The 113,553-nt window shown below is 40.4% G+C and overlaps 5 protein-coding genes across 9 annotated transcripts; 1 reads left to right on the top strand and 4 right to left on the bottom strand.

Annotated features, from left to right (window-relative positions):
* Positions 1-14,216: 14,216 nt before the first annotated feature.
* Positions 14,217-28,265, bottom strand: LOC147181997 (phospholipid phosphatase 3-like). Of its 2 annotated transcripts, none has more exons than XM_086097991.1 (6): positions 27,941-28,265; positions 23,868-24,022; positions 17,505-17,785; positions 17,349-17,406; positions 17,063-17,239; positions 14,217-16,264 (listed from the first exon to the last, which is right to left on the bottom strand). In XM_086097991.1, the coding sequence occupies exons 1-6, from the start codon at positions 28,071-28,073 to the stop codon at positions 16,136-16,138; spliced, it is 933 nt and encodes a 310-aa protein (XP_085954117.1). In that variant the 5' UTR covers positions 28,074-28,265; the 3' UTR covers positions 14,217-16,135. The 2 variants fall into 2 exon arrangements, with proteins under 2 accessions (XP_085954117.1, XP_085954110.1); XM_086097984.1 differs by lacking the exon at positions 23,868-24,022 and adding an exon at positions 22,391-22,548.
* Positions 28,266-29,208: 943 nt separating this feature from the next.
* On the bottom strand, positions 29,209-37,370 carry LOC147181996 (uncharacterized). 2 transcript variants are annotated; one of them, XM_086077892.1, is made up of 19 exons: positions 37,184-37,370; positions 35,809-36,724; positions 35,536-35,724; positions 34,875-35,394; positions 34,701-34,807; positions 33,852-33,880; positions 33,696-33,736; positions 33,543-33,587; positions 33,223-33,355; positions 32,831-32,990; positions 32,596-32,719; positions 32,493-32,524; positions 31,758-31,821; positions 31,145-31,179; positions 30,852-30,915; positions 30,133-30,231; positions 29,984-29,997; positions 29,771-29,804; positions 29,209-29,630 (listed from the first exon to the last, which is right to left on the bottom strand). In XM_086077892.1, the coding sequence occupies exons 1-19, from the start codon at positions 37,190-37,192 to the stop codon at positions 29,561-29,563; spliced, it is 2,685 nt and encodes an 894-aa protein (XP_085934018.1). In that variant the 5' UTR covers positions 37,193-37,370; the 3' UTR covers positions 29,209-29,560. The 2 variants fall into 2 exon arrangements, with proteins under 2 accessions (XP_085934018.1, XP_085934024.1); XM_086077898.1 differs by lacking the exons at positions 29,209-29,630; positions 29,771-29,804; positions 29,984-29,997; ... (1 more) ...; positions 30,852-30,915; positions 31,145-31,179 and adding an exon at positions 31,222-31,606.
* Positions 37,371-37,884: 514 nt separating this feature from the next.
* Positions 37,885-42,703, top strand: c8a (complement component 8, alpha polypeptide). The gene is made up of 11 exons (XM_086058873.1): positions 37,885-38,087; positions 38,187-38,301; positions 38,662-38,809; positions 39,012-39,159; positions 39,630-39,819; positions 39,898-40,080; positions 41,067-41,307; positions 41,405-41,536; positions 41,773-41,930; positions 42,082-42,307; positions 42,441-42,703. The coding sequence occupies exons 1-11, from the start codon at positions 37,978-37,980 to the stop codon at positions 42,590-42,592; spliced, it is 1,803 nt and encodes a 600-aa protein (XP_085914999.1). The 5' UTR covers positions 37,885-37,977; the 3' UTR covers positions 42,593-42,703.
* A 2,303-nt stretch (positions 42,704-45,006) lies between these two features.
* Positions 45,007-52,501, bottom strand: c8b (complement component 8, beta polypeptide). Its single transcript, XM_086097942.1, has 12 exons — positions 52,335-52,501; positions 52,005-52,152; positions 51,344-51,491; positions 49,778-49,919; positions 49,572-49,704; positions 48,417-48,614; positions 48,106-48,346; positions 47,873-48,001; positions 47,633-47,796; positions 46,397-46,550; positions 45,286-45,357; positions 45,007-45,208 (listed from the first exon to the last, which is right to left on the bottom strand). Exons 1-12 carry the CDS (start codon positions 52,403-52,405, stop codon positions 45,054-45,056), a joined length of 1,755 nt encoding a protein of 584 aa, XP_085954068.1. The 5' UTR covers positions 52,406-52,501; the 3' UTR covers positions 45,007-45,053.
* Positions 52,502-53,982: 1,481 nt separating this feature from the next.
* On the bottom strand, positions 53,983-111,138 carry LOC147181993 (disabled homolog 1-like). 3 transcript variants are annotated; one of them, XM_086097952.1, is made up of 15 exons: positions 110,733-111,132; positions 81,721-82,322; positions 74,303-74,442; positions 71,464-71,562; positions 68,986-69,117; positions 67,907-68,026; positions 67,427-67,465; positions 65,285-65,350; positions 64,248-64,307; positions 60,812-60,859; positions 60,379-60,496; positions 57,678-58,298; positions 56,665-56,792; positions 55,542-55,642; positions 53,983-55,252 (listed from the first exon to the last, which is right to left on the bottom strand). In XM_086097952.1, the coding sequence occupies exons 2-14, from the start codon at positions 81,788-81,790 to the stop codon at positions 55,553-55,555; spliced, it is 1,731 nt and encodes a 576-aa protein (XP_085954078.1). In that variant the 5' UTR covers positions 81,791-82,322; positions 110,733-111,132; the 3' UTR covers positions 53,983-55,252; positions 55,542-55,552. The 3 variants fall into 3 exon arrangements, with proteins under 3 accessions (XP_085954078.1, XP_085954086.1, XP_085954096.1); XM_086097960.1 differs by lacking the exon at positions 64,248-64,307 and having other exon boundaries at positions 110,733-111,138; XM_086097970.1 differs by lacking the exons at positions 64,248-64,307; positions 65,285-65,350 and having other exon boundaries at positions 110,733-111,134.
* Positions 111,139-113,553: the final 2,415 nt, after the last annotated feature.

The raw sequence follows: 113,553 nt of genomic DNA, 5'->3' as shown, positions 1-113,553 counted from the left end.
TGGCACACAGAGAGGATTATGTCTTTAATGAGTCAGTGTCCCTCACTTCCAGTTTGAAGGAAACCATAAACCTGAGCAAACATTTCAAATGGGCTAAAAAAAAAAGGGCAGGTTGTCGAAAGGCCTTCATTATGAACATATAATATTTAACTGCATCGGTCTGTGCAGTTACAAGTGATTTAGGGGCAATCATAAAGAAGGTCGGCGCTTATTTGGGCAGCTGTTCTGCCCAATTCCAGGTGGCAAAATTCCTAACACATGCAAATAGCACTGATATAGGCACAAAACATCCTTGCCAAATTAAACATGTTGACAAAAAATATAAAAGGATTCTAATGACAAGTAAGGGTGCCCTTTCGAAAAGGCTATATGCAACTACTGGTCTATAACAGGGGTCTGCAACCTGGGGCTCTGGAGCCATATCTGGAGCTCTTTATTCTCTCTCCTGTATATATATATATATATATATATATACATAAAAAAAGATTATATACTGTGAAAAAAATTCAGAATACAAATTTTTAAGTTGTCAGAAAAAGAGTCAGAAACTGATTGCAAATTTTAAAAAAAAATTACCTAAAAACCTCCATAAAGTGCCCATAAAATTTCCTAATAGAGGAAAAGCCGAAAATGTCCATGAAATTGCCAAAATATCAGTGGGTCAAATACAAAAGGCGGAAAAGAAATATAGTTGAAACTATAAAATGATCAAAAACAAAAGAAAAAAATGATGAAAAATGTCCACAAAATTGCCCCAAAAGTCAGAAAATGGATTTAAGAAAAGGCACGAAAGAAAATGTCCAAAAATCAACCATAAAATGGCCAAAATAAAAAGAAAAAAATCCAGAAAATTACCATAAAATGTCAATAAAATTGCCCAAAATGTCAGAAATTTGAAAGAAAACTAAAAAATGTATGAAAAATGCAGCGTAGAAAATAAAATAATAATAATAATGAACGGAAGTAAAAAAGAAATTGTTTGTATGGATGCTACATGTTTCTGTTATGGTGCAGCTCTAATTAGCTCTTGGGCCCTCAGTACACGAGACTAAGACTAACACTGTTTTCTTCATCACAATGATCAAATATTTTGCGGCTCCAGACAGATTTTGTTATTTATTTGGTCTAAAATGGCTCTTTTGACAAAAGGTTTCTGACCACTGGTCTATATAAAATTGTTTTTGAACATTAATTCAGAGTTGGTGGGCTCAGTATTTGGCAGACACACAGACGGACGGACGGATGGACGGACGGATGGATATAGACAGAATACTTGAATCATTTAAGTGTGCATATCAAGGGGAAAAAAATGCCTTTCGAGATGAGGCCAGTGGGCCAGGAAATCCTCTGGCTTTACGCGATCTGCAAAATCCACCAGGGAAAGGAGAGAAATCTTGCCATTTTATTGCACAATTACACTCTCCCCCTCAAAATCCCCAGTTTCATCCAAGTCCTCAAAGAAGGATAAACTTCCATATGTGCCCAGATGTCAAACAGTGCACACATTTTGTTTCCCTGGCAGAATGTTGGAGAACTGTATAGAAACGTAAATTGAATCAAAGAGAACAATTCAAGATTCTAGTAACGGTATGATCGTCGTTCTGTGCATCTGTTTCCATTTTGGACCCTGAAGAGAGATGAAGTTAGTGCAAAACTAATGGCTCTCATATGTACTGACTAGTGAAGCACATAACATTCAGTGACTCTATTATGTTTACTTGACATAAAGCAAAGACTTTGGAGTAGGTACTCTAGTTACAGTGTACAAAAAGCATAGTCCTTAAATTTTATTCAGTGACCAAAAACATTAGAATGCATGAAAGTGTGTTTGGCAGCGTACACAAGCATGCTAATCAAAAGCTTCCTGTTACAAGAATCGTTGTTGCTAAAACAGTTGACAGTGGCACCGCAGCGTTTGTGCACCGCTTGATCGAACGCTTGATAGGAAAAGCCCAAAGGAGCGTGAGCCACAGGCCACGGGGGCACTGGGTTCGAAGCCCATTAACATTCCTGAATAAATAACCCCAGGGAACATTATTGTTGAGACGTTTAACAGGAGTTTCCTTCCAGTGCCCGAGAGAATGACCAGTCACTGCTGTGGCATCTGTTTACTTCTTTGAGGAAGACTGTGAGGAAGAAACAAAAAAAAATTATAATGAAAAAATATAAAACAATATATATAGATTTATTTTTATTTTTATTATTATTATTTTTATTATTTAATTTTTTTAATTCTGTTTACTATAGGGTAAATTGCCCTATATAAAGATGTAATCTTTTGGGGGTACAGTCAGTGTTGTTTCTTACTATCACTTACATTGTTATGTGTCCTGTTGACTTGAAAACATTGAAATACTCAAAAACAGCCAAATCATGTAAGAGTTCAAAAATGTCAGTTTGAGTTAAGAAATGACCCCAAAAACATTTCAGCTGCATCTCACACTAAGTTTTCAAAGGAGCTTTTGTAGATTTGTGTACATGACAATATACATATTTATATATTTTTTGTTGAGTTGAGTTATGGGCCAATATTTTATGTTTACAGATTTGTGAGTATGTTGCTCGGATTTGCACAAGGGCAGTGACACTGCGTGATGTTGCCTAACGTGACTGAATTGTGTGTGCAGCGACCTTTCGTGAGTGGCCGACCGTCAGCGACTGTTTTTTTTTTTACCACCTTTGGACTCAAACGCAGACAAGACACGGGAGTTGGGAAACAGAGCGTCTCTATATACTTTGCACAAAAATACAAAGTAATAACAGACAGCAGGGCTGGATTCCGATATAGAGAAATCTTGAAAGTTGCATAGTAACTGACAACATCAACACACAGCAAATTCTGTAGTGTTACATTGAGTTAAAAATCTAGTGTTAATTATTTTAGAGTTACTCTGTGTTATTTGATCACTCAAAGTGAAGAAAAAGCTCATTAATTCAGCGAGTCAAACTCATTGACTCCAGGATGCGTTATCTTATGCACCCGGGCTCTTTTTTTCTCTTTTCTCATTTTCATGAGTCGTGCGAGAACTAGGCCTACAAGAAAAAATGTTTGCAGCAACAAACATGTACTATCTCGTGGCGTACTTGTTAGTGTTGTTACCCCCCCCCCCCCTTCCCAATTGCTCGGTACTAGGTTCGAGTCCCACTTTCTCCATTTGGGTTGGAAAATACAATCTTGTCAAGAAGTAACACTAAAACTGTGAGAAATGAACACAAAAAAGAATGAAAATAACACGTTGTGGTTGAAAGTGACATCAAAAGTGCGACAAGTTAATACAAAACATGAAAGGAAATAACACTTTTAAATGTTAAAATAATAACACTATGGGTGTTGTAATTTCACTCTACCAATGAGTTAAATTTGACTAGGAACTGCTGAGAACTATATAAACTCAGGGAAAGTGTTAAATTTAACATTATGGGAGTTAAATTTCCACTTCTGATTTTACTGTGCATCATAACAACACATACATAACATAACTCTATGATCCAACCCAAAACATTGTCATAACTAGGGGTGTTAGAAAAAATCGATTTGGCAATATATCGTGATATTACAGCGCGCAATTCTCGAATCAATTTGATATGTGGCCGAATAGATTTTTAAACATCAATTTTTTATGAGAATATTCAACAAAACGTCTTACTTAGGGTTAGGATTTACACATTAAGCATGGAAGAATGTTATATAAATGGAACATTAAGCCTTAATATTTTATTCAAACATGAAACAGTCTGCAACCTGTTTGTTAAATGCAATGGCTCAGTTAAAAAAACTGAAATTTCAGATAAATAAAACAATTTTCATACAAATTTTACAGTGTACATTAACAAGTTTACTGATTAGTATTTTCAAAATTTGAGTTCTAAAAAAATCGCAATAATCAATGTATAGATTCGCATCGGGATTAATCGGTATTGAATCAAATCGTGACCTATGAATCGTGATACGAATCGAATCGCCAGGTACAACGCAATTCACACCCCTAGTCATAACAGTTTTGCTGCTATTGAGAATTTGAATTGTAGATGTTGTAGATGTGTTTTGCAACATCACAAATGTAACGGCCATGTCGTATTGTCGTATCACATATGAGTTTTCCCAACAAAAAATATGTTTCCAGGTACAAAGTAAAATCAAGCTCCTCCTGCAGCTTTCGTGTTTCTCTTGACATCTGATGATTTGCTGACTCTGGGAGGGGGACATGTTGTAAGTTGTTCTGATTATCAGTGTGTACCACAGGAAACACTTTTCTAGGGTATGATGAATGTCAGGGGGAAAAATTGTGCAAAGGTTTGGGAAAAAGTTGTTTTCCGGAACGACTGTGACCCAGGCATGCTGAGGTGAATTTCATCAGTTTGCATGAAATAACTTTGGGATGAACTAGAACAGAGATAGCGAGCCAGGACGTCATTCAAGTCCAACAGCGGTAACCTTTGACACCACAAATGTTCTTCTGGATAAATGGACAAAAGTTCCCACAGATGCGCGCCAAATGCTTGGAGAAGAAAGTCTTCCCAGAAGAACTAACATGAATGTGCATCATTCATTTATTATGTGCTTGAAAAGTCACTTTTTTTGTGTCCATCTTGTGATTCAGAACGTGAGTCAGACAGCGCTGCCGTTATTGCCAAATTAGTTTTACACCTCATTGTTTTTAAGCATGTGAGCTTTTCCGCTACACACGCATCGATGTGAAAGCTTTCCAACAGCTGACTAATGGATCCAAACGGAATGCAACACAATAGCCCCCTCCTACAACTCAAGGCTTTCACATTGCCAAATATTTGAGCCTTCTCTCCCCCTCACTTTCTCTGAGCGCGTCGCGTGGTTTGAGATAGAGATGGTGAGGAGACGCAAACCACTGACAGCCTGTAAGCTGGAAGTCGGCGCACAGCTTGGAGCCTTCGAGATAGGAGCAGAGCCTGCCACCTCCCCCCTCTCCCAGTGACGCACGTACACATGCCATGACGGCGGAGGTCAACCGTGACGGAGGAGACATATTAATGATGAGGTGAAATATTGCCGCGCTTGATTGGGTGATTTTTCTCCGCAGCGCCGTTGAAAGCTCGCTCGTAAGTGATCTTTCGCCGACGTATATTCATCGCTGGAAAGGTCACAGTGAGCGGCTGGCGAGTGACACCAGAAAGAAGGTGAACAACAATCAAAAGGCGTCTGGCGGTCGTCCAAAGGCAACATGGGGTCCAGTGAGACTGGGGGGGGACGGGGGGTGTACCTGAGATTAGAAGTAAATCACTCGGGCTTGCAAGTCTTTTCTGCCTTTTCTTCTATTTTTCTGCCATGTATCATGTTTCTCCCTCAGCTCTTGCTTTGGTTACTGCACGAAAACATTCAAAGGTCTTTGGAGGACGGCTTGCTCAACACCATCACCGCATACTGTATACACTCAACGGCCACGGCATTAGCTACGCTACATAGTCAACCCCTGTTTATCAAGGGAGATATGTTCCAAATCCACGGTGCGATAGATGAAACTCTATAAGATTATTAAGAGATTAAAGTATTCCACAGTAACACTGAGGCAGGATGGTTGAATATGACACGAATAGATTTCCAAATAAACTAACTGTGCTTTTTTTCCCCCCAAACTGCTTTATTGAGACCCATAGTTGAAGTCCCAAACTGTAAAACCGACACATAAAACAAAAGAGAGTCATTGTATTAGAGGTGGGAATCTTTGACTGGCTCACAATTTGATTCAATTGTGATTTTTGGGTCTGCGATTCGATTCACAATCGATTTTCGATTCACAATCGATTTTCGATTCACAATCGATTTTCTGTTCAAAAGGATTTGATTGACAATCATTTCTGCTTCAATTTGTAGATGTGCTCTAGTCTGGTTTGCAAGACAGAATGACAAATTGAGACATTACAATTTCTTCTTTTTTTTCATTTATTATATTTATTAAGTTTTGAATTGTAAGGAAAGTGTCCCCCCGACACACACAAAAACAGTGTGTAGACCACAACTGCTACACTATGTAGCTAGCTAATTTTTTATCGCTTCACAGTCAATTCTGCCATCGCTAAGCAGAATGATTACAGTTTAGCAGACAACGAGCAGTCCCTCCAAAAGAGTTCAATGTTTCACCCTGTTTCCTTCTCACTGACCATACAGAGTGGACGATTAAACAAGTGCCTTGTTTAGCTTGTTTCACGAACGTCGCTAGCTCGAGACTAACGCACAATGGGAAGTGCCATTGACTCGCTAACGCCAATTAGCTAGAAGCATGTTAACATTACTCACCGACATATGCTCTTCCTACGCTGCAAAAAAATAAACTTTTATTGCCACAACTTGATCGTGACTTTTTGCTTCTACTCTCTAATGTGGCTACAACTTAACAGTGTATCAGAATGCGAGGAACCGCACTGCCCCTAAGTGGCCAAATCATGTACAACATCAACAGTGCTCCCAATAAAGGCACACACAAAGGGCAAGACAGAATAAAATTAAAAATCGATTCTGAATTGTACTCAATGAGAATCGCGATTCTTATGAGAATCAATTTTTTTTTTTGGCACACCCCTACATTGTATATTTAAACACAAACCAATTATATGATCATCTAATAAAAGTAAACTAGCTTAATGCTAATATATAATGCAAAATGTCATAGATGAGCTAATGGAAATTTGCATAGATCTAAATGTAATGACAAAATATCCTTGATCTGAAGGTGGATGTGCAAGAACACTCTTTGTTCTCACTAGTAAGACAATTCAGCACACTAGTAGAATGACTTTAACGTACTAGTAGAATGACTTAAAAGTAAACTTTTTTCCACTAATGCCTTCCGCTAGTGAATGACGTCACATTTCTGCACACTTGTGGGACAACTTTCTTCAAAATTGAGCACTAGTTGACATCGGCGTACTACTAGGACTACTAAATGTTATTTATATAGCGCTTTTCCACCTTAAAATGCCCTCAAAGCACTTTACATTCGACTACTCATTCCCCAACTGATGACGCAGCACCAGAAGCAACTGGAGGTTCAGTATCTTGCTCAAGGATACTTCGACGTGGTCACAATTATGACATGGGATTGTCCCCACAACCTTGCAAGGCTACCACTATACCAGTAAGCCACACAACCCCAGAGTTGAAGCAGTGAAGTGTCAACTAGTAGAATTCTGTAATATCACTACGAGTACTAGTGTACAGTTTTGCCTCACTAATAACATGTAGGGCCCTATTTTCAGAGACAGGCGGCCATGTGCTGGCTGTAAAAAACGGGCACATCTTCATTTTGTTGCTGGGCAAGTCTAGTTTAGCGTGTTTGTGCCTCGATAGGCGACCAAAAGGAGACTATATTTTAGACCAGCTACGAGCAGGCAGACAGATTCCGAGCTCCGTGACGTGTGTGGTGCTTTTATTTATTGTCTGTGGATCTCACTCTGCTTCATCTATCCTTCCTTTACTCAGTCTTTCCTTTGATCGCTTGAGGTCTCCCTAATTTGTTGGAATTTAGATGTTTCTGGGGTTGGTGAAAGACTCCGGTTGGTAACCCGGCGGGTAGTAGGTGATGTCTGGTCGGTGCTGGATTTCACTTTTCTTTCTTTTCTTTGATCCTTCCTCGGGTCTCCTGACAACCTCACGACTCTAGCTGGATTCTGAAGTATTCGGTTTAGGTGAACGGTATGGGATTTTTAATAGGTTTTAGGTGAATTAATGAGTACACACTAACACACACACCCCCACACGCACACACACACACACACACACACACACACACACACACACACACACACACACACACACACACACACACACACACACACACACACACACACACACACACACACATCCAAAAAAGAAAAAGAGAGAGAGCAATGATGATGACATGTCAAATCGGTAAAATTACCGAATGAACAATCCCGAAGTTGTCTTAGTTGTCCTACAGTATCATTAAGATGCAGCTTAAGTTCAAAATGGTTGACTAAAAGTTGGCACTTGTAGCGAGAAAAAAAAAAGTGACTAGTATGACACAGTTGTTCTACTAGTATACTGAAATACTAGTAGTAGTATGAAGTATATTGAATAACATCAAATAGCTTTCCACAGTGCATAGACGTTAAGTGAGTAAATCAGTGACTCGACTGAATCCGTTCATCCAAATCGTCAAAAAAAAATTCATAGGCCCAAAACATTCCTCACATGCTTTTTTTTTTGGATAGATAATCAGAAAGCGTTAAACACCCCCTCACTCCAGCCTTATCCAGAAACATGTGCCACTGGAAGATAACGAGGCAGACTGACAAGATGTCGCCATGTTGCAGCCGGCGAGCGACCCGCCGTGCCAGGTGAGCATATGGATAGCATCAGCGCTCCATGTTTGATGAAGTCAATGTTTGGGTTCAGTCAGCAGTATATTCTTCTTGGCCCTCTTCCCATGGGGCTCCTTTAAGCACATATGGAGGTAATTTGTTCAAAATTCCTTTGCAGAAAGAGAGGGAGGGTGAAATAAAGGGGGGGGGGGGTGGATTAGCTCTGCGATTTTGGGGTTGGAAATCAAGCGGAAGGGACTGACTTTTGGGGGCGATAGGTTTTTTGTTGGTGCAGTTTCCCCTTAAAACACAGTAAGATGAGAGCAGATTTGGGGCCATACCAGAGGTTTCCAGTAACAGTAAAAAACAATTCATTACTAGGGCACCATGAGCATCTATAAGAAATAACTCATTTGAATCAAATTGACTGTCTGTATACAGTAGCCTATATGCCGCTGAACTCCTGCTGGGGTGAAAAAATACTTTTGAATGATGTACTGTAGGTGAGTGATTGGAAATTTCCTTCTGTGGACAAAGAAGACGTATCTTGTCGTATAAATGGTGAATGTGCTTCACTTGTGCAGTGTTTTTTTACCTTCAAGGTATTCTACTGTAAGCACTTTTACACTCTCTCCTTAATCACCCAGTCACAATGATTAATGGGTTATATAGTCATGATAGGCAGCCCGGTGGTGTTGTGGTTAGCATGTTGTGGTTAGCATGGCCGCCTCATCTCTGCGTGGACTGTGTGTTTTACATGTGCTTGTGTGGCTTCTCTGACTTTCTATGTATTGATTCTGAACTTATCCAGATGTATTCCAAGTATTGATAGTTTCTCTCCCGTTACTATTAACTTAAGAGGTGGTTTAAGCCAGGTAAATTCCCACATCAGGCCATGTATCTATCAAATGCACGTTGTAGGGTGACAAGATATCCCGTTTAACTGGGACAGTTCATGTTTTGAGCCTTGTGTCCCAAGTCCCGCCCGATTTGGCCAGTCTCATTATTTTGTTAAATGTTTTACGCAGGGCTTGTCCGGGGTCCTTTTTTTTTTTTTTTGTCCAGCCAGCAAGCCAATTGTTTGTGTTATGTGTATGTCAATCACTCAGTGGCTATAGCGACTCATACAATGAAGCAATTTAAAAGAAATGTAACTATTAAATCGCTAGTAGGCGTGTTTTCGTCATACTGGAACACGAATTACTTCCTGTTTCTGTGTTGAAGAATCATGGGAAGTGTAGTCCTTAAGTCCTACTAGATCAATGCTGCAGTCGCTGGTCAGTCCGACTCGTAACGCAAGCGAAGCTTTTCTAGCAGCATTTTTCTAATGTTACAATGTGGGACCGGCGTGAAAATAGCTGCCGGGACCGAGTGAAAATAGATAATAGTGAGTTATTTACAGCTGTTGAACTGTTAAGCAAGATAACATTTAGCATTTGCTAAAGTAATAGCACAACCAGATGGACTAGCGATTACATTTGTTATAGTTCCTGGTGAGACGTAGATTTCAGAAAAATTGCAGTGTCCTGTTTTTATTTTTTTTTATCTGGTCACTAGCCACTGGTTGTATCTTATATTGTACCTGTTGTATAGTTCTACAATCTATCAGATTATATCCATTTGTAGTGTATTTTATCCTGCTGTAATGTATTGTATCAGATTGTGCGGCGTCATATATCGTGATGTAAAACAGATCATAGCAAAAAAAGAAAAACAAACACGTTTTATTGTCTGCAGACAAGCTTCCAATAATGTGAACATGTTGGCGTTATTTCCAAGCGATTAATGTGGGAGGACAACACAAAGAGTCTAAAGGAGTCTAAATGGTGCATTTACAAGTAGATAAGTATGGATCTCAAATAAAAATGTGTCTTAAGACATCCTGAGTTTAGGAAATAGAGCTTGTGGAATTTGGGAGGGATGTTATTCTGGGAGCGTGCTGAGGGTAAACATGTAACACAATCTCACATGTGCAAGTGCTCCCTAAATAAAGAAAAAGCACTGTGAAATTAGATTAAATATTGATATGGCCTAGTTTTCAACATGACTCTCTTTCTTTCTTTTTAAACTGGGTAACTAAATTGAGATCCTCTCATCCTCTGAGGTCGAATGATGGATTGACTGAAAAATGGACACTGAAGAAGTAAAAAAAAAAAACTTTGCATACAAAGGGCGGTTAGCATTCCCACAATCTCGTGTTTACAATGGTGCAATTAAGACCAGGAGGTTTACAAACAGCGACAAATAGTCAGTAGCATGTTGTGGCATTAACAATCCGAACCCTAATCACACTGTGAGGACAAATCTGCTTCAAGGAAGCTTGTGATGGAAGAGATTTGGCCTCCCACGGAATGTTTACATTCTGCTGACACAAGAAGGATGAAGAATGCAACAGATTAGAGTACAAGAAGCAGAGATATAAAGCGTTGGGGGCAATGAAACGTAGCCTGGCAAGCCACACCCACTACACGCGGCCATAGACAGCGATACGGCTCTGTCCGAAAATAGGACGGCCCAATCAAATTCGTCTATTTGCGTGACGTCGTCTTCGTGAGGAACGTCGCTCTTCTCTCACTGCCGTCACTCGCACGCACGCACGCACGCACGGACGTTTTTTTTTTGCTTTCTTTATTAATTCACACTTCAACATCCAATACAAACTGAGCACAAAAGAAAACACTCAAAACAAAACAAAAAATAAAAAACAAAACGTCTAAACGGACAGTAAACTGCACGCACGGATTTATATATGAATGAATTGTCAATACTGCTTGTCAGTTTTCCCCCCTCTCATATAACTTTATTGAACAATGTCAACAGAATACACAAAAAAATGTGAACACTACACACATGTTATTAATACAGTAAAAAAAAAAAAAATTAATACTGCTTGTCAGTAGCACATTGACCGACAATCCGTTCATGTGTAAATCAGCCATAAATCCGTGCGTGCTGTCGAGTCCCGTCTGGAGTGACGTCATGCAGCCGACAAATTCGGCCTTCCGTGGGCCCAGCTTGTGGATTTGGACACATTTAGCCTGGGATTTCCAGGCTAAATGAAACTATCGCATTGTAAAATTAGAAAGTGATTTATGCATTTTTCCATACTTATTGGCCAATACATTTGCAACTATCTAATGAGTGGTTCTTAACCTTGTTGGGGGTACTGAACCTCACCAGTTTTGCATTCACCAAACCCATCTTTATTGAAAAATAAAATATGATTATTTTTTTTCTCAAATTATTATTGGTTTTACTTGTGGACAAAATGTACAGGATGAGACAGAGTGCCTGTGCGCCTGTTGGCAATCCTACAACAGAACATTAGGTTTGTGCTGGACTAAACAGGCCCAGATTTCACTCAAGATTTATGAAATTAATTGAGACCAGATCATTAATATTCCAGTAGAAGTACATTTTCTATAATAAAATGTTTGCCTTGGCTCAGTTATAGTTGGGAAACGCTCCCGAGATACTACAAACAGCCCTCAGTATGATGTAGTGCAGTACTCAAGTTGCAAATCCTGCCGCATGATGGATTAAAAAGAACGTGAAAAAAAAGTGCCAGAGCTTGGCACTGCTTAAGAGTAAAGCCCTCAATGGGAGCCAGCCATCATCGAGTCGCTCTGCGAGTGAGGAAAACAAGCCGAGTGGAGCTGTAATGAGGTCACTTATCAGTAAGGGCATCGGCCGATGGGCGGGTGCGCCCCACTTCCTCTCAGCATCCATCTTGCCACCCGTCCATCCATCTGTCAGGGAGAGAACAAATGACCTCATAATGTCTGCCAATAATGTCACGTGACATTAAACCCTGTGGCTGGCTTCAAGTTAAGTTGACTCCAAGAGCTAATTGGCCAAACTTTCAGGGGGTTGAGTTCTTTTCTACACTTTTTTTATTTTTTTATTTTTTTTAAAATCATTTCAATATACTTCCATACAGACAAAAAACAATCGTCAGTTCTGGAAAAACTGATTAAAGTGTAATACGTTTGTTTGATGGGAAAATCAAACACTTTAGTCATCTAATTGCTTGTGACACAACGCATATTTGTGTGTGTGTGTGTGTTGTGTAAAGAAGTTCATGAGAGAGCTCTGTAAATCACGCTGGATAATTAATAGGCTTTAAACTGGTGGGAACATAACAACATCCCCCCTCCCCCCTCCAACCACATGAAAAGGATCCTGTTATTAGAGTTTATAGCATTTAAGAAGATCAAGAAAGCCTTTTGCATCGCCAAAGGAAAATCGGCTCCAGCTGAATTTTTTAGCAAAAGCGGAAAACTGCACGGACCATCAACTGGTTAAAATAGACGCCGCATGCAAATAATCGCGTTCACGGAAAATTACATCTGAGATATCTTTGAGGAAATCTTGCCCCAATGGTGGTCAGAAGGGGTTCACAAACATGTCAGGCTGTTTTCATTTGAAGAACACTGCAAGGAATTTCAGGAAAAAAAAGAAAAAAAAAGTCATACAGTATATGGCAGGGATGGCCAACTGGCGGTCACATCTTGAGTGGCCCCTTGATTAATTTTCAAAAATAATAATTTAAAAAAAGTAATTTAAACAAAATTACAAACTCAAACCCAAAATATAAGCGAGTATTGCAAAAAATTTTTAAATATGAAAATTCACAGTTACAAAACTTTGAAAATGCATTGACTGTAGTTTTAAATGGTAAAATCGCCATTCACCAGTTAGCAGACAAGTTAGCTTTAGTTGCGCTTACACTGAGTCTTATATTTAAACAATTAGCCTACTGGCCTAATATTTTTGTGCGGATTTGGAATGATATGCAGAACAAACATAGCACTTAATAATAAATAATGAAATCTTGAGTGTGTTGATTATTTTTTTTTAAATGCATAAAATGAGTTCTTGCACCTAATTTTGATTTGCTGTTCAGCAGTTTTGTGCCATCCTTGAATAAGAATTATATTGTGAAAAATGAAATAGCTTAAGATAATATATTTTGTCCATATTTGTCATTTTGGTCACACTGTACATCTAGTTAGAAAGTTCATGGTCCTATGTGGTCCCCGAGTAGCAGTGATAAAAAAAAAAAAAAAGTGGCCCAGCCTCTAACATTTAATTTGCCCATCACTGGTATATGGTATGGGCCGGCAGAAAAAGTTCCAGGACTGGTGTGTAAAAACACAAATTTCAAATCCAAAGTACAAATTCCCCACTTTGACGGAATCATCTTTGAATTCAATGCCGTTTCCCAGCCTTCATGCACTCCTACAAAGATTCTTCCGGGATCTTACCGCTTCTCATGCACTGAACAAATCAAAAAACACAGTATAGGCCTATACTTGTAGAAATGCTGGTTGATGTTCTGGCCTCATATTGAGAGATACAACTTCTATCTTTGTGATGCAAGTTCAAGAACTTTTCTTACACACTGAACTTCAGAGTACATGACACCTGAGTTTATTCACTCTAGCACAATACAGGCTACATGCTAATGCTAACATGCTTGCGCTCAAACACAAGTCATCTTTCACCTCAAGTAGGTTAAGCCGCAGCACGCCAAACACACTTTGCAGCGTATTAAACTAATTAACACTAATCTGAGCAGGTTCGAAAGACCAACTCGTCATGTGACCCAGTGCTAACCTAAGCTTTACTGTGTATAACACACGTTGGCGAGTACTGTATTCTCCCGAGTAAACGTGCGCAGCCACATTGCCATAGCTATGCAGAGTCTATATTATTGCAGAGGACCATTGGGGAGCGGGTTTATAGTCTGGAATGTGCACTATTTCCCTACAGGAAACCGAGCGTGGAAGTCCAGCATCGCCCCACGCCCAGATCTCTCCATCACACGCAAACTTGCTCCGCTACTGAATTACTGCATAAAAGCCACACATTTTCCCACCTCTTATGGCATCTTGTACTAAAAATAATGAAAACAGATATTGAGTTTGTGTTTTATTCAAGACACGTTTACAACCTGTAGTGTCATAGTATAACATTGGCAATACAAAAATACTGTAAGGCACTTTAAACAGAAGTATACTGAATCTTTTTTTATTTGATTTTTTTTAGCCCTAAATATTCACAATGACGTTCGCCTCCTCAAGCAGCATGGTAAACATTTACACAGGTGTAGACGCAAAGTCCTAGTGGGTGTTTCCACAACAGGCACACATGTACATATGATACAATGTATATAGTAAGGTACTGTACATACATTTCTGATGCAGTATGCATTTTCAAGACAATCATGGAAAGAACTGGTTCCCCATGTGTGAGATAAGATGAAGCTTTAAGTCAGTGGTTCAGAGTATTATTTTCTATAATAAAAAAAAATAGTATGAAAACCGGTTTGTAAAATGTATCCACTAGTGAGCAAAAACTCATGACTGTACAACATTTTACGAGGTGCTTAAAAATGTGCCAATTCCTTAAAAGTGGAAGTCAACCTGAAACGCTTCTTGACAATATGTTATATGTGACCTCACTAGTCTAAACATGACATTATGATTAATATTACATTTGTGGAATATGAGTTATGAAGCAAAATCCATCAGTTTTTAATCCATCTCAGGAGGTGGCCATTTTGTCACTTTATGTCGACTGAAGACGACATCACAGTTGCTCAGGGCTCCGGCAACAACTAATCACAGCTCAGCTTTAGAAAACAGGTAAGCTGTGATGTCATCTTCAGTCGACAAGTGGCAAAATGGCCGCCAGCTGAGATGGACAATCGGCTGGATTTTGCTGCTCAACTCAATATTAACCAGAATACCATATTTAGACTAGTGCGGGGCTGCATATAAGAAATTAATGTCAATAAAAAAAAAAAATTGGGGGGGGGGGGGGGTGTTGCCTTCCCCTTTAACAAGTTAATCTTCAATGTTAGTTTTTGTGAAATTGTGCTTTGGTACTTGTTCTAAACAGTGCCCGTCTGGCTATGAAACATAAACGCCTGTGTAAAATAAAATACAGTATGTTGTCACAGGATTTGTCAGCGATGTGAATCATCACTTGGGCTGGCAACAGTTTAGTACGCGTGCAGCATGTGACGCTCCTTTTCCACCGTGCTGCGTCCTCCGCGAGCAGGTGTTCCATCTCTGGCTGGACGGAGCGGCACATTGGCAGGCTGTAAACGCTAAAATACATATAGACTCACTCCATATGGAGACACGGAAGCATGTCCATCCACCCAAGAACTCACACACATTTTCTCTCTCACACACACACACACACACGCGCACACGTCTGGTACAGTACATGTAACAGACTGTCATTTCATTAAATGGCTCAGCGGGGGGGACTCGTCCTAGCCAGCAGAATGAGGCCCACATCTATCATAAATGTGCATTACATTACAAACAACACTAAATGCTTCTTACAAAGCTTTCCAAAAGCTCCACTTCAGGTCATTCAAGTGGTAACAGCCGTTAATGCGTTGAGCTAAAATAGTGCTAGCAACCAAACGTTCCTTTACAATTTGTATATTGACAATAAAAAGCAAGTAATACAACATCCTTCCTAAAAAATCAAGGAATTTGTTTTGGAATTGGAGTCGCCCACACAGGATAATGGATGCAACTGCTCGTCCTCGCCTTGAGAGAGGGAGGCGGCCTCCTAGATAATGTCTTGATCGGTCCTCTCTCTTGCAACATGGATTTTGTAGTGAGACTGAGACCCGGGAAACATACATACACGTTTCTGTTAGGAAAGGACATTGAGTTGGCGTCTCCGGCGCAGTCTTTTCCCATGGTAGGGAATCGTCCTCGATGTCTTATTTGTCTGCTTCCTTGATCGCGTCCCAGTTAGTGGGGCCAGTGTCTGCCGTAGTGATTTATAGACGGCCAGTTTGCAGAGCATGCTATGCCATGATTAGGTGATTGCTCCTCTCTCTGATGTCCGCTGGGGGGACGAGGTCTTTCTTCACAGGAGTTGAGGATAAGATGGAACGTCTCCCTTTGGCCTTGAACAAATCGGATACAAAGAACACCTGCGGAGCAAATAAATGGCAAGTCCATGATTTTTGTCTTACTGTCTTTATCGTACAGGCACATCGTATTGGGCCTCACCTACGCGTACAATATGGATGGGCATATTAACTCATTCACTGCCATTGACGGCTATAAACGTCAAAAATTAATTTGAACTATTTCTATTAGTTAAATTTTTTTTTTTTTTTTTACTTTTGTTAACAAGAGTATGAAACCTAGAATTTTTTTTGTACATTTAGAACAGATACATTTGTGATGAATTGTGAGTTAACGAGTGAAGTCATGCAATTAATTACAATAAAACAATTTCGCCTATCGCCCATAATTTTAGATTATTTTTTTTTAAATGAATTTATGGCAGTGATTGAGATAACTGTTTAGTATGTCTTTGTATATAAATAAATCGGCCTACCTACTCCTGAACTGAATGTTGATCATGTTCCAATAAGAGTCTCACCTTTTTCAGTTATTTCATGCTTCTCATAAACACACACAAAAAAAATCCCACTCTCTGTCTAGGCAGTTCATCCCATTTTGTAAAATTCTATTACTGTACTGTATTTTATATATAAACCAATAGATATATTTATGTCTATTTAAGACCAACTTCTTCAATCTTTTGAATGGATTTTATTGTAAAATTAATGCATCTGCTTGTGTGGTAAAAGGCCACTTAACACATGTAAACACATATTTTTTTATGGGACAACAATGAAGAAATGACACTGACACAATGAAAAGTAGCCAGTAGTGTAAACGTATTGTTCCCTCAACCACATTGTCAGCGAGCTACTCACAATGCAGTAGGCCACCAGCGCACCCTGAACGAAACCCGCCAGGACATCGGTGGGGTGATGCTTGTGATCAGAGACGCGGGACAGGCCGGTGTAGAAGGACATCATGATGAGGGTGAACTGGGTGAGTGGGCGCAGCAGCCGGGCTCCGTGCCAGGTGAAGCGAGATTGCAGGTAAAACTACAAATGACAGAATTTAACTTTTTATTATTATTATTATTATTATTTGTATCGCTTTACACAGTTTTATAGAACACGTCGAGGAGTCGAAAGCAAGTAATGAACTCACCACCAGATACAGCATGGTGTACATGGAGAAGGAAGCGTGCCCAGAGAAGAAAGACTTCCTGAGGACAAAACGAGAAAAACATTGGCTTCGGTCAATAAAAATGCCATCGCGCCATTTTGGACCGACATCGTGACGGTTAGTTAATGATGTCATCACCTGGCCTCCTGGACTCTGCTCTCGGGCCCCTGACACTGGTAGTCGGTGATGTAGCCCAGGGAGCAGTTGATGGCGGTGAAGTCGGGCTTGCACACGTCAAGAAAATGGGGGCGCAGGCGGCCCACCGACACTTTGGCGATGTCGGTAAAAGACTGACTGATGGCGCAGCCGAAGGCGAACACGCCCACCTGCTTGTACAGGGCGGAAATGTAGGGATTGCCTACAAATGACTTGGAACCCTCGTTGAGGAAGTAGATCCTGTAGCTCTCGCCAATGATGATCTGACGGGACAGGTCCAAATGTAGGATTAGTTGCAGCACCCTAAATCTTATCACTCATCTCCTTTGTACTTTGAAAAAAAAGTAATTACTGCAGTAGACGCATAACTTTATTTTATTATTATTTTTTCAACTTTTCTTACTCATTGTAGGATGATTGAGTGTTTTATTGATTTACTGTTGACAACAGTGGACTTGGCACATCCTTCATATTGAACCCTTGTCATTAAAGATGGAATGGTTTATTGTTTTACTATTCCCATTACATTTATTTTTACACTTGCATGACACTTGAGCATGTTAAAATTAAAAATAATTAGTTAAAATATTAAGTAGGGATGTTCGATATCACTATTTTTTCAGCCTGATATCAGTATGACTCGTTAACTCTGGAGTAGTCATTAAAACCGCTTAGAGATAGACTGATACGTGTTATTCAGAGCCGATACCGATTATTAGTAGTCAAGGAGGCCGATAACTGATATTTGAAGCCGATATTGATTTTCTGGGAAGGGGGGGGGGGGGCGTATTGGCTTAACATATTTTTCAAATGCAAATCTTAATGGAATGGAAACTTATTCAGGTAAATACCATAGTAACCCCCCCGCCCCCACACACACTTTTATTTATTTTTAAATACCTGAAATCTTAAACTTTCACATTTCTTAATTTTATTGTCGAACAAAAACAAAAAGGGACAGTAGCATCTCATAAAGTTAATTGAAAATGTTAATAAATAGCCCCATGTGATGGTTTTATATTTACCTTATATGGGCCGTCAGATTTGAAAAAAGGCAGATAGTGATATTCGTCAAGATGCCCAATAATCGGTCTCTCTCTAATTCCGATACCACGAGTACTTTTGATAAATAACATTTCCCTCCCAAAACACAATGACAAATAATTTTAAAGAAAGACTTAGCCTTTTTCCTTAAATTTGCATGAAATTAATGGCAATTTTCTATTCTTCTATTTCCTGATTGTAAAACAACCACAAGCCCGCTTGTGGTCGCGAGTACCAATACCTTGAAAAAACGCCTGGTATCAGCATGATATCGATAGCAGGTATCAGTACTCGCCTATCCCTGGTTAGAAGGTTTTGTAATGGCAAGTCATGCTAGGTTCACACTGCAGGAAAATACAACCCAAATCGGATTATTTATTTTTTTGCTCATGTGACCTGTATCTCATTTTCTATGACAGTCTGAACAGCTCAATTCCGATTTTTTCAATTTATGTGGTCCTAGATGGGCTAATTATCCGAATTTTTGCAATGCGGCCCCAGTCTGCATGGCCTAGTCCCATGTATCTGACCTATACGTCATCAAAAGCTGAATAATCACTCTGCACGGGTGGGGAAGAATTCCCTTTATATTTGACTTGAATTCAATCCCACTTGAAAAAGGAAGCAGAAAGTGGACATCTGTGGTGATGGTAGTTGTCCAGACAATTATTTTATTGCATGCTCAAATTTACTCGACAGAATTGACTGTGTAGTGAAAGTGTTACAGTAGTTAGTTCTTCATTTACGCTGTGCGCTGGGTATCATTTTAGTTATTAGATTTTTATGAATACACCGATTTCGGTTTACACTTGTTGCACTCTAATGTGTAAGTAACTTTGCGTGAATAAAAACTGTTGCAATTTCCTTTACTGTGAGTAGAGTATGTCAAACCGCAAACTTTGAAAACTGCTTTTGTAAAATTCTCCCCCCCCCCACCCTCAGTTTTATATATAATATTTTGTTAGCTGTTGTGAGAAAACATCTAATGATTTTGACTTGCGGTGCTCACAGAATGCCAAAGGGACGATGCATTTTGGGGGCACTGACTACTAAGTGAATGCAGATGAGCCAAAGCAATTGAGAAGGATCTTTGCAGTTGTGACTGTACCAACTCTTTGTTTGGGAAAATAACTTGGAGTGAAGCATGTGTGAGCAGTTTTGGGATGGATATGTGCTTATGCTAATGAACTGATGTGCACAAATGTAAGTCTGTTTGGCCAAATGAGCTTGCAGTTTTGAAAATGTCATCTCAGTTTCAAGAAATGTGTCAAACCTATGGAGAAAAACTGTAATATGTCATGTCAGTGTTTCCCATAAATTTGAAATCTACTTGGGTGCGTGGACTCTGGCAGGTTGGACGGGAGGTGGGTTTCAGTCCTGTTACTAAGTCTCCTCTAGCCTTACGATCCACAAGTGAGTGACGGCGAGCTAACGTTACATGCGGCATATCCTGTCGCAACATTTTATTTTCCTTTTTTAAATATATTTTTAATACATTTTCCTGAAAACTTCTTGGGTGGTAGCCAATTTACTTCACATTAAAAAAAATGGAATTGAGACCTGCAGTGTGAAACTAGCCTTAGACCCCAGAACAGATCACTTTTATTATCCCTATAAGGAAAATTCTATGGATTAAAAATGTGTTCATTCTTGGCATATCCTGCTATTATAACATTGACTATAATGCGATGTAATTAGTTCTCCTGAAAGTCTGAAAAGGGGCAACTTTCTGTTTGATTGTGTTGTTGTTGGTGCAATTTTAAACCTGAGAAAACATGACAACACAGGGGGCATACCTCTAACTCTTGAACTCGTGTAAATAAACCCGTGTTAGAAGTGCCAATAGACATGCTAGACGGACTTGGGGTTGGGGGGGTAGCTTTAACTCACAACAGCTGTCTACGCTCAACAACCCTCCTCAAACCCACGCACATGTTGTTGTCTCCCAGGTACTCGGCGCAATGTTGTCGATGTGGGATTAACGGTACAAACGATAGGGAAGGAGAAAGGAGAATGTGAAAAGAGAGAAAAAATACAAACAATAGGGAGTAAGGAAGGAAGTCTGAGAAGGAATGAGCAGTGGAGTGGGAGGGAAAGACGGGAGTGAGCGCGGGAGGCACCGCTGCTTCTAATCATCAGAAACGCTGAGCTAGGCAACGGCTCGGATTCTGGAGGGCAGACTCCAGCAGGCGCACGTCGGGGGCCACGATTGTTTTTCCCGTCTCTCTCCAAGATCTCCGGTTTCACAAGTGTTTTCATGTTAGTATCTAACGTTTCGTCAGACATTCTTGAAGAGGGCGCAGAAATAAGCTTAATTCTGGGAAAGAAGGTTAATCCTCGAGGAAAATGGTGTTGTTTCCACCATCCCAGCCTTTAGAGCCGGGTCATGGGAAAGACGGGCAGGTCGCTCTTATATGAAGGAATGATGAACGTGCCGCTGAAACCGCAAAGACAATCACCGGGGAAAGATGCTAATTTGAGGCTTATCTAAAAGGTCCTGAACTTCTCAAACAAAACTTGTGATTTTTTTTTGTAATTGAGACTTCCTGGTTGGGCTAGCACAAAGGAAGGTCAGAACACGCTCACGGAAAAGGTTTTATAAAAACCCACAATGTGTTTAGGAAAAATAAGTTACCATCTAGTTCGCATGATTTTGCTTGGGGTGTTTGCCACAATTCCAGACTGAACAATTAGTGCTTCAGCCATAATTGCATATCCGCACAACTGCTTCTCCCTATGAACAACCTGTGTGGTTGTAGTCAAGTCTACAACTAGTCTCCTACTGTGTGTTTAAAAATGTGAGTACAGCTCAAAATCATAATACCGTAATTTATATAAAGCATTGGGAACAGTGCATGTTCCATTTCCAATTGAAAAGGAAAAACAATGATCAGACTTGTTTTTTTTCTTTCCAGAAAGTGAAGAGGACTGAATATTAGGCTGGAGTTAGTCAATCCTAAACCATACAGTTGTGAAGCAGTTCTCAAAAACAGAAGTCTTACAACAGAGTATTTGTTCATTCTTAATGTTTATGTTTATATAGTGGAGATCTGAGTTTGTAAGGAAAAAAACAAACACTTTTTTAAGCCAAACCTAGCATGCAACTTGCCTCTTTCCCAGCCTCAGCCAGTAACATCTAGTTTTGGGGCTGTTTTATTGCCACTTCTCTCTCCTATCCCCTCTCATCCTGCTTAGCAATAACTGGGACTGGATTTAGGAGATCATTTGTTTTAATGAATATTGCATCATATCATGTGATAATCGTTGTCCACTTAGGTTCTATTGCAAACTGATCATCTGTTTCCCCCCCTAAATTAGGTTTTGTCTGAGTTTTTAATTGCCTGGATGTGAGGTATTGACCAGAGGAATGTTGAATTTTGTGAATTGCGGGCCTCTGAAGTCCTTTGAGATTAACAGCTACATAAATAAACTCGACCATCCCAAAATCCATTTTTTTCCCCCTCCTGCTTTCTGTAAAGGGATACATTTTTCTTGGGGTTTTAGATTCCAAAAAATTCAAGGGGCCCCTGTTCCAGAGGAAAGAGTACGACATTTAAACATATATATAAAAAAAAGATGATGTTGACAGGAATATTACTGAGATATAACGCATATGTTGAGTTGAGCTAAATCGACATGTATATTATGATGTGCCGTGAACATGCCTACTGCATTTCCCAAGACAGGTTCTCAGACCAAAACATTTTAACATCATGACAAACACACAAATGCAATCAACACGATTGACAGTAAGTGCTGCTAGTAGCAGTGAGGGTGGCTGAGAGATGATGGTGATAATGACATTAGTGAGTGAGGGGACTTACAGAGAGGATGGTGATAAGAATGCCAGCAGCGCTAAGCACACCATCGCTAATGGTGTCTCCATTTTTGGCTGGGTACTTGATGGACTCATCATCGCAGTAAAACCCTCTACGGTAGGGCTGAACAGCGCTGGTCTCAATGACCAAGAAAGGCAGGCCGGCTATAGTGAAGATGCAGTGAGCGACACAGGGAGAAAGCAGAGAGGGGACATAAGGGGGTTGGGGGTCGGTGAAGAGAGAGATGGAGGAGCTGGGTTAATGATATGCACATTATAGAAGTCACAGGTACAAGCGGGAGGTAACAAAGAACTGCATCTGGACCAACTCAATCCATTTTGTGGCCATCAACACATCTTTGTTAGAATTGAATTATGAATGTTGGTTTTGAGCAGGACTCTAGACTTTGTTTTTCTTATTTTTCTTAATCCAGTGATTAAAAAGCATTTTTACTTGATAGGATAAATGTTGCCCATGAGTAAACTATTTCTATTTTAAACTCCTTCTTCTCTTTCCAGGAGGCTAATTTACTCAAGAAAATCTGTTTTGGTATGGCAAAAATAATGGTAAATTGACTGCGGGATTATAATTCCAGTAATGGGAGTGCTGATTTACTTAAATGCATCATACCAGGCAAACAAAAAGCCTTTCTATTCGAGAATGTACAGTAGTCCAACGTAGACCTGTCCAGCAACAACTGACTGGCTTAAGTTGTCAGTAGTTGGGGAAGTCAACTCCTTGTTGCAGCATCCAGATTAATATTGCGTTGGTGGAATATGAATTTAGACGTAAAACCAACCACATTCCATCCATCTCAGGGGGCGGCCATTTTGCCACTTGATGTCGACTGAAAATGGCATCACAGTTGCTCAGGGCTCCGGTAACGACCAATCACGGCTCACCTGTTTAATGAGTTTGGTCGTGTGACATTCACAGGCGCAGTTGTGATTGGTAGTTCCCTGAGCCCTGATTAACTGTGATGTCATTTTCAGTTGACATCAAGCAATCAGCAAAATGGCTGCCACCCGTTATGGCTCAAAACAGGTGGATTTTGACACTTCTTTTTTATATAGTATAAACTTAATATTAATTAAAATACCACATTTAGACTAGTGGTGCTATAGAGAACAAATTGTAAAGATTGTTTTGGGCTGAATTCCCTTTTAAAAACTGAACCTTGTATATGAAATGGAATCAACATTTGCAGGAAAATTACAGCCCACTGAAATGCATGTTTTCATCAATAACCATTTTTTTTTTTTAATGATTTTTACACTACATTTACTGAAGGTTTTATGTTGGCATGAAACTGAAATAGAAATTATTGCAACTCTAGGGGGCTACGTGGAACATAATAATAATGAATATCCTCAAAACCAACATTTGCGTAATTTACTCATTGGAGACGAGCCAACTTTTGAACTGAGAGCATCCCGATGCATGTTCTCCCATTCTCCCGCTGTACCACAACACAACAACTTACTGAGACCACAGGCACAGTGACCCCCACTGCTGTGAGCACTGTGTTGGACACTGTGCTGCTCTTATAGTGAAGACTGATGCTGTTGTCATTGCAGAAGAATCCTCTCTGGTAAGGCGGCAAGGGAGATTTGTGCAAAAACACAGCGACAAGCATCACTGCGTAGTTGGACAAAACAACACAGCGAACAGCTGCATCAGTACATCATGAAAAAATATACTCGCAGAAAAACAATATAAAGAACACAGGGAGGAGGGGTCAAATTTTTATGTATGGTAGAAGATCCCATTTTCAAAATGGATCTTATCAGACAATTTTTTTTTAAGCATGAAAGAAACCCACATCAATCATTGTGCAGCTGAGCTCAGGCTGACATGAAGATTAAAAAAAAAAAACTAAAAAACATTGCTGCTCAATGACCAGAGATAAACACCTCTTCACTCTCCTGCAGACGCTTTCAAAAGAGCTTGAAAACATCCACTTGAAAGATGCCCGTGTGTGGAGTGTCTGATACATTTAGTGTCTTTTGCAACCTAAAGTGGCCAAGAGATATCTTATCTATCTGGTGACAGCAAACAGAGCCCTTGGGAATTGGGCAGCGCTTTTCCCTTCAAGTTACGGAAAGGCAGCAGCGGAGCGACTTTGAAACCCGAGTGAGGACGTTTCCCCAGGAGAGGTCTCTTGGCGCAGACAAAATTTGGAAAACACTTTCAAATGGCTTCAAAGTGGTCTTTAACTTGATGCTGACGCTTTCAAGTCACCCTTTGAATAATTCGTTGAGCTCCACACACGTCTGCATCTGAGAAGGTTAAAAGCCCTCGGGTGGCGAGGTCAGCGCGGCTTGTGGCTGAAGGTGGGATGTGGAGGGGTGGGGGACATGATTTTGTCAAACCAAACACAAATACACAATTGAGTTTCTGAGCCTGTAAACCCTGAACATCCACACACACATAGCTGATTGGCCTTTTGAAGGTCCAGCTGGCTTGCGATTGTGTTACAGACTTGGCTGATGGGAACTGCAGAGCATTGGCTTTCCCTTCACTTTCAGCAAGATTTATACGAGTAACACTTTTGTTTTCATTCACATTCCTCAAACAAATTCTGCAGGGAGCTTAAACCGTCCTCAGCCAAATCTGCTTGGGCTTTTGAATTTCTCATGCTTTAGATGTTTGATCTGATCTCAACCAAACATTACAGACTATTTTCCTTAACGCTTGTCTTTATTCGCATCTCCCGCCAAAAGCAGGTAGAAACAATATGTTGGAAAGAAACACAGTTGGATACAAGTCACAGGAACCACTTAACACAAACCACAAGCTCACAAAGGAATCAAAGGATGATGTCATGGGTTGTCTAAAGCTTTCAAATGACCTAAAATGGGTTAAGAAGTTAAAAAATAAAAAAATCACACCAAGACCGTGTCAGCTCCAGTTTTCCAGACACTCATCTGGGGATTTTTCTCAACCCTGCAAACTCTCCATCCGCCTAAACAGTGCAACATCAGCATTGAATGCAGCATCTTGGGATTTTCCCTTCAATCCCCTTCCCACTCTTAAAAGCCAAGGGTAGGGGGTGGCGGGGTTGGTGGGCCTCGTCCTGCCAGTAACAACAACAGTCAGCAAGCAGGTTTTTTGCATTAGCACAGACAAGTCAAATAAACCGACGTTGTCTGGTCTACTCTTAACATCAAGTGCCATTTGAATCATTTTCTTCCCAACATTAATTTGATGTAAACAAATGAAATGATACCATATTCTCATCAAAATCTGTACACTGTTTGTCCTGTGCCTTGTAGCTACATATTTTGGAGGATTTGCCAAAATACCAAGAGGTGTGACTATTCAAATAAATAGACACACATTTTCCATGCACAGGGATTCCTCGCTGTCTGGAGTAGAAACGTGTACATGTCTGAGTCAGTTGTGGTATATACACGCACACACACACATGCAGTTGTTTTGACTCTGTGTGGCCCACACAGCCTGCTCCCTGTCGGTCCAACACTACAACATACGTAGCTCACAGCTCCTCTGTGCCACAGTAAAAGCCCGATTTATTTGCATTCAGTTGACACCGAGTGTCGTCTATTTGTTACACCATTTCTTTCACTGTCATTATCTTACTCCTAATTCTAAACAACAGCTTGACTAAGTCAATCCCATCATCACAGTATCCTATACAAGAAAAAAATTGCTTCAGTGAATCTTTTAAGTATGACCATGCTCATGATGAATCAAAACGCTCAATTCATATTTCAGCCATTTTGCCACTTTGTGTCGACTGAAAATGTTATCGCAGCTGAACCGAATGATGTGCACGGCAACATTACCGTACTCTGCTTACTATTACACCACCCTCAAAACATGAATGAATGACATTTAAAGGTCGGTTCTCCCAACACAGTCTAAATAACTAAACAACAAACAGATTGACAATTTTCCCAATTATCGATCAATCAAATCCGGAGTAGGTAATAGACCAAAATAAGAAAAAAAAACAAAAAACAAATTTGAAACATGGGTCATTGTTTTAATTAACATCAAAATGTCAATTTGTTTTTCAAAAGCTTTGCAAGTTTATACATTTAGTGGAATACACTTGACTGTGGCTTATAAATGACGTGCTTATGAAGTTGTCAAGGTCCAATTGCATGACGCAGAGGGAAACTCCGGTTGTAACTGAAAAGAGCATCATTCTCTACTGCTGGCCAGTGTGTATAAGTGGGTGATCTTCTTTGAGTGCCTTGATCCTACAACTACAATCAGAGTGTGCGAATTGAAGGAGTGGTGATTACAAGTTCTGGCCCACTATTTCCTCCCTGTGGCTGCGGCCCTTTAAACCACATGTCTCGCCAGAAAAAAACACTGCTGGTTTGTTGACAAGCTTCTCTGTGGGGAGGTACGCTCACAGCACAAATCATGGGGATTTACCTTCCCCGGAGACAGACCAAGATTGTTTGTACTGTAAATCTATCACGATATTGTTTTAACAATAGTTGTACGATCATTTTCCCATTTAAGTTGGACACCTAAATTTGATATTTCACATATCACTCCATTGAGCACAACCTGAGGCAACAAAACAACTGAACTAATCAGATGCAATTTCTTTTTGACTAATAGTCCACTACTTCCAGTTGGAAATCACTGCTTTGCAGAACATCACATTCAAAACATGAGGTCAAAAATTAAATGAGTAAAAATAGATAGTGTAGGCCGCGAGGAGGAACACACCTTTAAGAGGACTGCAGAGTGAATATAAGTGTTTCAGCCACAATGACAACCTTAAGCCTGTGTTTGCAGCTGTTTGACATCATAGAACCAGCACTCAGAAACATTCCAGCCTACACACACGGCTGACCCTTTCACCACTTCCCTTAATTACTCTACAAATACACACCAACACATATAACGCCAGATGTGCACATCAAGAGAATTCCTGCCTAGAAGAATGCGAGACATTCTGGAAAATATCATGAGTAAAAGCAGATCCAGGTACAGTTCAGGTGTGTGGATTACAAAGAACCTAACGAGCGACATTAAATGTTTCACCTTCTCTCAGCACAAACGCGTCTCTTAAAAATGAAAAGGTGTCAAGATGAAACATTAGCTAATTAAGGTAAATTAATCTTTTAGTTGAATTTATTATTGCGGAGGTTTCACTATATGTCGCGTTGTGGTGGTTAGTCCGGATAAATACTATGACAACACCATTACGACGTAAATTTAGTTTTAGTTTTTGTCAACAAGCGTTGAATGGTGTTTACAAATACATTGAGAACCACAATGTTCTACTTTAAAAAGGCAGTTAACAGGTAAATAGGCTAATAACTGCAGTTGACTGCAACTGGCCGTCCAAAAAGGTAATTTGTAAATGAATGAACGTTTCGTAAAAAACCCAAAATAACATTGAAATTAATAAACGACCGTTCCATACGTCGTAAAATGACATTGCAGTAACCAGGTCATACAACAAGTAATTTTCGGAACTGAGCATTCCGTTAAGAACAGATGCAACAGCGTTTCTTCAGCAAAAATGCATTTTGAAAAGGTGAAATGGATCAAGTTGGGTCTTACCTAAAAAGAGGCAGAAGAGGTCCACACCGACCAGTAACTTTCTCCGGCTGTGGTCTTTACAGTTGCTCAAAGAAGTCCCGCAGTTCTTCGTCTCGGCTGCCATACTTTTCTCATAAATCAAGCAGCGTTGCATTTAAAGACTCGTTTCTCACTTCAAATCAATGTGAATGCACTTTGTCGATTTTTTTCTCTTTCTCCTGAAAAGGAACAGTCTCTCTAGCGTAGCGTCTAGTGATTAACAGTTCGTACGAGCGTTCTATCTATCCTGACTCACCGTCGTCGGGTACCGGACCATCCTTGACTGTTTCTTTGGGTAGCAGTGTGTGTAAGAGAGTCTTGGAAAGTTAACTGCCCACCGAAATGAGCCCCTCCTTCAGCCCTCCCCTCTCAATTAATACATATGAGGAGGGATCTCTCTGGGGGCTCGAGACGAGTTCTGTCTCATAAATGATTTCATACTTTATATACCCAAGAGCTTCATTTAAAACTGTTCTTTTTAGGCAAAACACCTACAACATTGCACAATGTAGAACAATCCACATCAAATGGTTTTCCCCTCCTAAATCATACGTGCATTTTTTTTTTTACAGTATTAGTCCACATGTTGGTCAGTCAGTGAACCTATAAACTGAATTTATGATTGATAATTTGACCACTAGATTTAATGTGTTACATATACTCTGAATGCAGTGCAGTTGTAGCTGTGTTCCAAATCGAAAACTAGGATTTCGTTTTTAATGAGTTTAAATTGAGCTGAGTAAGAACAATATTAGAAGCAGCTTTACAACACTGCTAACAGTAACCATGAAATAAATCAATACACACATAAATAAAAACTTGCTAAATAACACCTCTGAAAGACTCAAGCAAAACTGAACGTTATTTTTCTGAATACATGATAATTAATACTCGAGGATTGGAGTAGATTTTTGCCAAATTCAATGTTTTGGCTGCAAGTTATATGCATATATGCATCTACTTTGTATGTAAACTATTATAGCAATGGTGAGGCTGCACACTTCGCAGTATCCTTTGCAGCGCTTTGTAAATAGTTGTTGCTCTACATTTTGAGTGTCTCTGATGTCTTTGGAGGTCAAAGGGACATTATAGATCAAGCTTGAACGTTGTCTCAAGTAAGGAGTCAGTGCATATTCGGACCGTGTGCGAGTTGTGGCTGACAGCAGCTCTTGAATGAATGTTTATCTTGTTCCCGCTAGTGGAATAAAGCAACTAAAGAGCCTCAGGGATGTCATTGTTGAACTACATAGGAGGGTGTTACACTATTTATTAAATTTAACCCAGAGACAGAACAAAAACATTTGTCAAAAAATAGAAGAAAAAAAAAAGAAGACATGCTTTATCTTCTGCATGTGAGCTTTGTATTGTGCAACAACATAACAGTGTTGAATAACACACAAAAGAAACAATGTGATCCAGATGTGCTACGCATCGAAGTGAAAACACCCACATGTAAATCTTAAGTGTAAGAAGAATATAAGCTTCATTAAGATGCTTATTTTAGTTGGCCAGGATGGCTTTTCTTTCTTCCCCCCCCCCCCCAGTTTTGCATGCACCCCAGATACATAAGTGTACCGTTTCAAATGATACCAGATGTTTCACTCAGTCGGTGTCAGCGTATAAAGGTGGCGGAGGAAGGAGTTCCAGCTCTGAGAAGTCCACTTCTTGTTCACTATCATCCACAACAACAACAAAAACTATTAAGTGAGTCCTATTCAATGTACCAGAGACAATAATATAACCACACCTCGAGTATGCCAAATCAAAATAAAACAAACAGCATAGCTTCATTCGCTTTTGGTCAAAACTTACGGATAAGGAGGCTCTTCAACAGCACACAAGAAGTCTGGATAAAAGAAAACAGATTGAAATGTCAGACAGATTCAGTGAAACATGGTGTGTTGCCCACAGGCAAGACTTGAAACAATCTTGGAGAATGTCCTTCGAAGTGATTGCTTTGTAGCCCCCTTCAAGTATCTCTACTATCAGTGAGTTTGACAACAGTGGAGCCATGAAAATACTTACTTGGAGGGTCAGCGCTTGGGACCAGACCGAATGGAAAGAAAAATGGGGAGGGGGAGAACATTGTTGATGAAGACACATTGTAACATACATATAGAAGCATGTTGGTCATTTTCACCCAAAAATACAAATAAGAAATCGAATAAACATACTTAGTAGGGGTTGGCGCTCCACTCTCAGGAACATCACCAAATTCATCTCTGCTGTGTTCAAAGAAGATGGCAAGCTTCTGCAGGGCTTCATGTCTTTTCCTTAAATAAGGTAAAAACATTATTAAATTACAACAGCTACAAAACAAGTCTAAACTCCTAAATTATTACCTCACAATAATTAAGTCAAGTTATCTACACTAAATTGTAATTCACATCCTCAGAGTAAAGTGGTACCAACAAAAAAACCTATCTGTTATGAGATGATGGTTGAGCTTCGGTTCAGATTTGACTTGTTTTAAATTGATGCATGGTTTACTTAAGGTAGAAATTTTAAAAAACATACTAGCTAAATTTGGCCAGAACGGAACTATGCATATGTTGACGCTCAACTGACTGCTTCAAATGTGATTGCTCTATATACACGCTATTTCCTGTATATACTTAAAATATGAAGGAGTTTACACAATTTTATAGACTTTGGTATTTCTTGATTCAGTTTTGGTCCAACTAGGAATTTGCCCAAACAAAGGAAATTTGACTCTAAGGTTACACCATCCGAGTTACACTACACAATCCTCAATGAGAACTCTGACTTGACTTTTTAGTTTGCACAATTTTATATGGATTGTTTTACTACGTGGAAAGCCATTTAATTCAAGCCAAGCAGAGACAGATCTGTTACCTATCGTCTGCATTGATATCATACACTTTCGACTTACTGAGTGTGCAGATCCTCAAGGTTGGCATCACTCAATGCGTGCTGGTTGTTAGCAAGGTCACATGCTGTCAAGTGGCAGGGCAGAAGGTGAAGGGCAGGATGGGGGTTAATGACATTAAGACAGAGAAAAGATAGATGGAGAAAAAAGGACATCCACATCACAAGAATTTCCGCGCATCACTGCAGACATCTACCACAAGCAGAGCTCACATTGCCTTTTGAAAGATGACTTGAGGGGAAACACTTGATATTGTGTGTTAAACTTCAAAATAAGCATGTCTCGGATGTACTCACATGTTTTAGGCATTGAGGTGGCTGGATGGGGAACGCTACAAGGATGTAGGAGAAAAAAAAAACACACTTAAAGAGTGAAATATGCAATTTGACTTGTTTTACAATCAGGGTGCTATGCGAGATCATTAGAGGTGTCATAGTAAAATAATCAAATTTCACATGTCTCAAAATTACCGTATGTACAGTGACAGGCAGATCAATAGAAGATCTTCCATAAAATGGTGAAGGTACAATAAACATGTCAATCCAGTTGTTACCATTCGTACAACAGAAAAAGTCATGGTTTCATGTGAGTACGTATATCAGCTTTGTGTTCCATTAGAGGCCCAGAGCAAGTCCATATGGAGTAAACGGAGTTGAGATTATCTTTTCAGTCTTCACATTTTGTGAAATTCTTGGTTTGTTGTAAAATGGGTGCTTTGGCCCAATAAAGGCTGGGAAACAAATCTTCATCCAGTTTACCTATAGTCAAGAGGGAAGAGAAGGAAGATCTTCTTGTCTGTCGTATAAATGAAAAGGTAGCATACTCAGGACTACATACTGTATGATGGATACTGTATGTGCCGGTCAGTTTGTCCTAAAAGAAATAAGAAATGTGAGATTATCCCCTTACTGGCTAGCATAGCAGGTTGAGGGCATCTCATCTTCACAGGCCCACTCCTCACTGTCGTCTGTGACTGAGGGAAAACAAACGGCTTTGATTAAGCAGTGTGTTTTGTTAACAGCTGAGGTTTGACAAGGTATTAATCAAAACCTCCAGTCCAATGCTTACAGTATATTAAATTCCTTCAGGATCATGAAATCCGGTTCTTGGTTATAGGACAACTTCTTTGGAATAGTAAAGTATTTAGGTCAAGTCACTTGGGGCTTTTAAGGTACCGGTAACCTCTTCCAAGCTTCTAACTGTCTTTTGTCACTCAATGAGTCCATATTCATTCACAAGACACTTTAAATGCAAAAACATGAAGAAAATAAACGTTTGTTTGGATTGAGACAAACTGGAAACATGCTGCAACAAAAAAATCTGCTTTGGAAAAATAATGCTCAGTTTGGAATGGCACTCTCAGCAGTAACAAATAATTTATTTTAGTTTGCAGCTGTGGACAACATTACCGCAAAGAATGGACAATACTCAAAAACGATCATTTCATAAGTGCTGCTGAAAGCACAGATTAAGTTTAAGAAACATTTTTTGGTCCTACAATGTGATGAGTGGGAGGCGACCAATCTGAGTTTGGTAATGTATCCGCTTCATATATTGGTAATGACCTTCACGGTTCTTTTAGGGCAGCTGCAGCATAAACCTTAGATATATTTGTTGCGGCCAGCATATGTTTGTGATACTCACAACTGCTGGTCACTACAAGGTGGCTTGAAGATCTGGGTGGAAAAAAACAAAACTGTTACAAATGTCAGCTCATGGTGTGCACTGATGCTTGAGTGTGGTGCACCTGCTGCCAATGCTGATGGTGTCCCCATCCAGGTTACCACTCCGTCCAGCTGCTTGGGCCTTTTTACCAAGTTCCAGCATCTCCTTGATATTAAGCTCCACATTCATCACTGAGATGTAACCATCTGTGAAAGTCAGAAGAGAGGACAGCCACTGAAAAGCTCAACAGAAAAAAAAAAATACCCCCCCCCCACAAAAAAAAACCCCACTGACATTTTGTGTACGTTTCAACTCACATTTGTGGTTTGCATCCCGTGCCAACCATTTGCCTTTGGGGCAGTTGGTGGTACGAATTATGCTGACCGTGTCCCCGCTTTGAACAGGTAAGTCATTCTTGCGGACTTTACTCGCCACCATCACCTTGGCGTGGTACATGGGCTCCTCGTCGCCCGTCACCTGAAGAGACAAACCGCAGCTTTTAGTTTCGACATGCAACACATCATTTTCCTAATCAGTAAATAAATTGTGTGAAAATTTAGTGATCTTCACTCAAACAGATTACAGGTTCCAAATAATTGCGGGGTGCACTTCAATAAATACTGTATATAGGAATGCTATGAGGAACTATGGCGGACCAAAGTATGTAAAAGTGTTTCAAAATACTACAAAAAGCACCGTCCAAACCTACTTTAAACTTCTTTTTCATTTCATTTTCTTTCTTCTCTCTCTCTTTCTGACCCTTTTTCTCTTTTTCCAGTCGCTGCTTCTCTCTCTTCTTCATTTCCTTATAGTCAGCTGTGTTGGGGCTCTGGCGTTCCTTACTGAAAACAAAATTGACTGACTGTTTAGCGGCAAGAAAGTCTTGTTTTCCATCAAGAGTTACAAGTACGATTGGTTGAGCATGAAGAGAACCATATGCCAGTAAGACTGACATGAAAGCAAATGGAAGTAGTTTGCAGTACAAAGTCTCATTTCAATGAAAGCGTGAGTGAGTGATATGCATCATACCCGTGGACTTGATAATGGGATGAATGTTCTCCTGATATGCTGCCCCTGTTTGATCACCACAGTCAGAAGAGACAGAAAAAAAAATCAAAGGTGGTCCTCCATTTGGATAAAAAAAAAAAAAATCAATGTCAATTATAAGTAAACGGCTCATACCATGGATTCCGCGGCCAAACGTTAAGAGACACCTCCTCTTTCTTGAAGAAAACAAAATATTAATATAAATGTTATTGACTAGCACAGGTATCTTAAGTAAAGTGAAGAAAGGTTAATTTCAACTACATACAATTAATCAGATTTTAAATTATTTACCGCAGCAAGGTTGTTGGCAGCATATGGATCTAAAAGAAAAAGTTACATTTAGTTCTGTGAGCGTTATTAAGGGAAAAAAATTATTAAAGGGGAAGTCAAACAAATAAAAAAATCTTTACTATGTATTCCATGCAGCCCCACTAGTCTAAACACAGTATTCTGATTAATATTGCGTTTGTGGAATATGCGTTAGAGACAGTGTGTAGAATATAGTGCCATCTAGTGGTGAACTAATAGAATGCAACAACCTACGTTTGACGTGTGTTCATTTTGAAGCACACGCGTTACCGTGTTACTCGAGAGACTACTTTTGCAAGCTTACCACCAATTACTACGTTCACCAAGTCCTTCGGGTATCCTAGCAGAAAGATGGTAGCGAAACATGTCAGCCTCCTGCAAAGCGCGGCGTGACCTATGCAATCTAATTAGCCATTACAAGACCTACGATTATTCAAAAAAAAATATTAAAATTAAGTGGGTTTTTTTCAAATGAATTAATGTTGAAAAACTACACATACCGTCTTTTTAAATAGAAAAACCCACCCACTTTTTATCCAACTTAGTGGTGGCCATTTTGCCACCTACTGTCGATTTAGAGTGTTGCATAGTTGCTCAGGTAATGACCAACCACGGCTCACCGTTTTTTCTGAAGCCAAGCTGTTGATTGGTTGTTACCTAAGCCCTGAGTAACTATGACGTCACTTTCAGTCAACAGAAAGTGGCAAAATGGCCACTGCATGAGATGGATGAAAATAGGTGGACTTTACTAATTGACTCATATTCCACAAGACAGACTAGAGGCGGTGCATTATTCAACATACTATTGTTAAGAAAGGAAAATATCCTTACTCTTCAGATTGCCTTTCTGCTTGCGCGAGTTCTGGCACAGGAAGAACTTGTTGATGGTTTCCACATCTTCATATACATTGTCACACTCATAGTGTTTCAGTTGGTCACTGAAACAAACCAATTGTATAAATCATAAAAATAAATATAAAAAGTCAGTTTCTTATTGATTCTCACCTTGCATGTGCACGAGTCTCATCAGTTGGTGCTGCATGAAGACTGAGCTCGCTTTCATCTCGGGCAGAGTGGGACTCAACAGCTGGCCGTTCAGTCTCGTCAGTATGAGAGGTTGGAGGAGGAGGAACGATCACGTCCTGGCTCCTTTGGTCATGTGTGATGGACTCTGTCAGATTTGATGGTTCAGGGAAGCCGGCTGGATGAGGAGGCATTCCGTTCAGACTGCCAAGTCTCAGCTGCTGGACAACAGAGCTTTCATTGGGCCTTGCGGAAGTACACGTGTCAGATTGTGAAGCCTTGGATTCAGTGACTCCACAGTCAGTTGGCACAGAAGGTGGAGAGCCAAGGCCTCCCAAATCTAGAACTTCTAGGTCTAACGCAGCAATGTTGACAGCTTCGCTCTCTGTGGGCTCCATCTCTGGATTCTCAAAGTCTGGAAACACAGGAGCATCCAGGACAGCACTGGAGATGGGTTTTTCTGACTCTGGACCTTTAGCTGGCTTTTGGTCTTTTAACACCTCTGCAAAGAGAAATAAAAAACAGATGTCCACTCTCACCACAAATATGCAAAATCCAAATAGCAGTACAAAAAACATATGGGGATGTCCAGACAAAATAAAGGATGGAGAAAAAAATGAAGGAAAAAAATAAGTTAACACACCACGAAATGGAAGTTTTTGGGACTGTCTGAGTGCTACTAATGGTGGTCTAGGAGGCTTTAATGGCTTTGGCCCCAGTGACCTCAAGTCAGGCAGAGGATTCTTCTGGGAAGCCGAACGGGAAGGACGGTCACCAGTGACAGAAGGACGTTCAGCTTTATCTGGTCGACACTGCTTCATCAATGAAGATACTTTGAGGGAAAATAAAACCCATTCAAATACATTATACACATTTTCAAGTAGGTTAATGCATACATTCAAAGTTTGCAACGCACTTCGAGCAGAGTTCGCTTTGGAGAAAGGTCGGGCAGAGATGCAAGCAAGATGTGGGAGACCAACAGGTGAAAGTGGAAGGGGAGGTAGATCAGGCTCCATATTTTCCATGTTAGGCGGCGAAAGGAATGATGTCTCGCCTGATGCGTAGTCAGGAGAACGCAGACTCTTGAATTTGCTGGAAATCAATATGTGTCGGCGAGAGAACTTTTTCTTGGCCCTCTCCAAGGTGCTAATGATGTGATTGTCAGAGTCAACGCTCATCTCTCCTAACGGAGGAGTGACTGAGACATCTGGACTGGAGAGGCAGCGCTCTGTGGTTAATTTGTCACCATCTTCTAAAGTCAGTTTTTCCACAGAGGGCAGCTCGCTAGGAGCACTAGAAGGTCTGGTGGTCAGCTCAGCATATGTGGGTTCCTCTTCACTGTCTGTGCTAAACTTTGACACTCTAGAAGACTTCAAAGCAAGCAGCAAATGTGTCTTCTTCGGTTTTATTTGTGGGACTTCTTTTGCCGTCTCTTGTTCTTGCTGTAACTCTTTTTTAGAAAATCGGTCAATCTTCTGCTCTTTAGAACACAAGCCCGGAAGCACCCGAGGCATGCATCGTTCTTTGAAAGACTGCCTTTTTGTGCTGTCTCCACTAGACGGCTGAGAAGAGGGGGAAATTTGCGGAGATTTTGAAGTTGACCGCTTTCCCCCAGAAGCCCGCGGTTCATCTCTGAAGATAACTCTGGAAACAATTGCTGTCTTGTTTTCTGTGGCAATATTGATGCTGCTAACCACTGCACTACAGTGTCCTCCAGCAGGAAGAAGGTTTTTGGGTTTTTCTGCTACAGCTGGCCGAGTCATTTTGGACTGAGCCAGAAGAGCTTCCTCTTGAAATTTGGCTCTCAAAGCTTTGAAGCTTATTTGACTTTCCTGGATAAATAAACACACAAACAGAATAATTAATTCATTTTGAATACAATACATGCAATATGGTAACGCTTGTTCGAGAACAGAGTCCACCCCTAAACCACAAGACACAAATTTAAACTTTCTACCTAGAATGTTTAGGTTTTTATGTTGATTTAGCATGTAAATTAATAAGATCGGGGGGTCATTCATGAACAGACACTCGACTGTTTAGAATTATTAATATAAAGACAATTTTGAGTGACGTGTCTGTAATCTAAACTACTGCAGCTGCTGCCAGAGATTTTGGCATAGTTATGTCGTGTTAAGAAGGTGGTGGCTAGTGGCTCATATTGGTACAGAAACAAAAAAGATTGACCACTACACTGCAATTCGAATGAAGCACGATGAAGGACGCCACCTCGGCTAGCACAAGCAATGAAATAACGCCACATTAAACCGACAAAACACGTATTTCCTTACCTCCTCCATTGTAGCTCGTTTTGTTCATCACTGTTCGAGTTTGCGCATTTAAATGCTGCCTGAACGTTGATGGCTTTTGTGGTTTTCGGGTCTGTGGACTACTTTCAGGTGAAGTATGAATGCTAACCATCAACGATGCTAATACAAACAATTTGAAAGTGCCGGCGCTGTGATGCGCATGCGTAATTTGTGCCACTGTATGCGTGCGCGTTCGCGATAGTGAGTTGAAAGAAAGGTTCAGCGTTTATATTTTCCAAGTAGTTTACTGACAAAAGTTGATCTCAAACAAAGTTTTCTGCATACACCTTTTAGGCCCGTGTATTTTTCCAATTTATTTTATTTAAATAATAAATTATCCATAACTCATTAAAACAATCGAGTGGATCAAAATGTCATCACAAACAAGCAAATAAACCTAAATATTTTTTGTGGGAGGTAAACATCCAAAACCTACTTCACTGCAAATATATATATAATGTGGCCTATAGTTTTTTTTTTAAGCATTATAATAAATAATGTTGAACACAATCACACGATTCAAATGTCAAATGTGTCAAATGGTTAATTGCTTTAAACCTAAATCTAATCTTATTTTGGAACTCCATGTTCCTATTGGGTATTACTATATGAGATGATTAAACTTTCCCAACTGGTTGTCAGAGCTTTTGTTGACTCTTTATCAATAATTCACCATGGTTGGTCAAGATTGCATTGGTAGGAAGACCCCCAGGATGACAACAGCTGATCTGTGACTTTTCCATTTTAATCTTCAATATTAGCCCAATGCTGTCAGCATGGGGAGAGTAATTAATTTACTCCTATGTTTGTGCATGCTGCATCTTTCAATCAATTTCCACTTTAATGTGAATGCACACAGGAGGCAATGGATAACAGCACATAACAGGTATTGCGCACATTCGCATGTGAATTTAATGAAGTCAGCACATAAGTGATAGTGGAAATGGGATTGATATGTTTTTTTGTTTTTGTTTTTTTCTTCCAGGACCAGCGCTGCTACTGCTAGGAAGGTTAGAGCGGTAAACAGACCAATACCTGTCAACTGCAAACTGGGGCTCTGGTCAGCATGGACACCATGTAACTCTTGCACAGACCAAAAGGTACAGGACAATATTTATTTTGAATAGATGACATAATACAGTCATTTACAAATGTCATCCTATATTGTGATTGTGCTGCTGTTAATATGCTTTATTTAGACTGATAGAATCATTTGTAACTTTTCTGTTTGTTTGCTTATAGCCACAGTTGATTGTCAGTCTTGGCATGGTATAATAAGTCAAAATGGAATATTCAGTCGTGCTCTGATAATCTCCTAGAAAGAGAATTGTTTTTTGTTTTTGTTTTTAAAGTTTGTAGACAGACAGATCTACTGATAACATATATAATTTTAAAAGTAAACACAAAGAAGGTTTCCCTTTCAAGAAGGTTTACTTCCTCCTTGACTTTATGTGTGTCAGTTCCGTTTCCGCTATCTGGAGAAAGCATCACAATTCAGTGGGACGCCGTGCTTCGAGACACTGTGGGAGACGCTGGCATGTCCAGCTGCAACTACGCAGTGTTTGGTGCCAGATTACTGTGGTGAGAGTTTCACCTGCAAAGAAACAGGCAAGTTCTAGCAACAGCAACGGTGTCATCCGACAAGATGATTTGTGGTTGCCATGGCAATGACGGACATGCTATTTTTCTTCTGTATATAAACCAGCATGTCTAATAGTTAGGGGGGTGTTATTCTAATGTCCAATCACTACACATTTCTTCTTTATTGCAAGATAAAAGAAAGAACATTGCCTTTGCTTGTATGTTGCAGGCCGCTGTATCAGCCAGTCCCTTCGTTGTAATGGAGAGGCAGACTGTGATGATTTTTCAGATGAAGAGGGTTGTGAGGTCTTCAACCGGAGGAATGACAAGTGCTCCACCCTCCTCACCATCCCTGGCACTAAGCGTGGCACTCAGGGGTAAACACTCTTACTATAACGTAAATGAAACAAGGCACGTAAGATGCTTATCAAACCATGATTTTTTACCGTCAACAAAAAAAAAAGAAAAGGAAAAAACACACAATTCAGGCCAATCTTTCTGTTTGTTTTCGACAATTTGTTTACGGCACTAGGAGTCGGACGATAGCCAAGTTATGTCAAATTAAGATGATAATCTTTTGGAAAAACGCTGTAGTGTATACAACTTAATGATTTTTTTTTAAATGTGCAGTCATTTCCCAAAACAGTTGTGTTCCACAGGTCTTGGCAAGCATGAATCAAACAGACACTCGTATTGGCTAAGAGGTTTTGAGACATGTACATAGATGATAGATCATTGCTTTACATATACATACAGTCAACTGTTTGTCCTGGCCATAATGACAGAGAAATGAATAATAACATGCTATTTTCAGAATGAACACGTTTGTGTCGCACTATTGTTTCAGCTACAATGCCTTGACTGGAGAATTTGTGGATCACGTACTGGACCCAAAGTACTTTGGAGGAAAATGTGAATATGTGTATAATGGTGAATGGAGAAAGTTCACCTATGACTCGTTCTGTGAAAAGCTGCACTACAATGAAGATGAGAAAAACTACAGGAAACCTTACAACTACCATACCTACCGCTTTGTGGTACCGTGATTTGTTGTTGTGTGCAGCTTACTAGATGGACCGAGCTAATACATGGTAATGCAAGTTTATCTTTTGCAGGCAGAGGCTACATCAGAGGGCTCTGAGGAATATTACGATAACGTGGCGAGCCTGTTAAATGCAAGGAAAACTATGAGTTCCTTCAATGCAGGCGTCACAGTCGGCATTTACTATGTAGAGGTGGGACTGAGTGGAAGTAAGGAGTCCGAGTTTCTAAGGAATATATCACAACATAAAAGCCAGGTACTGTAATATCCAGTGCTTTACATGTTAACATGCACAACATCTAGTACAAACAATCTGAATTATTATATCACAGGCGTCGGGTGGAAACCTTGCATCTCCAAAATCATCAATTTTCAGGAAGCAAAAAATAAAAAAAGCCAGGACAAAGCCAAATTCAACACTTGACATGGGTCAGTAATATGTAAAAAAATAAATAAAAAATACAATAAAAAAAAATAAAAATAAAATAAAAATAAAATAAAAATAGCATATCCATGAGGGCACTGACCAATATTTATTAGTAGGGAATAAATAAATAAATAAATAAATAAGACGTTTTGGTCCCATATGTAGTTGAATCTCAAAAGTCAACCTGCCCAAAAAGTAGTAAAATTTATAGGTCACATGAACATTTCTGGAAAAATATAATATATCAAAACTTCAAGTTCAAAAACGTCATGATATATGGCATCATGTGTCAAGCATTTTCAAACACAGTTTTTTTTATTTATTTAGCAGTGAACATCACTTGTATGATAATTAGGAATGTTTAAATATTATTCAAAATATTGCTTGTATAGTTAATCAAAGTTTTCAGATGGTGACCGGAAAGAATTAATAACATTTTGATAATTTTCTGTTGGAAAAATGCTTAGCAATTAAAACAACTTGGATATCGAGTCTTTCAGAATGATTGTGTTTGATTTCAATAACGATCCCATTGTAGAAAGTAATTTTATTTTACCATAAAAACAACTTTAGCATCATGTGCCGAGGCTGGAAATTTGAATCCGGGCTCTGGCCTTCCTGTGCTAATTTTTGTATTCCCGCTTCCTCCCACATTCCAAAAACATCCACATTAATTGAAGACTCTTGTCCTTAGGTGTGAATGAGTTTTAATTTTAATTTTTTATTTATGCTTTAATTGTGAAGTTAGATATAGCCTTGTTTTCCTTAAGCAGGCTCCTAAAATGTCACATTAATTTATTAATTTGTGCTGTCAGGACCTTGGGTTCATCAGGCTTTGGTCCAAAGTGGAAACGGCTCACTTCAAGATGAGCAGTAATAGGCTGATGCTGCATGAGGATTTCTACCTGTCACTGATGGAACTCCCAGAGGAATATGACTTTGGCATGTATTCCCGCCTCTTCAACTCATTTGGCACCCACTATGTCACTGAGGGAGCAATGGGCGGAACACTGGAATATGTGGTGGTGGTCAACAAAACATCCATGGCTGAATCAAGTAGGGTTGGCCTTCTTGTTTATACATGTTAAGTAAAGTTTTACATATTATATCTATGTTGATGTGGACCTTTTTATCATTATGTATCCCTTTGCAGAACTTGAATGGAAAGAGGTTGGTTCATGCATAGGTGCCTCTATTGGCTTGAACTATAAATTTGGCCGCTTTGGACAGGGAAATCTCAACGTGGGGGGCCAGTTATGTAAAAAAGGTGGACCTTTATTACATGGTGAGTGAGGCATTGGAATGCAATGAGACTGTTGATGGATAAAATATACATTGAATTAAAGAGAAAAATAAATATATTGTGTAATGAAAATAATGAAGTTCAAAATGTGCATTAGTGACACCTTGTTCCAGGTGCTTGCAATTCATAAATATTACATACAACTTTGTGTCATTTAATTCAAAAGCTTTGTTACTGTAAAAAACAACTAGACTTTTCCATTTTACTTTTACCTAAAGTCACAGACAGTGGTTCGGCTATGGTAAAGGATGTTATCACGCTGGTGAAGGGCGGTAACACAGACACCAGCAGTGGCTTGTTAGTAATCAAGGATCCTGACACCTATCGCAAGTGGGGGGCAAGCCTAAAATACAACCCGACAGTCATTGAATATGAGGTGAGAGCCCCCAAATATGCGTGTGTTGAAAAATGCTATCGCTGAGCCATATTGCACCACAGGATGCATAGAGAACAAAATAAGAATACTATACTTAATGTAATGAACCACCTGGTAAATTTCTCTCTCTCTCCTCTGCCCCCCCCACCAGATCATGCCAATCTATGAACTTGTGCGCCTCAGCACAGCATCTGATCAAGTTGGAGCCAGAGTGGCCAACCTCCAGAGGGGACTGGATGAGTATCTGCAGCAGTTCAGTTCTTGTCGTTGCGCCCCCTGCAGGCACAATGGGATCCCTGTGCTCATTGGCACCTCCTGCAGGTGCATCTGTAAGCCGGGCTACCAAGGAGAGGCCTGTGAGGACACTCAACGACCTGGTGAGACAATAATAAAGCAGCGGTTTGCATGATTTTATTATAATATTGTTTTTCTTGTAAAAAAATTACTTAACTGTGATCTATCAAAAATGTTGACATTTTGACTGGATGAATAGTTGCATTCTGCTAACAGGAACTGGAACCGATGGGTCGTGGTCCTGCTGGGGAGTTTGGTCTGCTTGTACATCAGGGAGGAGACAGCGAACAAGGGCCTGTAATAATCCGCCACCTGATGGAGGCGGAGCTACGTGCCTAGGCTCCTCCTCTCAGTCTCAGCCCTGTTGAAGTAACATGTTTAATAGTGTAGTCGTGTAATTGTAAGTCCTCGCTGTAAAAGTTAAATGAATCAAATGGATAATTCTGCAAATCAAAAAAATAAACTTTATTGTGAAAGAAGTTGTGTTGTTTGAACCGTGACTGACCTAGAAATGAATGTAAATGTTGAGAAATGGCAAACAGAAAAAATCAATTGAATGCTGTTTTTCGGGGCACCTTGGTAACCTATCATGTACGCTCCTGGCTCCGTCCCCATTTCATTAGTTTTTTTTTTTTCTCTTTTTTTTTTCTTCTTCTTTTTTTTAGAGAGCTCAGTATTGTTCATTTGGAAATGTCATCATCATTGCTCTTTATTTTTTTTAATTTTTAATTTTTAATTTATTTTTATATATATATATATATATATATATATATTTTTTGTATGTGGGTGAGTATGTGTATGTGCGTGCGTGCGTGTGTGCGTGCGTGTATTTGTTAGCTCACCAAAAACCTATTAGAAAAAATCCCATACCATTCACCTAAACCGAACACCGCCGTCAGGAGACCCGAGGGGACCAAAGAAAACCAAAGAAGGTGAAATCCAGCACCGACCAGACACCACCCACTGGGCCACCCACCAGAATTCTTCCCCAACCCAAGAAACATCTAAATTCCAACAAATCCCAAAAAAAATAAAAAATCAGGGAGACCTCAAGAGACCAAAGGAGAGACTGAGGGAAGGAAGGAAGGACAGACGAAGCCGAGTGAGATCCACAGACACCAGCCTCCACCGATTCAATGACCTGAGGAGGAAGCAGATTGTGTCTGAGTTTCGGTAGATGCTGGTGTGGTGGATCTGGCATGCATGAAAATCTCCACCAAAGAGGGGAGCCGTCGACCCCTGCCAGGACAGAGCAAGCGCAACACCTCAGGGCCCCCCCAGGCCGCGTCCCCATTTCAAATATAGATAGCAAACTGAAACATCATCAATAATCATCAGTGGCAGAACTACATGGTAGGCAGTAGGCAAGAGCCGGGCTGGGGTTGATTTTTTATTTTATGCCAGTCCAGTCCTAATCATAGTTATAGACAGCTACGAGGTTGTACAAACTTGATGCAGACTTTGACTTGTTCTGGTGCGATTCTGCATTACTGAACAACAGAGGAGCATTAACACATTGGGACAAGCAAGATATGAGGTGTGTCAGAAAAGTTCCAGACCCAAACTAATATAATCGCCCTCAAGTATACTACCGTGACCTCAGCTCTATGAAGTGTCAGGCGATTCAATTTTTTTAATCGTCTGACTTCAATAGTTAACTCATGATTCATCACAAATTTTATATATGTTCTCAAAGTCCATTTAAATTTACAGTATTGTTTTTGTTTTCATACTCTTGTGAACATAAAAGTGGGAAAAAAATGTTAAACTAATAAAATTGAGTCCAAATTAAAAAGATGTACTGTACTGTAAAATATTGATTTGAGTTTAGGTCATTTTTCTGCCACTAGATGGCACTGTGAGTTCTTGCCAACTGGCTCGAGCATGAGAAGAGGCTACTTCACCATGACATGTACCTGATCACAATGGCTTGAGCATTTGACAGTTCCTTTCAAAAATAATATTGCTCTACTGAAGCAACCTCTCGACTCACTTGACCAGGCTCAGAGTTATTTTTCACACTTTACCAAGACGTAGACAAGATCAAGATGGCTGTGATGACGGAGCTGCAGAGGATGCCTGAGGAATCCTTTCAGGAGAAGGCTTGGGAAGTGTGTTGGACTCCAGTAGGATTACAACTTGTAAATTGGATTTGAACTTTATCTTTTGTGACACTCCTGGAACTTTTGTGGCACACCTCTTCTTTTCCGTTCATAGCCTTATTTTAGAGAATCATTTGATGTTGGCTCCAAGACTGATTTGTTTTGCAACAGCCTAAAAATCACAAGCTTCCGGCTGATTCGGAAATTCTGTCTAATCTGAAGCCAATTTTTCATGTTTTACTAGTCAGTTTACAACATTAATAAAACTATGTGAACACGTTGTTTTGATACCATAAAGGCCTGAAGACTGTTGGTTTAATAACATGTGGCAAGTTATTAAAACAGCCATTGTAAATAATTGACAGTGAAAATCCACATTTACTGCTTTTCAGTACATTTCAGAGTCTCTGCTTACTTTTACTTGAGGTAGTCAAACCTGTACATTTATTTTTACTAGTCTTTTTTTTTTTTTACACAACTTTCTGTACATCTACAGTATACGGACATTTTGCAATTGTTAGAAATCACATGGCAGATACACAAAAAGCCAGCTATATGAATCACTACACTACCAATGGAGAATTTACATGTCAAATGATAACATCATTAAAGTCATTATTACATGAAATTATTTTAAATGCTAATTGTAGGGACATAAATGGTGGAAAAAGACACTCAACAACATTTTCAGGTGGACATTTAATAGACCTGTGCAAGATGGGCTATGTTAAAAGCATTCAGTGGACTCCTGCTGCAAGCCTCTGCATGGCAGGCCTTCATTGCTGGGCGCCGGGTTGCTACACTGGCGACTCCTCATCTTCGTTCTACCGTTGCAGGAGGACCACGAACCCCAGCAGCTCCAGCTGCCGTCGATGGCAATATCTGTCAGATGACGCCATCACATCTCACTATGTGTCAACGTGTCCATGAGAAACAATACTAATGTTGTGTGAGTTAACCTTTTTGTCTGTGCGTGACCTCACAGCCGCTGCCACTGTAGCCAACAGGACACACACAGTCACATCTGGTGCCTGTTGAGAATTAGATGATGTATTTTTAGCATCTTTCCAAAATCACAGCAATAACTATTATGGGAATTCAGCTTTATGTGTAGATTTGATGATCGCTTTCTTTCTTTTCTTTGATCCTTCCTCGGGTCTCCTGACAACCTCACGACTCTAGCTGAATTCTGAAGTATTCGGTTTAGGTGAACGGTATGGGATTTTGAATAGGTTTTAGGTGAATTAATGAGTACACACTCACACGCACACACACACCCGCACAAGCACATACTCACGCATATACAAAAAAAAGAAAATGAAAAAAAAGAGAGAGAAATGATGATGACATGTCAAATCGGTAAAATTACCGAATGAAGAACACTGAGCTCTCTCTAGAAGGGAAAAATAAAGAAGAAAAAAAAGGATATGATCGCTTTGATTTTACAAAGAAAGCATTGATTATCCTGATCTACGTATTTGGAGGGTTACTTTTAAAATGAAATCCATTACAGTTACAAGTTACCTGCTAAAAAATGTAGTTAGTAATTTAATCCAAGTACCATAATCTTAAAGTAATGTAACTGTATTACTTTTGGATTACTCCAATATTGAGTAGGCTCGTGAAGACAAAATAAAAAAATTATATCACCACAATATATATTCTATACAATGTGCCCATGCTATTTGCGGGGGTGATAGGGACCCAGGCAGCCTACAAATAGCAAAAAATCTTTGTGAAATTAAAATGCATGTAGGCTATTGATTGATTGATTGAAGGCCATAAGGTGTTTTCGAACTGTCACTGAAAGCAACCACACCTCACAGTTTGTTAGATAGATAGATAGATAGATAGATAGATAGATAGATAGATAGATAGATAGATAGATAGATAGATAGATAGATAGATAGATAGATAGATAGATAGATAGATAGATAGATAGATAGATAGATAGATAGATAGATAGATAGATAGATAGATAGATTGATTGATTTTGGAAGGCCTAGTCTAGTGCAGCCTCAATTGTTAGCTACAGCTCAGTAGGTGATGACCAATGTGAGTTGCAGGTACCTCTTAGTACAGCCACTCCATTATTGCGGCAGGGCGCACATCGACATGAGCTGGCCTCTTCCAAGTACTCGAACAGGGCCCGTTTCAGATTTCTCTTCAAGATGGCGTCATGGGTGAAGTCTTTGGAGGTGATCAGCTCATACAAAGGTCGGGTCTAATGAGGGAATGCAGACTCTTGGAATGAGAGACAACTGGAACGGCTCATCAACTGATCCTTGACTGTGTTTTCATTTGGAACTCTTGGCATCTTTTGCTGTTTACGCCCAAACGTGGCTCTGATTAAACCAGCTGCTTTGCTTTGAGGGTCTATGCCAATTCTGCTAACACAAGCCACTTTTTGTCTAAATGTGTTGAGTTTAGTTAAGGAAGTCTACAATCTACAGATACTGCCATTAACAAAATTGGAAATTAAAAGGCTAAATTACATAATGATAAATCAACTCACTTCCAGAGTAAGATCTCGATTCCCTGTCAATGTGATGCAGGAATTCAAATTAAAAACTCAACTATGTATTCCTGTCATTTCTGACAATAAAGCAGATTAGCTACAAATTCCAAATTAGAAGTACTGTACGTTGGAATCAGTGGATGGAAAATTGTGTCAAGTCCACTAAATAACACACCTTATAAAATAGCTGTTGAAAGGGATGCAGCCCCATTAGTCTAAACACAGTATTCTGATTAATATTGCATTTGGGGAATTCAGCAGCAAAATCCACCAGCAAAATTTTCATTAGGGGTGTCAAAATTAGTGTGTTAATTTCGAGTTTTTTTAATGCCACTAATTTTCTTAACGCGTGATTGATGACCACCCCTTACTTGGAAAGCCTGTACTGGGGTAATTCCAGTCGAAACGCAGCAGACACACGTCCACGTCAAAATTTAGCAATAATACATTTAATAATAATGCGTATATTCATATTAAGGATTAGATAGCTCTTAATATGATTAGTTTAACATCCCCCCTACTTTTATGTTAACAAAAGTACGCAAACTAAGAATTTTTTTTTTGATTGTACAGTTTATTTAACATTTAGAACAGATGTAAAATTTGCAATTAATTGTGATTCGAACTATTGAAGTCATTAATTAATTACGATTAAAAATTTTACACCCCTGTCGACTGAAAATGACATCACAGTTGCTCAGAGTTCAGGTAATGAGCAATCACATCTCAGCTTGCCAATGTCACATCACCAAACTCAGAAAACAGATAGATAGATAATAGTGCTATACCGTTGTGCGAAGGAAGTCTGGGTTGAAGCGCACTCCCTCGCCCCATAATTTCATCAGTTGTGGGGATGGAAGCTTGTGGGACACCAAAGCGGTGATGGATTCACTGCTTCCCCCCCTTACCACCGCCACAGTGTCCTCCACCATGCTACCATTCGAAGTCTCCTCTGGAAGAATACAGTTGAATAGAATGTACTGTACCTTTTTTAAAAACATGCCGAGTGTGTTGGCATTCAAACTTACCTCCCATCTCATTGAGGAGCCCATCACAGGATCCACCTTGAAAGCCCACAGACACGTAAACGCCGTATATACTGGCGCCAACCTTAAGTCCTGACTGCGTGCATGATTTGTAGTCTGTCAAAGAATAATCTAGAGCAACAAAGACACTATCAGGGAGTTTGACTTTTCAGCTCTCGCCATATTTTGAGCAATGAATGGAGCATTGATTTGCGGTGACCGCTAGCCTCCATTACCTGTCTTCTTAAGTTTCTCCTTGTCCAGGATGACGGTGAGCTCGTAGTCCCCTCCGAGGGCGGCTTCTATGATGTAGTGTGTACCGTAGTCTCTGTAGATCTGCCTGTATTGGCCGTAAACATAGGACTGAGGCAGAGAGCGAAGGCGCTGCAGGAACTCCGTGCTCAGCATCAAGTTGTCTGACTTGAGCATGTACTGGGCCAACTCCAGCTCAGCTTTTGCCCTGATGAAGCTGTAAGACTGATGATTGGGACTTTTATTATTGACTTGCATGAATAATCGCGTGTTTTTGCATTGAAAGGTCTCTCACTTTGCCGGAGGCCCGACGAATCTTCTGGACCGACTTGGAGTATTTTGCTTTGTTGTGGTTGAAGCCAAATTCAAAAATACCTGGAATGGCAAAGCCAAAGGAAACCGTGGTTTGGGTCATCCGCTCCTTCAGGGTGTAATCCATGTAGTCGGAGTATGACTCAAAAGCCTCCAGGCTGAAATCGTACGAGCCTTTTGTCTGTGAAGAGATGTTCCCGTTATTGTGCTGTATTGGCTATCAACAAACAATACATGGCTTGAATTGGTCAGATTTGAAAGTTGGACAAAAATATTTATCAGTCAAACTTTTGCTGATACATACAATTTTTATTTTTTATTTTTACTAACTACTTAGACATTAATTAGGGGTGACACCAACTATCAGTATCTGGCCGATACTTGGCCTTATTTCAAGGTATCAATATTTGCAAGAGCTGTTGTGGCTGTTGTATGATCACAAACTAGAAGTTGAAAAATACAAGAATAGAAAATTGTATTCAAATTAATGAAAAAATGCTGTATTGCATATATAGGTTCTTTCTTTAAAATGATCTATTATTAGGTTGTTGTTTTTTTCAACAGTTGAATACTCTTAATGGTTTAGGTCCGGAAAAAGTGGTATCTAACATCCCTAAATATTAACAAAGCTTATAACGAGCAATGGCAATTGATGCTTGTGTATAGAGATTATTAATAAATAGTTTATGAATAACTTAATTGGCATGTTAATGACTGTTCTATGACCCTGAACAGGTCTATTCTGTCAAATCTCTGATCACGCCACTACTGTTTGTCAAGCAAAATTGCCAAATTGAAACCAAGAAGAAACCAAATGCTATTCAAATTCAAGCACATTTATTACCTACCAGTTACATTTCTTACATGGCATAAGGCTGCAGGTGAGGTCACAACCCTTGCAGTTTTTCAATATAATTTTTTTTTGTTGTTCAATCAAGTGATTACTTGATTAAAGTAGTACTGTATGATTCAAATGAATGCAAAACAAACACATGAACAAGTAAACACATATTATAGTAACATCATGCTTATTAATGTCATTGAGTAAGTTTTAAGCCTACAAATGTGTTAACAAGCTAATTGGTAAGAGGCATAAAGACCCCTGATTTGAATGTGAGCATTTGCTGGCTTGTTGTACCTGCAGACTGTACTGCTGCAAGTTGTGAGGCTTCCTGAATCGAACATCCTGGATGTAGTGAGGCAAACAACTGCCAGCGTAGTATCTGTTATCAAGAACGACTCCCTCCAGGTTGCTATTCAAGATGTTGATTCTAAAGAGAAAAACAAACATATTGATCAAGATTTTCATGTCTGACAAATCCGATACTTGGAAGGAGTACTGACCCCTTGGCAAGGTTCTCAATGCCCCAGTACTCCTCAGCTTCAAATCTGCAGGGCTTCTGACTCATCGCACATCCTGCTTCGTCTGACATGTCACCGCAGTCATCCTCCCCGTTACACTGCAGCGTTCTTGGAATACAGCGGCCTGCAGGGAGAGCATGTGACGGCGTTGAGTAAGGGCTTCGGTATCACTACAACCAGGCTTGGGGAGTAACGGAATACATGTACGTAATCAGATTGTAATGTAGTGTAATGTAACTGTATTCCATTACAGTTACAGGAAAAAATATGTAATCAGGTTACAGGTACATTTATTGAAAATGGGGATTACTTCGAGGGATTACAATTACGATGAGAGAGAGTGCGAAAGAGGGCAAGAGAGAGAGAGACAGAGCGAGAGCAAGAGAGAGAGAGAGAGAGAGAGAGAACGTGAGAGAGAGAGAGAGAGAGAGAGAGAGCGAGAGAGAGAGAGATCTATCTATCTATCTATCTAACTGTGAGGTGTGGTTGCTTTCAGTGACAATTCAAAAACAGCATATGGCCTTCAACCAATCAATCAATCAATCAATCAATCAATAGCCTACATGCTTTTTAATTACACAAAGATTTTTGCTATTTGTAGGCTGCCCGGGTCCCTATCACCCGCAAATAGCAAGGGCACATTGTATAGAATATATATTGTGGTGATATTTTTATTGATTTCTTTTGTCTTCGTGAGCATACTCAATATTGGAGTAATCCAAAAGTAATCCAGTTACATTACTTTAATATTATGGTACTTGGATTTTTTAGCAGGTAACTTGTAACTGTAATGGATTACATTTTAAAAGTAACCCTCCCAACCCTGACTACAACATAGTATTTCTTTTATCGGATTGTCCAGAAACAACCTCTTGGAGCATACTTTACAGTACATACCATCAGGCCTACTGTACATTATTACAAAGGGACTTGAACATGGACTTCCGGCTTTTTAGTTGAGGAGACTTGTTTGTGTTCGTATCAAATCTCCTTGTTTGGGCCTATTCTAGCGGCCTTTGTGTGGAAGGCCGTGTACACCCTGGAGTGGTCGTCAGCCCATCTCAGGGTACATGCAAACACACACACAAAACATTCAATCTCAACAATCTCACACTCACACCTTTTAGATCTTCAATGAAACGAACAAGACGCCAACTGTGAGGCAGTCTTAACCTCCAGCTCATCGCGCTGCATTGTTTTGTTTTGGTAAGATTTTGATTTTCAGTTAGATTCAGTTCTTCAAGTTCTCACACATACTGCCCCTTAATTGTAGTTTGTTCATTTAATTTTAATCATATAATGCAATAATATATACTAGAATAATTTATTATTATTATTATGTTTTTATTTTATGATTTATTTTGTCATGACTTTTCTTTGCTGATTGAGTGGAAGAAATCACATGGGTGTACTTCCTTATAGCAAGATGTGTAAGTCAGATGTTTCCAAATATGATTTGTTGGCCCAAATGAGGTCAAAGCGAAGGCCACGCACATGATGGCGCTGAATGCTTCTGAGTGCAACTTGCAGACGGTTAGTGTGACCTGCCTGTTTGGCTGCAAAGGAAACCTTCACACAGTGGAATGTTGTTACAGGCGTAACGTGCTGGAACCTCACAGTCTTCCTCCTCCCTGCCATGAAAATGGCACGGCTCCCCTCCAAACTGTGATGGCTGGCTCAATTTGGCATAGCGGTACTGCGCTCAGTTGACAGAGAGTGAGAGAAACACAGTTAGAGAAAGACAGGAAAACCCTTTGCAGAGGTGGCAGAGGAGCATTTAAAGGGGGCTCCAGGGTTCCATAACAGCTGAAATCGTATTAGTGGGGTGTTTTCACCTTGTGATGTCCAAGCTTTTAATCTGGCCTTCTCTAAAAGTGGAAACATGGGGTTGAAGCACGAGAAAACGATATTAGGTGATCTAACTACGTGATCTCTCACTTTTACTACTGTTGAAGAGGCCTCAATTATTATAATTGTATTTAATTGGGATCGTTATTCATGTTATTGCCAGGGTGAAGTCAGATCACCTCTCATGATATGTAATACAGTATTGGTATTTACATACAGTATATAGATTATTGATAGATGCATAAGATCAGACCATTTTGATGGGTTTTAACTTTGAAAATCTGGCCACCCTAATATTAATTAAGACATATGTTTATGATTTCGGCCCCATTACTTATCTTTATGTCATGATTGTACTTACTCTTTTCCCCTGACAAATGTCACAGCGTGACCATGGACTCCACTCTGACAGAACACAGTCTACTGGCTGAACCCGTGCTTGGTCACCAACTGAGCGAGCTTCACGGACTCTCGGATCCTCGTTGCTGGCTGATGTGACATCAGCTTTACTGTACATGTAAAATATGTGTACAGTGTGTAAAAAAGTTCCATGCTTTTATCTTAATTTTTGTTATTATTATTTTTAGATCTTTTCATGGCATAGCTACCTGAGTGTTGAGTGCAAAAGTTGAGGAAATCTGCTTAAAAAATGTAATTACACATCAGCTATATTAGCTTGAAAGCATCTTACCTTGAAAGTACCAAGCTGAGTGTAGATGCGAGGAGACAACAGCGCAAAGAGAGTCCACACGCAGAAAACATAATGGGATGTTGTGACAGCTAGCAAACGCTGAGATGGTAATGCTAAACTGAAAAGTAAACACACGGGTGGGCAGCAGACACACAGGTGGAGCACAATGCAGAAGTTACCTTCAAGGACAGTGACGCTGGGTCACTCAGTGTGCTCGTGTTTGAGAACTGTATTTCTATGTTTTATTGCATGAAGAATGTGTTCATCTATTTACAAATGCAAAGATTGAACCGATCTCATATGTTCAACGGGGCCAACTTTCCGGTGAACACTTTCTATCAATGCTATTTCATGAGTCAGACACAAACATCTTGCATGTGTGGATTAGAAAGAGCAATAATGGGAAAAACATCAGTTTGTAAAAAAGTTCATTCCTGTGACTTATGTTGGTCAAATGATTATTGATCGCGCGATTGGCCTTTAAACTTTGTTTAGCCTCGCTCGTTTTACAGAATGACACAATCCCATGACTCTTTGTTTACTCGGGGAACTAACACTAATGCAGCCTCTTGCTAAATCCCATACAGTCGCATCCCACATGTCTATGAATAGTTATCATGTGCCTTTGGCATTTTCACATCAAAGCATTTGCAACTTAGCTAATTAGCTCCAAAAATTCAACCTAGAAAATTGCAAATGAAAAACAAACAAACAAACAAACAAATATCAAGCAACATTTAATTTAACAGGTAATCCAACAAAAATCTTGTGTGAACATTTATACTAGTAAATATATATTTAAATAATTAAGTTAATGTATTTTTTAAAATTAGTTACTATTTTATGGATTATTATTAGTTTCATAAATAGCTAAATAAAACAACGATAAAGATTAATTGTTGTTTTTAAACTCTGCTTAACACTAAGAGCTCTACACTATCTATACTAACTGGTTTAATTCCTACACGGAGCGCAGTGGAGGCGGGTTAGACCCGATGTTGGTAATTTCGCAGGCCGGCAGATCTGCTAGAGGCAGGGCTGGGCCAATCAAAGCGACTCCTTGAATTCCTTTTATTTGTCGCACGCTCCTCAGCACTAGTGTATGCCCCGTGGAGTGGGCACCGCCCCAGCCCCTGATCGTTCCTATGCCCCCTACTCCATAGCGGTGCTACCCAGTGGGATGATTTAAAAAAATATATAATACAATGATTCAGTGGGTTTGATGCCCGCTGGTCACATATTTATGAAATACATCTACCCATCTACCTGTGTGGTTGGACATGGTCTGCTCTGGGCAGGCGCAAGGCTGACAAAATTCCGCCAGGCACATCTTCAACGACACGCCGTCTAGCGCGCTGGTTCCCCCTACTTGTCGGAGACCTGTCTGTCAAATTGTTACAAAAATCCACAGCAAAAAAATCAGTATCATCCAATTTTTGTACCATGGCACAGATGCACTTTCTATGTAATTGTTATATTATAATGTTTGTGCATGAATTAGTTTTATTGAGTATGTAAGAAAAATACAAAGATCTTAGATTAGACACAGGCTAGCTCGAGATTCTGAATTCACTTTAAAAACTTGTTCAGGCTGGTTCACTGCCATCAAAAGTGTGAGAGAGAGAGAAAAAACTAAGCATTGAGCCAGTTGGCAATCACATGATATTTTATTTGTGACTTAACAGTGGCACAGGTACAGTGTATGGGGGAATAGATGTACAAAAGTCCCTTTTTTTCTCTCTCTTTTTCATATTTCTTAAATCCATAAATAAAATTTACAAAATATTTTGGACTATTTCATGTTTTCTTAAACAAGCAGGGGGTACAGTTTTACATTGTAACTCTAGCAGTTTATAGTGATATTTCTATTGATTGATATAAATAAAATTCTGTCAGCAGTTTGATCCAGTGGGGTGGACATAGAGTGTTCCCAAAAAACAGAAGATGAAAACAACAAAGAGATGTGTAGGAGTCATCTATTTACCAGAAAGAGACCTGTAGACTTACGCCATTGCTTTTGTTCAAGTGCAGGATCCCTTTTTTTTTCTCAAAATAGGCGAGGCAGGTACAGCAGGCCTTATTTTGATCGAGCTTGTAACACAGATTCACAGTTCATATCTCACCAACCAAACATAAACAAAGACATTTCCAGAAAAGAAGAAACAATGGCAGCAAAAGAGCAAAAACAAACACCCAGATGTCAAAGGCTGAGGCGCATCCAAGAGCGCTATTGTATGGCACAGAGGCAAACAGTTGGGTGCTGGGACGATTTTTCGTTTTTACAAATAAAAAAGTTTGGCAAATTTGATTTGTACATTTATGCTTAAAGCATTTTTTTTTTTTTTTGCTGATTACTTGTCACCAGCCAAGCGCTGTATGCCATCTAAGAAGCGTATGACTAATAAAATAACACAAACGTTGTTGATGTGTTTCAGACCTAACAGAATGTTGCAAACACCCTCTTTTCTCCACAGCTGAGTCAGCTAAATCCACATGAAGATTGCTCATGCAAATGGTCGAACGGGCTGACGTGGCGACGCCATGAAAACATCCATCAGCTCACAGTTCTTCTCACAGTCTTTGCTGGTGGTGGTCCACAGAGTGAAGGTCAAACATTAAGGATGCTGCTCCTCTTGAAAAAAATATTTATTAGTGAGCAACATCATCACACCCGATTGTGTCGTCCTCACAGACATAAGTGCACTGGCCTCCCGCTGCACTTTCGGGGCGAAGATGAAAGGTCACTTCCTGGCTGCAAGGTTATTTGATTGGATGATAGATAGCGCCACAGGCTGAGGAGTTCATTGGTGTCAAAAAGTGTCAAGTCTTTGTAGTCAATTATAAATGTCATAGCCAGCCATATTTCGTTTCTTTTATTTCTTTCAAGCTTCTGTTTTGACCTTCACAGCCTCCATTTCCTAGAGAAGAAGAGCAGTGTTTTCAATGTTACTACAGATCTGACCGTTAGAGGGCGACATTGTGCCTTGCTTTTTGAAGCAAGCGAGAGGGAGAAAATGCAGGGATGCATTATGGACTAAGGTTTTCAAATGAGAGCAAAACAGCCATCCGTGGAAACAAAAGAGAGAATGTAGAATGTAAGGCTCATAAAGTAACTGAGGGACTAGTTAAAAGGAGATGAAAAGAGTGGATAGATAGGACAAAAAGGGAAGCGCTTGGTAGATAAATCAAGAATGATGAAATACCCACTCTTATGTTCTCTAGCTGTCTTCCTGCGGACACGCCTGATTCTCAGATGGATCACTGGCTCCACCGGGCAATGGAGAGGTTGGCCTTGCGACAGCAGAGTCCTAGCAAAGAGAAGGTTACATATTTATCAACTTCGAGCTGAACATTTAGAAACGGCGTTTTATGCTGTTGCATGCTTGCTGCTAAAATAATCTTTGAGGCTTTGCCTCCTCAACTGTTTTAGCCATATCGACCACATAATATTGTCTTTGGTGTTATTAACTCATTCACTGACATTGACGGCTATAGACGTCAAAAATTCATTTGAACTATTTCTATTTGTTTAACATTTTTTTTCCACTTTTGCTACTTTGTGCCCCACAATTACAATTACAATTACACATTTTAATTGCCTGACGAGCCTAATTTAAAACAAATATATTAAAAATAGGGGCATTTAATTGTAATGAATCGCATGATAATTTTATATCCGTTATAAATGTACAATAAAACAATTCTAGGTTTATATAATTTTTTTTAATGAAATTGAAAAAAATGTAAAACTAAATACTACTAAATACTTCACATGAATTTTTGACGTCTATAGTCGTCAATAGCAGTGAATGAGTTAAACATGATGTAGTCAAGAACAGCTCATCCACATGACAATGACAGTTCATGTAAGAACATCACACTGAGATTTTTAATGGAGGAGTCAACCTCAACAATTTTCTTACAATAATATAAACATGACATTCTGCTTAGCTTTTTGTTTGTGGAATATGAATTAAGCAGCAAAATACACCTGTTTTTGTCCATCTCAGGGGGGGCGGCCATTTTGCCACTTGCTGTTGACTGAAGACGACGACAGGGCTCCGGAAACGACCAATTGTGAATGTCATGTGACATTGACAAGCTGAGCTGTGATTGGTCGTTAATGGACGCCTGAGCAACTGTGACATAATTTTCAGTCAACAGCAGGTGGCAAAATGGCCGCCCCCCTGGTGGATTTTGCTGTTGAATTCATATTCTCCAAACAAAATATATCACATTGTCAAGACCATTGTTGGGTTGACTTCCCTTTTAAATTAAATCCCTGTGTTTTATTGACAGATGTGTGCCCCACAAGGTTTCCGAGCTTTACCGATTGCTCCTCCTTGGCATGGTTGGAGTCGCCCTCGGGCTTGACATAGGGCTGGTCTGTAGGGATGGCGCTCGCTTGGCTGGGAGGGCAGTCTGATGAAGAGCTCCGTTGAGGAGCTGGGGTGGACGCTGTAAAATGAAAGTGTTTTGAATTCAACTCAATTACTGCGCCTTGCATTTCAAAGCCACGTAAGAGTAAATACAGTATAAAGAAGCAAATCAAGTGTCTGCTTTTTCTCACTTATGCATATGAATACAAAGGATAGACTTTCAGGGATAACATATAACACACAAATTGGATTCAAGTAGACCTACATCATAAAAAAAAACACCTGCTCCAATTTATGTATTTGGGGAAAAATAAAGATGCAGTTTTCCAACCAGAACAGTTTACTTGAGGGCATACGAGTCGACATGCATAAAGAAGAAAAATGAGGATGGAGCAGGGATTTCCCAACGATGATGCAGGGAGCATAACATTAAAAGTTGAACGGTGGTCGGGAATGAATAATAGCACATTGCAATCATTTTTCCCCTCAAAAAAAAAGAATGATATTAAATACGTATTATATCTAAAATGATTCAACTGAAGAATTTGAAATGACTACTATCACGTGTGTAACTTTTTATAATACAGTAAAGTAAAACGAGGTGGTGTTTCAGTCCTTTGTTGGTATTTTGAAGGGCATGTGTGGTACTAAAAATTGGGAAAGGCTAGAAAAGTGGATGTAAATTAGATCTGCAAGTGGACCATTGGATGGCCTTTACAACATGTCATCACCGCTTTTTTCTCTCGCTGCATGCTAATGTGTAAACAAATATCTTGCCAAAGGTTTGATGGGTCTTGGGACAAACAGTGACAAAAAGGGCAACATGCAAACAGACACAGCATATATTTTATATAATAATTGTTATATCAGCGCCTGTGGTAAGAAGGGGGAAAAAGGAAAGCTGCACCGTTTTTACAAGCAGTTTGTGATTTAGAATGCAGGCGTAGTACTCAGGAACACTCACGTGATTCAGTAGACGGCGATGTGGATGTACCCGGGCTCAAGGTCATCCGAGACAAATCAAGGTCACTGCCTTCGTCTTCTAATTCGGTAGCAGGAGGGGGCGACAGCAGCTGACTGCACACCAGAGTGTCGGTTACGGCCACGAGGCCTGGGGTCGCACACCTGCTCACCGACGCCCCGCCGGGCTCCACCCCTGATGTCGACGGGCCCTCCCCCGCATCTAAGTCCATGCCCAGGCCGTCTTTTCCCAGGCTTAGCTGCCTCTGAAGCAGAGCGGGGTCGGCTGTGTGCTGCGGGCTGGTAATGGCCGAGGAGGGGGCGGACAGGTCGCAGGCTTGGGGGCACACGGTGGTAATGGGTACCAAGCCCTGGAGCATGGCGGCTGGGATGGCGTGGCCCCCCACTCCCACAGTCTGGGCCGGCATGTACGCCGCCATGGCCGCCCATTGCTGCTGGGTGGCACGGAAAATGTTGGCCTGGCTCCAGATGAGAGGCTGACCTCCGGGCAGGACTTGGGCCACCTGCAGGGGCCCCTGAACGGGGAAGGCTAGAGTCTGAGCCTGGCCAGGAAATGGCTGCTGGGCCCACTGGGATGCCTGAACGGGGCCCATGGTCATATAACCTGGTGAGGGAATGAGAGAAGGAAATGATGCATATTAAAGCTGGAAAGGGGAACATTTTTGTCACGACTTGCAAGGAAAAAAATACTGTTCAGTTATATGCATTTCTGTGCAGCTTTTCTGTGATTTATTTCCCGATTCATTTAACAAAACTATAATCAGATGTGAAAACACTTAGCAAATGTCAGCTAAATCATTAACTATGCCACCATGGATCAGAATTAATAATGATGCTTCCTTCTGTATTCCGAAAAGTGCCTTTTTAAAGGAAAATTTGTGACCTCAGTATCAATGTTCGTGCTCACTACATTCAATTCCAGCATTAATAAATCAATCAAACAATTAAAAAAAACATGCTTTTCAAGGTTTAGCACATGCAACAGCTGTGTTTTAAGCATTATACATTTGATTGGTACCCTCCTACCCACCCTTGGGGACTTAAATGCTGCAAGAACCAAGACCAGAGCAGGCAAAAATGCTCTCTGACCCTCCAGATCCGGGTCACCACCTCTTAGCCCCTCCCCTCAGGTAGGCACTGCCAAATCATGCACACTAAAAGGAGCAGGCATTTAAATAGCAGAGTTGGGTATTCCGTCAATACTGATGGAAGGTCCGTCAGTCAGTCCGATGGAGTTAGCTGGCGATTGAAAATTGACGATCAAGGTAATCGTCAATAACCGGGTTAGTACTGACTGACGGACTCCTGTTGTGTATTTATTTGTACAAACGTATACCACACACTGGCATTTTCACTGTAAAGATAGAAAATAACATGAAAACGCTGCTAAGAAATCAGTGTATTCGAGTTAGGCGATCTTAGCGAGTGGCAACGCAAGATGACCGCCGGTGGCTTTACTTCTCACTACAGTGGCTTTAGCTATTTATTATATGCACAGTGATAATTTCATAGACAAAAAAGGTTCATCATATTTTTCGCCACCAGATGAAAATGAAATGAAAATTAAAATAGAAGCCATTCATTTAGACGATAACGATAACTAAATTGACTGACAATTTTGCTAATGACTAAAACGAAAACAACTCAGTGACGTAAATTCACAAAATCTAATCAGAAGAAGGAATGAAACATGATTGGGAGAAAAAAAATACCGGTACTCAGAAACTGTTCACTGCACTTTATTTAATGTTTAAATGCGTTTATAGACATTGTGCAGCTGTAAAATTAATCTCAGGCAATTGTGCGTTTAAAAATTATTATTTTTATTTGGATGAAAACTTAGTTTTAAGCGACATATTGTCAGCTCAACATATTTCATTGAAATTAAGTTTAATCAAGTCACCGTTGTGTTAAATGTGTCTTGCATGTTAAACTACAGTTACAAATAGGTGTGTTATAATTTCCTGTACAAAAGTTAAAATGTATGCTGAAGAAAAATATTGACTAAATTGTCAATTTAGTCGACTAAAATGGCTCTTTATTTTTGTCGGCTAAAATGGATTAAAACTCAAATACAATCAAGATGACTAAACTATGACTGAATTATGACTAGAACTAAAACTCAATTAAAATTTCTTGTCAAAATTAACACTGGTCCGTAACTATGCGGCGGATTCATGTAGAAAAACATGGTGGACTAACAAAAGCTGTTTTAAACAATAATCTTTTTATACTTCCGATTCTATGTTTTTAGTTAAATGTATGTAAACCGTTCTTTGTCGATAGGTAATAAAAAAAATGATAGCATTGTTTTCTACTTCTATTGTAAGTGTTGTTCGTATGCCATAGACGCTCTTCACTGCCTCCAATAATCTAGGAGAGAAAAAAAGACTACAGCGGGGCAAGCCACACAGAGTACGAAAGTTACCGGCAGTCCTAAATAAGAGACCGCAATTCAATGATGCTGAAACGGCGGTTAAAATAACGACGATGGATTGCTGTCATTGGTACTGCTCCCTTACATTACGTAAAGACTATACAGTACTTATATCATGTCTTTGTCGTAGTTGCTTGTTACCGCAATACTAATGTACAGAAGCTCATACTACCGGAGACAAATTCCTTGTGTGTTTACATAGTTGGCCAATAAAGATGATTCTGATATTTCAATCTAGGCAACTCACCTGATGGCACAGAGGTCGGGCTGAAGGGAGCATACATCTCGGCAGGATTGTGAGGCTGCTGCTGCTGCTGGCGGCTGCTCCTGCTCGGGTCCAGTGTGTTAGCAGGTGAAGGGGGCATCTGAGAGAGAACATGGCACGGATGATAACCTTATCAAAGTCACTCAGAAGTCCGCTTATTTGTCGTCGTTCGGCAGTTCTCACAGATATAAGTACTGTGCAAAGAGTGACAAATGTCAAACGTATCACTTTTGTACCGTTGGCATTTGATATTCACAGCTTGGGAACATACCTGTATCTTTCTGGCCAAAACAAAATGTATACAATATACAATACACATACTGTGTAGAAGTGAATTTATGTTACGCATACCATTGGAATAAAATGTTATTGAGAACCGCTAGATGATGTTAGCTTTTGTGTGGGCAATACTAACCGAGGGAGGGGTGGACATGTCTCCGAAAAGATCAAAGTGGTTGATATTCTGTGAAAGGAACCAAGGGAGAGATAGCAAAAAAGTACAGTGACACATCATGAAATTGAAATTCAATAGTCATACATTCTTGAATTTATCACCACATAGACTACGGTGGTGGTAGTGGCGGTGGAGTCGGTGCATGGGGTACGGGGTGAGACAGCTATTCACCCAGGCATTTGTGCTGTGCATGGAAAGAAAGTACTATCCCTTTGTTCCATTATCAGAAAATGGATCTTGAATGGGCCTTTCATGGTTCGCTATAATTGAGTGGGTAAGGGGCTATTCAGTTCCATAAAACAGGCCCTGATTAGATATTCTTGTGTCTGCCAATCAAAAGGGTCCTATGAGAGTCTGACCTGCTTTAGAATGCTGATGCTACCCTGTGAGCAGATCGACTAGAGACAGAGGAGCAGATGAGGGAAGAAGCTCCTCGAAACACCCGTCTTAGACAAAGAGGCCACAATATGGCCCTCGCAGAGGGAGAAGGGGGTGACACGGCTATTATCGAAGCTATGGAAGAGCTACGTTGCATGAAATGTATCTGGGCTCATGCATAAGCAGACAATGAATCACCACAAAAGCACAGAAAACACAAGGATTTGCATGCTGTAAATAAAGCGCTGCATGTGGAAACATAACAATCCCAGAACAGAACGAAAGAAAGACATGGGAGACATCCCAGCAATCAGTGTCGCTGCAAACGGGTCTGTTATGTCCTCTTCGACATAACCGAGCTCACAGTTTGCACTTTGTGACCACCGAGGGCTCGCAGAATGGCTCCGAGTTTGGAGGGAAGTAAACAAGTGTGCGCTGAGGTCTCTCCCTGCAGGCACTGACACACATCAGGGGAGCTCTTGGCTCTTGAAAAGCTCCGACTGAATGAACAGACAAGCAGTAACACTTAGAGATATGGAGGCGCTGCTACTTATACTAGCATGGGGCTGTATGAGTGAGATAGTGAGGGGCCGGGGCAGGTTATCCGTTTGATAATGCTGAGCAACAAGCACAAGCACAGTGGTGAGAGAGAAGCACTGTGCTAGCACTTTTCATATTGAACAAACTAGAAGAAATGCTTTTCGAAGCCATTGGAGAGGTTATTGCAGCATGATGGATGAAATGGGATACTATTTTGTTGTTTGAATGGTTGGGAGGAAAGTGCCTTCAGTGACTATATTTACATATAATCAGTAACCATTTCAAAACCCAAATATTGGCAATACCTGTACTCACTTTGGAACGGCCATGTGAACACTCACAAAACATTTGTTAATATGTGTAATATGTTCTTATCCGGGTTTTTAAAAAACAGAGTAGACCTACATAAACACGTGTCGATGTACCTTCATTGAACAGAACATTCGTTTGGTCTCTATTTCCAAGGAATCTTGGTCTACAGTACAGAAACTACTTGTATGTGCGGCGGCCATCTTCGCAAAGTGTGGGGCGCATGCCTGTATATAATGCTGCATCCGAGGATGGTTGGAAGTCGATCTTTTCCGACTTCAAACCAGGAAGTGTGTATGGGAACGCCCCCTTGAACTCAGAAATCCACTGATCTGAATATATGACGGGATAGCCGATAGGCCCAGACTTTTGAAGCCGCGAGGCCGCCATATTGCTCCTCCCGAGAAATGGTTCTCAGCATACGATCCTATACATTTACAGTATCGAAATTAGAGAATATTTGAGACAGTACTTAGTAGAAACAGCATGATTTATGATGTTTTAAATTTGTTAAACATAAACAAGAGGACATTTTACAATTTGTGTTGAATACATGTATAAATTATATGCTTATTGGCGTTTACAGTAGGAAACTTGTATATTTTTTATTAAAGAATTATAACTGCAATTCAACAAAAGATGCCTCTGCCAAATCTAATATTGGGGTCTAAAAAATTAAGCAATAAAAGCAAAAGGAGGATATTCAAAGCAGCACATACCGTCCACTTAAATTGTTTTTTTTTTACTTGTTAAAAAATAGTGACCACCCCGCCACAAACCCCACACCCCGCCCCCCGACCCTATACTAGCTGCCGACAAGCGCTATATGTCTAATCTATACGTATACCGTATAGTTTATATAGTAGTCTGCTCGCGAGATGAGAGGAGCAAGATGGCCGCCCTGTGACTTCAACGGCTTGCACGGGTGTGTACGGGCTATCGGCTATCCAGTCATATATTCAGGCCACTTGCGAAGTCATGAAAAAAAGTACCCTGATTTCACCGACGGACTACAATGTGACGTCACTGGAAACACAGACCGTGAATGGTAAAACACAATTTACCCGAGTATAAAACTAGATTGCTTTCTTCATTCGTAAATATTCGACATAAGTCCTTGTAACACAACGTACGTGACAGTATGCTGCTATCTCTCTGCATGAAATTATACAGTGAACTGCTGAACTGTATGGAATGCTTATGAAATAGGAGAAAAACAATAAATGAAGCAAAATTGTGAGAAGGCAAGTTTGCTGGAGGTCAAAATGAGTTTTGAGGGCCAAAATAAAAAGCAATTCATCACTATCCGCCATTTTGGTTGTTTACTTTCGCCTCGAATGCTTTCTGGTCGGAACTTGGAAAAACCAACTCGTATATATCCGACTACTGACCATCCTCGAATGCAGCCTTAGTCCGTGCGTCAGGTGCGCAACCCGCCGGAAATACACAAGCAGAAGTAAATAAACACGGAGAAAGTCAGACGCGGCACAGCAATATATTTTTGGAGTAAAGAGGAAACCGACTTTTTTATTAGTGTGGTGAGTGACCTGAATATCATGTCTTTTATTGACCGCAGAACGTTAAAAGCAGAATCTATTTGCGTAACAACATGTGCGCATCCCGGCTTAGATCAGGATATGTATACGGGAGTACTCAGTCTGCTCACGCATGTAAGCGATTTATCCCGAATGTTTCAGAAACCGTAATTTTGACCTTAACCCGAATATTGACTGTATGTAAACATAGTCACTGTTTTCTGAAATGAAAGCCTTCTCATTAAGGGGCAGCTTGATTAGTGGACTACATGAAGACTAAATGGCTCCACTGCATGCAACTCAAAGCAGCAACACCCCACCGACAAACCTCACATTGTCATCCTCTGAAGGAAGACGCAGCTGACTCTGCCTGTTTTTATTTATCCAGTTAACTGGACCAGACAAATGACATGCTGATTTTGTCTGGACCATCTGGCTAGAACCTGCATCAGATGTTGAATAGTGCTGCATTTTGAAGCCTGGTTCGCTAATGTCCTGTGAAATTGCAGGCATGTCATATCCACGGTCGACAAATCAGCTATCAGACTTTTCCCCCCCGCCCACGAGGATCCTGACGAGAGGTTTGAAGGTGGAGGTGTATAGAAACAAATAATAAAAAATAAAAGAACACCTACAGTCATGAAATGACGTTTGGGGACATCATAGATCCCTTCCTTCTGCTGACTGGTTGGGACCTGCATTGGATTGGAGGTCGATTGAAATGTAAATAGCATGGCAACACGGTTTTTCTTATTATTTAGCAGGCTGAGTATTTAATATCAGGAGCTGAAACAACTAAAGTATAAAAAGCTTACTACATCCATTTTGATTCAGTACATTTCTTATGTAATTTTATCTTTTGTAGCGATCGGATTATGCAAATTCTACAGTAGTGCTGCTGAATCAATTCTAGTTAAATCAATATTGATTGCAAACAATGGCTGAGAGTGTTGGGTGAGCATTAAGAAAGAAAGCCTATTGTTATTCTGTACCCGTAAAGCTTATCTGACAATAAGAAATTGCCTCAGCTAATATTTCTCTCCCAGTCACCAGAACGAGCTGTCGCTTTTAACCTCTCCACCCGTCTCTCTTTCCTCGCTGTGCTGGTTAACTTTTGCTTATGTTTTTTCCCCCCAAGTCTATTGATCTTGCTTCACTGCCAGATCAAATGGCATGGCAAGTGATTAATCTCTCTCGCTCTCTTTCTCTGCATCTTTCATCTTCAGAGGAAGATACAGAGAGGCAAAAAGAGGAGGAGGAAGAGGAGGAGAGCAGAAGAGAGAAAGGAAAGCTGGGAGGAGGGCGTCGGATTAAACCATACAACAGGTCCCTGAAGTCCTAGCTTCTCCTTCAAATGGTCTTAGAGGAAACAAAAAGAAAAAAGAAAAAAAGTCAAAGGCCTAAATCACATAGATGAAACTGACCTTGACTACGCTTGCATCTGGTAGATGCTACGTGAGCCTTTTTCACTTGAAATCTCAAACACAAACTTCCGTCACTGCTTTCCCCTCTCATCTTAAAACAAAGACCTTTCCACATCACATTTAAACCTGAATCTGCGGAAATGTCTCAAAGTGATGAGCTGGACAGGCGCTTGCTGTTACTACGATTATCATCTATCACAGGGTATATAATAAGGGAGAAGAAATAGGGCGAGGCTTTGTCTTTGTACCTGATAAACGCTCTCCTCTGACTGGGGGCCACGCAGGGGTTCGTGTCCAGCCTCAAACACTATGTACTACAGAACAAGGTGTAGAAGTGCAGAGAAGGGAGACACACGGCAGGTTTGCATGTCAATTACAGGGAGATGATGAGGGGGTGCAACATGATGAGAATACACGAGAGGACACGAGGGAGGTGGGGTGTGGGTGGTATCAAGTGGGGAGTGAAAAGAGAACAGAGGGGGTGTAAAAAAAATGGAGCAGGAGAGGAGTGGGTGCATGAGGAGAGAAAGAAAAAAAGGGTGGGAAGGGGAAAGAGCACAAGTATAGTAAGTCAGGTAGCAGTTCATAGCAATGTGGAGGTTGTAACCAGAGGTCAACAAAAACATGAGGCGCTTCATCTGTGACAGAAAACTACGTCTAAAATTTCATGAAGCGTAAGTGTTTACAAATTGTAATGCTATGGACCGCAAATGAAATAAATTGCAAAAAAAGTTTGCATTTCTGAGATGAAAAGACTGATAGTTGATATTGGTTTATTTCTCAGCTATAGTAATATATATATATATATATATATATATATATATATATATATATATATATATATATATATATTTCTATTTGATTGGATGTTTCAATAAACGATTATATGCATTCAAATTCAATTTGGTGCTTCTTATATATTTGGAAAATGTCACAAAGCAAAGTCTTATATTATGATCCAATTATATACACAGTAAATTTGACTCTAAACTGAGTCTATTTGGTCCCACTCTTAAATAAAGTAAAATTTATACTTGGAAGAGAGTAAAATAAAACTCACTCAAGGGTTGAGGAACAAACCCACAACTTCATCTTGGGAGATAGCTGATCTACTCCCTGAGGTACTAGTGTAGTGTCTCTCAAGCTGAATATCGTGAGTTCATTCCTCAACCCTTGAGTGACTTTCTCCCCCCCCCCCCCCCCAATTTAATTTACTCTAAAACTGAGTCTATTTGGTCCCACTTTAAATAGCGGCATATTTACTCTACATAATTTAATGTGTCATTTTAAAATACAGTGTTTCAAATAGTGCTCTACACAGTAAATGCTGTAGAGTAAATGTGACTCCATTTTGAGTGGGACCAAATAGACTTAGTTTTAGAGTAATATTTACACTTGGAAGAGAGTAAAATAAAGAATTGAAAAAATAAATAAAAGTCACTCGAGGGTTGATTGAGGAACAAACTCATGACCTTCAGCTTCTACTCCCAGAGCCACGCGGCTCCTGCTGTGTGTTAGTATATCGTTCATGTCAGTTGGAATCTTCCTATAACTCCAAGAGACCAAAAACAATATTTATGGTCTCTTGGAGATAAGCAAACAGTAGGAAGGGCATGGCTCAGGTGGTAGTGTGGCAGTCTCCCAAGCTAAAGGCCGTGAGTCCAGCCCCCCCACAATTCTTTATTTTACACTCTTCCAAGTGTAATTAGTAGCCTACTCTAAAACTGAGTCTATTTGGTTCCACTCTAAATACAGTCAAATTTACTCTAAATAGAGACAAATTTACACTATGTACAAAGGGCTACATTTGATACAATTAGCTATTAACTGTAGAATGTGTCAGACACCATCATCAGTATGAGTGATTTCTAAAAATGTCGAGTCCCTGGCCCCGTAGCTGTAGTTTTGTCAACCAACTTGGAAATAACACTGCCAAATGAATGACTATGCAGATATTCAAAAGCAACAAACAGATGAATCGGGAGGCGTTTACACATATGAGGTCAGCGTAAGAGTTAGTGTTGTCTGTATTCAGTGTGAGCAGAAACACAGAAACATAAAATCGAGTTCAGCCAAAAAGAGGTGGTAAATCACAATTCTGGGTGGGAGCAGATCTTTGGAAGAGACTGGAACACTGACACAAATCAACATAAAAAAAATAATATGGTTTTACAACATCGCACTGGCAAATGGAAGTTGAATGGTTGAACAAAACGGTCTGCGAAGATGGTCCACTGGGGATCGCTGGGTGGTGAAACTTGTTGAATCATTAATTTGAGCAGATCAGTGACCAGATAAAGTATGCAAATGAAGAATCAAATACTCTTGAATTCTCAAGGATAAAGCAAGAAAGCCATGAGGATTCTTGCAATGTGTGCCTGCAAACATACCTGGTAAACGGGATCGTCTGCTTCGTCCTCCAGGATGGTCTGCGCGGCAGGAGGATAGAAGGCACACGACACTTTTTACAGCAGAATAGTATGGAAATAATGGACTTTTTTTGGGTGTTTTTGCCAGCAAGCATGAGTGCACACATAATTTGCGATATGGGAGAATACACTGCAGCTCCTGTTTCAGCACTAGTGCAGAACAAAATATAATTACATCCATTTCAGGAGCTGTATTTAATGTCATTTTTTTCAAAAATAATGACACTCTCAGGGAAGTATTTATGAATATGATTGCTTATTTGCATTGAAGCTCAGAAGACTGTACAGGTGTTCCTAATAAAGTGGGTGTACAGTAAATAGGCAAAGAAACACTGTCTCCCGTGTACATCAAAAATGATTTTTATCTTTTGTGTATGAATTATCATGTGTGATCACGCCTCTGAATGTAAAATATAATGCAATGTTCTTTTTCAGTCCTACCTGGTAGACGGCCTGTTCACAGTGTTTGTCCTTCTGGGCCTTTTTCTCCATCTCCTCTCGCTGCTTAATGTCGTAGATGAGTGTAAAGAGGTCACGCAGGTCAATGATGAGAGGCTCCGCCTGTGCAGAGGAGTGAAAATCGAAGGAAGATGGTGTGAGAAATGGGGAGTAATCCACTCACTTCACTCGGGCAAGAGGAGGATTTAGAGATTCAAGACAGGCGCGCAAATATGCTAATATATCCTGAATTGCATATTGCAGTTGATTAATATATTAATTTAACAATAGGTTGGAATTGTTAACTGTATTGTAGTTTACTTAAGGGAACTTTTAATATTTTGGATCAATTGGATAGATTACAATTATACAATATATATGATATGACAATATACATATCGCTGGTGTCGTATAGTATAGTCACCTTTCAGGAGACTCCAAAAACGGCATGTTTGTTCCACCATTAACATTGCATCATCAAAAAAGCAGGCAATTTTTTAACACTTTTGATTGGCCAATAATTTTTAAAAAAATGACACCGATATGTGTGGACTGACCAATAGTATAGATTTTTGAAAAAAATATAAAATGGACCAAATTGGGACTTATGATGTTTTGGCCTGAGGCTAGCAATATAGAAAATACAGTGGAGTGGCTCCAGCTCACCCCTGGATCCTAATGAGGATATACGATACAGAAAATGGATGGTATTCATGCATTCAGTAATCAAATGTAGAACATTTCATGTTATTCATTTCCATGGGTAGACTGGCCATCTGGAATTTCAGCAGTTTCCCAAACAGCCGGTCCATTTTCGGGCTAGTCAACCACCCCACCAAAAAACCCCCGTCACTTGATAAATACTAACTGATGCATATCGCCGACCGGTGTGTGCACTTTCTTCCCTAACCCTAACCCAACAAATAGGATTCCATGCATATGGGTAACTGATAAATACTTCATTTATATAGCGCTTTCCCACCTTACACTGCCTTCAAAGCGCTTTACATGTAAGCATATACTATATAAAAGATATGTATTATAATAAATGAGTTGACAAATGCTTCCATCGACATACTCACCGACTGGGCAGTCTTGATGGCGACAAACCTGTGGTGGCCCTCCTTTCCACATACGTAGCCAAATGCCCGGTGATCCCTGGTGTCCTTGGCAATGTAGCTGATTTCATGGACTGAATGCTGATGCTGGAGTACCTGGAAAACAGAGGCAGAGAAGAAATGTTTAGGCTCGTCAAACGAGTTGAATGGTACCATTGCCATGGCCCGAGGGGGTCTGTACTGTTTTTACTGGCACTAAGCAACTTTGAGGAGGATGGTAGGAACACTGCCACACAAAAAACTACAAGTGTGCTGACTACTTTATGGCATACGTCATTTCCTCCTTTACCCATTCGTTACAAAGACAGAAGTCAATTTGAATATCGACGCACGATTACTGCTTTCCTAGCAGAAACGGCAAAACAACTGAAAAGTTTTGTCTGAGGAGACAAAAAAAGAAAAAGAGAAGCGATCCGGATAAAAGTAAAGTCAATGATCCACATTGGCCAGATTTGCACTCGCTGGCGTGAGCTCAAAAACGACGCAATGCGCTTGTCCTCATGGGAAATGTGGTCTTCCTTCAGGCATAGCATTAACTTTTGTCCATAAGGCGCCACCATAATCAACATAAACTGAATGCTCCTTAGTGTTGCTTTAAAGACTACACATTTTGGATGTACAGGCGGAAAGTGTAATTGACAAGGATAATCACGCATGGATAACAATCAGTTTGGTCACAATCGGATCAGGGTTACGTATTGGATATTGGGAAGCTTAAATGACAGTATATAATTATGTTTGATTCAGTAATAGTTGGCTAATATGTGTTATTTAACAGAAGGAAAAGGAAGGTTTGAATTGACAAATACATGCTGTCAAAATGATTCCCTTCTATGCAGAGAGTGAATTTCACTTTTAAATGAGGGACCTTAAAAATGCTCTATAGCGCTTGTCCTCAGAAGTGAGCTGTAGCCTGTCCCAGCTGACATTGGGCAAGGGACGGGTTACACAATGGTCTGGTCACCGGTCGCAGGGCACTAATAGACAAACAACCAATCCCACTTACATTCATATTGTGGAAAGTTTCATTTAACCCAACATGTTTTGAAATAATGGTAGAAAGCTGGAGTATGAGACGAAAACCCACATGCTATCACGCCGCACTGCCTACATCAATATTTTTCAGTGTAAGATTATTACATAGAAACTTGACTGAATTGACATGCTGAGCGAAACTGAGTTTTAACACACCAGGTGGTAAATAAAAAAAAACTAAAAAACATTGGAAAAACACACATCATCACTCTCTTTTTGGGATCTGTCACCCGTGCACACCCCCTTACTTCCCCCTATTAGTAGAGATAAACTAATGCGCAAGGGAGGAGCTTTATATTAGACAAATTCAGCAGGGAGCATCGCGAGTGATGCCTGAATTAATGTAGAATACAAAACTAATACGGCTCTATTCAGGAGAGAATCATGTCAGCTTTACCTAAAGTGTTTCCATCAAAATGCTTACCGCCTGCATGGGAGCGATCCCCGTTTCCTCCATAATAACTCAAGAGATACTGAGTGTGCAGTGTTATTTACCGCCAGTAATCAGTGAATTAAATGATGAGCATTAGGGAAAATGATTTCCCAAACAACAAATAGGCTTGTCAAACGTACTGAGCCGGTTGGTGGGCTCAATGGCACGCCATTAGCACATCCGCCATATTCAAAATAGATGTTATCATAGAGGTAGGGTGGTAAGGGGTTGTGGCATGGAGGTCGAAAGCTACGGGACAAATCCTGCATAATTATAAGTTTAGCACAGCTGAGGTGGAGCCGCAGTGTAATTAGTATTAGTGGAAATGATCATTAAGGGGCGGAACAGCGTGCTAATTATCAGTTAGCTCTGATGAGCAGAGTGGGCCTATCGAGCTGACACTATGCCGCAGGATGAGGGAGGGGGAGGCGGGTGGGAGATTGAGTCAGGCCTCTCGATCATCCCGTAATGGAACAGCAGGCCTGTGAGCTCGCCAAGGGGAAAAAGACCAAGATGGAGGTAAAACAGCCCGTCTCCTAACATTACCATAATATTGCTCATTGCACTGTGCTACATCATTAGCAAGCAGACAGGCCCTTTGAAATATTTCCCCGAGCATAATCTTGCTTTTATCGGGATATAAGTTCAACCAGTTTCATTCAATTAGCTACTGCCAAAGATCTGCCACCATTAGTCACGATCCGGAAGATATTCTTTGGAAAGATTTTCCACGATTTATCCAAGCCAGTGATAAAAATGATCAGAATAACCTTGTGAATTGTCCCTCCTGTGTTGCAAGATGTTGTTTTAAAGCCAAGCTCACAAGATGGCGGACCTGGCAGCCATTGTGTAGTCGAGTGCGCAAACATCTGCCCTCTGGATGTCCTGCGCAGTAACTTCCTAGTACGGCATCTGGCAGAGACCTCCTGATGAGTACATACCCCTGTACCTACCCTCGCTGACTTTCTACTCACCCCTGATCTTTCACAGTAAATCTTGATCCCTCCAAAAGAGATGGTCAAGAAGACCCTCTGCTTGTGCTCCCCTTTGGAACGTGCCGTGGATGCCATGCCCTGCAGGAGATAAAAGGGATATAGACGTGAGATGGATGAAAGCACGAGTTCTGAATGAGAGATGCAGAGCTTTCGTCGAGGTGAGTGGGCGATGGAGGAGACGTTGGGGGATAGGGTGGCAGCGGTTACGTAAGGTGTGAGAAGACAGCTTGCTTTTTCTGAAAGTGTCACTCACAAGAATTCACATCACCTTGTGCAGCCAAATCTATGTATAATTACAGGCCTTTTCTCCTCACAGGCCAATTTTCGCCCACATCTTCTTTAAGGTTTTTTTTTACTTTACTTCAGTGTGGGCACACGTAAGTGCTAGCTGACAACAATAAGTGGAGATTTGCTGACAAAATGCAGCGGGCCGTTTGCTCCAGCAGCTTGCACGTATTGCTGACTGAACAATTGAGCCGGTCTTTGAAGTCGTCTCAATTCTAATTTAAAAAAAAAAAAAAAGTGGGGGGGAAACAACACTTAACATTTCCACTATGTTCTTTTTGACGCTACCAGTGCGCTTGATGTGTCTTTCATAGAATAAAGGTTGCCAGAGAAGAAAAGGCAGGAGAAGAAAAGACCTGCCTAATGTCTGACAAAACCGCAGTGACATTAACAAGTGGTCGACCTCATTTGTAATCAGCCTCCCTTCACCTCAAAACTTTTCAGCTCAGCTCATATTTGACATGCAGGTCATTCTGATTTCTTTCATCGGGGTTACGATAGACAAAGGCAAAGACACACAACATTTCTCAGTCCAGACCTGGGCTTGACTCTTGGTTGATTATCATTTATTACATTTAATTACATTTGGCAAGCCCTCTCTCCTCAAAAGGTGTTGACAGTGCTCTGGGAGAAGTTCAGTGAAGCTCTTAAGAGTGACTTTAGCATGACTTTGAAGAGATTCTGGTCCACTACCTGGTGGCACAAGTGGTGCACCATCAAACACTGTGTATGGTGTAGGGGTGCGAATTGCCTAGTACCTGGCGATTCGATCCGTATCACGATTCAATTCGATACGATTAATCCCGATATGGATCTATAAATTGATTATTGCGATTTTTTTATTTTAATTTAGAAAATACTAATCAGTAAACTTGTACATGTACACCATAAGATTTTTACAAAAATGTATTTATTCATTTGAAACTTCAGGCTTATTACTGTGAGCTACTGTATTTAACAAACAATATGTTTCTTGTTTAAACAGCAAATAAAATATTATGGCTTAATGTCCCATTAATATAACATTCTTCCATGCTTAACGTGTGAACCTTAACCCTAAGGAAGACGTATTGTTGAATATTTCCATAAAAATTGTTTTTTTAAACATCGATTCAAGAATTGGGCGCTGTAATATATATTATATATATTGCCGATTATTTTTTTTTTTTTAACAGACCTCGTGGATCGTGGGGGGAATACCATGAAAACTTCCTAAATTACACCAACATTCGTTTCAATGAAGAAGAAGTTGAAGAAGAGGTTGGCTATTTCACCATATCTCTTGGGGGGGGGGGGGGCAGTTGCCAAGGTGGTTAAAAAGCTTCTTGGTGGCAGGGACCCAGGACTGGATGAGATTCATCCAGATTTTCTGAAGTTCCTGGATTATAATGGGACTGTCTTGAGTCTCGACTTTCCTTCAAAGGGTTTTTGGGTTCTCCTGTAGAGACAGGGGGTGAGGCTCAGTCATTCAGGGTGGCTCGTGCTTCGGGTGAGAATGCCTGCAAGACAGCTGCCTGGTGACATCGTCCAGGTAAAGACACTCTTGAGAGACTACGTTTAGTGGTTGGCCTGTAATGTTAGTTGCTTCTGCTGGAAGAGTCAGACGAATTGGCCAGAGGGAGGAAACTCTGGCCATTGACTTTTCTGCTTCTTAATGTTACTGAATTGGAAGAGAATATCTCATAAAAGCTTTTAGAAAGCTTTTGAACTCATTGCTATTATTCATAACACAGCTGCACACAGCCAATTTATCTGAAACACTGACTGAAATTTATGGTGAATAAAAGGAATTGCTTTTGCCAAAAATGGTCTATAGTATATCTGCTTCTACAAAGCAGCAGTGTGGGCGAGCCCAGATCAACAGCACAAGCAACGGACCAGTGGGAGAGTCGATAGCTGTGTCAATCAGCCATCGCCTTCTCCATTTGGTGGATTAGGCCTCACGGCAGTGAGAGGCAGCTCAATAGAGACCCTGTCCCCTTCTTTATCCCCAGTCCAGATAATAGCAGTTGTGTATTGACTACTTCTGGCTGTTGGCAGCTCACTGCTAGTGTCATACAGAGGTTAATACCGGAATGTCAGATCCAGGCTGCGAAAAGGTTGTTTTATTGAACTTATCTACTGGGAGCGAATATGAGTCTGGTAAGGTTTTCCCACTCCCAGTAACAGTCCTCCATGGGGGGGACCTTCGAAGTTGGAAGTAGAGAAAAATATTGCAACTCTGTTGGATTTTCATTGAGAGAGCATTGAGAAAGGAATTGTTCTAGGGGACGAATAAAGTGAAGCACTATGTTTGACAAAGACGGTCCATTGTGCAACCTAATCAGAAATGCCTTTTATTTGTTCTGTCTGTTCAGTTCTTTTGGGGTGTTAAAGTGAATCATAAACTGTGAGTGAGAAGGCAAGGCCTGTTACTCATTTAACAAGACAATTCAGACATGCTCACACATCTCTTGTCCATAACTGAGTGAGTGAGATGTGAAGAGTTCAATTACACACTCACACACACAAACACGCACACTGAAGTCTGCACCTTGAGCTTCATCATGGAATCCTGGCACAGCTTGTCCCCGCGTGCTGCTGTCACCTCATCAATCCCGATCAGCTTGGCCTTGTAGCGCACACCATCTCCACGGAAACGCTTAATAAGCCCCGCCTCGGTGCGGTCCTGACCTGCGGCGGGAAGACAAGGAGGGAAGGAAGAGGACAGGGTGCATGAGTCGGCCGCTCTGGCATAAATATTTATGGAACAGGAAATGCAGAGTGAATCATAAATTAGCGGCGAGTGAGGAAATAATGAAGCAAAAAATTGGTTTACTGTCTTCACCCCAAGCTCCTTTTGAAGCCAAACCAACTTTCACTGACCGGGGCCTTCCTGGGTGAAGGCAGGGTTCGGAGATGGCTGCTTGACAAGTGTGTCTACATATCTTCAAGCTTTCCGTCCCTCCGACCCTTTCTGATGATGATTGACACATGAAACTGACGCTCATTTTGTTTGCGCTGTTTACAGATTTATCACTGTAAATACATGAGCCTGAAGCCTCAACATGTGTGTTTGTAAGTGTAAAAAACGTTTCCCTGTACGGGGTTCGTCTTACGTGACTATGCATGCATGGAGTCAATAACCCTTTCAAAACCTAGTATGAGCAAATTTCGGGTTTTGAAAGGCCATGTAAACATGCGCAAAACCCACACAAGCTCCTATTTAAGCTTTAAACCCGAATAAGACCCCTGGGTTAACCCTTTACTAACCCAAATAGTTGGTCATATACGGTAAACGTGTTCGTTTGAAGGGATCATTGGTTTGTTTTCTGCACATGCTGTATCCACAAGGAATATTGGCCTTTTGAGTGCTTGGGAGTAGAAGGGAAGTCCGAAGTAGGCTACTTGTCTGCACGTCATCCCGCACGCAATGCTAACCCAAATTCTGCATCATAGGAACACACTTTTGTCAGCCGAGATGACATCTATTTGCATAGTGACACTGTCCGTGCGTTGCCATTTAGATGGGAATCACGTTACCATGTTGACAGGAGTAACTCCTGATTTTCTGTATTCCAAATCTTATAGAAACCAGAATTTTGATTTTAACCCCAATATTGTCGGCATGTAAACGTACCCAGCGTGAGCACGGAGAGAAGATTTTTCAAGGTCTTAAGCATCTTGGAGAATTGAATCGTTTTCAAGGCCCTTCATTCGCTCAATTCTAGGTCACGGGCACATCATTTCACATCAGAGGAAAAGGGCCTTGTGTAAGTAACAGCATGTGTGAAAACAGACGTTTAAATGCCAACACCAATAAGAAGCAATTCATGCGATCAAGACTTCAATCTGTGGATTTTCAATCTTAATTGAACAGAATTGTTCTTTGTCTAAAAATAAATAAATAAAAGGAATTTATCTGGGTTATTCAAATGAACGCAAAGTCTTGGGTCTAATGCAAGCGCTTGTCTTGGCTATGCACACTCTCTCATTAATTCATGAGGGCAGAATCCTCCAAACGTTGGGGGAGGGCTTGATGATGCTTAAGTCATTAAAGTCTCTAAGCAAGTGAATGTCAAATCTAGGCCTAATTTAGGCTTGTTTCACTGCCAAAGGATGATGAGTCTTAAATACAGCCACAATGTACTGAACACGCGCACATTAAAAAGGTGGAGAGCACTTCAAAACATATATCAGAACATGTCATATATTTACAGTGCATGAATCCTTCAGGAAAGACGCAAATTAAGCAAAATACCCTTTGCTGTTCCCGATTCAAACAATCCTTTGTAAAAGGGCTCCGCGGTCTATTCATACGGTATTAAGCATTCCGTCCCGATTTTACTGACTCATACTGTAATGTGTTGTAAAATGCATGCTGCTCCAGTTGCATTTTAAACACCATCAGTCCGTTTCAGTACAGCTTTCTCCGATGAGTTCTAACCAGATGTTCTGTGCCTTTACATTCAACGTGCCATTTCCCCCCTAATAACACTTCACCAGAGATTTAGAGCTTTATGCAGAGATCTTCCACGCCAAAAAAAATCAAAAAAATCTGGCTTTGCATACTGAATGAGAATCTTGACACAGTGGCATAACTCGTGTGCAACGTGCTCTGGGTTCAGATCAAGACAAGCGAGTGTGCTGTATTTGAAGACTAAAGGGCTGTGAGGCATACTGTTTCATGTTGTCACACATTGCGAGGAAGAGGGACGACGCGTGTAGGGGTGTGTGTGCGCGCGTGTGTGTGTGTGTGTGAGGTGTGGTGTGGTGTGGTGACACATATTCCTCTGGCTTTTTTGGGGGATTTACAATTACCCAAGGTTGAATGGTCCTCACAACATTTCTGGCCCATGAGCCTGATGCTCGTAATGTGCCTGACAGAGGCTTGCCTAGAGTATTGTCTACTGTTGGTCTGCATCTAAGTGGATCCTAACACGGCACCGCCCGCCGTTGGGGAGTCCTGGTGGTCTGAAAGAGGTTAGAGCACAACAGAGACCTTTGCCGCAACGGCTGGCTGGCCTTTCTAACAATATTCGGAAATATTGTGGAACAGTTTGATATCTATAAAAAGAAATGGAAACCAGCTGGAGAGTAAAAGCTCTCAGCAAATGCTACAATAGCCAAACTGGCTGGAGGAAGAGGACCACAGAGAGAAGAATTACAGTTAGCCGTGCTCCTCCATACTGTTTCAGGGCTTGTCTCCCATCACCGCACTAGAATGGGGACAGCGAGGGGACAGATGGCAGCAGATGGAGTGTCAGAAGTGTCCCTCCAGATATAAGGTCTTGGCAACGGCAAACTTTTTGTTGGGGAAACGGGCATCGAGGAAGCTTAACCTTTGACCCGCTATGAGCATGTACCGGTGTCTGCTTGTCTCCTTGCGTTAAAATAACACCGCCCCTCTGGCTATTCATAATTGCCTCGGTGAAGCCGCCTGTGCCTCGTCTTCTTACTGTGTTGACGCTACATTCAGCAGATAATCTCTGCAGAGGACTTCAATGACAACAGTCATTGTGTCCTCTCTGACCTCATATCATTTAAGCGGGAGTAAAGATGTCTAATGGATGATGTTTGAGGAAGGCAAATCTGTCCCCGCCATCTGCCTCCCCCGTGCAAACAAAATAACTTTCATAAGCCTCGGCAAACACAGACACACTTTTAAAGGCAGCAGACTCCTCGAGCCAAAATTAACTGACGGTTAAATGATGGATTGTACACACTTACAGAGTTAATGAGGGGTATTGTGTAAATATTACAGAGGACACATTTTACAGTCTGTATGGTGTTCATTTCATTTTTTCTTCACAAAAAGCCCCAGTTTTGCCATCTCTCCGAAGGACATTCTCACAGAAGCTTTTAGGATTGTTTAACAAGCATTTTTCCAAATTCCTCTAATAACGCAAGCTGCTTCTTCTTCTTTTATTATTATCACATTACTAGAAGGGTACCAACAAATTTTCATTCTTTTCTGTGGCGCTTTTACAAAGAAAATAAAATGTAGCTACTGTGGAGGAAGCTCAATTTTATGGAGCTGTGTTGCACCATCTGGCAATCTGTGCAAAATGCGATGAATCTCCAGACTATCGAGGCATTCTGGGGTGTGTCAAACTTAATTTCAGCTGCAGGATATGAGCCCTGCAACAATATAAAAGAGCCAAAACACACAGTTTCAAACAAAACAAACTGAGAATAAACACTGGACTATTCGGAAGAGAATCTTATTGAACGTCTGTGGAAGAAGATGAAATAGGCAGTCTGGAGAAGGCACCTTCCAAATCAGAGACAGCTGGAGCTGTTTGCTCATGAGTAGTTGGCCAAGACCTGTCAATATGTGCCAGGTACAGAAGGTGATAAAATTCCATCAATCCATTTTCTTAACCGCTTGTCCTCACAAGGGTCGCGGGTGGCGCTGGAGCCTATTCTAGCTGGCTTCGGGCAGTAGGCGGGGTACACCCTGAACTGGTTGGGTGATCAAATTAAATAGGCAAAATTATTTGTTAAGGGTACTGTCATTTTTGTCCAAGACAGTTTTTGCATGCATTACTCTTTTTTTTTTTTGTATTATTTCAATGACCACTGTGTGTGATTTTTCTTTAACGAAAGGGCACCAACAATTTTGTGTTTCAAATTTATATATATATATATATATATATATATATATATATATATATATATATATATATAACATAAAATAAAATAAACCTTGGCATTATGGCAAGCTTGGGCTCAGTATCAAAAGGTGAAATGAAAGTAGGCCTATTAAGATAATTGTCTGTTGTTTCTGCAATGTCTTCTGGTAAAAGGTCATTAATGTTTTCAAGCTAAATGTCATACTGTTAGGTCAGACATTTTGCAGCTCGCCTGTTGCTAGACATATTTTCAGTGGTCAATGTTACATGAATGAACTTATTAGGAAACAGCAGACCATATATGTTTTTTTCTTCTTTTACGTTCTGGCTTAAAAATGACAACACAGCCGTGCCTATGTTCATGTCATTTAATAAATGTTGCTCAAAACATAGCTGAGTTAAATGATCTATTTCTGTGGCGCTTTTGGAAAGGAAGGCTGACGAGCGGACAGTAACAATTAGCCTAATTTCATTAATTCTCTTCTGCTAATGCGGAAGAAGACATAAATAAACTGCACGCGTTGAACCGAGTGGACATGTTCCTAATCCATGAGGCTTTTCAACGTACACCACAGTTACTCTGAGTTTTATATAAAAAGTCAATAACTATTCACACACACATCTTATTGTTAAAAGAAGTACATTTAACAATCTCGCCTTGTTGGAATATATCCATTCACATTTTATATTACATTCTCTTCTCTGTGCTTGCAGGACAGTGTCAAAGAAATGTGACTCATTCGCCCTAAAATCTCTCTTCGCTCCTAGCCTCCTACTATATGTTTTGTCTAAGTATGTGTCATCATCATCCTGGTCCTTGATAGTGTCCTTCACCTGTGCCGGCATGCCCACATCAACCTCAAGCCGTGCATCCATTTATGTTGCCCCATTTCCATTTATATGGATCTAAATAGCATCTTAGTGAATTGCGACATTGCTCCCTGCAGCACATGTGATTAACATGCTAAAGTCAGGAGCAGAGAGTCCCCTATGATGAGCCGCATGGCCGTGTGTATAATAGCCCCGCTTTCTGTGCGCTTTCCCCCCTCCACTTAGCTTAAATCGATGGGCCTTCCTCCAGCTCGGCCATTTAACTAAGCAGGCCAACGGAGCCAATGAAAGAGCCACAGAGGACTCGGCCCTGCGGCCTTGTTACAGCCGAGCTGCAGAAGCCGGATTTACCGAACTGACTGGAGTGGTTTTTATTCACGGTTAGAAAAATGAGCAACAATGAGAGAGGCTAAAGTCAAGTGAGGGAAGCAAATGAGAAAGACTCCTCTTGTTGCTCACTTCCTCGTCCCACTGAATCATACTCTTTTCACTGTTCTATTTCCTCTTTTTCTTTGTTACCCTTCCCGCAGTCAGTTCATTCTCATTTCAATCTCAGAGCGAACTCTTCGGAAAATGCCTCGTCCTATTACATCACGTATGCCGTTGATCAAAGCGACAGGATGTGAATTACCCTGTCCGTGACACCTAAATCATGCCGCTACCCAAAGCCCGGGGCAACATGGAATAGCTGTTACTACATCTGGATCCCTGGGATGAGACAGGGAGCCTCTCGGCGAGCCTGACTGAGTGAAGTTGCTTGCCGTGCAGTCCAAAATTATTTAGCACTCTTCAAACATTGCTTTTAGATTTCACTGTCTGCCAAAGAGGAGAAAGTTAACACTGTCAGGAGCACTGCTCTTCTCCATTTCTCCACCTTTGTCGATTTGTATTCACAAAAGTTCAAGGCGCAACTGACATAACACAACCCCAATTTTATCTAGATGCAAAATTAAGTGTGCCACTTTTTTTTTACCTCTACCAAATAGGTTAGATTTCACATGCTTTTTGATATATCAACTGAGATCTACTTTGTATCTTCCAAGGATGCATGCATTACATCTTTAGTAACAACTCACACTACCTACTGTCATTTCTAATGGTCTTAAAATTAGGGATAATTAATACAACTCTTCTTCAGACCTTTACCAGTACGAATAGCCTACTTAACTCTTGAGTAGTCGCTGATACCAATACCAAATACTGATAGGCCTACCAATAGTACTTTTGATACATAAGATTTTCCCCCAAAAACAATGACAGATCAATTTAATGAAATACCTATTTATTACAATTTAGCATTTTTGCTTAGAGACAGTGTGTAGGATTTAGTGCCATCTAGTGGTGAACTAATAATTCATCCATTTAAAAAACTCACTATTAATTTCAATAATGTGCAAAAAAAAATAAATTTGTATCACATCAAATGACATTCATTTATATAATCGCTAATTACATTGCATAGGTCGCGTCACGCCTTCTGCTGTATTCACACCAAAAGCGGGGGAAGCGTTTCAGGTGGCGCGATTGCATTGCAGTCAATGTACTTCGCGTGGGCGGGCGTGAAAGTGCATGGGGCGGCATGGAGGGGAACGTGTTTGGACCAGTGGGACACGGTGCGGCGCAGCGAAAATCCGCACATCCGCATTTTTGCCAAAGTAAAAAAAAAATAATTTTCTTTGCATTTTGCCTCCAATCCATTTATTTTGCATATTATTTTAATTAATAGTGAGTTTTTATAATTAATTATTAGTTTACCACAAGATGGCACTAAATCCTACACAATGTCACTTTTAAATTACATGAAGTTAATTTTCTATTCTTCAAATTTCTAGTTCCTGACCCTACGGCTACAAAAGGGCAGTCAATATAGGCCACCGTCGTGAGTACCGATACCTGGTATCAGTTCTCGCTCATCCCTACTCAAAATAGCCGTCATCAGACTCACTTTGCGTTTTTTTAAAAAGCTTCATATGTGTATATGAAACAACTAGGGGACAACAAAAAATAGTTTTTATATTTAAAAGATGTGTGTGCATTTAAACGTTCCACTTTCCAAATCAAAACATTCCACTTTGACATACCTGTATACTGAGATACGTATCGAATCGTCTTTTATTGTAGATATATCGTAGACGGAAATGGCACTTTTATAGTACTGACCAGTTCATTCAAAAGCAAGTAAAATGACAACAAAAAGTTCATTGTTAATGTATCATACCTTGCCATACCAATTGAATTGTAGTTCCGCTGAATCGAAGCGAATCGAATCATTCCTTGAATCATTTTGCACCACATGTATTAAAAACCATATTCAATCGTCTTTTGTGGAGAGATGCGCACCCCTAGTAACAACTTATGAAAAATGCAGTGACCAGCAAAAACAACAACAACAACATACTATAGGATTCTTGTTGTCCTGTGGATTTTGCTCTTGACAGTGTTGTCAATGTTTTCTTGCTTGGAAATTGCCTCAGTACCAGTCCACTCATTGAATTTGGTAACCTACCTTTGATCCTCCTCGACTCCCTTCTCTGGATGGTTTTGACACCCGGCTGGAGCTCGGCCTCTGCTGACATCCTCCACTGCTGAGTCCTTTGTCCGGCTCACAGCAAGTCCACCATGGGCTCGCGGCCACACTAGTTAATCCAACGGCAACTCCCGGAGCTGAGTTCCCCCTACTTTCCGTCTTCCTTACGGGCACTTCACAGTTGGAAAAATCAATTTCATATTCATACTGCGATGCCTGGCACTCGCCCGCAAATGCAGATCCAGCATTGATAAATAGCCCTCTTCACTTGGCCATGATGTGTGCGTATTAACAAACAACTCATGAAGAGCTTGATGTGCTTGCTGATCCTCTCGAGAAATGCTTCAGATCTGATTTGACATCCTCTGGATAAGCCTCCTTGAAGGTCAAGTATCACATGGTCGACCGGTGCTCTTTTCTGAATGTTCACCTATTGCTCGGGAATAATTCCCCCCAAGGGAGGCGGCGGCATTGATTGAATCAAAGATTGTTCTTCACAGTAGGTCAGGAGTGGCTATTATTCCCTCAGAGAGAACATCAGACGTGATCCGACAGCCTCTCGCAGTCGGTGGCTCTGGACCCTGCAAGGAGATGAAAGAGGAGGCAGCGTTAACGTCGGAATGGAGGTGGTTCAAAGTTCAACTGACACATGCCCCCCCCCCCCCCACATTGTTGATTACAAGATTAATTTAACATGACACATGGCAGCCACTGATTTAACAAATCAACAACGATGTTATTATCTCTTCTGGATCATCAATCCTTAATGAAAGAGCTGCAGGTGCGTGCTGCTCAGCGGGCCACCCTTGAAGGAGAGCTGTGGTGGAACATTTTTATGCGCTACTTGTGGGTAAATACTGAACGTTAAAGCATGACTGGCGCTTCTGCGCATGCAAAGGACTTTTTGAGAAGATCAGGCCTACAGCAAGAGGAAGGGAAGTAACAGAGCAGCAAACGACAGACTGGAGTGGAAATCCTGGCAAGGCCGTCTCAAAACTTGAACCCCCCCCCCCCCCCCCCCCCCCCACACACACACACACACACACACACACACACACGTTGTGCTTTAATGCCCTTGAATCATCCACTGCTAACAATGGGACAGAGCCAAACTGGCACCACGGCTGCCGCTACTTTTGTTGGCATGGTGACGGGTCTTTGTTCGAGAAGGTCGTCAACCGAATGAAGTCCAAAAAGTGCTGAACGTCATGCTGTATGACACACGTATTTCTATTAAATGTAGCCAATGCTAATCACTAGTTTTGAAAAATCAGAACTGTTTCTGCATTTAAATTGAAGCTGGTTTTTGTTGTATCATGAAATAGATCGACTTCATTTTAACATAATTATATTGTTAGTAGTGTTGTTCCAATACCCCGTTTGATATCTAGTTGTTGTTGTTTTTTAACATGAAAAAAGTGTCCTGCCATTGGTTAAGAGCATTCAAAGGTCAATAGGTATCATGAATGAATGAATTGTATTTTTCAAAACACACATATATAAAAAAAAGAAAAGAAGAAAACAAATCTACTCAAAGATATCAAAAATCATATAAAACAAAATATAAATAACACATGTTCGAAAAAAATATATATTTGCTCGGCATGCAGTGAACACGTCATGTGAATGTCGTGCACAAGCAAGGCACGATGCTGCATCCAATATTAGCCTATGCCAATACCTCTGTTTTAATGCAGTATCGGGGCCTCTCCCAATACCCGTATTGGTATCGGAACAACACTAATTGGTGCCACAGCAGGCTTACGTTACTCTTGAAACATCTTTTAGCCTTCACGTGTGCATCAGATGCCAAATCCTGAGTTGCATCCAATTTCACAAAGTCAATTATGTGGTTGTCATTGTGATCTCCAGTGGGCAAAAGTAGCAACTAGGTTACTTTTATTGAAGTGAATGTGTTTTAATTGGTTAATTCAGGCACAACGATCTTTACAGATCGACATTCCTGCTGGAGTATCCAAAGAAAACCCAGATAAGCACAGGTAGAACATGGAAACTCCACATGGTAACACCGGAGCGGAAATTTGACCTCTGCAAGACAGGACGTACAAACGTGAAACTCCAATTTTCCATTTTTCACCAACGTTAGATTCAGTCTTAAAATAAAACCAATACCACACACTATACTAATGATTTCCTTTCACGTATATCTGTAATTTATAACAAGAATTTTCCCCGAACAAATAAAAATAGCAAAACTAGTCCCACTCTTGAAAAAAAGGAAATAAGAATGATTTTTTGAATTACAGACCTATATCTCTACTCCCACAGCTGTCTAAAATATTGGAAAAATTGTATGCGACAAGATTAAATAAATTCATAGATAAGTATAACATTTTAAGTAACAGCCAGTATGGGTTTCGCTCCAATCACTCAACTACCATGGAATTAATGGAGCCAACTGAATGAATTTGCATAGCTATGGATGAAAAACATGTTTTAGTAAGTGTTTCATTTGACACCTTAGATCATGAAATATTATTGCATAAATTGTTTAAATATGGTATACGAGGTGTTGTACATCAATGGGTTGCCAGTTATCTAAAAAATAGAAAACAATATGTTGAATTCAATAGGCAATCAAAACACAGTTATGTAAATTGTGGGATGCCCCAGGGATCAATTCTGGGGCCAGTACTTTTTCGACTTTTTTTGTTGTTGAAATTGTTCAAATGTATTTTGTTTGCAGAAGACACCACTTTGTTTTATGCTGGGGAAAAATAGATATATAATGTATTACAAGTAATAGAGAATGAGAGTGCAAGAATTTTATGATGTGGTTCAATGCTAACAAACTGTCTACACATATTAATAGAACCAGATTTAGGATTTTCAGTTGTAGAAATATGGATGTCGAAGCAACACCGACTGTGCAAGGCATTGAAATAGAAAGGACTAATGAAATTAAGTTTTTAGGTATCATTATTGATGAACATTTAACATGGAAAGCGCATATAGAATATGTCAAATCTAAGGTGTCACAAACCGTAGCCTTGTTACACAAAGAATCATTGAACAAGACTGATTTGTTATTGTTATATAATTCATTAATTGTTCCCAACCTGAGCTATTGCATTGAAGTGTGGGGGTGTGCAGCAAAAACCTACACTGAATTCAACTTTCTTTTACAGAAACGGGCTATTCGTGTTGTTTGCGGTTGTGGATACAAAGATCACACTAACCCACTATTTATACAACTAAAAACTTAAAAATTTAATGAATTGATGGAGTTTAACCGCCTTAAAATATTGTACAAAGCCCATCATGAAATTTTACCAGTTAATATACAAACTAAATTTATAAAAAGGGAAAGTGAGAATTAGAAGAACAGACATTTTTTCCAAACCTAAATATAGAACAAAACAAAAAGAACGATGTATTTCAACTCAAGGCGTCAGTCTGTGGAACAATCTGGATTGTAAAACAAAATCTTCTCAGTCTATTTGTATTTTATTTAAAAGCATAAAAGCACAATTACTGCAAAAAAAAAAAAAAAAAAAAAATATATATATATATATATATATATAGCTCGTTATTAAATTTGTGCTGTTGTTTTGTGTTTGTGTGTTTTTAGTTGATCAGGGACAGACAAAACAAGTTTAACTTCTTTCCGTCCCTTTCATTTATTTTTGCTTCACTTTAAATTTGAATATTGTTTTATATTGTCTTTTTTTCTTTTAAAAATGAATGAGATTGATTGATTGATAAGGCACTGCAGTTAAAGAATGTGTTCTCCATAAAGTACGGTATGCAGCAGTGGTACCTTATACTTACCTTATTTCTGCCAGGAACCGGTTTATGGTAGTATAGATTTATCACGGGACCAACAATGAAACCAATTGCCATGGGGAGGTGGGGCAGGGGTTTATGTTCTGGTTCTTCAATCTATCTTTGAGAGCCAATAACAAACCACCCGTGGGCCGGTATCAGGCCTCAGTCCAGTGATCGGGGACCACTAATACACACAGAGGTGGGCGCTTCCATCTCTCCGTCGGCCCATCATTGACGGATGCCCACCTTTCAGTGAGTGATTCCGCATTTCGGCATTTTCACAGACTGAGAACCGTCAGTACTGACCTGGATCGACGGACAAAAACCTGCTTCAGTCGATGACTGATACTGATGGAATACTGACCTTAACAAGACTTTACAAGTTAACATATCAGCTCTTCACCTGGAAATCAGTAACCAAAAATAACTCTTACCATCTCCCTTAAAAATGAAAAAAACGTCCCTTTATCCCTAATAAATACACTTCCTGAAAATCGGTATTTCTTGAATATGTCACTCTGGTGTAATAAACAGGCACAGAGCTCTGGCGTATGAAAGCAGTTTATTTGCTCCTCTCCCCATTACTCAGTGAACATACGCATAGCTTCACGAATACGAATGAGCAAATGGAGACACACTGCCGCCTGCTTGTCTTGCTGTCTTCTCCTTTCATTTCCTTGAACAGTTGGTTGCGGTTGCCTCATCAGCACCAGTTCGCCTCATGCGTCTCGACCGCGTGCCTCTCCTCATGCGCGCTCAAAAGTCAGATAATGTTAGTCGGGTCCAGGCAAACGGGCCAGTCTTTAAATGGCTCTCAGGCTAGGTTATTGAGTGATGGGAGAATATTTTAGCTGTCACAAAAAATATATATCACAAAGCGGTTTCTATTCCCAATGAGAAAGACACGCCTCATTGTATTTGGTGAAAGCCATTTAATGTGATGTACAGCTGCTTTTTTTTTTTTTTAAACCAATGCTATCTAGGTCACCCACACTCCGCCGTGTTCTGTGTGTTTTAACAGCTCCCACTGCCTTGTATGATTTGGGTCAGAGTTAACGAGCATCGCTCGTTCCTCCAGCTACTCTCGACTGTTACAGGATGTCAAAAGCGCTCGACAAAAGCCATTTCTTATTTATATTTTTGCTCATTTTAGTGCCGTCTCTCTCTCGTTTGTGAAGGGGGGGAATAACTGATAGAAGTTGATTTCGTTTCTGCTCACATTTCATTATTTGCCGCCATCAACCTACTGCTGTCTTTATCAGTCTGCCTGCAGTTTGCAAACCGCATCTGGAGATGTTTATTTCCTGCCTGCTGTCAGAATCTGCACACCGTAACCTGACTATTGAATGGAAACAGGCATGCTGGAAGGAAAACTTGGCCACTCTTTTCCTTAACATTAGGCAGTCATCAGTCATGCATGTCATTGATTTGTCTGGGGAAGAATTTGTGAACCTCCATTAGGCCAAACAGACCTGGACACATTATTTTCTTACAATGAGACATAGTCTATATCTATATTGCCAAGATGACACAATTACTGCATTGCTCTTCTCGTCAAGTGTCACCAAGTGTCTATTAACATTCGCTGCCAGCAATTTTCCAGCATTTTGACTTTTTTCAAGCCCCCAAAGGGGATTTTGACCAATATCTATATATATATATACACACAAAACAAATCTACCAAATGAAATAATATACTCCTTTCATCAGAAATAAAGTTTGATTTTCCATTTTTCCATTCTTTTATAATCAATCGTAGACCAAAGTGACAGTAGGTTTAACAAAATTGGTCTGATCTCATATCTTGACTGATGCATTGCTGCCATGTTATGGTGGCTGCGGGTCAGCAAAATTGTTTCCAAGATTAAAATCTACAATTGAGCAGCGTCAGACTCCCAACACCTCAATTGAAAAACATAATTGACAAGTATACTCGTCAGTGGCAGTGAATGTTAATATGTTTATTGAAGGTTAAACGTGAGTGTTGCCTTTGGGGGTCGGGCGGACTTTCTGTGTATGAAAGTAATTTATATTAGAGTTCATCTCAAGTCAAAATGTTATATGGAATACTGTAGGGGTGTGAATTGCCTAGTACCTGGCGATTCGATTCGTATCACGATTCATAGGTCACTCTTCGATTCGATTACCGATTAATCCCGATACAAATCTAGAAATTGATTATTGGGATTTTTTTTAAATTTTTACTCAAATTTAGAAAATACAAATCAGTAAACTTGTACACTGTAAAATTTGTATGAAAATGTATTTATGTATCTGAAAATTCAGGTTTTATAACTGAGCCACTGCATTTAACAAACAGGTTGCAGTCTGTTTCATGCTTGAACAGCACTGAAATTAAATATTAAGGCTTAATGTTTCATTAAAATAACATTCTTCCATGCTTAATGTGTGAATCCTAACCCTAAGTAAGACGTTTTGTTGAATATTCACATAAAACAATTATGTTTAAAAATCTATTCGGCCGCATATCAAAATCGATTCGAGAATTGTGCGCTGTAATATCGCGATATATTGCCGAATCGATATTTCCCAACACCCCTAGAATACTGTATTTGTCAACCTGAACCATGCCAACTAAATGTGGAGAAACAAGCAAAATAAAACAACTACCGACTGGAAAAGAAAACTAATGGGCAATGCTAATAATTAGAAAATAATTCTGTGACATTGTTTTAATTAAATACTGTGCAGAGAACTTGTTTAAAACATTTGAGTGACAGCAGATTAATTAAGACTCAAAATGAGACAGTTTACGAACCCTGGTAGGTGCTGCTGTTTTTGTTAGCAACAGAATCAGCAACAAAGTTCAAATAACATCTGTACATCAGTGAGCTATAGGAACATTTAAGCGGAAAAAAACAAAACAGATGTCAATTTGTTTCAGGTGGATGACACAACATCAATTTCAGGTTATACTCTTCATGCAAGATTGAGATAGTAGAAAGATGCTGGAAATTCAACCTCCAGGTAGAAGGCAAAAAGAAAGACCGAAGAGGAAATTCATGGATGCTGCGAGGGAAGATTTGCAGATTGCTGGAATTAGAGCAGAATATGCAGAAGACGGGGATGAGATGGAAAAGGATGATTCACTGTGGCGACCCCTAAATTGGGTTAAGCCGAAAGAACTAACAAAAGACAAGACTGTTTTAATAGACTGCACCATCTTATACTGAGGGATCTTTTGGATGAAGCCGTTCTGCATATGGTCAATTATGCCCCCCCCCACACACACACACACACAATGCAAGGCGCCTTCTGTGCTCTGCAGCTTGCGTGTGAGTTGTGTGAAATGGTGAGCCACCCGTCCGCAGGACCACCGTTATAGTTCTTCCGGGCCAAAGCTTAGCATGGCCCAGGGCCGACGGAACGTTTGTTCAACAGAGCGACTTTGGCACCTTGCGCTGGTCATCTTTGTTACAAAATGTCCCCCAGTTTATGGAGCAGGACATGACTGTGACAACCAAGCTGTGCAGCTCTCCCAGCTGTGTAACCTTGTCTCACAGATGACGTGTGTGTTTTGTTTCCCCGTTCGAAATTAGTCCTTATCATAGTTTTACAATCAACAATCAGGTAGTCTCATGTGGCCTTACAAGCTGCTATGAGCTTTTGAATTCAAATTGAGGTTAATTTTCTTTGTTGGGCTAATTAGATTCCTGACTTCAGGAGTGAAAAGCTGACATAAATGCCTTTGCTTAAATGTGCAGTTTATTAACACGCGTGACCATCTGATTCAAAGGGTTAATCAGGCCTTCATGCAAGTAAAAAGATTTAGATAGCTTCACAGTGGGAGAGAGTGGAAACAAGTCCTTTGAGGGGTTCTTAACCTTTTTTTTTTTTTCGTGGGGTCCAACTTTTCCTGTAAAAAGTGTCCTGGGGCTCATTCAGTATCAATGATTTATGTTGGCTTTAATGGCTTATTATTGTTTGTATTTAGCACTTGTCCATGATGTTCTTTGTTCGGTTTCTTCTTTCACTACACAAACAGTTGGGTCAAAAGTAACCCAATTATGGATAAAAAATGGACCGATCAACTTTATGGGTCAATTTGACCCAACTTTTGAGTCCATAAATGGGTCTTTTAGTGTAAAACAACTCCAAATCCCGTACTTGGGTCAAAAAAATTAGGTAATTTTGTATAAAATTTTCCAGAAAGTGCAGCCCGGCCATTGAAAATGAATGGGCCCATTCATTTCAATGGGGAATTTCGACCCCTGGTAGCTCGCACTTTCTGGAAAATTTTATACAAAATGACCCAATTTTTTGGCAAAATGTTGGGTCAAACTTTCTGGAAAGTTTTATACAAAATTACCCAATTTTTTGACCCAAGTACAGGATTGACCAATATTTATGAGTTGTTTTACACTAAAAGACCCATTTCTTGACTCAAAGTTGGGTCAAATTGACCCAATTAGAGGATCGGTCCATTTTTGACCCAACTGTTTTTAGAGTGTACTACTACTTCAACTACATTTCTATATACAGGTAAATAAAATTCTGATGCCTTATCTTATACCTAGCGACAGCTCTCATATATACGGCTCTGGTCAGATATTCCCCTCCCACATGGGAGATAAGGTTTAAAGTATGCTTGTTGCGGCGTCAGTTTGCTTTTAGTTCCCTGCGTTTTCTCCGAGTCATGTTTCCTTTTGTAATTAGTCAATGCCCAATTAGTTATTTTGAATCAAATTTTGGGGGACTTTTCTGATTTCTCCGGTATCTTGTTTACCTTTTTGTTTTTATAAAATGACATTCTTCTTTTTGTTTTTTTTTGACTGCCCCAAAATCATAACAGTGATCCAAATTCACTATACCTACCACATATACCCCTCACACATTGACAAAATTAGGAGCGTCTGTAGACTTAAATTCTAAATAAAGCAGACGCATGAAGCATGTGCAATATGTCCTCTTTACAACAACAGTTTGGAATGACATCGTGTTCTGCTTCATTAACATAGGCTAATTACCACTCTGATGAGATGGCTATGCAGGGGGAAAAGTCAAGCAAAGTGATTAGTGTTCATACTGAAGGCACATTGTCTGCTCAATTGTACCAAATTTCATGGCAATCCGTCCAAATTCGGTGATACTCCAGTGTGGACTGAGCATGGTCGCTGAAAATTAAAGAATGAATGGCATCGGAAAGAAAATAACCATGGAAAACAGAATAAGAGCATAACATTGAAATACAATGGAATGAGGACGTGCATGGAGTTAGAAACTGAAGTCTTCCCAAAACCGAAATACTGGCGCTAAAAGGTAAAATGCACGGGCCCTTCCTGCCAGCAACTGAGCTCACCCTGTTTAACCACGGCTCATTGCTTCACCTCATTCTGACAAGATGGAGGGCCTCTGACTGAGATGGAACAGTCAAGTGTCAGATTGTAGAGGGGGAGGAGGAAAACTCATTTGGATGTTTGGAGCACCCTCATTTGCTTTCTGTTGGAAGAGCGATGCCCCATTGCTTCGGGGTGAGCAGCTACAGCTGGAAAGCTAAATAGGCGCTGCCACACAGTTGCTTGGCTGTGCAGATTTGTGTCAGCGCGAGAGCCTTGGAGCTGTGCACAGAGTTGGGCATGGTTAACCCATCCGGGTGCAGTAACACAGAGGCCAGGAAAGGGCTGCCCTCTGTGTTGGCTACTCCGTTGCCTGCTTAACCAGCTTGACTGCAAAATAACCCTTTTTCCATTCAGGCAGAATGATAAACGGACGGTCATTTGAGGAGGTAGGTATTCAAATCAGATCTACAGTCGACAAAATTGAATTCAATCAGTGAATGAACTAATCAAAAGGTTGGAGGTTTGATGAAGTTCATATAATCAATCGAGTGCTTATCTTTTGGGACTGACCGATGTGGATTTTTTTTTTTTTAGGCTGATGCCGATTCCCATATTTGGCAAAATAAAATTCGGAATTAGCCGATTTGTTTAAAAAAAAAAAGTATCATGAATAAAACTTCTTCTTTGGTCTCTTAATGCTTACAACAATAACGATATAAATTACAAGCAGAATATTTGACTGTTTTATAATTGTTGTTTGGCCTTTAGTATTTGATTAAATGGCCAGTTTTTTTCACAGGGAAATCTTTGACTGTTATCTTTTTCTTAGGCTGTAATGTGTCCATGTGTAAAATACTCTAAGTAAATAAATGAAAAGAATCGGTGACATATTTTTGGGGTGACGATTGCCGAATTACTATTATACTACTAAACAGTTACTTGGTCTACTTATCTTAATTATGACATATTCTTTGGGTCATATTTGACCCATTTTGACAGCATTAAAATTCCCCCTATTCACCCTGACTTTTGATCACTTTTCTTAAAGGGACGGAAAATACACCAAAAACTCAAAATGTCATTTTCTTGCTCAGGTGCCACAACGTTTGAAGCTTTCCTGAGTCAAATTTGACCCACCATGTCTACTGAAATACAATTTAGATTTACCAGTATGTATTAAATCAGGAAATTGTTGAAATTATGGGAATCTTCAAACTGGGAAAGTGTACATGGCATAACTGTGAATTTAAAGGGATACTTGACTCATTGAGCCATTTTCATCAGTAAAAAAGTTAATGATTTGTCCAGAATTAATGTGATAACTTCATTATTTTTCATGTACAATTAATACCTTTAAATAGGTAACGAGTCGACCAAATCACAGCTCACCTGCCAGTCCACAACAAGGGTCAAAATTAGTTTTTAAAGTTATTAACTATTCATGAGAAATAATGTTATCACATAAATTATAGACGAAATATTATTTTCATACTGTTGAAAATGGCTCAATGAGTCAAGAATCTCTTTAAGGGATGGTGTATTGGTGTCCAGAGGCAGTGGCGAGCGGTGACCTTTTAGAGTGGGCATGCTGGAGTGACACATATGCGAGCAGGCGCGAGCTGAACATTTTGGGGGTGTTTTTATTATTAATTTTAATATTAAATATGATTTAATTCTTATTTTATACCACTGTGTAGATATAAAATCAAAGCGGAAATATTCAGGATTGACGCAGGTTGATGCACAATTGACAGTATTCGGAACTGTCTCGTGCCCATGAAGTGGGCTCAACCCGGGTGAGAAAAAAAAAGACATTGCAGCAAGAGGTTTCAACCAACAATCAAGTTTGCTAACATGTGGACAGCCAGCTAGTAGAGGTGTAAATATCTCCAATCAAGACGATTGGATACGCATCTCGATACATGCGGTGCGATCCGATTCAAGGACGGTTCGATTTTAAAATGGAACGATTCGGTTTGATGCAGTAGGATTACGATTCGATTCTGTTTGATTCGGTGCAACGATTATCTGATTACTTGACAACTAGTCAACTGCCAAATTCATTTATAATTATTTTGATACTCCATTAATCGTTTGAATATCCTGTTTAATTTAAAAGCGATCCTGGCTGACTTACCGCTCGTGAAAGCGTCTGATTATCCTTATTTTACACACTTAAGTTAAAAAACGTTTGTGTATTCCTCGTCGTGTCAAAGCCAGGGAACGCTGCCAAGTCACTAAGATCTGTTTGCGTCCTGGACGTTGTGTCATCTTTCGTTTCCCTCCGCAACTTTCGACCGAGCCCAGGGGGTAATTTAAAGTTGTATTATACGACTCGGGGGTGGGGTGGTTAATATAGTTTTGGAGCAGAAACCGACACAATATTCCCGTTTTCATCCCTCCTCAGGTCGCGACAGAACGGCTTGTTTGCTAATACTTGCTAGCAGTAGCATGCTGATATAAGCAATGCGTCATTGGCTTGGAACGATGTTGTGAATGAACTGTAACCAATCACGTGAGTCACTGGCCGCATCGAGGATTGTGGGATTACTGTATGCAAATTGGCCATATACCCCCCCCCCCCCCCTCGTCATTGGCGATGTGGCGAACAATAATTGTACCACCAAGATAAAATCGATTTATAACGTTTTGACCGGGCCATATACCGATTTATTAGTCCTTGTGCAGGTGCACTCGCATCGTTCAAATCTAAACCGGATTTCCGGTTGAAAACGGTTTTTGTTACACCCCTACCGGCTAGCCATGTATGTTACTCATCCGTCCTTGCTTGAAAGTGACAGATGAAATTCTTCCCGTTTTGGTGATGATTACTTCAGTAGGACGACCGCTTGAAATTCTGTCCAGAGGGAATCTTGAAACTGTCCGGGGAACCGTCTTTGTTGCCACCAATTTCACACATGTTCAGGTTTCGCTGCTTAACTCAAATTCCACAAAGACGTTATTAATGAGAATACCGTGTTTGGAAACTGTGTCGCAACATATGATTGTGAAGAACATTTGCAGGTTGACTTTTGACTTTCTCTTTACTCCTTTGTTGCACACTGAACTAGCATGACATGCTGACACTGAGCATGATAGGAGCCTAAAACAAAGTTTTGTGCAACCAACATTTTGGTCACAAAATTCCACAACCTCAACAGCACTGGATTTTAGACGGTACACTGAAAGTTTCTTACACTATTTTTATACGAGACAAATTGACGCTAAGAAAGTTTTACAAGCAGATGGCAATACGAAAGAAAAAACGTTAAAGCACATTTCCCCCCCTCATTTGATTCTATGCAACCCTTACAGCAGGCCTGGTAGCGCGCCCATGAGTGCAACACTACTGGACTCTTGTCATAAGTATGAAACGTTTCATCCAATTGTCCAAAACACCTCATGTGATGTGTCTTCCCTGAGGCATCTTTAATGCGGTGTTGATTAGGTTTGTTGTTGTGTGTTATGTGTCAAAACAAGCTATTTATCATGCTGGGAGGAAGACAGCTGGACGCACTCCGGAAGGTCTCTCCAAACACAGCACTAGCCAGCGCCGTCTCCCTCGCTTGCTTCCTTTTCATTATCACTGTAATCTTTTTATTTTACTCGCCCGCATCTTTCATTTTTATCTTTCCTCGTATTTTTGCCTTCCGCTTCTCTTCTGCCCTCATTTTCTTTGTCTGGAAAACAGAATTGCTGTTTGTGAAAAGAGGCTGTACGCATGTTTATTTTGCTGCCACCCCCACTCGTGCTTTCTTTTATGACTTACGAAAGACTGTGGCAACATAGCCTTGGTCATCATTACTTCATTTACTAAAAGCAATTAGTAAGGGAAGTGGCCCCCCGTCCTCTCTCTCATTCTGTACCCTTTGAGCGTAGTTGTGCCCTTTAATTGCACACAGAGTCCAAATGAAGCGACCTCTTGATTAACTTCCAAACCCAATTGTTTATACGTTTCTCCGTGTGCTGATTATGGTCATTGGTGATTTAAGGACATGCTGCCAGGAAAGAAAGGTCTATTGTAGTTGCGATGTCGTGATCAAAGCTTGCGTGCTGCAAAACATTATGCACAGTCTAGGAAACAATGTTAATGAAGCACAGGAAAAGCGCCAAACAGACGTTCCAAAAATACAGGACCTCCTCTGATTTTGTATTTCCTCGCTACCTGGCTTAGCAAACTTGTCATGTTCGGTATTATGTGGATTTTGGTGATTTGAATGATCAAGTTTTCCTTGTGTCCCTTTTGTCAGTGTCTGTCGTTAAGTTTTATTGTGTCCCGCTGTGCTTGTCAACCTGGTCCATTGTGTCAACCAATCAACTCCCTGAGCCACTTGTGTCTTATCCAGGTGTTGCTCGTTGTCTCGTTAGTTTGTTTGTACAGTATTTGAGTGCCCTGCTTTCTTTTCCGTCCTCGTCATCTTGTTTGTTTGCCGTCTTGCTGCAAGTCGAGTCAAGTCTTTCTCTTCCTCGTGTTTTTTATTTGAGTTACTTTGAACCGTGTTATTTTTGGGACTTTTTTAATACACTATTTGAGATCATTCCATGTACCTTATTCGCCTTTTTGTTATTTTGAAATGTAATTGTGTTTTGAGTGCACACCTGCCTCACCAACCTTACTTCCCTGCAACTGGGTCCGCAACCTTACCTAACCTAACCATAACAAACACATTCCATTGTATTCATTTTTGGACTGATTTAAATTGAAAATGGAAGTGTGATTAAGACATAAGTAGTTTTTGTGTTTTGACAGGTGTGGCCTCGTGAGTGATGTCAAGAGTTCGGAGTCCATCTTAACTTGGCCTTTTTACCAAGCAGTTAGTTCATTCTCAGCATCTGCTTCATGCTCTTTGTGAGTGCTTTCATTTTGTATTTGTGTTTAACTGCCCCATTCAATATGCAGTTCAAAGTACATAGGCACCTTGATTTTCCACTTCACCTGAAATTCACTCATAAATCTAATTTTGTCTCACAAATTGACTGAAATCAAGATACCACTGCCCCAAGGTCAAACCAAATCCATTCTAGTTCATAATGTAAAGTGAATGGAATTGTTCCGGATTCATTAAACTAATTGTTGTATAATAAATCAAATCTACTTGAAGACATCTGACATCGGAGGGAACAGGATGGCGTCTGCTGAAAAAGATTGTCACGAAGTGGCGTTATACTGCTGTTCTTTTACAAAAACAAAATGATGTATGTAATTAACATTTAATCAGTCATTTTTTATGGTACTGAGGAGCTCCAAAATAATGGAAAAGTAAAATTAACAAGTCACTCAATGCCGCATTTGACATTTAATCATAGTTTGAACTCCAGAGTTTGGTTTAACTTTTGAAGCATATTTTTCCAGAACATTGCAAGACTTTTGGAGCGTTATCAGAAGAAAACAGAATTTTGTTTCCCAAGTGAAGAAGCACGTCTATTGGATATTTTTAATGGAACTGTAAAAAAATCTAACGGGTTCAAGCACCCTCCTTGCATCAATTATTTCCTGCAGTCCCTAAATCCCAAACATGTTTGATTGCATGTGAAAAGTGATTATCTTCGCTGCGACTCATTTATTTATCAAGCGTCTACAGAAGTCACATCTTTCAAATCCTCCTTTTATGAAACATATTTCATAAGTGATGAAAACTCAGCATTCACTTTGGTTCCCTTCCAGATTGCGGCTTTTGGCAGAAAAAGCCGCAATATGCTATACAAAAGGGAAAGTTAGCATGTCTAACAAGACTTTTTGGGTAAATTATTTGCTTCCATTATAAGTCTGTTTCCTATACAAGTGTGTGTAATGTGCAAAGGTTATTTAAAGTACATAACAATTTTTTTTAAACAGTAATAGTCCAGCAAACAGCACACTAAGTACTTCATGGTGATTTGCATACACTTTTGCAAATATGTCGCTTTTCTCCAATTGTACCGAATAAGTGTCCTTTTTACTACAAAACTTGACATAAAGAGAACATCGACTCACACCACACGCACTCGCAATACTGTGTTCATCTGACTGTACGACAGTACGCGTGCGTGTCATTAGTGAGTCTTCCAGCACACCTCAACGTCTCTCATTAATCTCACTTGAGCGATTAGACTGCGGCGACGTATGGCGCCATGGGAGGCGTGAAACTGGTTGTGAAACTGTTGTCATCTCATATGTTATCGCACTCTCGAGACTAGGTGGGGGGGGGGGGCTTAAATCATGCCGGCACAGCCCATTGGCAGCTAATCATGCAGCTAATGATAAATGAAATATTCCACATCTTCTAGTTACAACAGAATAGTAAGGTGAGGAAGTCTATGCGGAGCTTCTCCCAAAGTCATTTTGTTGAATAAACCCAAAAAGGAGAGCAGATACGAGTTTGAGTGATGCCTTGAAGTCATGACACTTGATGGCTGATTAGAGCAAAACATCAGTGTGCTTTCCCCACTGCGACTGCGGTGAGAAGTGATCTAAAGGGTCTTGTCAGTAGACGTCATGCTGGCCGCTGTCGCGGCGCCAGATGCTCGCTGCTCGCCGCAACGCCACAGCAAGAAACACACAGCGTGTTCCCTGCAGGCGCCACTGCAAAAATGATTTCAACTTAATTAAGAAGGTTGCACATCAAAACGGCTCAAATTATTCAGACAGAACAGATGTTTAGTAAAACCAAATGTTATCAAGAGTGGAAAAGGCCTCAATGATTTACTTATGCCTGATTTATGTTGGTCAGGGGGTTCATTACCAATTCCTCTACGGCAGGGTTGTCAAACTCATTTGAATTCAGGGGACACTTTCACCTAAATTTGATCCAGGTGGGCCGGACCAGCATGTCCGTGGCCTGATAAGCTATAAATAATGACAGGTCAGAATATTTCCTGATGCTTTTTTGGGGCAAATAGTTATAAATGCATTCTGAAAATCCTGTAAGGACTCCAGCTAGTCCTTCCCTCCTGTAGACCATGCGCCTCTCTCTGCTGAATTTTAAATAGATTAATGAGGAGAGCCGCTTCAATTGGCCAGGAGTCGGCTGTGTTCCCTCCCACAATGATATGCCCTCTCTATCTGCGCTGGTCTGGCAAAATACCAAAAGAAAAACAAACTCCATCAAGTGCACAGTTAGTATTGCACTAAGCATGAAAATAAGCCCAAAGAGTCAGGTCTCATGAATGTCAAGTCAAAATCAAGTTGAGTCTTTCAGAAGTTTTTGTCTAAGAAATCGCATGTCATAAAGTCATGACTCGAATCTCCAATTTCTGGCAGGTAAACTTTGTTTATTTTTCAGCTATATATTTGGCATCTTTGATGTGTATCCTGTTTTATTCATCAATGAAAGTATGTCGTATCACTATAGAATTACACTTCTTTTTTTTTTTTACTTCAAATATTTGTAAGTCGGTTAAAAAAACAGGAATTTGTCCAGATTATTAGTCCATCATTTATGTGTGTATGATTTTTTTAATTTTTTTTAATGTAAACCAAAACTGAAGTTGAATTTCTCATGAAGAGATACAGAAATGATCTCCCTCATTTTCAATGAGTCAAATATTTAAACGGTCAAATTTGAAGAGACACACTTTGCTCAAAGAGGAAAAGAAAACATGACAAGTAGAATCACTGGAGAATTGAGTTGGATTGATCCTCCAGGCTAAACTAAACATCTCAATTACCTCCAGGGTGAAGATGAAAAAGTATAGATGTAAAAAGACTCTGCAAAACCAATATTTAAATCGCCTGTCAGCCGAAGACAAGCTCCCGCTGAGCTCGGATTTGATGACGTATTTCACAAAACACAAAAAACTAACAAACGTGTGTCATCCGCCGGAGCGCCTGCTTCCGCCGCTAGCCCGCCACACGACAATCATCAAGCACATATGGAGCTGCGCTCCCGCCTGCGGGGAACAGGATTGGATCTGGGGCCAACCAGATGCAACCGAAGGGCCTCACCACTCAAAGGTGATGGATGCCGCGCCGCTCGTGGGGCCTCGTGTAGTGCATCTGTGAGAGCAGATGAATGGGGAGGGAGAGGCTGATGAATTGGGTCACACGAACCGAGCGTTTCGGGGTAATGTGGTGAAAACGCTGGAGGAGTGCAGTTGGGTGGTTGCACGTGTTTACAACTGGGGCAGAGCTTCACTAACACGACTTGAGTTTTTTTCTTTGGCTCCCTCCGCTCTCCTCACATGTGACAGGAAAGGTATTTCATTTAGCCAGGAAGACTCTGCTTTCTCAATAAATGAAAGTAAGAGGCTCTTGGCCAGACAAAATTGTTCTGTCGTGAGCAAACAACATAAGGCTGGTCTCGAAGCAAGAAAACTGCATTTCCTACAAATCCACATTTACAGAGCAGCCTACTGTGTGGTGCGGTTGATGATGCTGGGTGATAATTATATATTTTTTTATTAATTCAAGTGTTTTGTTGTGGACGATTAATAAAATTATAACATTGAGTTTTTTTCCCCCTTTCGTTGCGCCGCGCCCGCGGCTTTCACCCCCATGGGCTTCTGTAGCTTTTGCTCTGCTCGTCGTGTCCTCACACACTCCATACGGGAGGAAATAATAAATAAAATAAATAAATAAACTCGCAAATTTGCGACATTATAAAGTGGCAAATTTGCGACAAAAAACACAAACATTTTCGAGAAATAAACTCGCAAATTTGCAACATTATAAAGTGGCAAATTTACGAGAAAAAACAACAACACACATTTTCGAGAATTAAACTCGCAAATTTGTGACATTACAACGTGGCAAAATTACGACATTATAAAGTGGCAAATTTACGAGAAATAGACTCGCAGAGTTGCAAGAAAAAAACTCTGAAGTTTGCAAGAAATACACGTAGCATACTCGTGTGTTTCTGCCAATACTTTTCGGTCGGGTTTTCAAACAAGGAGATCGTAATTGCTTTAACAGAGATTAACCATATCATATTAAGCATTCACACTTTGAAACATTGGATACTGCCAGCGATGAAGACGCCTTGCTTTGCGAAGGTCCTCACCCTGAGGATCATGCATTTAAGTTAATTTGTTAAAATAGATATTTACTTGTACATTTATTTTTCCAGTTTTTGTTTTTTGTACAAGTAGCTAAATTGATGTGGCAAATCTTCTGTTCTCCGTCATTCACTTCCATTTACCTAACGTATGCTAGCTTCTGATTGGTTTGTGTTGATAGAGGGTCAGGAAGTGTTGTCGCTTTAGTTGCTGTGTATGCCGAGTAAAGTTTAAGAAGAAATCCGTCTACATCCTGCCTTTTCATTTTATAAACAGTGTCCCATTAACTATCAACGAATCCTTACGTCAACTCCTGGTGGACAAAAGCCAGCACCTCGTCCAGACTCGAGACTATAGCTACGCTGCGTGTATTTCTCGCAAGTTTCTGAGGTTTTTTTCTTGCAAATCTGCGGGTTTATTTTTCGTACATTTACGAGTTGTTTTTTTTGTCGCAAATTTGCCACTTTATAAAGTCGCAAATATACACGTTTTTTTTCCTCGTCAATTTGTGAGTTTTTTCTCAGGATATTAATATTGTGTGTAATACCCCCACCCTCACCCTCAAAGTAGCATTTTTACCAAAGTACTTGGACATAATACGCTCCCTGATTTGCTGGATTGAATAATATAAATGAATAATGATTCATAACATACCAATATAAGTATAAGATACTCAGATATTACTGAATGGTCTGCATTGCATCATGGGGGATTTAGAAGTGGCTATACACAATGCATACTAAAAAAAAGCAGTGGGTATACACTAGGAGTGTGCCAAAAAATCGATTGTCATAAGAATCACGATTCTCATTTAGTACGATTCAGAATGGATTTTAAATGTCCCAAAATCTATTTTTTTTAAATTATTTTATACTGTCTTCCCTTTGTTTGCGTGCGCCTTTATTGGGAGCGCTGTTCATGTTGTACCCGATTTGGCCACTGAGGGTCAGTGTGGTTCCACGCGGTCTGATACACTGTTAAGTTATAGCCACATTAGAGAGTAGAAGGAAAAAGTCACGATCAAGTTATTACAATAAAAGTAGTTTTTTTTGCAGCGTGGAGCCGTTCTTTTGAGTGACAAAAGTGCCACGAGTAGCGCACTAATTAGCATTAGTGAGTCAGACTGGAGTAGATCATTACGATTCCTTGAACATCTATAAATTGAAGCAAAAATCATTGCCAATCAAATCATTTTGAATCAAAAATCTTTCTTAATCGGAAATCGATTCTAAATCGAATCGCAAACCCAAAAATCGGAATCGAATCGAATTGTGAGACATTCAAAGATTCCTACCCCTACTATACACTGTATACTCGCAGATACACTGGACTACAACACTGCTCGAGATGACCAACAAACCAGACCACACATACTATCACATCTCCATGATTCCCACATGAAGCCAGAAGTCTGTAGTACTAGATTTACCAGTGGAGTAGTGATGAATTCATTTTCAACAGAGGCCAAGTGGCGAGGTAGTGATCAAGTTGGCATATGTGGGGTCATCCTGCGAAACGGCTGTGGTCACGCTTGTCTTCACACTTTCTGTTTAACTGTAAGGTTCTTCAAAGGTTAATTGGATAATGTGCTTGATTATCCTTTTGAAAGGCTGTGCTTAATTTGTTGCTGTTGAAAGACACAGGACATACAAGGGACAGCGCATAGTCACACACAAGTAAAAATTACAGTCTGTCTGTAAAAGATAATTGTCCAACTAAATGTCACAAAATATTCAATAAATAACCTCCAAGTTTTCAGCATTAGTATTACGGTAAACTGTCATTTTCGTTGGCCTATTAAGGTGGAACCTAAAAATGTAATGGAACGGAAAAATACAATGGATTACGACACACGACACGGTGGAATTTAGGTCATTTGTTAAGAGATAGTGTGAGCACACAGCACCGCCCTGTGTTATGTTTACTTTCTTTGTTTCATGAATTAATAAAATGATACGGCTATTGGGAGCATGTATGGCTTAACATGCGTAGTGCCTATTGGCTTCTTTCTATTAAGGTACACATTGTAGACATGCTAAATGATTTTATGGAATGCCCTGGAGCCATTACAAACATATAACCATGACGATTCTTCGGAATTCAAAATAACTAACTAGCTCTGATGTAATGTGGTCACACATCACTTCACGTGGTACAAACAGGTGTCTGAGAGCACTTCTCTACATACTGTAATACAAAAAGCAGTCATAGTCAGGTCCGGTGTGATTTGTGTCCACGATTTTGAATCTTTAGGATTTATTATAATGTTTGGAGTTGTACCGATTTATGCCTCCTTGGCTAATTTGGCAAATTAGTAGGGTTAGAATCCTTGTTAGTAGGGTCAGGTGTGATTGGCAATTAGTTTGAGGTATTTTTAATAGGAGTGGTAGAGGGGCTGACCTTTTTTGTGTACACAGTTGGAAAAAAAGGTGTTCCTGGCATGCATCAAGTCACCGTAGTTGACATACTTGTTCTGAGTGTTTGCTTTTCTTGTTCCGTCTTCAGCAATGATCTAATTTGGGAGTCTTTACAGTTTGCGGAAGACCGACTGGGAGATGGGTGGGAGAATGCGGCGAGAAAGTCATTTTACCTTGGCACAGATAAGAAGACAAACGAGATCTGAAGGCAGATAGATCTTGTCGACAGCGCATGCTGTGCTTAGTCGATATTGAGCGGAGTCTTTCTTCCCCACTAATATGTGTAGCTCCGCAGCCAAATATTTCAGGAGATGGATGATTATTTCGTACGGTGCCAACTGGCACAACATGGGTTGAGCTGAAGGTCATCTTGACTCATTTCCGGCTCAGAGGAAGTGTGGCTGGAGACTGCGCTGTTTAATGTCCATTACTGATGTGTGTTAATAGAACAAAGACGACAGGCCAGCACAAGGAAGCCGACAGGGCTGCCTCAACGCGCCAGTGATGCAACACTGCACAGGGGCAGGCAGGACACAGCGTGAACGTACGGAGACTGGGCAGAGATTGTCGCAGCACCTCGAGGCATATGGCGGGGCGACTCATGCCTCCCGGCTAATTGAGTCCTAATGAATCACTGGTTTGGCATGTTACATATCCCTCGTGATGGCTCAAGTCATTGATGTATCAGAGATGTCCTTTGGAAGTGAGGCAGGCCGTGACTCCCAACATGCTAGACCTTCGGACACCGTTGGACACTGAATACTTCACTTACACACCAGATGCTGCAGGGCAAGGCACAGGGGCCACTAGCAACCTAACACCACACACTAGAAGTAATCGTGTGACAAGATGTCCTTTGGCTCCTGCGTGATTGATCTGTTACTCCATAGAGTTGGGATTGCTAAAATACTGACAACTCAAATTGAAAAAACTCTTTTCATCATGACTAATGTAACTCATTACTTTTTCCAGTCAAGTAATTAGACTACAGTTACATCAAAATCATAAAACGTTACTACATGCTATATTTACTTCAACTTCACAGTCAATATTTCTAAGAGTAGTATTTTTCCGTACCAACGCATTAGCGAGTCAGACTGGAGTAGATCATTACGATTCCTTGAACATCTATAAATTGAAGCAAAAATCATTGTCAATCAAATCATTTTGAACCCAAAAATCGTTCGTAATCGAAAAGTGATTCTGAATCGAATCGCACACCCAAAAATCGGAATCGAATCGAATCGTGAGACATTCAAAGATTCCTACCCCTACTATACACCGTATACTCGCAGATACACTGGACTACAACACTGCTCGAGATGACCAACAAACCAGACCACACATACTATCACATCTTTATGATTCCCACCTGAAGCCAGAAGTCTGTAGTACTAGATTTACCAGTGGAGTAGTGATGATCTTTCCGTACCAACGGCAGTTGCAGTATACTGCCTCTAGGTTGCAGCAGTGAGAAAGAATTGACAAGAATTAAACAGCATATGATCAGCCATGGTGATCTTTAACACATAACTGTACATTACGAAACACGTTACCAAGGGAACTTCTGGTATTTATCGCTTAAACATAGTGAAGCATTGTGGGAGTCTTCAACTTCACATTTACTTTTGAGTGACGTCATGTGCCTATGGACTATGCCACGTAATAGGCGGGTCTTCCGACTTCTGGGTTTTCGCCCATCAACTTTGTTTCCGTTTCCGGTTTGCGACGTGTGGGCCGCGTCCCAGTACTTGCGCTTCCGCCTTTGTGCCCCTCGGTTGCACGTTCCCGTCTACGGGTGCGAGGCTGAGAGTGTGTACGGTCTGTCTCAGTGTCCGAAGCATTTCAGATAGCCGAGATGCCCTACCGCCGATGAGCGGGAGCGCGCGGTTCGGGGGCGCAGGGGTGGGGGTGCGAGTGTTGGAACGCGGCTGGCCGGAAAACGGCGCTGATGTGTAAAACTCAGAAGTCAGAAGTCCGTGGCATCTACCCCATTGTGTCATGTTTCCAGCCTTGGTGACTCACATGTCCATACCATAGTCCACACTCTAAAAACAGTTGGGTCAAAAATGATCTATTTATGGGTCAAACTTAATTCAAAACCTGGATCATTTTGTATAAAACAACCCAGAAAATTGGGTCAGATCCTCTACTTTTTGGGTTGATTAGTATCAAGAGGGGGCTGCACGGTGGCTGACTGCGTGGGTTTTCTCCTGGTACTCCGGTTTCCTCCCACATTCCAAGGACATGCATGGCAGGTTAATTAAACACTTCAAATTGTCCATAGGTGTGATTGTGAGTGTGGATGGTTGTTCATCTGTGTGCCCTGCGATTGGCTGGCAACCAGTTCAGGGTGTACCCTGCATCCGGCTTACTGCCTGAAACCAGCTGGGATAGGCACCAGTGCCCCCCGCGACCCTTGTGAGGACAAGTGGTTAAGAAAATGGATGGATGGATAGTATCAAGAGGATCATTTTGTATATAACAACCCATGAAGTTGGGTTAGATCCTCGACTTGGGTTAATTTGACCCAACTTCGGTACAAAATAATGGGTGATTTTGAATCAAACAACCCAGATTTTTTTTTTAATCAAATTGTGTCATAAAATGGATCTGTTTTTTTTTTTATCCAAAATTTGGTTACTTTTGAGCCAACTGTTTTTAGAGTGCATAAACAGCAATAGAGGAAGGACAGAGTCGTGTTTTTAACCTTGAAATACAGTTACCATTTTGAAAAAATATTAATATAAAAATATTATTATAGTTATAGTTATAGTTAAATATTATTATTATTAAGTTCGTTGCACACTCTGTGCTGTTGACAGTGTTATCTAGGTTCAATAACACGACACACACACACACACACACCCCCCCCCCCCACACACACACACACACACCCACCCCCACACACCAAAATAAAGGATCGCAGCACTGTATGCTAAAGTCCCACCAGATTGTGTGACTGCAGGAGGTCCACAAATGTCATCTTTATATTTACAAACAATATACATTACAAATGTTTTGACATTACAACATTCATAATAAAATGTCAAGTATTTTTTTTTACATTTTAATTAAAAATGTATTTATGTTATGTGAAGTCTAGAATGACTATTTTTTTATTTAAAAAAAAATGAAAAAGTACCTCATTTATTTGAAGTGAAATCTACAAAAGACTCGTTAAAAAAAATGAAGAAAGTAAATGTGGTATTTAAGTCAAACAGGTTGTCATTATTTTATTGTTAATAAAGACCTATATTATTCTTAAATGCCACTGTTAAAAATGCACTTTCAATTAGGGTTGTCGGTATCCTCTGAATGCAACTTTTAAAGTATCTTGTAATCTAACTTAGTTACTTAAAATCAAGTCATCTGTAATGTAACAAAGTAAAGGTATTAAAGCAAGCAATTAGTAAAGTCACGAAATCTGTGGCAACGCTGGTTAAATTAAGCCAGAGTACCGAGAGAAAACAAACAACCTCATGGCCAAACAACCTGAGAGAAGAAACATACATTCAAAAGGATTTTAACATTTCCAAGGCCACTTATGAGTGTGACTAAATAAGCCACTGTCGTTTCCACCACAACATATAACCTTGCATGCTAAGCAGGTCAACTTCGGAGTGTGGTCGGTGATATGTCTTTTTTTGCTTAGCCACTTTCAAACCATGTCATTTTTGTCCTTTCTGTCAACTTACAAAACACCTGTCATGTTGATTACACGTCCCCCGCAGCATGTGCAGCATTCAACACTCCACAATGCGCCACTATCTGAGCAATCTCCCCTTTTTGTCCAACTGTGGCAAGCCGAATCACATCTGACCTGCCTCTGCCGGGGGCTATATCTTCATTAATGAATTAAATAGATGTGATAAGGCCACCAGCAAAATGACAAGTCGGGCACAATCTCGCAAGGTTATTAAAGATCCTTTTATAAAAGATTCAGGACACGTTGAAAACAGTATGTCTGATATGAACACTCTATATCCACGTTGGTGTAAACTTGTTAGTCAGAGGACCTCGCTTTGAGTGCTGTAATGCACAAATGGTGATCAAAAGGGAACCAGGCAGATTGTGGCGCATCTTAATCAAGTAATGAATCAACGAGAAGCTCCACTATAGGTCGTTTATAGGGGTGCGAATTGCCTAGTACCTGGCGATTCGATTCACATCACGATTCCTAGGTCACGATTCGATTCAATACCGATTCATCCCGATACGAATCTATAAATTGATTATTGGGATTTTTTTAAAACTCAAATTTAGAAAATACTTATCAGTAAACTTGTACATATACACTGTAAGATTTGTATGAAAATATATTCATTTATCTGAAAATTCAGGTTGCAGTCTGTTTCATGTTTAAACAGCACTGAAATAAAATATTAAGGCTTTTTGTTCCATTAATATAACATTCTTCTATGCTTAATGTGTAAATCCTAACCTCAGTAAGACGTTTTGTTGAATGTTACCATTAAAAATTGATGTTTAAAAATCGATTCGACCGCATATTGAAACGATTCGAGAATTATGCGCTGCAATACCGCGATATATTGCCAACACCCCTAGTCGTTTATAATTTATGTTCTGCGATTATTATTGTTGATATTACCAAGACAATTTGGACAATGATACTGGTTTTTCCTTTTTATGATTCTTCATTTTGGTGGCCCAGAGCACAAATCGATGCTGAGTTTTGTGTCGAAGAGCTGTGACAACAACCAAACAATACACCAATGGGATGAATTAAAACTGAGATTGTGGTTCAGGTCCTCTTGTTGAACATCAGTAATGTTTGACCTCCCAAATGATCTTCTGAATTTAAGGACAAAACTCCCCCAAACTCTCACGTCTACTATGAAAGGGTACTTTATATTCCCTGCATTTTCACCTTCTGTGTAATGACCATGTGTCCAAAAAGTGTGCGCCGAAAAGAAAATGTCAAAACCTCTTTCACTATTTTGTCTATAATTCTTGTGTCTAAGTGGAAAAGCCATTATAGTCTTAATCGGGTGAGCTATAGCTCCCCAAACCACTCTCAGCTTTTGCTGTCAGCGGCTAAATTAAGAGTCGCGTTTCCACTGGGAGAGCCGACAAAGACCTTCTTACTGGAAAAGTGATGTTCTCTGGTGTTTTGTTCAGACCTGTCTTAAGCTTCACAAATCACACGGTGCAGGAAAGAACAGCCTTGGACAACAACAGAAAAATATGTGAGTCTTTGTGTCCTGACAGGGGGGGGGTTGTACAATCGACCGATTGTCCTACAAACGAGTCAGGGAGTTCAGCTTAAGATCTGTTGCAAAACATCCTCTATAAGGAGATTACTTGGCGCAGTTTGGCAGAAGTCACCAATGAACTCTGGTGCCGAATTGTGAAATGCTGACGCCGACCTTGTCTTATCTTCTTTTGTCTCGTATTATACCTTGCCAAGCCACAGCAAAACTACGGTGGGCCACAAATGTCCAGTAACAGTCTGTTTTATAGCCCGTATCTGTTTTCTTCCTGGATGTTCACAGTAAATGCCAAGGCCATGGTCAATTCTCGTCCATGAGCTCTCGAGCAAAAAACAATGCTGCGATAGACATATGGCCCAGTAATGAATTGTGCATTTCAACTGGTCATTCTGCCACTCATTGAGTTTTAGCCCTGGGGGCAAAGTTAACAACCGCGAGAATGACAATATCAGGTCAGTGTTCATCTATGTGTGAACGTTTGAGCGACAGTGTTGTTCTTTTTCATTTTATTAATTGTTACCATATGCTCACCTGCAACAATCAGTACAATGGCCTCCACATTCTAATAAAACTAATATAAGCACTATATCACCAATTCTGCCTGCACAAAGATGGGAATGCTCACTTTTGATTGCCACAGTAAAAGGTATTGATTTAACAATGTTCTTGTTGTGATCTATGTACTGAACAGCTTCATTGCAGCATACCAAGACGTGTCTATGATCCGACAACATGACAAAAGACTGCAGTGTCTATAAAACTGAACAATAATATCTTTGAAAAGGCAGAATATTTATTTCATTGTCTATGACTAGACTGTGTAAGCATACTTAATAATATGACTGTAGTAGACGGCAGTGGCAGGCCATGCTTTTGCTACATGGGTCTCTACTGCTTCTCATTTATTTATTTATTTATTTTTGTACCCAACTCTCCGACACGACTTGTAATATTTGTCTAAAAAAATGGTTGGACTGTAATTGTTGTACACCTCTGCAAAGTTTCTATTACTCCTTGTGCACTCTCTGAATATGAGAGCGCCACTGCCACCTACTGTAGTAAATGTGCATTACACTATATTCTGGTAAGGCAAAAAATATATAAATACATGTCGTCATCCTCTTAAAATAATTGTCTCTTTTTTTTTTGCAAAAAAATATTGTTTGCCCAAATCATCTCCCCGTGATGCAAATAGTTCATTTGTTTGTGTTTCCTGAAAAATCTGAAAAAATGACTTGGGCAATTATTTTAAGAAGGCGTTGATGTTCTCTGGGGTCACACGCACCCCACTTGGTAAGGCACTTGAGAAGGCTCTAGCTTACAACCGTTTCTTGTCCATCCATCCATTTTCTTAACCGCTTGTCCTCACAAGGGTCGCGGGGGGCGCTGGAGCCTATCCCAGCTGGCTTCGGGCAGTAGGCGGGGCACACCCTGAACTGGTTGCCAGCCAATCGCAGGGCACACAGAGACGAACAACGATTCACACTCACAATCACACCTAGGGACAACTTAGACTTAACCATCCAAGCATGTCTTTGGAATGTGGGAGGAGACCGGACCACGAGGAGAAAACCTACACAGGCACGGGGAGAACATGCAAACTCCACCCAGGAAGGCCGAAGCCCGGACTCGATCTCACGTCCTCTGCACTGGGAGGCGGACGTGCTAACCAGTTATCCACCAGTCATGCCGCCCTTGTTGTAAAATCAATCCTCCCCAAGTGATGCAGACTGCCCTTGCGCTAAAATATTGTTCTTGTTTTTGCTCCCGTGACAATACAGGATTCGCTATTTGCTTCTTCTCCAAATTGAGGTACCCGCCAAAATCCAACATTCTTTACAGTATTTACATATAATCCACATATATACGTGCCAAAGCATAGTAGTATAGTAAAATATAGAATATTTTACCGCTAAATATACAGCAAATTACTGTACATTGTTTTTTTTACCAATAATGCACTTTGTTAGACCCATAATGCATTGCTGTACACAGTTAAATACTGTAAAATTCAAAACAAGAAAATGCTGTCATGTGTAGCCTATACAAAAACGTAATTTTGCAGTATAAGCAATTGTACCACATACATTGTCTGGAGGATTCCAATATTTAAAAAAGAAGAAGAAGAAGAAAATAAGATATTGTCATTGTGGGCCAGCTCTGTGGCTGCCTGAGGCAATTTTGAAATCTGATGGGTTAAACATAGTCTCAATGCTAATATAGTTCAACAAATATCAGCCAAAATGATTCTCAAGACCCTGGCAGATTACATTGACATATCATCAAACCTCAGCTAAGAGCTAAAGCTAATATTTGTAAATCGGCCTCTTAAGGCGACCAACTTAATCATCTCCAGTCTTTAAAAGTCCAATATAGTCGCACAAGTCGTGGGTGGAGCGAGCAGGACATCAAACTGGATCCCGAGCAAATGTTCTGTGTCCAAATATGAGCGCCAGCTGACACCCTGACCTGATTTACACGCCCCCGTGCCTCTACGACACGATGGTGTCTATCCCGCTCACGACCCATGACCCTGAAAGCTATGCGGAGACGAGCAGGGGCCAGACAGCTGCGCAATTGAGTGCAGACTTCGCTGTACGCACTGTGGGGGTGTGTGTGCGTGTGCGTGTGCGCGTGGGGGTGTATGTGTGGAACAGCAACTCGACCGCACTGGGCTGCGCGCATCCATCCAACCATTCGGTGCACCCCACAGGTCCGTCAAGCACACGTCTCTTGTCGTCGGTTTGTGTGCGTGCGCGCGCGTCCTCTTTACACATCAGGTTGTCACTTCTTAACATTGCACACACGTTGAGCCAGATCCAGTAAGCGGTGAATGGGCAATATGCGCACGACTTGGAACTGGACTGTATAGCGTATCTCTTCATTTAAATTTTTGGACATATGAGTTTATAAATGCTTTAATCGATGTATTGATTTACACTGCAGTCGAAATAAACTGACATTTGAGATGTGTGCTATGTAACGCAATATGGGGCAGCTTTGCAGCATATGCCTTTTAAAGCACAACATTCAACATTAGTGAGGAACAATAAGGTAATTTCTATATATTAAGGTTTCATTTGTGTTTTATGGCTGGCTTTCAATGGTGCATATATACAGAGGACCGGTCCGCAGCCCATTTTCATTCAGCGGCCAACACGTCCTGTCCATAAATCTTGACACGGCGCAGAGCTGCCATGCATCCTTAAGCACTGTGACAGTAACTTAAAAAAAAAAATAGAAAGAAGAAGACTCGCAAGTGAGAAGTCGCTCACCTTTTCCCAGCGGAGTGTCCCATGCATGCGTTTTAATCCATATCTGTGTCCCCTTCATGTGAGCGCGCCAACAGAAGAGCATGCAGAAAGCGTGCGCAAGAAAATCCATTTGTTAATTCCATTTGCCGGGCACACGCGGTGCAATCACATTACACCGCGCTGTTTTCAAACTAATTTACTGTCCAAATCTAAATTTCCGTAAAGCTCTATCTTCTTCTTTCCTGCCGCTCTCTCTCCCTCTCGCTCCCTTTTGCAGCTCTGAAGTTGCCTGGTTACCCCTGTTTCTCATTCAAGGAGGCTGAGGCGCTGCGTGAAGCGGCCAATCATAGCGGCAGCCGGAGAGATTAACTATTTCTTGGCTTCACTCTTCTAGTTTCAGGCTAAAATGAGGAGGTGTGGGCGGGGAATCTGAGCCCCCGGTGACAGGAAAAAAAATTAAAATGCATAGAGAATAATGTAGAGAGAGAGGGAGGCTGCATTGGGGATGGGATGTGCATTGGGAGGGGGGGGGGGGGATTAAACATTTTGGAAAAATAAAAGGACTGACGAGGGAGGGGTGGACCAGTTGCCACTTGTCACAAGATTCCACCCTTGCAGCATGTTATGCAAACTGTGGAGAGCTCCTCTCAACCCCAATTCCTCCCTCAGTCGGTCTTTAATGTACATACATACATCTCGTTTCTCAAATCTCCAAAAAGCAATCCATCAGGGTAATTGATCACCCCTCTTTTTTTCTTAAACCAGCCATCCATCAAACCAATCCGCCAATCCCTTCCGCCGCCACCACTCCCTCGCATCACTCCTCTGTGCTGTCCCAGGCCAGTCTTCTCATCATAGGCAGTATTGATTTCAATTTCCCCCCTCAAGCAGGGGTGAAAGGTGTAAGGGAGCAAGCAAGCCAGCCTTAGCTGCTAAAATAAAGCACGTGAGATTGCTGATCACCTCGCGGCTCTCCCACCTTCATCTCCATCCTCTAATACAGGCATGAAAACGGGTCAGGGGTGAAAAAGGTGAGAAGCACTTGGACCCAAATTTTCCCCTTTAATATTCATCAGGCACTCGTCAAACAGGTTGGCGGCATGCAGTGGACGAAGGGATGGCAGATTTAAATGTTCCAAATAATACGGCATCAAGAAAAACAATTTGCAAAAGTGAACATCTTTGCTACAATTATTGGACCATGGATGGATGTTGAAAAAAAAGCATGCGCTACGTTCAAGTAGGCATGGGTACCTTTCGTATTTGAACCGGTTCGGTTCCAATTGTCAGTATCAGAGTATTGATACCGGTACTGAACAGTACCAATTTTCGGTACTTTTGTTCTGTTGTTTGTGGTAATAAATGTTAATCCATTTAATAATAAATTAATAATTGTGTTAAAGAACATTCCCTTTAACAGTTATTTTTCATTAAATGAAATCTTACAAATAGTAAAACATCATGAACTTAAAACACATGAGCCAGAGAGGGTGGAGTAAAAAAAAAAGAAAATTATACGTATAACATGAATAAAGTATAAATAATACCAACAATAAATTAATATTACATATAACAAAAGTGAGAAGCAAAGTTCTAATACAAGAACAGAAGATAAATTATTGTATTATGTGTAATTATTTTGGTTTCTTGTGCAATTGTTTAAACACATTTTCAAGAACGCGCCCTGCCGCATATAGCGCGATGAATTCGAACAAACTTGGAGTCAAATCTCGTAACAACAAAAAAAGACAGTTGGAAGAGGACGACAATCCGACGCGGTACGTAATGCTTTCTAGTGCTACATGTTGACCACAAGATACGCATGAAATTATAAATATGCTATACACACACTCACACGCACGCACACACGCACGCACTCACCCACATACAAAATAATAAAAAAAAATATATATATTAAAAAATGAGAGAGCAATGATGATGACATGTCAAATCGGTAAAATTACAGAATGAACAATACTGAGCTCTTAGAGAGAAAAAAAAAATAATAATAATAATAAATTTAAAAAATAAATATGCTATCAGTACGTGGTAAGTATTGATCTAAATTTCTATAATATATTGTACTGATAGTAGAGCCACACACCTTACAACATCTCTCGAATCGGTGGTTGAAGACGGGACATGTGCTGTGTCCGCACCGGGGACATCCCAACTGCCGCTCGGCCTCAGCAAACAAACAAAGTATGATAGGAACCGCGAAGCTTCACTCTGGTTCGGCTCGTCGGCGGTCAAATCTTGCTTGCTTTCACGGTCCACCCAAACCCGGAAATGAAGCGTGAATGAAAACCAGCGCGAGTGGGTGACGTCAGCACGCTGGTTGCGTGTACGCTCTAACAACAGTTGGGTCAAAAGTAACCCAATTCATTAAAAATGGACCAATCCACTTAATGGGTCAATTCAAATTGACCCAAGTAGAGGATCGGTCCATTTTTAACCCAAAAGTTGGGTTATTTTTGACCCAACTGTTTTTAGAAAATGGCCGCCGGGCTCACAACCTGGGGGTGCTTGAGTTTTTGTCACTAGGCACTGTTTTCCAGGAGTTACTAGCCTCCGCAATTTGACTGGACGGAATTTTCTATGAAAGTGAATTTTTTTTGTTTGTTTGTTTGTTCCACCGATCCAAGTACGTTCACCTAGTGGGGGGGGGGGGGGGGGTTGCTGAAGTGGCGCTCAGTGAAGAGGAGGAGGATCCAGATGGACAGTTATGGAGAGACAAGCAGACAAGGCATACACTGCATCTATAGATTCAAGACTATGTCAGTCATTTCGGAATGACTTTTGTCCAACAAAAACATGACAAAGAGACATCGGCCTAAAATAT

This window comes from Leptonotus elevatus, chromosome 1, assembly GCF_054856555.1.
Source record: "Leptonotus elevatus isolate MCC_2025b chromosome 1, RoL_Lele_1.0, whole genome shotgun sequence".
Lineage (NCBI taxonomy): Eukaryota > Metazoa > Chordata > Actinopteri > Syngnathiformes > Syngnathidae > Leptonotus > Leptonotus elevatus.
This window is presented reverse-complemented; position numbering and strand designations above follow the sequence as displayed.

What these genes read in the sequence shown, in the direction of transcription:
- LOC147181997 (XM_086097984.1), bottom strand. Translation starts at nt 28,073, where the DNA reads ATGCAACGCTGCTTGATTTATGAGAAAAGTATGGCAGCCGAGACGAAG. An exon ending in TTCTTATCACCATCCTCTCT is followed by an intron (nt 17,786 to 22,390) that starts GTAAGTCCCCTC and finishes CTGTCCCGTCAG; the next exon opens with ATCATCATTGGCGAGAGCTA. An exon ending in ACACCATGCTGTATCTGGTG is followed by an intron (nt 17,240 to 17,348) that starts GTGAGTTCATTA and finishes TGTCATTTGTAG; the next exon opens with TTTTACCTGCAATCTCGCTT.
- LOC147181996 (XM_086077892.1), bottom strand. An exon ending in TCCCATTATCAAGTCCACGG is followed by an intron (nt 33,356 to 33,542) that starts GTATGATGCATA and finishes TTTTGTTTTCAG; the next exon opens with TAAGGAACGCCAGAGCCCCA. An exon ending in CTTGAGGATCTGCACACTCA is followed by an intron (nt 30,232 to 30,851) that starts GTAAGTCGAAAG and finishes ACCTTATTTAAG; the next exon opens with GAAAAGACATGAAGCCCTGC.
- c8a (XM_086058873.1), top strand. Translation starts at nt 37,978, where the DNA reads ATGGGGAGAGTAATTAATTTACTCCTATGTTTGTGCATGCTGCATCTT. An exon ending in ACTAAGCGTGGCACTCAGGG is followed by an intron (nt 39,160 to 39,629) that starts GTAAACACTCTT and finishes CTATTGTTTCAG; the next exon opens with CTACAATGCCTTGACTGGAG. An exon ending in CGACAGTCATTGAATATGAG is followed by an intron (nt 41,931 to 42,081) that starts GTGAGAGCCCCC and finishes CCCCCCCACCAG; the next exon opens with ATCATGCCAATCTATGAACT.
- c8b (XM_086097942.1), bottom strand. Translation starts at nt 52,405, where the DNA reads ATGTTTTCTGCGTGTGGACTCTCTTTGCGCTGTTGTCTCCTCGCATCT. An exon ending in CAGACTTCCTTCGCACAACG is followed by an intron (nt 46,551 to 47,632) that starts GTATAGCACTAT and finishes TTCCCTCATTAG; the next exon opens with ACCCGACCTTTGTATGAGCT. An exon ending in GGTCACGCACAGACAAAAAG is followed by an intron (nt 45,209 to 45,285) that starts GTTAACTCACAC and finishes GTCATCTGACAG; the next exon opens with ATATTGCCATCGACGGCAGC.
- LOC147181993 (XM_086097952.1), bottom strand. Translation starts at nt 81,790, where the DNA reads ATGTCAGCAGAGGCCGAGCTCCAGCCGGGTGTCAAAACCATCCAGAGA. An exon ending in TTTACTGTGAAAGATCAGGG is followed by an intron (nt 69,118 to 71,463) that starts GTGAGTAGAAAG and finishes TCTGTTTTCCAG; the next exon opens with GTACTCCAGCATCAGCATTC. An exon ending in CAGAGGAGAGCGTTTATCAG is followed by an intron (nt 64,308 to 65,284) that starts GTACAAAGACAA and finishes AATCCAATGCAG; the next exon opens with GTCCCAACCAGTCAGCAGAA.